Source organism: Chiloscyllium plagiosum, unplaced genomic scaffold, assembly GCF_037043375.1.
Source record: "Chiloscyllium plagiosum isolate Xiang-an unplaced genomic scaffold, Cpla_swu_hap1 HiC_scaffold_27, whole genome shotgun sequence".
Lineage (NCBI taxonomy): Eukaryota > Metazoa > Chordata > Chondrichthyes > Orectolobiformes > Hemiscylliidae > Chiloscyllium > Chiloscyllium plagiosum.
Genome location: NW_028270165.1, coordinates 59,253,304 through 59,397,482, shown reverse-complemented (window position 1 = coordinate 59,397,482; position 144,179 = coordinate 59,253,304). Strand labels below are relative to the sequence as shown.

Here is a 144,179-nt window from a genome sequence, read left to right as displayed (position 1 = left end):
GTAAATCTTCAGGAAATAAGAAAACTGATTATCACTTCCAATCTTCCATCCTGGCCTGACAGCGTTCATTTTAAATGGCTGTCCAGTTCGTGCCGATTCGTTTTGGCTGAAAAAATCTTCCTTATCTCATCCCAGTATTTCTTGCCACAGAGAACTGTGCGGCAGAGTTCATGTATATATTTCCTTGTATGGTATTTTGTAAATAACATTCGTTCGAGGGTTGTTTGTATTTAAGGTTCACTAGCTGTTGTTTAATGCTGAGAGGGTTGAGTTGTCTGGAAATCATTTCACAGATGTCTTTAATGTAAAGTAATGTGGCTAGGGTTTCTGCAGACCTTGTGTCTGCTAGTGTCAGTTTGTTGATGTGAAATCGTCACACTGGGTTTATTGGGTAGCAAAAGTGAGGACTGCAGATGCTGGAAACCAAAGTTTTGATCAGAGTGGTGCTGGAAAAGCACAGCAGGTCAGACAGCTTCCGAGGAGCAGGAAAACCGACGTTTCGGGCAAAAGCCCTTCATCAGGAATAGAGGCAGGACGCTTCCAGGGATGGCGAGATAAATTGGGGGGGGTGGTGCTGGGCCGAAGGTAGCAAAGAGTACAATAGGTGAATGGGGGTGGGGATGGAGGTGACAGGTCAGAGAGGAGGGTGGAGCGGACAGTTGAGAAGGGAGATTGGCAGGGAGGACAGGTCATGAGGACAGCGCTGAGCTGGAATGTTGGAACTGAGGTAAGGTGGGGGGAGGGGAAATGAGGAAACTGGTGAAGTCCACATTGATGTCCTGGGGTTGAATTTATCCGAGGTGAAAGATGGGGCGTTCTTCCTTCAGGCATCGGGTGGGGAGTGAGCGGCGATGGAGGAGGCCCAGGACCTGCATGTTCTCGGCAGAGTGGGAGGGGGGTTGAAATGTTGGGCCAGAGGGTGATGGGGTTGATTGCTGCGGGTGTCGTGGAGATGTTCCCTCAAGCGCTGTGACTTGACTCTGCGAGGAGTCTTCAGTCTCCCCAATGTAGAGGAGACCGCATCGGGAGCAATGGATACAAGCAATGACATTGGTGGAAGCCTTCTCACGATCGTGGCCCAGGTTTGATTTCCGGGCAGGGAAGCAATATATAATAGGGCTGTGAGGGAGCGTTGCTGTCTCCCTGGTGGTCTAGTGGTTACGATTCGGCGCTTTCACCGCTGCGGCCTGGGTTCGATTCCCGGTCAAGGAAGTATTTCTCAGTGGATCTTTTGCCTACCCATTCTCCTTAAATGCGCTGTACAGTTCCTTATTGGTCTTCGTCGTTACTGGCTACTGCAGTGTGTATTGCCTCGTTGAAATAGTGTCCTGATTCAGGCTTGTTTGTATGTGTAGGGATCATTGCTTCTGTAGCTAAGTACTTGGTTCGTGTGCGTTGTTTTCCTGTAGGCGTTGTTTTCCTGTAGACGCTGTTTTGAATTTACCATTGACTGTTCGCTCTACTGTGACATCTCGAAATGGCACTTTGTTGTTGTTCTCCTCTTTTGTGAATTTTATGCCAGGAAGGATATTGTTGATGGTGTTGTTGGTTTCCTCTAATTTACTTCATTTTTTGATGACAAAAGTGTCATCACTGTGGCGGACACAAAGTTTGGGTTGGATCGTTGGAAGGGCTGTTGGTTTGAGACTCTGCATTATTGCTTCTGCTAGGAATCCTGATACTGGTGGTTTCATGGGTGTTTCGTTGATTTGTTTGAGGCTTGTTACTGAATATGAAGTGGGTGGTTAAGGCACAGTTCCACGAGCTGGATAGTGCTATCTTTGCTGATGAAGTTGATGCTGTATTTGTGTCTTTGGTTCTTCGAGTAGTGTCTTCAGTTTTCTTTGGCCACGTTGATGTTAATGGATGTGAACAGGGCTGTTATGTCAAAGAACATCATTATTCCATCCTCATCTATCTTAGTGTCTTTGGTGTTCAGGCATTCTTGGATGGAGTAAATGGAGTGGCGTGAATCTTCGACTTGGTGTTTTAGTCTTCAGTGGAGGCCTTTGACTAGTCTGTATATTGGTGTTCCAAGTGGTGAGACTAAGGCCTGAGGGGGGGGGGGGGGCTCCTGGTTTGAAGAGGAGGAGAACAACAACAAAGTGCCATTCTTAGGTGTCACAGGAGAGCGAACAGTCAATGGTGAACTTCAAACTAGCGTCTACAGAAAAACAACACACGCAAACCAAGTGCTTAACCACAGAAGCAAACATCCCAACACCCACAAACGAAGCTGCATCAGGACATTATTTCAATGAGCCACTACACACTGCATATAGAGGATTATAAAATCATGAGGGATACGGATGAGGTGAACAGCAGGTGTCCTTTCCCTCAGCTGGGGGTTTCAGGATCAAGGAGCAAATATTTTGAGGTGAGTAGAGAAAGATTTTATAAAGACAGAACAAGGATCGTTTTTAAGAGAGTGGTCTGAGTGCAGAATGAATGTCCAGAAGAAGTCATAGAGTCACAGAGATGTACAGCACAGAAACAGACTGTTTGGTCCAACTTGTCCATGCCGACCAACTATCCCAACCTAATCTCGTCCCACCTGACAGCACACGGCCCCATATCCCTCCAAACCCTTCCTATTCATATAACTAACCAAATGCCTTTTAAATGTTGCAATCGTACTAGACTTCACCACTTCCTCTGGCAGTTCATTCAATAAACGTACAATCCTCTGCGTGAAAACGTTGCCCCTTAGATCTCTTTTGTATCTTTCCCCTCTAACGCTAAACCCATGCCCTCTCGTTCTGGACTCCCCCACCCCTGGGAAAAGACTTTGTCTATTTATCCTATCCATACCCCTCATGATTTTATACACGTACAGTTACAACGTTTAAAAGACATTTGGATAAGTACATGAATATGCAAGGTTCGAAGGTTATTGGGCCAAACACTGGTAGGTGGGACGAGTTTAGTTTGAGAACATACTCAGCATGGACGAGTTGGATGAAGGGTCTGTTCAGTGCTGTCAGACTCTGTGACTGACCTGTACTGGTCTTAAAACCATTTTCTTACCTCCACCCCATAACCATCCACTTCTTTGTTGTTCAAAACTCAGATGAATTTAGCCTTGAATATGTTCAATGACCCCACTTCTGAACTGAATTCCTCTTCGTAATATACCACTTGCCTCGCTCATTGCCTGCTGCATCTGCCCGACAACTGGCATTGACTGGTGTGGAGGGACTCTGAGACTCCTTTGTACATCCATACATCATTCCTGATGAAGGGCTTGTGTCCGAAACGTTCACTGTCCTGCTCCTCAGATGCTGCCTGACCTGTTCTGCTTTTCCAGTGCCACATTTTTCGACTTTCACCTCTAGTCCTCACTTTCTCCACATTCCAATATATCACCATTTAAACAATGCACTGCTTTTTTTAAACAGGCAAGGCAATAACTTCACATTGCGGCACTGCACTTGCCATGTGTTTGCCAATTGAGACACAGACCTGGACCAACTTCGGGAAGAGGCAAAACACTGAGTTCTGAACAAAAACCGTAGCACACTCAAAACGTCGGCTCTGTCTACCTTTCCACAGAACGTCCATTTCATCTTTCAGACTCGCCATGTGCAGATATTTAACCCTTTCGAAACCTGTGAAATGATTGGATTCAAACAAACTCTGCAATGATTCACTCTTTCTCAGCTCCACAGGCAGAGAGATCTGGGAAATGAAGCTGTCAGTGTGGTTCTGTATTGGTGGACCGAGAGGTGAATGCGATGGACATGAAATCCATTGCGGTTTCCCCACGCAGGTGTGAACCCTGCCGACTACAGTTGAGAACTGTCGTCAAAAAGAAAGGGAGATTGCTCCACGGCTTTTTTAAAGATGCAAACCAGTGGAGGGGTTGAAATATTTCAATCACATTGGGACTGGTCGGGAATCTGCAACCCACTGCCTGTCAGGGTGGAACAAGCAGATACCCGCAGAGCTGATTTTGAGGATATGAGCCAAGTGTTTGGAAATGAGACTAGAACAGTGAGGGGCGTGAAGTCGTGGTCAAAATGAAACAGGCACCTGAGGACAAAAGTTTTTAATTTGCCAGTGAAAGATACTGTTTCACAAAGTTGTGTCGATGGAAGGGAAGCAGTGACGGTGATTATCTTTGGCTGTTTACCTCTACCTCAAAAATTCGGCAGAATTTTAAAGTCACGAGGAAAAGAAGTAAAAGTGACATTAGGAAGAACGTTTTCGTACAGGGACTGGTTAGGGTCAGTAAGTCCCTGTCTGTCATTGACAAAGAGTAAGATTTAATGGGCACAAAAGGGAATTCAGTGGTCACGTTCAGATGTGCAGATTTATGCTGAGAAGGCGAGAGAATGAAACGAATAGACACACGTTTACTTAAGTGTAGAACCAGCAGAGCGAAGGTGGGCCGCATGGCCTCCGTCTGCGCTGTGACACATGTTGTGATTCAGTGTGAAATCACAGTTCGACCAGCAGAATGTGGGAATTTAGAAATAAGTTTATATTTACACAGCCTCCATACGTCTGCGAAACAGCATATTACACGACAGCAGTGGAGGTCTTTGACATCAGGCTCGAACGTGCCTGCCGCGTGCCAGACTAAAACCTGAAGTGTTCTGTGGAAGGGGCGCTGCGTGTGGCAGCAGAGTGGCGCAGCGGGAGCGTGCTGGGCCCATAACCCAGAGGTCGCTGGATCGAAACCATCCTCTGCTATTGTTCAACGTCACCTCGAGCTTCTTTCCTTTGGATCGGTGCTCTCTTCTGCAAACTACCTTTGCGTCGAGTGTCCAAATGTGGCATATCGATGCACTCACCAAATCCACTCAACTCAAGTGGCATGATTTTATAGGTCTCAGTGGTTTTCTGTCCTTCGTCTGTTTCCTCTGAACTGAATCGCAAACCCAGTTCTCTGCGATGCCAATCAGCTGGTAACGTTGAAACCCATGCCTTGCGGTTTCGTCCATTCCTTGCAGTAATTCGCCACCCTGGTTCAGACGAGAATGACAAGCATGTCAGAAACCGCATCACGACTCAAACATAGTCCCCGACTATGAGGACGGATACCACCGATTGTGAATAACCTCAGAGAGAGAGAGAGACAAGTGACAGACAGTCGCCGGGGACGCGATGGGCTGAACGGCCTCTGTCTGCGCGAGAATGATGCTACGTGTTTATGCCATCCCACTGCCTGTCTCTGGGACAGAGAGGCTGAGGGAGCAAAATTGGTTCATTTTTAACCGTCCCTTCCGTGTTGGACTGCCTGCAGTCCCTCAGCTCAGGGCCGTGGGGATGACTCTCAGTGAGTGAAGGTTTCACTCGGATTCTCTTCATCTGGGACACTTGGGGCTCAGATGTTAACTGCTGCGCGGTCGCAGCAAAGAAAACGTTGCCCACTTTGCAATAGACTTTCCGTAAGATTGCTGCGTGAAGACGATTTCTGAACACCAAGAAGGCTGCACAACAATGTGAATTTACCTGGGCGAAGAGTCCTCGGTGTCCATTTCTTTCTGTCCTGCCAGCACAGCATCTTTCTATCTCTCCGATAACAGACCTTTGGAGAAAGTTCACAATCAAAGTTGTTCATGTTCCCCGCATTAACGTAACTGAGACCTCTCACCCCAAGGGTTTCAGAGAGAGAGAGAGAGCAGAAGAGCGAATGGACTCTACCCGCCCCCCGCCCTACACCTCGTCCCACCCCCCAGAACAACGTGCAAGTAGAAATAAAGTGGTTTAATTATCCACCAGTGGAGATAGTCCAGTTCCTGGGGATGAGACAAAGTGGGCATTCTGCCCCGGGGACAGAATGACAGGCAGACGTTCTGGAAACGCTTTGCTGTTTGCAATTGTTGGAGCAATGTGGAATGTACTTCATACTGAGCAAGTTTCAGCTGTCTCAGAGTCTCCGATGTACATTGCTGTGTTTGCCGCCAGCTCAGAGAGAGAACAATAGGAAGGACGTAGGAGTGAATAACGATCCGCGTGAGAGGGCGAATAACTGTTAATGGGGACTGTTAGCGGCTAACAATACGTAGTGTGTCATAGCAGACGAGGTGGTAACAAGGAGTCGTTTGTGTGATAGGGGTCAAGGACATGGGGGAGTTCAGGCCCTAAAGTTATGGAACTCGATATTGAAGACCGGAGGGCTGTAAGGTCTCCAAGTGGAAAATGAGGTGTTGTTCTTTCATCTGGAGCTAGAACACTGCTGCAAGCCTGAGACAGAGATGTTGGCCAGGGAACAGGGTGATGTGTTAAAGTGGCAGGCAACCGCAAGGTCAGGGCCTTTTTAGTGAAACTGACCCCTCTCACCCAAGGGATTCAGTGATGGAGACAGCAGAAGAGCAAAAGTGCGAGATCACTTTTTCACAAAAGCATCTTCGTTAAACGAGATCAGACTGCCAGAAGTAGGGGATGGGGCTGAGCTACCATTGCCGCGAACACAGCGAAGGGAAACACTTGTTCAAAGTTAGAACAAGTATTGCAGATTGTTCGCCCACACAATCCGAGTCAGAATGAATCCTCCAACTGTGTTTTTGCTCCAATCTGAGAGTGACATTTCAGGAAGCGGGGAATTGATGTGATTGGAGACAGCGCTGAACAGGTTGTCTGAATTGTGCCGTGTATGAGGAATGTCAGTAATTAAGGCAGATTGGAAAGTTGGGACAGCTCTCCTTGAGGAACATACGTTTGAAATCTGGCCCAGTTGACGTTTTCCAAGACACGAGGCGTCTAGACAGAGAAAATAATATAGTGAAAATGGCACCACGCCTGAAGGATCGCTAACAATTAGGCAGAGTCTTGAGGAAAGGAAGTAAAAATAACATTATGAAGAACATTTTCGTGCAGAGAGTGGTTAGAGTCAGATTTACACAGTTGCGCTGGCACCCTTGTCAAGCTCTGAGTTGCCTCGTCCTCTTCTGTCGGTGTGTTCTGATCTCAAGTGTGAAACCTCTTCCCTCAGATGGTAATGAACTGGTGAAGTTGAAACACATGCCTTGCTGTTTTTTTTGTCCATTTCCTGCGGTAAAGAAACAGACGCCCGTGCAACAAAATACTTTCTGCAGGATTGCTGTTAAGGCAAATTCTGAACACCAAACAGGCTGCACAAGCAGGCACTCATATCAATTTACCTGAGGGAAGAGTCTCCGGTGTCCATTTCTGTCTGTCCCGATAGCACATCACCTTGCCATTTCTCCGATAACAGACCTTTAGAACAAGTTGAAAGTTGCCATTTGATGTATTCGTGTCAATGACGTCTCCTACCCCAAGTGATAGAGAGAGAAAAGAAGAGCGAATGGGCTCCGCCTTCCACCAGCACAGCTTGCAAGTAGAAACAAAATGGTTCAATTATCCGCTAGTGGAGAGAGCCCGGTCCCTGGGGACGGGACAAACAGCAGTGTTCTGGGAGCAGGAGACAGACTGAGAAGCAGATGTTCTTGAAACTCGTTGCGGCTTGAAATTCTGGAAGCAATGTACAATGTATTTCGTACTGAGCAAGTCTCAGCGGCTTCTGGAGCTGGCTGCGTCCATGGTATGTGGCTCGTTGGTCTCAGGGTAGGAACAGGTTGACGTGAATGGTGCCGTGCCTGAGGAGTGTCAGTTCTGAAGGTAGATTGGAAAGTTGGGACAGTTCTCCTTGGACCTGTAGTTGCTGGGGAGGAGGATCATAAGACACGGAATATATAATAAAAGATTATAGTGTCATGTAACATAAATGATATCTTGAAGAAACCTAGATTGCTGTTGAGTCTTTCATGTTTTAAAACGGGTTGTAGATTTCGGTTCATTAATCTGTAAATCCCAGAACTTTTTAAAAGTCACATTCTCCAGGTAACTTAAGGTTCTATAAAAGGAGGTGACACCTCAGATCAGACAATGCATGAAAGCTGTGAGGGTAGGGTCTATCTGTATCCTAATCTTGAGTGAGACTGGTTCTATTTCTAAATATATAATCCTGCAAACGCAGATTCACCCCAAAGACTTCTATATGTGAGTGCATGCATGAGAGAGAGAGAGTGTGTGTGCGTGTGCATGCTGGGTACTGTGTGTGAGTGTGTGTGTGTGTGCATGCTGGGTACTATGTGTGTGTGAGATGGAGTATCAGCATGTGAGATGGTGTGTGCGTAGGTTTGAGTGTGGGGATGTATTACTGTGTGTCTGAGAGAGCATGTCTATCAGAGAGGGTCTGCACGAGCGTGTGAGTATGTAAGAGAGTGTGCTTGTGTGTGTGAGAGTGTATTGTGTAGCTGGGTCTCCTGTAGTGTGACGTGAACCCAGGGTCTCGGCTGAGGCCATTATCATGTGTTCTAAACTTGGTTATCAGCCTCTGCTCGGCCACTAGATCAAAGAGGGCTGAGGCACGAGAAAGGACGGGCGGGGGCACTGGTGGTGGTGGAGAAGGGAGAGAAATTGAGAGGAGACAGAGGTTGTGGAGCAGAGAATGACTGAGGTTCAGAGGGTTGGGGAGAGAATCGGGGTGCAGTGTGAAGAGGGGAGAAAGGGCGGGGCAGTGGGTGGGGAGAAAATGGACAAGGGGCAGAATGGGAAGCGAGAGACAGCACAAATCCCACCTTCCCCAGGACTGGTGTCAGTGTCCCACGAACTGGAACCCACTCGTCACACAGCAGATTTGGGGCAACCATTTCTCAATATAAGCATGGCTAAGGCATATCATCCCTGCAGACCATTCACACCGACCTTCCCAACAGCATCCTACCCAGACTCACTCGATTACGCTGCAGCCCTGCAGTTCCCCATGGCTATTTCCTGATGAAGGGTTTTGCCCAAAACGTCGATTCTCCTGCTCCTCAGATGCTGCCTGACCTGCTGTGCTTTTCCAGCTCCACACTCTCGACCCTAATTTCCAGCATCTGCAGTCCTCACTTTCGCCCTGTAAGGGGTGAATGTTATATTCCGAGTCTTTTAAATCTTTTAAAATCTTTTCCCCTCACCCTAAACCTCTCCCCTGTAGTTTTGCAATACCTCTACCCTGGGGAAACGACAGAAACGTTGAGCAGCCAGACAAAATGCAAAAGGAATACCATGTCTGGGCACAGGGGAAAAACATTTCGACAAAATTTGCTTTGGTATTTTTCTCTCGTATTCGCATTTGGACACTTAAAATTTGTCATGATGTGGAGGTGCCCGTGTTGGACTGGGGTGTACGAAGTTAAAAATCACACAACACCAGGTTACAGTCCAATCGGCTTGTTTGGAAGCACATATTTCGGAGCGCCGCTCCTTCATCAGGCGGTTGTGGAGTATAAGATCATAAATTCTGTGTCTTACGATCTTATACTCCACAACCACCTGATGAAGGAGCAGCGCTGTGAAAGCTAGTGCTTCTAAATAAGTCTGTTGGACTATAACCAGGTGTTTTGTGATTTTTAACTTTAAAATTTGTAACAAATTCCTGCACACTGAGCATGCTCCGCGGTGTCAGCAAGCACTGCGCATGACCGCCAGTGTCAGCAAAGCACTGCGCATAATCCTTGGTGCCCGCAGAAACTGCGCGTCAGCTCCTTTCCATGGACCAATGGAGAACCTTGGAGGACCGGAAGGAGACTGGTCCTCCTGCCAACCAGAACCGGCCATTGTCGAAATGTGGAGGTTGGACCGTGAGCTCTGAAGGTGCTGCTGCTCCTTTCTCTGTGAACTTCACCCCAGACTGTAACTTCCTTCCTCTGTCTAACTTTTGTGAGTACAACAGTCTGTTTCTCACCACTTTTTCCATTTTTTGTTTCATTCTGGGGTTCAATTGTTAACTTGCAGCAACTGAAAGGAAAGAATGAATCGGGGGGCGGCGGGGGGACAGACTCTGGAAAAGTTGATCCAGGTCTGTCTCAAATTACAAACACATGGCAAATGCAGTGACACAATCTATAGCCTTTGATGTTAAAGAAAAGCGCAGAGAGGAGACGTATTGTTTAAATGGTGATATGTTGAGATGTGGTGAAAGTGAGATGATGGAGGTCAGAGTTGAAAAGTGTGGCGCTGGAAAAGCACAGCAGGTTAGGCAGCAACTGAGGAGGAGGAGAGTCAATGTTTTGGGCATGAGCCCTTCATCAGGAATGATGTGTGGATGGACAAAGGGGCCTCAGCGTCCTTCTACACCAGTTGTCAGACAGGCGCAGCAAGCAATCAGCAAGGCAAGTGGTATATTAGCAAGAGGAATTGAGTTCAGAAGTGGGGATGTCTTCCTGCAGTTAGGTCAGTCATTGAATGTATTCAAGGCTGAGTTCATTTGACTTTGAAGAACAAAGAATTGATGGGTATTGGGGGGAGGTAAGAAAATGGTTTTAAGACCAGGATAGAACAGTTACAGAGTCATACCACACAGAAACAAACCATTAAGTCCAACTAGTCCATGCTGACTGTGTTCTGAAACTAAACTAGTCCCATCTGCCAGTGTTTGGCCCAGACTCTTTGAACCTTTCCTATTACAATTGGAACATTTAAGAGGCATTTGGATGGGTATATGAATAGGAAGGATTTGGAGGGATATGGGCCGGGTGCTGGCAGGTGGGATTAGATTGGGTTGGGATATCTGGTCGGCATGGATGCGTTGGGCCGAAGGGTCTGTTTCCATGCTGTACATCTCTATGTACATATCCAAATGTCTTTTAAACACTGTAACTGTACCTGCATCCATCACCTCCTCTGGACAGTGATACCACATGAGAACCATTCTCTGTCTTAAAATAAAAAGGTGCCCCCTCATGTCTTTTTAAAATATTTCTCCTCTCATCTTCAAAGTTTGCTCCCTAACCTTGAAACACCCATCCCAGGGAAAGAATACCTGCTGTTCACCTCATCGATACCCCTGAAGATCTTATAATCCTCTCTAAGGTCATCTCTCAACCTCCAAAGCTGCAGTGAAAAAATCCCACCCTGTCCATCTAGATGCCGGGATATTTATATCCAGTTATGAACTGTTCAATGCTGGTGCCGACTGGAAAGACCAAATGACCTATTCCTGCTCCCAATTCTCACACTCTGTGTCCAGGACAGCAAGAGACTATATGACATAGGTGCAGAAATGAGGCCATTCAGCCCATCAGATCTACTCCACCATTCAATCACAACTGATACGTTTCTCAAACCCATTTTGAAATTTTGATTTTGGAAAGGCAGATCAGGACAGGATCTGCGAAGTTAATGCGGAGTGTTGTTGAATAAAGATAGCTTTGAATGCTGGTTCATAGTTTCTTGAAAGTGGAGTCGCAGGTAGATAGGATAGTGAAGGAGGTGTTTGGTATGCTTGCCTTTATAGGTCAGTGCATTTCAGTACAGATGTTGGGAGGTCATGTTGCCCCTGTACTGGACATTGATTAGGCCACTTTTGGAATACTGTGTTCAGTTCTGGTTACCCTGCTACAGGAAAAGTGTTGTGAACTTTTGAAAGGGTTTGGCAAAGATTTACAAGGCTATTGCCAGAGTTGGAGGGTTTGAGCTATAGGGAGAGGCTGAATAGGCCGGGGCTGTTTTCCCTGGAGCATTGAAGGCTGAGGGGTGACTTTATAGAAGTTCATATGGAGCATGGATAGGGTGAATATCCAAAAACATTTCCACATAGTAGGGGAGTCCAAAACTAGAGGGCATAGATTTGAGGTGAGAGGGGAAAGATTTAAAAGGAACCTTATGGACAACTTTCTCACACAGAGAGTGATGCAAGCATGGAATGAGCTGCCAGAGGACGTGGTGGAGGCTGGTATAATTACAACATTTTAAATGGCATCTGGTAACAGGGTGAATTGAGAGGGATATAGGCTAAGTGCTGACAAATGAGACTATGTTAATTTGGGATATCTGGTCAGCACAGACAATTTGGACTGAAGGAAAGCAGAAGTATTGTTGTGAAGACTGGAATTTCAGAGCAGCTTTCAAAGATATTTTGTCCTTACTGGGAGCAGAAGCTACAATGAAATCTTTCATTTCAGAGACAGCAACTGAGTAAGTGAGGACATCCAGGATTTTCATGGAATGTGGAACTTGTTGCAATGTGGGGTTGAAGTGTTTTAAGCTGGAAATGTGTTTCTGGAAAAGCGCAGCAGGTCAGGCAGCATCCAGGGAACAGGAGAATCGACGTTTCGGGCATAAGCCCTTCTTCAGGAAAGATTTCCTGAAGAAGGGCTTATGCCCGAAACGTCAATTCTCCTGTTCCCTGGATGCTGCCTGACCTGCTGCGCTTTTCCAGCAACACATTTCCAGCTCTGATCTCCAGCATCTGCAGACCTCACTTTCTCCTCCTTGAAGTGTTTTAAGTAAAGTGTCCTGAGCAGGAAGCCCAGTGAAGGGTTAGGTGGGTTTTTGTTTTAAACTGCTCATTTCTTTCAGCCCCCAACAATGTACTTCCAATGCTGTGCATCAGAAGGAGCGGTGAATCAGTAACTGGTATCATCAGAAGCCTTACGGGTTTCAGTACTGCAGGTATTGTATTGTTGCATCAGCATTGTAAAGGTTACTGGCAGCAGTGGGAGGTGTGGGCTGTATTCACTGGAAGCGATGAAGCAGTTTGATAACACACATATGAGAGGGCAGGATGGGACTTGTCTTTCAATTTGCAGAAGTTGGGAGGTTCTGGGAGTTGTGGTTCTGGGCAAACACAACTGCAGTAAATCAGAGAAGCCCTGCAGTGTGGAAGGAGGCCATTCAACCCATCAAGTCCACATTGACCCATCGAACAGCATGCCACCCAGATCCATCCTATCTCGTCGTTTCTGCTGGTGGGTTAGACTAGGTAACAAGATTAGGGGTAGGTTTAAGGCAGAGGCGGAGGGACTACGTTTCCTGGAGAGTGGTGAATCTATGGAATTCTTTGCCCAAGGAAGCAACAGAAGCAGGCATATTCAAGACACAGTTCCATGGGATTTTGGATGGTAGGTGAATTTAGGGTAGTCAGGATAATGCAGCTAAGAGGAGCTGAGATGATGGATAGATCAGCCATGATCTTAAAGAATGGCGGAGCAGGCTCGATGGGCCAAATGGCCTCTTTCTGCACTGCAGGGATTTTATGATTGCTTCATATGGTGTATATCTGATATTCGCTGTTGTACAAGCTGCATGGCTATGATTTTTCACCTTCTAATATAGTAATGGAATTACATCCTGTATTTCTTGTATTCATTTTTATTTTAACAGGTCAGCAGGACGTCTTTCAGCAACTTTACTGGCTTTCTTTCCTAAAGCAGCCTTGACATTTCATTTTCATATCCTTGATTCAGCTCCATTTCCAGCACCTTTGTAGGAAGGTTGTTCCAGGTCATTGTCACCTAAATGAAGTTTTCCTCTTTATATACTTAATGCTATCTGGCTGAATGAGGGTTTTCAGGTTTCTGTGTCATGGATAATATATGATCAGCAGGTATCTGGCAATCTAAGGAATTGTCACCGATGTTATGTTCATTTGACTGTACTGACCGTGACTTATTTCGTGATTTTATTTGCAGGAAGACATGGGGAAAGAAATCTGAAACCAAAAGATACATCAGCTTCTGACAGAGTCACTTGTTTCATTGGGACTTGAATATCAGCAGCCATTCCAGTCGAGAAGAAATGTTTGCTTCTGTCTGCTTGGATACTGGTGTGGCAGGAAGAATACTGATACACCCGAATGAGGGAGATTCAGTGCGGTGACCGTGAAAAGTACAGGACTTCACACCATTTACTCAGCTTGGAGGATCAAAGAGACTGTTCACTTGCTCACTGTGCGGGAAGGGCTTCACCCGCTCCTCCCACCTGCAGAGACATTAGTGAGTTCACCACCCATCGCAGGGGGATTGAAGGAGCTTCGGCCGAGTGCCATTATCGACTGCATTAATAACCCAGTTCTGGGGACTCCCGGGTTTGAATCTCACCATAGCAGATGGCGGATTTGGAGTTCAGTCAGAAATCTGGAGTCCAGAATCTCATTATGAAACCATTTTCGGGGAACAAACACCCCAATCTGATTCACTCATGCTTTAGGGGAGGAAACTGCCGTTGTGGGAAAGGATTCACTCAGTCGTCCCAGCTACATCCTTTCCCTGGTCTGGCCTATATGTGACTCCAGACCCACAGCAGTGTGGTTGACTCTTGACAGCCCATCTGCAAATGCGCGGGGAGAATCTTACTTGCAGACAGGCTATGGGTTGCAATTGCTGAGTGAAGCAATACTTCCTCCAGGCTAAGGCTGCACCAAGGATCGAATTACAAAGGGACAACTCAGCTGACCAATAGTGAAGAAAATGGGATGCAGGGGAGTGTGTGTGTGTGTGTATATGTATGTGTGTGTGTGTTTAAAAAAAAGCTACCTTTTGTGCCCCTTTTTGCTGGGACGATCTGAAGCTGCAACAAAGTTGGGTCCCAATAAAAGCTACCTGAACTTACCGTCGGATTCAGACATTGAAGGCTATGAGATCCAACAGGTTTTTCTTTTGAAGCTGCTAATTTCTTTCAATCTCCGGCGCGAGGTTTCCAATGTCTTCTATCAGAAGGAGCAGTCAATGTGTAGCTCGTATTATTCGAATTGTACATTTTTCAGGACTGATGGTTCATTGTTTCCTCAGCATTGTAAAGTTTACTGGCAGCAATGGGAGGGGTGGGCTGTTTTCACTGGAAACAAAGTTAAAATCCAGTTATAGTCCAACAGGTTTATTTGGAAGTACTAGCTTTCGGAGTGTTGCTCCTTCGTCAGGTAGCTGTACAGCAGGATCATAAGACACAGAATTTGTAGCAAAATGATATATTGAACAAACCTCGACTGCTTTTAAGTGTTTCATCTTTAGAATGGGATGCAGGTTTCAGTTCATTGGTATGTAAATCCCAAAACTTCTTTTAAGTCACAGTCTCGAGATAACTTAAGGTTTTACAAAGAGGTGCCCTCTCAGCTCAGACAATGCATGAAAGATGTGAGGTTCGAGTCTGTCTTGAGTCAGACTGATTCTGTTTCCAAAGTAGGAATTTAGAAAATATTACATGGATTGACTGTCTGCAGATTGTGCACTTTTTGAGCAAAATAGAATGAATCTACAAACATAATTCTGCAAATGCAAATTCAGCCCGTGGTCTTATCTATGTGTGAATGCATGAAAGTGAGTGAGTGTGTGCATACACGTGAGTCTGGTGAGAGAGTGTGTGTTTGCGTGTGTGCATGCTTGGTAAAGTGAGAGTGTGCAGGAGTATAAGTCTGTGAGAGGATGTGTGTGTGGGTGAGAGTGTGGGTGGGTACATGTGTGCGCATCTGAGAGAGCGCGTATATCTGAGAGAGTGCCTGCGTGAGTATGTGAGAATGTATGGCTGTGTGTGAGAGACAGAGAGACAGAATGTGTACAGTGTAGTGGGGTCACCTGTAATGTAACATGAACCCAAGGTCCTGGTGGAGGCCATCCTCATGGGTTCCAAACTTGCCTATCAGTCTCTGCTCGGCCACTAGAAATGATTGAACAGTTACACAATAGACACGAGAGAGGGCAGGGTGAGACTTGTCTTTCAATTTGCAAAAGGTGGAATGCTCTGGATGATGTGATCTAGGGCAAACACAACTTGGAGGACCTTCGGCTCAGAGAGGTGGAGCTGGAAGCCAGGCTGCTGACACGCTGGGAAGGCAAGGCGTAAAGTTGATCAGATGTTTTTTTATTCCGGGAGATGGTCTTTCCCTCCATACAGAGCCTTCCGATGGGGTCAGTGGACAGGGTCAGGAGGGTGTGAGCTCAGGTCAGGCAGGTAAAGGGGATCTGAGAGAGGGCTGCAGGGGGGAGGAGCTAACTGTGGGGTGGTGGGAGTAAGAACAACGTTGGTGAGGGGGAGGTAAGGGACAGAATAGTGACGGGGATTGCCTCCGTTCTCTGCAGTTGGCAGCAGAAGCACAGATGGTATCGGAATCTGGTGCCAGGATTCAGGAACCGATGCGTTCAGGGCTGGAGAAGTGGGAAGGGGAGGTGCAATGGGTGTGGTCCAACGATGTCAGCAGGAGACAGCCTCTGCTGAGGGTGCAAGAGAAGTTAAAAGCTGCAAAGACAAAGCAGAACCTCAAAGCACTGGGTGGGATGGTGGCTCAGTGGTTAGCAATGCTGCTTAATAACGCCAGGAGCCTGGGTTTGATTCCACCCTTGGGTGACTGGCTGTGTGAAGTTTGGCATGTTCTCCCCCTTGTGTCTGTGTTGGTTACCTCTGGGTGTTCTGGCTTCCTCCCACAGTCCAAAGATCTGCACTTTAGGGTGGATCAGCTGTGCTAAAGTGTGCAGGAGAGCTTGTATCTTTTAGGATGACCATGTTAGTTTCGGGTCCTTCATTTGTAAATCCCAGAACTTTTTTAAACTTACATTCTCAAGATAGCTTTTAACAATAGGTGTCATCTCAGCTCAGATAATGCATTGAAGGTGAGACATTAAAGTCTGCCTGTGTCCCAATGTTAGGTCAGACTGATTCTATTTCTAAAGTGGGAGCTACAGAATCTTACATGGATTTATGCAGTTTTTGAGTAATTCGGAATAGAATGGGCTTCTGCAAGGAAGAGTACAAACAACTGACCAGGAACACGACAGGCAACTACCAGCTGATCTGACCAAAGAGCACAACCGTGAATTGACAGCATTCATCAAGACTTCTGATCCAATCCTTCCAGAAGTTCAGCATCCACGGACGAGTTGAATCCGTGGATGTGTCAGTACTCTCCACCAGCATCCCTCACGATGATGGCATCACGGTAACAGCCTCAGTACTCAATACCAACAACTGCCAATATCTGAGCACTGTCCTACAACTCATCCACTTCATCCTTGACCACAATATTTTCACCTTTGGCAACCAGTTCTTCATCCAGACACATGGAACAGCCATGGGGACCAAATGTGCACCCCAGTATGCCAACATTTTCACGCAGAGGTTCAAACAAGGCTTCTTTTCTGCACAGGACCTCCAGCCAACACTATACATCAGATATATTGATGACATTTCTTCCTGTGGACCCATGGTGAGGAGTCACTGAAACAACGATACTGTGATATGAACAAGTTTCATCCCACTATCACATTCACCACACTCTTTAGTATCTGTCTCATTTTTGAACACATGCAGCTCTATCAAGGATGGGGATCTCAGCACTTCTCTGTACCGCAAACCCATGGATAACCTGACAGTGCTATACTTCTCTAGTGAAACATATTAAAACATCCACCCCCTCTGGACAAGCCCTTCACATACATAGGATCTGTTCAGGTGAGGAGGAACATGACAGACACTTGGAAGTACACAAGCATGCTCTCATAAGAACGGGGTAAAATGTTCAACTCATCAACTGCCAGTTCCAATGTGTCACAGCAAGAAACTGTAATGACTTCCTTTGGGAGACAGACATGAGATGCAACCAAAACTGTATCCTTTGTTGTCCAATACTTCTCAGGAGCCAAAACACTACGCAATCTTCTTCACAGCCTGCAGCACATTATTGATGAGGATGAGCACCTCACCAAGACCTTCCACACGCCTCCACTTCCCGCCTTCAAACAACCGCCAAACTTTAAACAGATAATTGTTCGCAGCAAACTGCCTGGCCTTCAGGACAACACGATACAACTCTGTCACGGCAGATGATGAAAGACAAATCAGAATGTTGACACGATTACCACCATTACACGTGGGGACACCACCCACCATGAGTGCAGCAGGTACTCATGTGACTCAGCCAACATTGTTTATCTCATACGCTGCAGGCATTGATGCCCTGAGTCTTGGTATATTGGTGAGACCAAGCAGAGGCTACAGCAACAGATGAATGGACACTGCACAACAATCACCAGCCGGGAGTGTTCCCTCGGGGAACACTACAGCGGTCTGGGACATTCAGCCTTGGACCTTCGGGTAACTATTCTTCAAGGTAAACAACGGAAAGTGGCTGGGCAGAGGCTGATAGCCAAGTTCAATACCCATTGAGACGGCCTCAACCGGGACCTTGGGTTCATGTCACACCACACTATACATTCTCTCTCTCTCTCTCACACTCACACATACATTCACACACACCCTCTCACAGACTTATACTCCATTACACACACTCTCTCACACACACAGACACACATACACATACACACCCTCTCAGGCGTAATCCCCATTACACTCTCTCACACACACATGATCACTTGGTTTCTCCTGCACACACACACATAAAAGTTTGTGGGTTGAATTTGTACTTGCAGAATCGCATTTTATTTTGCTCATCAACTCATAGACGTAAGATTCTGTAATACAACGATAGAAACAGAATCCGTCTGACCTAACATTGGGACACAGACAAACTTTAACTTAACACTTTCAATGCATTATCTGATTGAGATGACACCTATTGTTAAAAGCTAGCTTGACAACGTAACTTTTGAAAAGTTCTGGGATTTACATGTGAAGGAATCAAAACTAACATGGTCATTCTAAAAAATGGTAGAGGTAAGCTAAAGTTGTTTAATATTCCATTCCATGACACTGCAATCCTGTTGCTATGAAGACTGTGTGTTATGATTCTGGTCCACAACCAACCGATGAAGGAGCAGCGCTTCGAAAACTAGTGATTCCAAATAAACCTGTCGGGCTATAACCTGGCATTGTGTGATTTTTAACTTTGAAAATCTGTCAGTAACGCCAACATCTCCATAGTGCGCATGCTACTCGGTGTCAGCAACGCAGTGTGCATGTTCCACGGTGTCAGCAAAATATTACGCATGCTCACTCAAGAAGCGGAAACACTCCGTGACCTTGTTTTGATGGACCAATGAGAAGCTCTGGAGGACTGGATGTAGACTGGTCCTCCTGCCAATCACAGCAAACCCATCGTCTGGATGCGGAAGTAGGACCATGTGCTTCTGAGGTGGTTGTTGCTGCTCCTCTCTCTCTGAATGAAGATTGAGCTTCACCCCAGACTGCAACTTCCTTCCTCTCTCCAACATCTGTGAGTTTAACACACTCTTTTCTCACCCCCTTTTCTATTCCGGGGTTGAACTGTTGACTTGCAGGAACTGAAGGGAAACGGAGTGAATCCAGGGAGGGGACAGACTCGGGAAAGTTAGTCCAGGTCTTTTTTTCAATGGCAAATACAGGAGAATTGACATTTCAGGCTCGAGCCTTTCATCAGCAATGATGTGTGGATGAACAAAGGGGCCTCTGCGTCCTTCTAATCCAGTCAATGCAAGTTGTCACACAGGTGCAGCAAGTAGTGAGCAAGGCAAGTGGTATATTAGCAAGAGGAATTGAGTTCAGAAGTGGGGACTCCTTCCTGCAGTTTGGGCGTAATTGAATATATCCAAGGCTGAGTTCATCTGATTTTTGAACAACAAAGAAGTGATGATTATGGGGGAGGCAAGACCAGTACAGATCACTTACTATGCTGACTATGTTCTCAAACTAAACTGGACCCACCTACCTGTGTTTAACCTCTATCCCTCTGAACCTTTTATATTGGAGTCATAGAGATGTACAGCACAGAAACAGACCCTTTGGTCCAATTTGTCCATGCCTATCAGTTATCCTAATCTAGTCTATTTGCCAGCCCTGGGCCCATATCCCTCGAACCCCTTCTATTATAGACCAATCCAAATGCCTCTTAAATTCTGTAATTATACCAGTCTCCACCACTTCCTCTGGCTGGTCATTTCATATATGCACTACTGTGTGAAAAGGCTCCCCTTAAAGCTCTTTTATGTCTTTCGCCGTTCGCCCAAAACCTTTAGTTCTGCACTACCCCACCCCAGGGAGAAGACTTTGTCTATTTACCCTATCCTTGCCTCTCATGACTTTATAAACCTCTAAGGTCATCCCTCAGCCTCCGACGCTCCAGGGAAACAGCCGCAGCCTATTCAGCCTCTCCCGAAAGCTATTTTTTTCAAATCTGGTAACATGCAGGTAAATCTTTTCTGAACCCTTTCAAGTTTCACACCGTCCTTCTGATGGGCAGGAGACCAGAGTTGCATGCAATATTCCAAGCACGCAATATTCCAAATGTGGTCTCACCAATATCCTGTAGAGCTGCAACATCACCTACCTCCCAACTCCTTTACTCAGTGCTGTAACCGATAAAGGAAAGCATGCCAAATGCTGCCTTCACTATCCTATCTACCTGGGACTCGACCTTCAAGGAACTATGAACCTGCACTCCAAGGTCTCTTTATTCAGCAACACTCCCCAGGACCTTATACACTTTATGCTAAGTCTTACTTTGATTTGCTTTTCCAAAATCCAGCACTTCACATTTATTTAAATTAAACTTCATCATTCAAAAACTAATCCAAATGTCTTTTAAAAGTTCTAACTGTATCTGCATCCACCCCTTTGTCTGGAATTCATTCCACACACAAACCACTCTCTGGGGGGAAGAAAATGGCGACCCTCATATCCTTTTAAAATCTTTCTCCTCTCTCTCTTTCAAAATTTGCTCCGTAATCTTGACCCCCAGCCTATAGAGAGGATTTTGGCCGTTCACCTCATCTATACCCCTCACGATGTTATAATCCACCTCTGCTCCAGTGGAAAAATTTCCAGCTTATTAACCTGAATGTAGGTATATTCATGGCAGGTCAGGCAGCATCCAAGGAGCTACCTGATCTGCTGTGCTTTTCCAGCACCACTCTAATCTAGACTTTGGTTTCCAGCATCTGCAGTCCTTGTTTTTACCTTTTACGTCGGTATACTCAGATCTACTTATGATCTGTTCAATGCTGGTGCAAGCTTGACAGGCTAAATGGCCTATTCCTGCTCCCAATTTGCACACTCCTAGTCCAGAACAACAAGAGACCATAAAACACAGGAGCAGAAATTAGGCCTCTCAGCCCATCAGGGGTGCTGCACTATTAAGTTCTGGCTGATACGTTTCTCAATCCCATTCTCCCACTTTCTCCCTGTAACCCTCGATCCCCTTGATACTCAAGAACCTATCTATCTCCATCTTAAATCTACTCAGTGACGGCCTCCACAGCCTTCTGTAGCAATGAATTCCACATATTCACCACTTACCGGCTGAAAATGTTTCGCCTTATCTTTGTTCTAAAAGATATTCCTTTTACTCTGATGCTGTGCCCTCGGGTCCTAGACTCTCCTACCAATAGGAACATCTTCCCCATGTGCACTTTGTCCAGGCCATTCAGAATTCTGTCTGTTTCAATTAGATCTCCACCTCCCCCGAGTGTGTGCCTGTTAATCAGCATGAACCACGCCCTTCAGGATGAGTTACAGCAGGAATTAGGTTCAGCAAAGTCAGAATGGAGGAAGTGTGTGTGGGATGGAGATTCTCAACTTTTAGGGGATGAGAGAGGAAATAAAATTCAATACAAATTAGAATTGATCGGATGGGCTGATGGGCCGAGGAATGGCAACATGAGTTTAATTTGGATAAATGTGAGGTGTTACATTTTGAAAGGCAAATCAGGGCACGACTTACATAGTTAATGGTGGGTGTTGCTAAACAACGTGTCCTTGCAGGTTCATAATTCCTTGAAAGTGGAATTGCAGGGAGACAGGATTGTGAAGAAGGCATTTGGTACGCTTTTCTTTATTGGTCAGAGCATTGAGTACAGGGGTTGGGAGGTCATGTTAGGCCACTTTTGGAAAACTGTGTGCAATTCCAGTTGCCCTCCTCTGGAAGAACGTTGTGAAACTTAAAAGGGTTCAGAAAAGATTTACAAAGATGTAGACAGAGTTGGAGAGTTTGAGCGATAGGAAGATGCTGAATACGCCAGGGATAATTTCCCTGTAGCATTAGAGGCTGATAGGTGACCTTACAGAAGTTTATAAGGGGTATGGATAGGTTGGATAGACAAAATCCTTTCCCCATGGTAGGCAACTTCAAACCTAGAGGGCATAGGATTCACGTGAAAAGGGAAAGATTTAAAACGGACCTGAGGGGCAACTTTTTCACACAGAGAGTAGTGCATGTTTGGAATGAGCTGCCAGAGGAAATGGTGGAGGTTGCTACAATTACAACATTTAAAAGGCATCTGGATGGGTATGTAAATAAGAAGGATTTAAAGGGATACAGGCCAAATGCTGACAAATGGGATTAGATGGGTTTAGGATATCTGGTCGGCATGGATGAGTTAGACCGAAGGCTGTGTTTCTGTACTGTATGACTTTAATCATCTTGTGTGAAAGCAGAAGTGTTGTTGTGAAGATTGGACTTTTAGAGCAGCTTTCAAAGATGTTTTGCCTTTACTGGAAGCAGAAGAAGTGACAATGAAATATTTCATTGGTGAGACAGCAACTGAGTACGTGAGTACGTCTAGGATTTTGGTGGAAAGTGGGAATTCATTGCACTGTAGGGGTGAAGTGCTTTAAGGTTTACCAGCAGTAAGGACAGTGTGCTGATTAGGGTGCCCAGTGAAGGGTTAGGTGGAATTTTGAGTTAAACTGCTCATTTCTGCCAGCCTCCAACATTGTATTTCCAACACTGTCCTTCAGAAGGAGCGGTGAATCAGTAACTGGTATTGTTAGAAGCCTTACGATTTTCAGTACTGCAGGAATGGCATTGTTTCATCAGCATTGTAAACGTTACTGGCAGCAGAGGGAGGTCTGGGCTGTATTTACTAGAAACAATTAAGCATTTAGATAACGTACATACGAGAGGGCAGGGTGGGATTTGTCTTTCAATTTGCAGAAGGTGGGAGATTCTGGGAGCTGTGATCTGAGGCAATCACAACTGCGGTAAATCATAGAAGCCCTACAGTGTGGAAGCTGGCTATTCAGCCCATCAAGTCCATTCTGACCCCTCCGAAGAGCATCCTGCTCATACACCCCTTGCGCCCCCACCCCTTAGGGAATCAAGAGTTTGAGATAACACAAGTAAGAAGAGCTGAGATGATGGATAGATCAGCCACGATCTTAATAAATGGTGAAGCAGGCTCAACAGGCCAAACGGCCTACTCCTACTTCTATTACTATGAAACAATAACCCTGCATTTCCCATTGGCTAACCCACCTAACCTGTACATCCCTGGGCACTATGGGCAATTTAGCATGGCCAATCCAAATCAAGGTTGGTAAGCAATGTAGTGATGTGGAAAATGGACGTCAGAGAAAAATAGAAAGGAACAAGGAGAATAAACGTACCAGCAATTAATACTGGATTCAAAAGATTACAAACAATAAAACTAAAAGCTCAGTATCTGAATGTGTGCTTGTTATGAAGGGGGAGAGGTACTGTACCTTGAAGGGGTAGAGATACTGTACCTTGAAGGGGTAGAGGTACTGTACCTTGAAGGGAGTTAAAAAGCTGAGCAGAACAAAGTGTTCTAAACAAGATGAGAATGTAATATTTGGTCAACACAAATAGAGCAACTGGGTTGCCATGAGGCACAAACAAATTCAAATTTGGCCAATCAGTTTAAATTTTGCCCCCAAAATACCAAAGTCCAATCAAGTTTGAATTAAGTATTTTGATAATATTGATACCAATAAAATGATCCGATGTTTTGGACTATAAAACCAGGCATTTTTGTGAGTTTTAATACTCTGTGTTGGACATAAAGAGTAAAGTTGTTAATTCTTACTTTAAATATTTACCTCTGGGATAGTACTTTGTCTCTCAAACTTTTACATATTACTGCGTGGGGTGAATCATTTCTGTGTTTCAGGTTTAATTTAGCAGAGGGGGTTACTCTGTGTCGTAATAGCGCTGCAACATAACAAAAGTGAATAAATTGACTGCACACATTGAAGAGAATAATTATGATCTGGGACTCCTTACAGAGACATAGCTTCAGGATGATAAGGATTGGATCCTAAATATTGAGGGGAGATGTGGCATTCAAGTCGAATGGGAAGCTAGGTAAAGGTAGCGGGTTGACGCTGCTCATCAAAGCACTGATCACAGGGTAGTCTGGTGTCAGCTCGGATTTCAGGTCCTGGTTTCTTTGTCCTCTATTGATCTCCCTGTTCCCACACAGTTGTTGTCCGCTCTCAGCTCTGCTTCATTTCTGCTGAAGCTTTAACCTCCTTTGACACCTTCCGGAACAATCAAAGTCCAACCCACAATCTCCCAGCCTGTCAACCATCCAGACACAGAGTATCATACCAGAAAATATAACAAAAAAGGCGAAAAGTTAGAATTAAATAGGTGCTTGTGTCTGTTCATTGGCAAGTAACCTAGAAATAGGGGTCTGCCAGGATTCTTATAGTGCCCTAATTGAAAAATTGTCTCTCCTTTACATCTAAGTATTAGTACCCAGCTACGATTTATAACAATATTTACATCAACAGAAATAAAGCATCTGTTATGCAATAGACATAGAGATATACAGTATGGAACTAGACTTTTACTCTCTCTCGTGTGTGTGCACGCGTGCACACACACACCGATGTCTATGGGGTGAATTTGTATTTGCAGATACCATCTATTTTGCTCAAAAAATGCACAATCTGCAGGCAGATAATACATAGAATATTTTATAAATTCCACTTTGGAAATAGAACCAGTCTGACTCAAAAACTGGGATACAGACAGACTCTGGCCTCACACCTTTAATGCATTGTCTAAGCTGAGTTGTCATCTTTTCTTATAAAACCTTAAGTTATCTCGAGTAGGTGTCTTATAAGAAGTTCTGGGGTTTACATATTAATGACACCAGCAACTCATTCTAAAGATGAAAGACTTTACAATCCAGGTTTCTTCAATGTATCATTTCAGTGGCATGACTCTGTAATGTTTTGCTGTAAACTCAGTGTCTTATGATCTTAGACTCCACAACCACCTGATGAAGGAGCAGTGCTCCGAAAGCTAGTGCTTCCAAATAAACCTGTTGGACTGGCGTCATGTGATTTTTAGCTTTGCCCAGGTTAGGGTGGATTGGCCCTGCTAAATTACCCATGGTGCTCAGGGTTTTGCAGGTGTGGGAGAATATTTAGAAGCGATTTGATTCCACCTTCTCGTGACTGTCTGTGTAAACTTTGGTATGTTCTCCCCCTTCTGTCTGCGCAGGTTACCTATGGGTGCTCCGGTTTTGGATGGATCGGCTGTGCTCAAGTGTCCAGGGATGTGCAGATTAGAGTGGATTAGCCATGGGGAACTGCAGGGCTGTAGAGTAAGTTGATGAGTCTGGGTGGGATGCTGTGTGGAAGGTCGGTGTGAATTTGATAGGTGAAATGGCCTGCAGGGATTATATAATTCTTCTCCTTTAGCCATATGTGGATTGAGAAATGACCTGCTGTGGGAGGAGTAGGCTCCAGTTCATGGGACACTGCCCCAGTCCTGGGGAAGGTGGGAATTGTGCTGTCTCTCTCCCCAACCACCGCCCCCATCCATTCTCTCTCACCCCGCAACTCTCTGCCCCCCATTTTCTCTCTCTCCCCCTCATTCTCTTCCTCCACCCTTTGACCCCCGAGTCTTTCCTTTCTGCCTCCACCACCCTCTGTTCCCCCCATTCTCTCAATGGCCCCCACACTCTGTCACCCTGTCCATTCTGTATCTCTTCCAACTCCCACTGAACTTTCTCATGCCTCGAGCTCTCTTTGATCGCTGTATCAAGCTCTTAGAAGAGAGAGAGAGAGAGAATGGTTGGTGATGAAACTGCCTGGGAGATGGGGGTGCACGAGAAATGGCTGATCTTTCAAATTGAGAATAGCTAAAATAATATATTCAGAAATAGCATTAAAGTTTGAACGCACGTTCAATTTTATATTAAGACAAAGCTGCAGCCATCTTTCTCAAACTTGCTTTGAACTATGTGCAGTTGAGGACAGGCTGTTCGGGGTGAATGAGGCTTTTGCTCGAAATGTCAATTTTCCCGAAATGTCAATTTTCCTGCTCCTCGGATGTTGCCTGACCTGCTGTGCTTTTCCAGCACCACACTCTTGACTCTAATATCCAGCATCTGCAGTACTCACTTTCTCCTGTTAGGGGTGAATGGCCGATTCCAAGTCTTGAAAAATTGGTTCTGTTAGAAGGTGTAGAGGTGTATTCTACCTTCAAGAGAGTTGAAAAGCGAGCAGAACCACCTGACATAGCACCGGCGGCACAGTGGTGAGTACTGCTGCCTCACAGCGCCAGAGATCCGGGTTCAATTCCCACCTCAGGTGACTGTGTGGAGTTTGCACTTTCTCCCCGTGTCTGCGTGGGTTTCCTCCGGGTGCTCCGGTTTCCTCCCACAGTCACAAAGATGTGCAGGTTAGGTGAATTGGCCATGCTAAATTGCCTGTAGTGTTAGGTTAGGGGTATGAGTGGGTTGCGCTTCAGTGGGGCGGTGTGGACTTGTTGGGCCAACGGGCCTGTTTCCACGCTGTAAGTAATCTAATCTAATCAAACGTTCTGAACAAGGTAACAATTTAACATTTGGTCGAACAGCTCAGTACCTGGGTTGCCTGGAGACAAAAACATACTCAATTTTGGCCAATCGATTTAAATCTTGCCCCAAAATACTGAATTCCAATCAAGTTTGAATTTAGTATTTTGAGAGTATTGGTTAGCACTGCTGCCTCACACCACCAGGGTCGATTCCAGCCTTAGGTGACTGGAGTTTGCACATTCTCCCCGTGTCTGCTTGGGTTTGCTCTGGGTGCTCCAGTTTCCTCCCACAGTCCAAAGATGTGCAGGTCAGGTGAAGTGGCTATGCTATATTGCCCGTAGTGTTAGGTGCATTCGTCAGAGGGAAATGGGTCTGGGTGGGTTACTCTTTGGAGTGTCAGTGTGGACTGGTTGGGCCGAAGGGCCTGGTTCCGCACTGTAGGGAATTTAATCTAATCTAACATTAACACCAATGAAATGATTTGATGCATTGGAGTACAAAATCAAAAAAAAATTTGAACAGTTACAGGAGAACTGTCAAAAGACCAACAAATGTAGGCTGCTAGTGAGAACTCCTGAGAGGTACCTGTCCAGAGAAGGAGTCTGCACAGAGAAAAAACATCGACACCGACCTGGAGAGCAAATCTACAGAGGAAGATACAAAGAGAACATTTAACAGCTGGCTGGTTTGAAGTTTGAATCTTTCGGTAAATCTTAATCAGGGTTTTTTTTATTGGACTGGTATCGTACAGGGGAAGGTAGAAGATAGGTTAGAGACAGGAGTTGTAAATAGTTGTTAATTAATTATTCTCCGTTAGACTTTAATAAATAAAGTTGTTAATTTTAACTTTAAACACTGACCTTTGGGAATAGTTTCTTGGTTCTTGAATTTTCACAGAGTACTGCATGGGTTAAACCTTCTCTATGTTGCTTGTTTAAATTAGGTGGGGGAGGTTGCACCCAATGTTTTAAAATTTGAGGGCTTTTGTCCGAGATTTGAAGTGGTTCAGACAGATTTGAATAGATTTGGCGGTACAAACAATCCCAGCAGATTTAAACACTTGCAAGTTAGTGTCCTAGATCATTAAATAAAACTTTAAATAGTGACTTTCAGAAACAGTTCCTTACCTCTTGAATTTTCACATTACCACATTGGGTAAATCTTTTTTGGGTTTAAATTAGTGGGGGGGTTGGGGGAGTGGGTGCAGTCCGTGTCATAACAGTTCTGACTATGTAGAAATAGAGTAGTGGAGCGTGGAAACAAACTGTTTGTTCCGTGCCAATCATATATCCTAAATTAATCTAGGCCCATTTGCCAGCTCTTGGCCCATATCCCTCCAAACCTTCCTGTTCATAAACCCATCCAGATGCCTTTTGAATATTGTAATTGTACCAGCCTCCACCACTTCCTCTGGGAGCTCATTCAATCCACGCACCACCTGCTGCGTAAAATAGTTGCCCTTTAGGTCCCTTTTAGTCCTTTCCCCTCTCACCCTAATATAAATCAATTGCTGCTTTTTCTGAACAGGCTCAGTGGTTAGCACTGCTGCCTTATAGTGATAGGCACCCGGGTTTGCTCCCAGTCTCGGGCAACTGTCTGAGCGGAGCTTGCACATTCTACCTGTGTCTGCGTGGGATTCCTTTGGTGCTCCACAATCCAAAGATGTGCAGGTTTGGAGAGGGCACTTGAGGGGAATTAACTTTCACACTTTTTTTCTACTCCTTAGGTCCCTTTTAAATCTTTCCCCTCTCACCTTCAACCTATGCCCTCCAGTTTGGGAGTCCCCTACCCTGAGGATAAGATGGGTAGTCAAATAAAATGCAAAAGGAATAAAATGTCGAGCCGCAAGATAAATATAAAATGTCGCTCCAGCCTTTCTTGTCTCCGAGTGTCATTGGGCACAAAATCTGTCAGTTACACCAGCAACTTCACAGAGCATCTTGCGCATGCTCCTCGGTGACAACACACACTGCGCATGTTCGCCAGTATCAGCAAAACCTGCGCGTGCTCCAAGGTGACAACACACACTGCGCATGTTCGTCGGTGTCAGCAAAACCTGCGCGTGCTCCTAGGTGACAAAACACTGCGCATGTTCGCCAGTGTCAGCGAAACTTGCGCGTGCTCCTGGTTGTCCGCGGAAACTGTGCGTGATCTTCTTTTGTTTGGCCAATAGGAAGCCCTGGAGGACCGGAAGGAGCGTAGTCCTCCTGCTATTCAGAGATACCCATATTGTGTGTGTCACTCTCTCTCAATCACAATTAATGGAGGGGAGAGATTCTGGAAAAGTTGGGCCAGGTCTGTGTTTCAGTTGGCAAACTCATGGAAAATGCAGTACCACGATGTGAAGTGATAGCATTCCCAGTGGGGGGTGGGGAGGGAAAGCAGAAAGGAGATGCATTGTTTAAATGGTGATATATTGGGATATGGAGAAAGTGAGGACTGCAAATGTTGGAGATCAGAGTCAAAAAGTGTGGTGATCGAAAAGCACAGCAGGTGAGGCAGCATCCGAGGAGCAGGAGAGTCAGCGTTACAGGCATGAGCCCTTCATCAGGAATGTGTATAAAGAGGCTTCAGCGTCCTTCCATACCAGTCAATGCCAGTTGTCAGATAGGTGCAGCAAGCAATGAGCAAGGCAGGTGTTATCTTAGCAAGAGGAATTGAGTTCAGAAGTGGGGATGTCTTCCTGCAGTTATGGGATCATTGAATATATTCAAGGCTGAGTTCATCTGATTTTGGAACAATAAAGAAGTGAAATGTTTATGGGGGAAGGCAAGGAAATGGTTTTCAGACCATTGCAGAACAGTTACCGAGTCAAACAGCACAGAAACAGTACCTTCAGTCCAACTACTCCATGCTATGTTCTCAAACTAATCTAATCCCATCTGCCAGTGTTTGGCCTATATCCCTCAGTCACAAAGCTGGTCCTTTTTACTAAAAGCTGGTCCTTTTACTAAAAGCTGGTCCTTCTTCTCAAGGATGCTGTGTCCTTGTTCTTTTTTCAGATGGGTGGTAAAAAAAACCTGGGCTCCAAAGTGACTGGTTTAGTACAGAGATGAAAAACAGTATTGGGAGGCATTTTTGGTTATATGAGAACAGATGAGACTTGAGGCCAAAGCTTTTGTTTTAGAAGTGACCTGTACAATGAAAGGGGAGTGGTCAGTCCTGAAAGCTGAAGTCTCGTTTGGGTGAGTTAAGCAGTGGACTATGTGGAGAAAGGCTGCTAACACTGTCTCCTTCTGCCCTTCTAACTTCAACTGTAAGCCTCTCTTTCAGTTTTACTTTATTTAAGGGATTTGTTTTTTTTGGTACTGTTGTGTACTAGCATTGCGAAGAGTGTTAAGAGTTTCTCCACAGCTTGTACTGTACTTAATAAAGTTTGGTTGTTCACAGAAGTTGGCGTATTGTATTGTAAGAAGCTCAAGCAAAAGAACTTAACAAAGGAACCTAAGGGATAAGTCTTTCATGCAGAAAGTGGCATGTTTAAGGAAAGAGCTGTCAGAGGAAGTGGTGGGTGCTGGTACAATTATGACATTAAAAGGCATCTGGATGGGTATACGATTAGGAAGGGTTTAGATGATATGGGCCAAATGCTGGCAAATTGGCCGAGATTAGGTTAGGTTATCTCGTTGGCATGCATGAATTAGACCGAAGGGTCTGTTTCTGTCCTACAAATGTCTATCACTCTGGCTTGCCACTAACATTTGTCACATCTATATGTACAGTTTCTCTCTGGTGTCAGTGTCAATGCCTTGATATCTCATTCTTAACTGGACTGGCAGTGCTTGGAATATAATGCGGCAAAATGAGGGCAATTCACATAAAACATTCCCCTATGCACCGACAGTGGGAGCATGGGGATTCCAACCGGGGTTTACAGATACCACTTTTAAACTCTGGAGATCCAGGGGTATCTCATGTTTAGGGGATCTATTTAAAGATGGGGTCCTGATGTCTTTTGAACAGCTGCGTCAGAAATTCGGATTACCTAATGGAGACCTCTTTCGATACTTCCAAATTCGAGATTATATACAGAAGAAGACCACGTTATTAGATAGTCTTTATAAATCAGATAGAGAATGTAGTGTCCTACGACCAGTGGGGGTATCTTCCGTCAGTACTATTTATCATTTACTACATGATGAAGTATCGGGAGATATGGATAATCTGCTTAAAACATGGGATCAGGATTTGGGACTAGAAATCTCTATAGAAACGTGGAATGATATTTGGGAAAATGCTAGAAGAATTACTATCTGTAACAGAACCCAGGCTATCCAGCTGAAGATACTTCATAGGGCCCATATAGCACCGGTTCGATTGGAGATGCTCCTGTCTTAAATTTTGCCAATGTGTCCTATATGCAAAATAGAAGTGGGCACTCTTGTACATTGCCTATGGACATGTCATAAGATCCGGAGATATTGGACTAAAGTAGCAAGTACCCTGACAGACATTTTAGGAACGGAAATTAAAATGGACCTTGTATCTCTCCTCCTGGGCTTTTCGAACCTTCCCTCCCTGAACACGTACGGGAAGAGACTATTTTCTATTCTTTCTTTCGTGCAAGGAGAAATGTTTTGGTGAACTGGGCGGCTGAGGGCCACCCTGGACTTTCAAATTGGCACAGATTAATTATGGAATGTATTCCCCTTGAATTCCTTACAAATATGGTGCACCGAAAGACCGAATTATTTTATAAAATATGGCAGCCATTCTTGAATTACATAAATACAGATATTTTGGCTATCCTAACAAGGGCTTTTATTTAATTGAGATTACAAACCTGGCTGGTCCAGGGCCCCTCGGGGGAGGAATCCCGCACGAATACGGGTTTTATTACATCTGATGTTAACACATTCCGAGCGTGTAAGAGACTTAAATATACACTCTGGTTAGTTGTAGGTTAGATTAGTAGATATAAACATTGTTTGTTTTTTTTTCTTTTTCGTTTTTTTTTCTGTTTTTTTGTTAAATTTTGACTATTGTATATTTGAGTTAATTTTATATCAATGTTTATATCTGAGAGTTTTGTTTATTTTTGTAAACTTGTTAAAATGTTAAATTTCTAATAAAAATATCTATAAAAAAAAACTGGACTGGCAGTGATGACTTTTGTAATCTTTTCTTACAGACTATCTGAAGACAGAAGTTTCAAGTTAACAGATAAAGGGCTTATGTCCAAAATGTTGATTCTCCTGCTTCTCTGATGCTGCTTGCTGTGCTGCGCTTTTCCAGCGATGCAGTTTTTGACTCTGACTCTCTGGCGTCTCCAGTCCTCACTTTCACATCAATGTCTGACAGTTACTCAATCCATCAGGACTGCAACAATTTTCAACTATGATTCTGTGAGAAGGAGCAAAGCTTTCTTTTTGGTCCCTGTTGGAGTACGGGGGCACTGGTTGACAGGCGCACTGAGTGTGGAGCCTGAAACAACTCTACTGCCTGGAAAGAAGAATTCATGGCAGGGTTGTACACGTGTGTGTGCAGCTGAATCTTCGGCCATGGAGAAACCTGAGGAAACAAGCCCTGTTGAGAAACCATGGAATTGTGGCGACTGCGGGAAGGGCTTCCATGTCCCACCTGTCCTGGCAGCTCATCAGTGCAATCACACTGGGAAGAGGCCGTTCTCCTGCCCCGAACGGGCAAAGGGCTTTACTTGCTCCTGTGTCCTGCTGGCCCACCAGCATATAAACACTAGTGAGAGGAAGTTTTACTGCTCCATGTGCGGGAAAGGATTCACTTGGGTGGACAACCTCCAGACCCACCAGCGATTCCATGCAGGGGAGAGGCTCTTTAGTTGCCATGAGTGCGGGAAAGCCTTCAGCAATTCCTCCAACCTGCTGACGCACCGGCGAGTCCACACGGGGGAGAGGCCATTCAGCTGACCCAAATGCGGGAAGGCCTTCAACGATTCCTCCAACCTGCTGAGGCACCGGCGGGTCCACACGGGGGTGAGGCCCTTCAGCTGCACAGAGTGTGGAAAGGCCTTCAGCAATTCCTCCTCCCTGCTGGCCCATCAGTGGGTCCACACGGGGGAGCGGCCCTTTAGCTGCCCAGAGTGCGGGAAGGCCTTCAGAAATTCCTCCTCTCTGCTGACCCACCGGCGAATCCACACGGGGGAGAGGCCCTTCAGCTGCCCAGAGTGTGGGAAGACCTTCAGCAAAACCTCCCACCTGCGGAGCCACCAGCGGGTCCACACGGGGGAGAGGCCCTTCAGCTGCCTAGAGTGTGGGAAGGCCTTCAGCAATTCCTCCAACCTGCTGGCCCATCAGCGGGTCCACACGGGGGAGAGAGAAGGCCTTCAGCAATTCCTCGGACCTGCTGAGACACCGGCGAATCCACATGAGGGAGAGGCCTTTCGCTTGCTCTGAGTGTGGTAAGGCCTTCAGCAATTCCTCTGACCTGTTGTCCCACCAGCGGGTCCACACTAGGGAAAAGCCATTCAGCTGCCCCGAGTGCGGGAAGGGGTTCACCCACTCCTCCAACCTGCTGGCCCATCAATGGGTCCACACCGGGGAGAGGCCGTTTGCCTGCCCTGACTGCGGGCGGAGGTTCTCATTGTCCTGCAACTTGCGGAGGCACCAGTCCATCCAACAATCAGATTCCACCAGTGACACTGCAGTGGGTCACCCCCAGGGCTGAACCTCCTGCACATTCTGACAGTGGGTGCAGTGAGCTTTTGTGTTTTGTGCTGGACTCACCCCCACCAAGCCCACCTACGTGGCTCAGGGGTGGTATGGTGACTCAGTGGTTAGTACCACTGCCTCACGATGCTGACCTGGGTTCAATTCCACCCTCGGAGTGACAGTCTGTGTGTAGCTTTCACGTTGCACCCCCCCACGTCTGTATGGGTTACCTCTGAGTGCTCTGGTTTCCTTCCCCTGGTCTAAAGGTGTGCAGGTTAGGATGAATTGGCCCATCTAAATTGTCCCATAGTGTTCAAGGATGTGTCGGTGTGGTGCATTAGTTGGGGTAAATGTAGAGGAATAGGGATAGGGGAGTGGCTGGGTTACTCTGCGGAGGGCCAGTGTGGACTTGTTGGGCCAAAGGACCTGTTTCCATACTGTAGGGAATCTAATCTTTTAAAAAAAAGAATTCCTCCAAGCAATCTTGATAAAATATGCCGAGTTGGACAAAGTATCCCATCAAGTTTGAGACAAACCCAGAGTTGAAGAAGTCAGAAGTCACCCGACACCATGTTACAGTGCAACAAGTTTATTTGAAATCACAAGCTTTAGGAGCATTGCTCTTTCATGAGTGCTGCTCCTTCATCACTTCATCTGGTGCCGTGTGACTTCTGACCTTGTCCACCCCAATTCAACACCAGCACCTCCGCATCAGAGTTGACGAATGAGATTGGATTTTATTCGGCCTGATTGTGAGATGTTCCATTTGGAAACTCAAAACTGTCTGACCAACAAAGAGATGCAAATCATAGAGTCCTACAGCAGGAGACAGGCCCTTCGGCCCAACATGGTCCACACCGACCAAACTGTCCATCAACACTAAGCCCATTTCCCTGCACTTGGCCCATTTCCTTCCATATCTTTCCTATCCACGTATTTGCCCCAATGCCTTTTAAATGTTGTTAATGTACCCACCTCAACCACTTCCGCTGGCATCTCATTCTATATGTGTACCACCGTCTGCGTGAAAAGAAACGTTGCCCCTCACATTCCCTTTAATTCTTTTTCCTCTAACCTTAAACTGATGCCCTCTAGCCCTCACTTCCCCAACCCCGGGGTAAAAGTCTGAGTGCATTCACCCTCTCACGATCTCTTCACTTCTCGAAGGGCCTCTCTCAGACTCTTAATGCTCTAAATAAAAATATCTTAGCTTGTCCAACCTCTCCCTTTTACACAGACCCTTGAATCCTGGTAACATCCTTGTATATGTCTTCAGCACGCTTCCAAGTTGAATAACATATTTGTTATAGACACTGCCCTGTCAACCTATTTTGTTGGAAATATAGGACCTAATCCAAACTGGATAATCTGGCTGATGGGGCAGGAAACCACTTCCTTTCTTGAGAGACAAGTCTCCTGGAGAGAACTGGCTGGCTGACTGATCTACTGACCCTCACAGTGTCCCACTGCCCTCAGTTATCTGGAGGGGTGTGCACACATTTGCCTAAGGTGGTGCTTGAAACCTTTATCATCTTTGGGATGGATCCTCATTCATTCCGTGCTATGGAGTCATGCAGCCTGGAAACAGACCCTTCAGACCAACCAGTCCATGATCCCCAACTAAACTAGTGCCACCCATCTGCTCCTGGCCTGTATCCAGTATGTTAATACTTTTGTTCATTTGTTCACTGTGAGAGTTGGATAAATAAATTGCTGATTGTTGATTTTAAAGTGTTGGGGATTTATTCTTATCACTAGAGCAGGTTACACCACTTTTCATGCTAATTTTACAGATTATCGGGCGACACGCTCCTCTGGGTCTTTCTGTTTGAGATAGGTGTGGCTGTCAGCCTTTGCTTTATAAAAGTATTGACGTAATGTACTGCTGAATGCAATGGAGTCAACATGAATCCCAGCCTCTCACTGTGGTTGTGGGTGAATCGTCTTAATTTGGCTCTTAACTCAGAAACTGCACACAATTAACTGCTGAAACAATGATTAACACTTTATTGTATGGAGCAACCAAAAATAAAACTCCTCAAGTTTTCATTGGAGAAAAGAAGGTTTAGGGGTGACTTGATAGAGGTGTACAAGATGATTAGAGGTTTAGATAGGGTTGACCATGAGAACCTTTTTCCACGTATGGAGTCAGCTATTACAAGGGGGCATAGCTTTAAATTAAGGGGTGGTCGGTGTAGGACAGATGTTAGGGGTAGATTCTTTACTCAGCGAGTAGTGAGTTCATGGAATGCCCTGCCAGTAGCAGTGGTGGACGCTCCCTCTTTGTGGGCATTTAAGCGGGCATTGGATAGGCATATGGAGGATAATGGGCGAGTGTAGGTTAGGTGGGCTTGGATCGGCACAACATCGAGGGCCAAAGGGCCTGTACTGCGCTGTATTCTTCTATGTAACCAAGTTCAACCTCACTCACAACTTGGCTATCACCCAATTGATGGCAGAATTTAACTGAGTTTCCCCCAACAGTATCTGTCTCTGGAAGTGTCCAGGGATTCAGTGCAACATTCTTCTTCCAAGTACTGCTGCTACATCATTCTGAGGTTGAATTCTGGTGGAGATTCCTCGCTTTGAAATCTGTGATGTGATGTTTCTTTAGATTCTAACACCACCTCCCCACACTTCTGGAGATCTCCGGTCTGTAGCTTACCTTCTTATCCTCGAGGTTTTGTGGTTTGTTTGATACAGCCTTTCCTGCAAAAAACCCCTTTACGTCAGGGCCTTCCTTCCACAGACAAACTTAATTGTCCTTTTATCATGAGCTTATTAAACACTTCGCTCATCTGTCCCAGGAAACATCTTGTTGTTTTGCGTCCTTCTTCCCAGGGATGGTTAACTACCAGAAATTAGGCCATTCAGCCTATTGAGTCTGCTCCACTATTCAATCGTGGCTGATACGTTTCTCAACCCAATTCTCCCTGTAACCCTTGAAATTTAAGAATGATTGAGTCTGCTCCACCATTCAATGGGCTGAATGGCCTAATTTCTGCCTTCTGATGTAGCAGTTTCTCAGTGGCCCTTTTGTTTCTTGGTCCAGAAAGAGTTCCTGCTGATTCAGGGAGTTGGTAAGTTCTGCAGTTTACAGGACCACACCACATTCCCCTCTGCCTCCTCCTGAGATACTGGCAATTCCCAAGATCCCTTGGTATCCCTGAAAACAATCGAGGTGTCTGGAAATCTCTGCTGCTACTCTGGAACAGAAGGATTATGGGGAGAAAATTCAGAAATCTGATGTGCAAAGGGACTATGGAGTTCTACTCCAGGATTCTCTCAAGGTAAACTGACAGGTTGAGTCAGTAGTTGGGGAGGCAAATGCAATGATGGCATTTATTTTGGTCAGACTTGAATATAAATGTAGGGATGTACTTCTGAGGCTCTGTAAGGCTCCGGTCAGCCCACAATTAGAGTACTGTATGTAGATTTGGGCCCCATATCTCAGGAAGGATGTACTGGCCCTAGAACATGTTCAGAGGAGGTTCTCAAGAATGGTCCAGGAAGGAAAAATTTAACATATGAAGAACGTTAGAGGACTCTAGGTTTATACTTCATGGAGTTCAGAAGGATGAGAGGGGATCTAATTGAAACCTACAAAATAATGAATGGTGTGGATGTTGGGAAGGTGTTTCCATTGGTAGGTGAGACTAGAACCTGAGGGCTCAGCCTTCGCGTCAAGGGAAGACCCTTTAGAACAGAGGGAAGAGAGGCTCCTTCAGCCAGAGTGAGGTGAATCTATGGAATTCGCCGCCACAAGGCTGTGGAGGCCAGGTTACTGAATATATTTAAGACGGAGATAGATAGGTTCGTGAGAATCAAGGGGATCAAGGGTTAAGGGAGAGAATGGGGTTGAGAAACTTATCAGCCATAATTGAATGGCGAAGCAGACTCAATGGGCTGAATGGCCTAATTTCTGCTGCTATGGTCTTATGATATGCTGATGTGTGGAGGGATGAGAAGGGGGGTAAACGAGATAAAGAGAGAAAGACAGTTAAGGTGAAGCTCGATAGAGATGAAGGAAATATAAGAATTGTATGATAAATGGCAGAACACAGAGGAGCACTGGCATACAGAGAGATCTGGGCATATAGATCCATGGAAGTGGTAATGCAGGTGGGCACGGTGGTCAAAAAAGCACACAGCACACTTCCTTGAGTGTAAGAGTTACGTTACAGCTGTTTATTATGGCCACATTCAGAATATAGTGTGTAGTTCTGATCACGGTGCTACTGGAAGGATGTGGGTGCTCTGGCAGAGGGTACAGACAAGGTTCACCAGGACATTGCCTAGTCTGGAGGGCTCTCGTTATGAGCAGAGGAGGCATAAACCTAGATTGTTTTCTTTGGAAAAACAGGCTGAGAGGAGACCTCGACAAAATGCTGAAATACACAGATTGGCTGGACAGGGGTGGCAGGGTAGCTCAGTGGTTCGCACTGACGCCTCACAGTGCCAGGGACCTGCGTTCGATTTTAGTCTCAGGCAACTATCTGTGTGGAGTTGGCACATTGTCCCTGCACTCCACCTCCCATATCTGTGTGGGTTTCCTCCAGGTGCTCCGGCTTCCTCCTACAATCCAAACTTGTATAGGTTAGGGTGGATTACTGAAGCTAAATTACCCATAGTGTCCAAGGAGAGGCAGGTTAAGTTGGATTGTCTGTATGTAAATTACCCCAATGTTCAGGGATGTGTAAGTTCGGTGCAGTAGTCAAGAGTAAATGTAGATCACAGAGGTAAGGGAACGGGTCTCTGTGTTAATCTTTAGAGGGCCGGTATTGACTTGTTGGGTTGAATGGTCTGTTTCCACGCTGGAGGGATCCTATGATAGTCAGAGGCGTTTTTTCCCTCCAAAGTGGAAAGGTCAACTAAGAGGGCACAGGTTCAAGGTGAGAGGGGGACTGTTTGGGGGACAAGTGGTGAGGGTGGGGAATTTATTCAGAGGGGTGGTGGGTTTCTGGAACGCACTGCCAGTGGAGGTAGTGGAAGCAGGCACCTTAACAATGTTTAAGATGTATCTTGATAGACGCATGAAGGGGAGGTGAACAGAGGAACAGAAACCAAACATGGACAATAAATTGCACGTCTAAGTAAGGATTAAGAATTAGCACAGGCTTGAGGGGGTGTGTGTGCCGAAACCAAGTGAGAAGGTCCTGTGACTGTGCTGTATTGTATTGATACAGCTTTCCCCCACTATTTGAAAGTAGAGTGTTCCTTTCATAAGCTGAAATGGCCTAAAGCGAAGAAGCAATTACCATGAATTAATTTATATTATGCCTTTCTTTGTAAAAGCGACAATCCTCTTTGGATTTCTTTCGGTTTGTGAGAACAGGTATTAATGTAGGTCTTTTGTAAAAGTGAAGTAGTGTAAAGTGAACTTTCGAAATGTGGGGGATACCTTTATATTGATGGAGGGGGAATGAGGGGTGGATGGAGGCTCAGATGGAGAATAAACACTGAGACACCAATTGAGCAGCCCAGCCTGGCCCTGTGCTGGAGACTCAATGGGACAGAGACATTTGTATCTATTTCAGGTATACCTGCAGTATGCTCCATCCAGGATTAAAAAAAAATGTCCTTCATCTGCTTCAGCACACAGGGCAGATGAGCAGTTTCTCCCCAATGTGGACCAGGAGGTGATGCGACTGAATGAAGCCTTTCCTGTGCTGAATGCAGGTGAATGGCCGCTGCCCTGTGTATAAATGCTGATGAATATCGGGCAGGTGGGGAAAGGAAACCGTTCCTACACTCCCTGCATTTTCATGATTTCTCCATGGTGCAGGTGTCCTCGTATTTCTCCAGGTTCAACAATCAGATGAAACTCGCTCACACTTACAGCATAGGTGTGGTATTACTGATGAATCCTCTGATAATTGGAGGACTCTCATTCAGTCTGTAAAGCATGTTCCAGTCACTACTCTCGTGTGTGGGTATGTCAGACTCTGACTTTCCAGTCACACTGAACTTTAAAACCTAACTAAGGAGACAGACCTTCTCCCCTTTGTTTTCAAGGCCATCAATATCCAAGTCCTGGTGAATCAAGCGACTGTCAGACTTCGATGTGATGTTTGGTCTGAGATTTCTGCGTCCACATTCTTCTCTTGTAATATTCCTGTGGAAAGAGATTGCAAAGGTCAACGCTGTCAGTCCATAATAGAAAATCAAAACACACAATTCTAGTTTCTGTGGAACATTCTTTCCTCTCTTAATACTCAAGATCTTTATGTTGATCTATATGTAAATGTATACAGCAGGGTAATGTGGTGGATTGCATACTCCATGAAGAGTGCACTCAAGTTGCTGAATGGACATCTATCATGCGGTATTGACGTTCTTACTGAAGATATACAATATGCTGCAGTGCAATATTATGAGCCCAGAAACACTGCAAATCAGGCTTTTAGAGCCATAAACATTCCATCAAATATGTACCATATACCCCAGACTTATCTATCTTATATTAACGCACGGTTGTCTTAGATTCCCAGAAGACTCGGATTTCCGTGTGAGTTTCTGTAAAAGAAGCCGTCGTTTTGGACTCCTTCCATGCCATACTGACTATTACTGGAAATACAGCCATACTACACCATGATTCATGGATCAATGACGTGATGCTTATCTTTACCCTCTTATAATTTTCTGTTGCATAAATGTTTCGACGAATGCCAACGCTTTTCACCAGTCATACAGTCAGAGACATAAAGCACAGAAACAGATCCTTCAATCTAACTTGTCCATGCCGACCGGATATCCAAAATTAGTCTAGTTCCATTTGCCATCACTTGGTCCATATCCATCTAAACCCTATCTTTTCATATATCCATCCAGATGCCTCCACCACTTCCTCTGGCACCTCATTCCATACACGCATCAACCTCTGCAAAGAAAGTTGACTGCAAGGTCCTTTCTATTTTTCCCCTCTCGCCCTAAACCTATGCCCTCCAGTTCTGCACTCCCCCTATCCCAGGGAAAAGACCTTGTCTATTCACCCCATCCAAACTCAAGTTTTCATAAGCCTCTTTCAAAAACACACACTCAGCCTGTGATGCTCTAGGGAAAACAGCCCCAGCCTATTCAGCCTCTCCTTGTGGTTCAAACCCTCCGACCCTGGCAACAGCCTTGTGACTCTTCCCTGAATCCTTTCAAGTTTCACAACATCCTGCCTATAGGAGGGAGACCAGAATTGCACACGATATTCCAGAAGAAGCCGACTGAAACTGACTTTTGCAGAGTCTGATCCCTGCTTGGATTCATACTCTCTGCCTCCCGTTGCTGCAAGTGAACAGTGCTTTCCCCCTTCTCTTTCCCTCCCAGGATAAGGAATGGAAAGGGGGAGACATTGCTTCATTCCCAGAAGAGCCCCCCTATTGTCTGAATGCGCAAGTTGGACCATGAGCTTCTGAAGCTACTGCTGCTCCTCTCTTTCTCTGAATGAAGATTGAGCTTCACCCCAGACTGCAACTCTCTTTCTCTGTCCAAACATCTGTGAGCACAGCACATTTTTGTTGAAATAAGGCATCTTTCCTGAATGTTACAATTGAAGGGGTGTCTTCCCCCTGATATTCAAAGGGATGGTAAGTCAGAGAAGGACCACGCCTTGTGTTGTGTGGCATGTGTGACAGTTGCAACAGGATGTCCCAACTTCAATGCTCAATTCAAAGTTTGAGAGAAGATTTGTAGCTCGAGTGCTCGTTGTTGTGGTTCTGTTCGCCAAGCTGGGAATTTTTGTTGCAGACGTTTCATTCCCTGTCTAGGTGACATCCTCAGTGCTGGGGATCCTCTTGTGAAGCGCTTCTGTGATGTTTCTTCCAGCATTTATAGTGGTTTGTCTCTGCCACTTCTGGTTGTCAGTTCCAACTGTCTGCTGCAGTGGCCGGCATATTGGGTCCAGGTCAATGTGTTTGTTGATAGAATCTGTGGATGAGTGCCATGCCAGAGAACAGCCAGGGAATTCCTAGAGGCATGGCCTCTAGGCATTTTTCCAGCGCCACATTTTTCAACTCTGGATCTGGAACAAGGTGTGTGGTATGGGGGGGGTGAATAAAGAAACTGGTGAAATTTACATTGATCCCATGTAGTTAGTGGGTCTCAAGGCAGAAGACGAGGTGTTCTTCCTACAAGTGTCAGGTAGCTAGAGCTTGGAGGGGGAGGCAGCAGAGTACTTGCGTGTCCTTGACAGATTGGGAGGGGAAGTTAAAGCGTTCAGCCACAAGGCTGTGGGGTCGTTTAGTTTAGGTGTCCCAGAGCTGTTCCCTGAAATGTTCTGCAAGTTGGTGTCAAGTCTCCCAATATGGCAGAGACCACATCGAGAGCAAGGGACGTATAAATAAACCTTATAAACAAATTGTACAAATGTTAGCCTGCCAGGGTTATTTTCTTCAATTAAGTCAAAGAAAATTTTAATTAAATTGGGTGACTACATGAAATGGTTTGTTGGTCAGACTCAAATGAGACAACGCCATGAATAGCAGTGAACTGCTTTTTTTGTCAGAACCACAAGTTCTTGATTTATTTTCACAACTTACTGATATTCACATCTGCACATTCAATGTCAAACTCTGACATCAGAAATGACATGACACCATTAATTTTTTCTTACAATAATCCAACAAACAAATTAATAACACACAGTGAATACCAAGTCTCATTAATATGAAATTAAATTTGACCAAATAAAATGTAAAATCAAATGGGAGATAACAAATGGTGGAAGGGCAGAAGGCAAGAAATGCAGCATCATAGAAGGTGCTCCTCCAGGGAGTGTATTTTACCAACTACAACTGCTCAATAAAAAAAAAACACTCTGACATGACCCTCCGGTTTTAATGTAAACCATAGCCCCAGACAGTAGGTACAATTTAAATAAGTTAATAGATACAAGCCTTGAGCAAATCCAGCCTCCAGCCGGACTCCCCGCTTCTTGGAGCTCGGACCTTCCTCCAGCTCCGGGGGGTTGTTGAGCTCCTGGGCTCCGGCCGCCACCGAAGAAGCCGCGAGCGCCGGCTCTCTCTCCTCCACCGCCGACATTTTTAATTTGTTTTCTCGTTCACCCGGAAACCGACACCTCCCCCTTCCCAGGCCCCGGGAATGATACACAAATAAACAATAAACCCCACCGGGGACTGTCTCCTTTTCTTCACAAATTTTGTTTGAAAAGGTCCGACTTTAATTTGAAATGTATTTTAAAGGTATTTTCTGAGGTAAACGATGCCTGTCTGCCCCCCTCCCTCCGTCAGAAACCGCCCGCTGAGTCGATGAGAAAACCGCCGCCTCGCGCCGCCATCTTTGTTTTTCTTCTTCTTTCCGTCTCCTCCTTCAGTGACGCGCGTCATCCGCGTCCCCTCCAATCAGAGCGCACCTTACTCCACCTGACCAATGGCAGCTGGCATTCCGTGTCGTGTTGGTCCAACCTTCTGTAATCTCTCTCTCCGATTAGTCGGTACCGACCACAAGCTTTGGGATTGGTTGGGAATTTCACAATCACGTCAGTGTATCCGCCCTTTTCATTCCTGTTCATTCATTCAACAGCAGATGACCCAACGGGCTGCAACGGGCTCTGGGGCTATTGCGGTAGTGTCACATATTCAGGGGGAAGATGTGATTTTTAACGTTATCAACCAATTCAACTCTGGCATCTCCGCATCCATTCATTCAATCGAAGAGGGCTCAATTTAATGTAATGGGCTCTGAGGGTATAATATTTGTATCCCATGTTGGGAAGAAACATCACCCCATTCATTCAGTAGAAGAGGACCTATTTGCTGCAGAGGTTTTTTTATGGCGCAGTGGTAGTGTCCCTACCTTCGAGCCCTGAAATCCCACAGCTATGAGGATGCGTAATAACAAATTTTTTAGTCATAAGTCACATGACACCAGGTTATAGTCCAGCAGGTTTGTTTGGAGGGGATCTTACAGAAATATATTAAATTATGAAAGAAATAAAAGTAGGATGTTGCATTGGTAGGTGAGACTAGGATAAAAGCGCATGGCCTCAAGATTAGAGGAAGCAGGTTTAAAACTGAACTGAGAAGAAACTTCTTCTCCCAGAGGGTTGTTAATCTATGGAATTCCTTGCCCAGGGAAGTATTTGACATTACTTCAGCAATCACTAGAATCAGTAGATACGTTTTTGAAAAATAAAAGAATTAAGGATATGGTGAAAACGCAGGTAAGTGCAGCATAGTCCACGAAAAGATTAGTCATGATCTTATTGAGTGGTGCAGCAGACTCAAAGGGCCGGAAGGCCGACTCTTGCTCCTAGTTCTTACGTTGAAATCACAAGCTTTTGGAGTGTAGTCACTTCAGCAGATGAAGTCATGAAAATACAAGTGCAGGAAAGAGAATTTAGAGAAATGAAAGACAGAGTATCTCAACGGTCAATTACTTACCCCCATTCCTATTTCTGATTATCTTACTGCACAGCAAGTTGTGTTTTCCAAACATTAATTTTATTTCCATTGTTTAAAATCAAATATTTAAGATGAACAGTTTGTTTTTCGTCACTTGGACACACTGTGAATATCATAAACCCTCTCATGAGATTTCATAGGAACAATTCATAAACGAGATTTGTCACTGAGTCACTCAAGTAGATACGAGAAAGGAGAAAAAATCCCAACATGTGCAGGATGCTAACGAAAAGTTAGCAACCTGAAATGGTAACAGGAGCAAGTGAACAGCCCCAATCAGGAAACTCATATTAGATTAGATTAGATTACTTACAGTGTGGAAACAGGCCCTTCGGCCCAACAAGTCCACACCGCCCCGCCGAAGCGCAACCCACCCATACCCCTACATTTACCACTTACCTAACACTACGGGCAATTTAGTATGGCCAATTCACCTGACCTGCACATCTTTGGACTGTGGGAGGAAACTGGAGCACCCGGAGGAAACCCATGCAGACACGGGAAGAACGTGCAAACTCCACACAGTCAGTTGCCTGAGGCGGGAATTGAACCCGGATCTCTGGCGCTGTGATGCAGCAGTGCTAACCACTGTGCCACCGTGGGGTTGCAGTCCAATGGAAAACAAATACAGTTCAAAACAAATACAACTCTCCCACTGCACCCACTGTCAGGAGAATCAGTCCTGGGGGGGACTCATGGCAATGTCAGCGTTGGAATCTGATTGTTGTGAGCGCTGGTGCTTCCGCAAGTTGCGGGAAAATGTAAACCTCTTCCCGCACTCAGGGCAGCTGAAGGGCCTCTCCCCGGTGTGGACTCACTGGTGCTTCAGCAGGGCAGAGGAATCACTGAAGACCTTCCTGCACCCGGGACAGCTGAATGGCCTCTCCCCCGTGTGGACCCGCTGGTGGGTCAGCAGTGTGGAGGAGCGGGTAAAGCCCTTCCCGCATTCGGGGCAGGAGAATGGCTTCTCTCCGGTGTGGATGCGCTGGTGCCTAAGCAGGGCAGAGGAATTGCTGAAGGCCTTCCCGCACTCGGGACAACTGAATGGCCTCTCCCCTGTGTGGACCCGCCAGTGGGCCACGAGGTTAGAGGAAACAGCAAAACCCTTCCCGCACTCGGGGCAGGAGAACGGTCTCTCGGAGGTGTGGATCCGCTGGTGGGTCAGCAGGTTGGAGGGCTGGGTAAAGCACTTTCCGCACTGGAGGCAGGAGAAGGGCCTCTCCCCAGTGTGGACCCGCTGAATTGATTTATTGTCACGTGTGCCGCGATACAGTGAAAAGCTTTGTCTTGTGAGCATTCCAGGCAGATCACAGAGTTAAGTAGCAAAGATGTGTAAATAATAAATAAACAGCTGCAAAAACAAAAACACAGGTCCAGGTGAATGTTAAGAGTTTGAGAGTCCATTCGGTATTCTAACGACAGTGTGGTAGGAACTGTTTCAAAACCGGCTGGTTCAGGTTTCTGTACTATCAATCCCGATGGTAGAGGTTGTAGAAAAACATTGCCCGGCTGTGATGGGTCTTTGAGAATGCTGGCAGCCTTTCCTTGACATTGGGCCTGATAGATGGATTATATAGATGGGAGGTTGACCTTTGTGATTGTCTGGGCTAAGTTCACCACTCTGTGTAATTGTCTCTGATTTTGAATGGTACAGTTGAAAGCTTTGAACTCCAAGAGGTTTTTGTGTTAAAGCTGCTCATTTCTTTCAGCCTCCTGCACTAAGTTTCCAATGTCATGTATCAGATGGAGCAATGAATGACTAGCTAATATCATTTGAAATTGTAAATTTTTCAGGAGTGCGGTTACTGCATCATTTCATCAGCATCGTAATGTTTACAGACAGCACCGGGAGGTATGGGCTGTCTCCACTAGAAATGATGTGGAGGAGCCAGTGTTAGACTGGGGTAAACAAAGTTAAAAACACAATACCAGTTATAGTCCACTAGGTTTATTTGGAAGCACGAGCTTTCAGAGCGATGCTCCTTCATCGGGTAGCTGTAGAGCAGGATCATAAGACACAATTTATAGTAAAAGATCACAGTGTCATGCAACTGATGGGATATACTGAACAAACCTAGAATGATAGTAAGTCTTTCATCTTTTAGAATGGGTTGCAGGTTTCAGTTCATTCATATGTAAACCCCAGAACGACTTTTAAGTACCCATTCTCAAATGTTTTATAAAGGTTTTATAAAAATAGGTGACATCTCAGCTCAGAAAATGCATGAAAGGTGTGAGGTTCAAGTCTGTCTGTATCCCATTCTTGCTTGAATCAGACTGGTTCTATTTCCAAAGTAGGAATTTATAAAATATTACATGGATTAACTGCCTGCAGATTCTGCACTTTTTGAGAAAAATTGAAAGTATCTGCAAATGCAAATTCACCCCATAGACTATTATCTGTGTGTGAGTGTGTATGTGTTTGCGTGTGTGCATGCTTGGTAAAATGTGAGTGTGATGGAGTAGAAGTCTGTAAGAGGGTGAGTATTTTGGTTGGGGTGAGTGGTGCATATGTGTGTGTGTCTGAGAGACAGCATGTTTATGACAGAGTTGTGGATAAAAGCGAGGGGTTGCATTTTGCTAAAGCAAGGGCAGGACTTGTACAGGTAATGGTAGGGCACTGGGTCGTGTTGTAGAACAGAGAGACATGGTGGCTTTCAGGTACATTGTTCTTGAAAGGTGCATTGCTGGGACACAGGATGGTTAAGGCGGCATTTAGCAGCATTGCCTTCATTGTTCACACCGTTAAGATGGGAGTTGGGACATCATGTTGAGGATGTCCAGGATGTTGGTGAAGCCACTTTGAGTACTGAGTACAGTTCTGGTCACTCTGTAATAGGAAGAATACTATTGGAGGGGGTTTGGAAAACATTTTCCAGGATGTTGCCAGGACTGGAGGGATTGAGTTATAAGGAGAGACTGGGACTTTTTTCAGTGGAGCGCAGGAGGTTGAGGGGTGACCTTATTGAGACTTAGAAAATCATGAGTGGTGTCGGTAAGACAAATAGCAAAAATAGCGACAAGCATGTACGGTTCTGTCAAGCTACAGGAGAACAAAATTGTGGCTCTACTCTTTTTTTTCCCCTATTAGCATTTGACCACTTAAAATCTGTCAGTAACAGCAGCATCTCCAGAGCATACTGCACATGCTCCTCGGTGTCAGCAAGGTCTGTGCGGGTTAGCCGGTGTCAGCAAAAACTGCATGCTCATCGCTGTCCACGGAAACGGCTCGCGACCTTCATTGACCAATGGAGAGCATTGGCGGACTGGAAGGAAACTTATCCTTCTGCCAATCAGAGCCCCCCTACTGTCTGAATGTGGAAGGTGGACCATGTCCTTCTGAAGCTGCTGCTGTTCCTCTCTCTCTAAATGAAGATTGAGCTTCACCCCAGACTAACTTCCTTCCTTTGTCCAACATCTGAGAGTATGGCACTCTTTTCTCACCCTCTTTTTCCATTTATTTTTCATTCGGCGCTTCAGTTGTTGACTTGCACCAACTGAAATGGAAGAGAGTGAATCGGGGGGGGGGGGGGGTGGGGGCAGACTCTGGAAATGTTGGAGAAATGACTACTGCAGAAGCTGAAGATCAGAGTCGAAAGTGTGGTGTTGGAAAAGCCCAACAGGTCAGGCAGTATCAAGGGAGGGTATGAAGGAATGGAGACTTTCATCTTCTGCAGAATGAGAGAAAAAGAGTTCACTATAAATTAGAATTGATCAGATAGGCCAATGGGAGATGGAGTTTAATTTAGAGAAATACATTTTGGTCAAGCAATCCAGGCAGGACTGACTGGGGAGTGTTGCAGAATAAAGAGACCTTGGAGTGCAGGTTCATACTTCATTGAAAATGGAGTCTCGGGTTGACAGAATAGTGAAGGCAGTGTTTGGTATGCTTTCCGTTATTGGTCACAGCATTGAGTATGGGAGGTCACGTTGTGGCTGTGCTGGACATTGGTTAAGCCACATTTGGAATGCTACATCCATTTCTTGTCTCCTTTCTATCGGAAAGATGTTGTGAAACTTTGAAAAGGATCAGAAAAGATTTACAAGGCTGTTGCCAGAGTTGGAGGGTTTCAGCTACAAGGAGAGGCTGAGTAAGCCAGGGATATTTTCTCTGGAGGGTCAGAGGCTGAGGATAAATAGACAAGGTTGTTTCCCTGGAGTCAGTGGCGGGGGGGGGTTGGGGGGGGGGGGGGGGGGTTGGGGGGGGGGGACTAGAGACATAGGTTTTCAGTGAGAGGGGAAAGATATGAGTTCTGAGGGGCATTTTTTCCACGCAGAGTGTGGTGCATTTAAGGAGTAAGCTGCCAGAGGAAGTGGTGGACACTCGTACAATTGCAACATTTAAAAGGCATCTGGATGGGTTTATGAATAGGAAGGGTTTGGAGGGATATGGGTCAGGTGCTGGCAAGTGGGACTAGATTGGGTTAGGATATCTGCTCCGCATGGACAGGTTCGAGTGAAGGGTCTGTTTCTATGCTGTACATCTATGACTCTGTCTATTTGATTACAGATGCTGCTCCTCTCTCTGAATGAAGATTGAGCTTCACCCCAGACTGCAACTTTCTTCCTCTGTCCAACATCTGTGAGTACAATACTCTCTTTTCTCACCCACTTTTTCAATTTATTTTTTCATTCTGGGGTTCAATTGTTGACTTGCAGCAACTGAATGGAAAGGGAGTGAATCCAGGGAGGGAACAGACTCTGGAACAGTTGGTCCAGGTCTGTGTCTTGATTGACAATATAGACATTCAGGAGGCTGGAAGAACACAGCAAGCCAGGCAGCATCAGGAGGTGGAGAAGTCGACGTTTCAGGTGTAATCCTTCTTCCGGATGGGGGATGGGTGTAGAACAAGATGCAGATAAAGGGGTGCTGGGGTCAAGGTGTTGAAGTGGGGATTGGTGAAGACAGAGGGTACAACCTGATGGTCGATGGGAGAAAGGAATCTGGTTGGTGGCAGGGAAGAATGAATGGGAGGGGCAGAGGCCGTGAAGGGAGTTGGGGATGGGAGGGGAGAAATTAGACAACTCCAGGTGGAAGATGAGGTGTTGTTCCTCCAATTTGTGGATTGGATTGTTGTGGCAATGAAGGAGGCCAAAGCTGGTCATGTCAGAAAGGGAGAGGGAACAGGAATTAAAATAGGTGGTGACTGGGACATCTGGTCAGCCTCTGCAGACCCTCTTGCCCTTCCTTGTTTTAGCAAAATTCTGGATTAGTGGTGCTGGAAGAGCACAGCAATTCAGGCAGCATCCGAGGACAGGCAAAATCGACGTTTCGGGCAAAAGCCCTTCATCAGGAATAAAGGCAGAGAGCCTGAAGCATGGAGAGATAAGCTAGAGGAGGATGGGGGTGGGGAGAGAGTAGCATAGAGTATAATAGGTAGGTGGGGAAGGAGATGAAGGTGATAGGTCAGGGAAGAGAGGGTGGAGTGGATAGGTGGAAAAGGAGCTGGGCAGGTCGGACAAGTCCGGACAGGTCGAGTTACTGGAGGTTAGAAACTAGGATGAGGTGGGGGAAGGGGAAATGAGGAAACTGTTGAAATCCACATTGATGCCCTGGGGTTGAAGTGTTCCAAGGCGGAAGATGAGGCGTTCTTCCTCCAGGCGTCTGGTGGTGAGGGAGCGGCGGTGGAGGAGGCCCAGCACCTCCATATCCTTGGCAGAGTGGGAGGGGGAGTTGAAATGTTGAGCCATTGGGCGATTTGGTTGATTGATGCGGGTGTCTCTGAGATGTTCCCTAAAGCGCTCTGCTAGGAGGCGTCCAGTCTCCCCAATGTAGAGGAGACCGCATCGGGAGCAACGGATACAATAGATGATATTAGTGGATGTGCAGGTAAAACTTTGATGGATGTGGAAGGCTCCTTTAGGGCCTTGGATGGAGGTGAGGGAGGAGGTGTGGGCACAGGTTTTACAGTTCCTGCGGTGGCAGGGGAAAGTGCCAGGATGGGAGGGTGAGTCGTAGGGGGGCGTGGACCTGACCAGGTAGTCACGGAGGGAACGGTCTTTGCGGAAGGCGGAGAGGGGTGGGGGGGGGAATATATCCCTGGTGGTGGGGTCTGTTTGGAGGTGGCGGAAATGTCGGCGGATGATTTGGTTTATGCGAAGATTGGTAGGGTGGAAGGTGAGCACCAGGGGCGTTCTGTCCTTGTTGCGGTTGGAGGGGTTGGGTCTGAGGGCGGAGGTGCGGGATGTGGATGAGATGCGTTTGAGGGCATCTTTAACCACGTGGGAAGGGAAATTGCGGTCTCTAAAGAAGGAGGCCATCTGGTGTGTTCTATGGTGGAACCGCTCCTCCTGGGAGCAGATACGGCGGAGGCGGAGGAATTGGGAATACGGGATGGCATTTTTGCAAGAGGTAGGGTGGGAAGAGGTGTAATCCAGGTAGCTGTGGGAATCGGTGGGTTTGTAGAAAATGTCAGTGTCAAGTTGGTCGTCACTGATGGAGATGGAGAGGTCCAGGAAGGGGAGGGAGGTGTCAGAGATGGTCCAGGTAAATTTAAGGTCAGGGTGGAATGTGTTGGTGAAGTTGATGAATTGCTCAACCTCCTCGCGGGAGCACGAGGTGGCGCCAATGCAGTCATCAATGCAGCGGAGGAAGAGGTGGGGAGTGGTGCCGGTGTAATTACGGAAGATCAACTGCTCTACGTAGCCAACAAAGAGACAGGCATAGCTGGGGCCCATACGTGTGCCCATGGCTACCCCTTTGGTCTGGAGGAAGTGGGAGGATTCAAAGGAGAAATTGTTAAGGGTGAGGACCAGTTCGGCCAAACGAATGAGAGTGTCGGTGGAGGGGTACTGTTGGGAACGTCTGGAGAGGAAAAAACGGAGGGCTTGGAGGCCCTGGTCATGGCGGATGGAGGTGTAGAGGGATTGGATATCCATGGTGAAGATGAGGCATTGGGGGCCGCGGAAACGGAAGTCTTGGAGGAGGTGGAGGGCGTAGGTGGTGTCTCGAACGTATGTGAGGAGTTCCTGGACTAGGGGGGATAGGACAGTGTCGAGGTAGGTAGAGATGAGTTCAGTGGGGCAGGAGCATGCTGAGACAATGGGTCGGCCAGGGTGGTCAGGCTTGTGGATCTTGGGAAGGAGGTAGAACCGGGCAATGCGGGGTTCCCGGACTATGAGGTTGGAAGCTGTGGGTGGGAGATCTCCTGAGGTGATGAGGTTGTGTATGGTCTGGGAGATGATGGTTTGGTGATGGGGGGTGGGGTCATGGTCAAGGGAGCGGTAGGAACAGGTGTCCTCGAGTTGGCGTTGGGCTTCAGCGATGTAGAGGTCAGTGCACCAGACTACCACTGTGCCCCCTTTGTCCGCTGGCTTGATGGTGAGGTCAGGATTGGAGCAGAGGGATTGGAGGGCTGCGCGTTGTGAGGGTGAGAGGTTGGAGTGGGGGAGGGGGGTCGACAGGTTGAGGCGGTTAATGTCCCGGCGGCAGTTGGAAATGAAGAGGTCGAGGGCAGGTAATAGGCCAGCGCGGGGTGTCCAGGTGGATGTAGTGTGTTGGAGGTGGGCGAAGGGGTCCTCGGAAGGTGGGCGGGAGTCCTGATTGTGAAAGTAAGCTCGGAGGCGGAGGCGACGGAAGAATTGTTCGATGTCACGGCGTGTATTAAATTCATTGATGTGTGGACGGAGGGGGACAAAGGTGAGTCCTTTGCTTAGGACTGATCGTTCGTCCTCAGTGAGGGGGAGGTCTGGGGGGATGGTGAAAACTCGGCAGGGCTGGGAGCCGGGAGCTGGTGTAGGTGTAGAGCTGGGAGTGGGGTCGGAGCCAGTACCTGGAGTGGGTGTGATGGTGGGGGGAATGGGGGTAGAGTCATGAGTAGGGGTAGTGTTCCCCTCGGGGTTCTGGGGGGTGGGGATAGTGACAGTGGGGTCTGTGGGGGGCGTGTCAGCAGAATGCAGGTGAGTGGCGCTGGTGGGGGCGGAGGTGGTGGCAGACATGGCAGTAAGGGTGGCGGAAGTCACTGAGCGTGTGGCATCAGCGATGATGTGCAAAATGCAACCCCTGGCTTTTATCCACACCTCTCTTATGCACATACTCTCTGACACATGCACATACTCTCTGACACACGCACACATCCCCAATACTCACCCTCGCACAGGCTGATACTCCATAACACTCACTTCACCAAGCAAGCACGCATGCAAAAACACACTCACGCACAAACTCACATGGAGACACCTGTGCTGCCCTGCATAGTTTGCAGAAATCTCTTCTCTCCAGAGAATCCCCACAGTGTGGAAGCAGGTTACTCGACCCAACAAGTCCACCTGACCCTCCAGAAAGTAACCCCCCTACCTCCATTTCTCTACATTCACCCCTGACTAATGCACATAACCTGGACATCCCTGGGCACTATGGGTAATTTGAGTATGGTCAATCCATCTTAACCTGGACAAAGTTAAAAATCACATAATATATTGGGTGTGGGCGTTTGCACTCCCTTTTTGATTTTCTTAAAAACCTCCTCTGCTTTTGGTTGCACTTCAGTCCCACGCTCCTGATCTTCGGGCACCCGGTACGGAGGAGGGAGGGCAGGTCTGAAGACCTCCTCGTGGGTCTGCTCCTGGGCCTGGCCAAACTGGCCATCAACAGGTCCAGGCAGCGGGCCGTGTTGGGGGTCGTTAGGACCGACTGCCTGCCCCTCTTCCGCGGTTACGTTAGAGCCCGGTTGTTCTTGGAAAAGGAGCACGCGGTGTCCACCAACACCCTGGAGTTGTTCAGGGAGAGGTGGGCGCATTATTTCCCCCTCTAACTCTATTTTGATTTAGTCCCTACCCTCCCCTTCACTGTTTTGATCACACAGCGCTGCCCTTTGATGTGAAGGGCAGTGCTTGTCACTGGCCACTCGGGTGTTTTCCTATCTTCCTGGTGGTGGAAATTGAATAAAGATTCATTCACTTTGTGTCTCTCACTGTGTCTCACACCTGCACACACACACCATGGGTGCTAAGGAAAAAAAAAGCACAACCGCGGTTAGGCGGTAGTGTGGGGGTTTAAAAAAAACGGAGTAAGAAAAAATAAACAGGAGTAAAAAAAAAAAAAATCACATAATACCAAGCTATTTGGAAGCACTGGCTTTCGGCACGAAACTCTTTCATCAGGTGGTTGTGGAGAATAAGATCATAAGGGACAGAATTTATGGAAAAACATTGCAGTGTCCTGCCACTGAAATTATATATTGAATAAACCTGGATTGTTAAGTCTTCCATCTTTTCAAATGGGTTGCAGGCATCATTAATATGTAAATCTCCAACTTCCTGTAAGGCACTTCTCAACATAACTTAAGGTTTTGTAACAAAGATGACATCTCAGCTCAGACAAAGCATTAAATGTGTGAGGTCAGAGTCCAAACCTTGTTCTGTTTCCAAAGTCAAATTTACAAAATATTATATGTATTGACTGTCTGCAGATTGTGCATCTTTAAGCAAAATAGAATGTATCTGCAAGTAAAAATTTACCCCCCATGGACTTGTGTGTACGCACGCGTGAGAGAGAGAAAGTCTACTTCCGTGCTGTACGTGTCTATCTCTATTTGATAAGATGCTTCATTTCTGGTGTAAATATTGTAAATCATAACTGGGTACTAACAGTTCGATGTAAGGGAGAGAGCATCCTCAAGTTGGGCACAATCAGAATCCTGGGAGAGCCCTATTTCTGGTTTGCTTCCTAATGAACAGACATTAAGCACTAGCACCTATTTGTTTCTCATGTTGTTTCATTTTTCTTGTTTGATTCCCCGCTATGAGTACACTTTTGTGTCTGGTTGGTTGGGAGACTGGGAGATTGTGCATTGGGCTTTGATTGACTGACTGAATATTTTATTGTTCCAGAAGGTGTAAAAAAGGTGGGGGTCAAAGCTTCAGCAGAAATCCAGTAGAGCTGAGAACAGACTGACATCTTATTCTGTGGGAACAGGGAGATCAGAGGACAGAGAAATGAGGACCTGAAATCAGAGCGGACACCAGACTACCCTGTGGTCAGTGCTTTGATTAGCAGTGGCAACCCTCTACCTTTACCTAGCTTCCCATTTGACTACCCCCTCGATATTCAGGATCCAATCCTTGTCACCCTGAAGCCATGTTTCTGTAGGGAGTCTCCGATCATAATTATTCTCTTCAATGTGTGCAGACAATTCATTTACTTTTGTTACAGTGCAGCACACATGCAGAAACACCACTTTTTGTTTCCATTTTTGTGATCTTCAGAATCCAGTTTTGATTGCTGGTATATTTACTCTCCTTGTCCCTTTCTATCATTCTCTGATGTTCATTTCCCACATCACTACATTGCTCACCAGCCTTGATTTGGATTGACCAGGCAAAATTGCTCATCATGTCCAGGGATGTGCAGGTTAGGTGGGTTAGCCATGGGAAATGCAGGGTTATTGTTTCATAGTAATAGAAGCAGGAATAGGCCATTTGGTCCATCCAGCCTGCTCCACCATTCAATAAAATAATGGTAAAACTGTATATCGTCTCAGCTCCTCCTCCCTGCATTATCCCAACTATCCTTAATTAACCTACCATGCAAAAACCTAACCAACTGTGTCTTCAATATACTTAATGAGGCTGTCTCTCCTGCTTCCTCAGGCAGAAAATTCCATAGATTGACTACTATCCATGAAAAATAGTTCCTCCTCATCTCTGTCCGAAATTCAGTCCTCCAAATTATGTGGCCTAGTCTCATCCACCAGCAGAAATGTCTGGATAGGGTAGGGTTTCATCCCTACAGTGCAGTGAATTCCCACTTACCACCAAAGTCCCGTACATAACTGGATATTAATCTACCTACATCTAGGTGGATAGGCTGGGACTTTTCTCACTGGAGCACAGGAGGTTGAGAGGTAACCTTAGAGATTTATAAAATCATGAGGGAGGGAGATGAGGTGAATGGTGGGTGTCATTCCCCACGGCGGGGATTTTAAGATTAGAGAGCAAACTTTTATAGGTGAGAGGAGAAATTTTAAAAAGACTTGAGGGGCAGCATTATTTTTTAAAGAGTGGTTTGTATGTGGAATGAACATCCCGACACAGTGTGGATGCAAGTACAGTAACAACATTTAAAAGACATTTGGATAAGTACATGAATAGGAAAAGTTCAGAGGGATATGGGCCAAACACAGGCAGGTATGACTAGTTCAGTTTGAGAACATAGTCAGCATAGATTAGTTGGACTGAAGGGTCTGTTTCTATGCGGTATGACTCTGTAACTGTTCTGTACTGGTCTTAATAGCCATTTTCTCACCTTCCCCATAAACATCGTCCTCTTTGTTGTTCAAAAATCAGATGAACTCAGCCTTGAATATATTCAATGATCCCCTAACTGCAGGCAGGCATCCCCACTTCTGAACTCATTTCCACTTGCTAATATACCACTTGCATTGCTCGCTGCACCTGACAACTGGCATTGACTGTTGTAGAAGGACGCTGAGGCCCCTTTGTACATCCACACGTCATTCCTGATGAAGGGCCCGTGCCTGAAGCTTCAACGCTCCTGCTCATCGAATGTTGACTGAGCTTTTCCAGCACCACACCTTTCGACTCTCATCTCCACCATCTGCTGTCCTCACTTTCTCCATATCCCAATATGTCACCAATTAAACAATGCATCTCTTTTCTGCTTTTTTTTAAACACAGCAAAGGTTCTAACTTCACATTGGGGTACTGTATTTGCCATGTGTTTGCCAATTGTGGTCTTCGGGAGACAGAGGGTAAACGTGGGGAACGGTTCGCCGAGCGTCACAGCTGGGTCTGCAGAGGCCGACCAGACCTCCCAATCACCACCCATTTTAATTCCCATTCCCACTCCATTTCTGACATGACCATTTTTTTTAGATTAGATTACTTTACAGTGTGGAAACAGGCCCTTCGGCCCAACAAGTCCACACCGACCCGCCGAAGCGTAACCCACCCATACCCCTACATTTACCCCTTACCTAACACTACGGGCAATTTAGCATGGCCAATTCACCTGACCTGCACATCTTTGGACTGTGGGAGGAAACCGGAGCACCCGGAGGAAACCCACGCAGACACGGGGAGAACGTGCAAACTCCACACAGTCAGTCGCCTGAGGCGGGAATTGAACCCGGGTCTCTGGCGCTGCGAGGCAGCAGTGCTAACCACTGTGCCACCGTGCCGCCCACAACAGATTCCCGGGAGCAGGCCCCAGCGAGATCTTAGGCTGCCTCCATTGCCACAACAAACCAAACCACAAATTGGAGGAACACCACAACATCTTCCACCTGGGCAGCCTACAGCCTGGAGGACTCAACACTGAGTTCTCCAATTTCAAATAACCTCCTTCCCCACTCCTCAAATCCCTTCCCAGGCTCTTCCCCACCCCCACCCCTCCCTGCCCCCAACCAGATTCCTTCCTCCCAGTGACCAACCAGTTTGTACCCTCTACCTGTCTCCACCTATCCCCAATTCACCACCCTGCTCCCAGCACACCCTTGTTCTGCAGCTCTTCCAACACCCATCCCCAGTCCTGAACAAGGGTGACACCCAAAGCAAGGAACATGCGCAATGCTTCTTGACACAGAGGAGCATATGCAATATGCTCAGTGGTGATGCTGGCATTATTGACAGATTTTGAAGTGTCCAAATGCCAATGGAAAAAAAAAGGTAGGAGCACAACTTTTTTCCCCATCTGGCTCGATATTTTGTAGCTTCTGCATCTTGTCTGGCTGCTCAACTTTCTTATGTCCTTTCCCTAGTGTAGGGGGTGAAGGTCTGCACTTAGAGGGCCTAGGTTCAGGGTGAGAGCAGAAAGATATAAAAGTTTCCTAAAGGGCAACGTTTCCATGCAGAGGGTGGTGCGTGAATGGAATGAGCTGCCAGAGGAAGTGGTGGAGGCTGCTACAATTAAAGCACTTAAAAGGTCTCTGGATGGGTATACGTATGGGAAGGGCTTAGAGGCATGAGCCAAGTGCTGGCAAGTGGGACTGGATTAATTTAGGATATCTGGTTGGCATGGACTGGTTGGACCGAACGGTCTGTTTCCGTGCTGTACATCTCTACCATTCTAAATAATAAAATGTATACTTTGACAAATTATAAACTATATCCATGTTAATAAGGCTCAGTACACCACACACTTCACTAACCATTCTCAAAAGGTCCTACCCCTTCAATGACTGAGGAACATCTGCCTCCAGAATGCTCACCGGCTCCTGCCTGCTGTACAGCCGGCCGGTGTGGCCGTGACACAGCAGCTGCGCCAGGAAGGCGGCGGTGCCCAGTGACGGGTGTCTGCCCCGGGCCGCGCGGCGCCATTTTCCTAACGGCCGCCCTCCCGCTGCTTCCCCGCTCGAGCGCCTTCTCCTCCCAACCGCCTTCACCCCCGCGTGACGTCAGCTCAGGGAGATGGGCGGGGCCGGGGAGCCTCACCGTCACCAAGCAACAGCCACCTCGCGCTACAACTGCTGCTCCCTGAAGCGGGAAATCTGCATTTTAAAAGGGACATGGACATTTAATGGGCTATTTCTGCAAATAGATTGAAATGGACAAAATTACATTTCAAAGGGATATCTTAATATGCAAAATGACGCAGTCATATCTAAATAAATCTACATTTCGAAGAGACGTTGCCCTATTTATCAGTAGAAATGACCCTCTAAGAGACAGTCATATCTGAAGGGGTAAGTATACATTATCGAGGGGCAAGATTGCGCTTAGAGGAACACAACACATTTAAAGGGCATAACTACATTTGAAGGGGCATTTTTATATTTAAAAAGACACACTGAAATCTCATAATTAAAAGTACATGGTAATATTTAGAAAGCATGACCATGTTCGAAATAGTGCAGCCACTTTATAAGAAAAGGGATTTGGGCTGGGGCGCGGGGAAGGGGTGGGGGTTAAGATTTAATTTTTAAGAAAATAAGCAAGTTATTACGATTTGGAATGATCTTGAAGGGGTGATGGCACCAGTAAGTGGCAAAAGTTAATACAAAATTCTTGAAAAGAAAATGATTCCAGATATATGTGGAAATAATTCAACAAAAGATCCATTACAAATTTATGGAGCAAACAATATCTTTTTGAGAGATATAAATGGGAGCATCAATATTTAAGTAGGAATTCCAATTTTTGTTCTCCTCCCAAAATCTGTCTTATCAGGGTACAATGCAAGCCAGTACAATTTGTTATGCCACAATAGGCCTTGCAACTCAACCTCATTGTGTCCTCACCCAATATTCACATCTGTGTGCTTAGAAGTCAAGGGCAAGAGGGGATGATGAAAAATACTGGCTCTGCGAGTGTTGCTCACATTCCATGAACAACTAAAATAGATCATGGTGCTGCCATCACTGCATGCGTCAGAATTAAATGATCAGAAAAATTCTGAACTCCCTACAAACAGTTTGTGCACAATGCTGTTATTTCTACTTATAATTTTGATTGCGATTTAGTCTGTACCAAATTAAGAGCAGCCTTGGTTTACATTTCATTGGCAATTCTACATGTTGACTTTCTATTATCACAATCTCTTTGACATTCTTATATGTATTTAAATTAATCTTCAGATTGTTCACAACTGAATGACATTACCAGGCTGAAAATTCACAGCCTAAAAAATGTTTTGGCATTTGATGAAGTTATTTGGGCAATAGCAAATGAAATATCAAAGAAATACAAAGTTATGAGAAAGGATACATATCTTGTTTAACCAAATGCAATGGCAGTGCAGAGAATTTCAGAAATGCGCAATAAATATTCACAGTGTACCCCTTAATCAACTCATTCAAGAATTTCAAATTGTGTTTGAGGCAATTCAATGGTAAATGGCAACATTTGTTTGTTAATACACTCACCATAATTTGTGCATATGATTCTGATAAAAAATAATCTGTTTAATCCCAAATGGAGCAATTAAGTGCAAAGTTACTTTCAACCATTTAATAAAACACTGCAAATTTTATTTCATATGAAAATACAATTTTATAAAATCTTTACAAAGGAAATATATTAAACAAAATAGCTTTCCTGGGTGTCAATATTTACAACAGTTATGCAGCTATTATTTGGCAATCGACCAACTAATTGAAATAATTTCAGAATAAATTAGCTGTTTCATTATTATACATTGAGGTAAAATGTCACAAAGGAAATCTTTAACAAAAAGCAAAGTTAGATAAAATACAAAAGTATCTTGCAGAATTCACTTCAAATCATATCTGTTGAATCACAAAAAGATGATGCTCAATGTACCAAATGATGGACAATCACTGGTAATGATGGAAAAACATTGTAAAGAATGTAGAGATCTCAACTATATCTTAAATGAATATTTACTCTGCCTTGGACAACAACAACTGAAAAGTTGTTTTGACAAATTGAAAACTACAATAGCAAAGCTTTAGAAAATCCACCATTGAGCCAAACCTTGAATAAAAGTTTTTTTCAGGAAATCCTTTAACGATTTCAGGCTTCTCCAGCTTCAATTAGCTGAAGAAGAAAAAAAATGCATCTGGTTGGAGACATGAATAGAAAAGAATCAGAGGGCTATGCACCAAATGCTGGCAAATGGGTCACTAGATTAATTTAGGATATTTGGTTGTCTGGACTGAAGGGTTTGCTTCTGTGCTCTACAACTCTGTGACTATTTCTACATAGTCAGAATCAATTTCACAAAACTAGGATTATTTACATCCTTTACAGCCTGTCTTGGGCTGTGGCCTAACTATGCATGTTTCAATGCAAGTTTCAGAAAGATTTCAGCAGCTCTTTTCAAAAAGTGAACATGCTTTCAGACTTTAACAATGTTTCTGAATATATCAATTTAACTATTCTCAATGTTGAAGATCAGCCATTTCAGAATGTCATTTAAACGTAGAGCTTTTCTAACAATAGGTGTGAATTCTGTGTGTCCCAATATCGAGTCAGACTGACATTGTTGTTCGAAAAGCTCTGCATTTAAATGACATTCTTGAAGGTAATTTGAAACAAGTTCTGGGATTAACATACCAAAGAACAGAAGCCCATTCTAAAATATGAAAGATTTAATCTAAAATTGTTTAGTAAAGGACATCTCCATGACCGTGGACTCCTTTGGCTATAAATTCTGTGATCATGATCTTACTGTCCACGACCAGCTGATGAAAGAGCAGCACTCTGAAATGGAGTGATCAGTAACAATGTCTTATTTGGATCACCCAAGGTTAGAAATGGAAGCATATCTCTTCAAGGTTACAGTTTGATTTGCCCTTTCAACGTTCTTGAAATTTAAGGTGTTCCATTGTTGGGTTCAATTCTGATCCATTAAAATCAGTATCCAGTCTCATCGGAGTGCAGAACCAACTCAACTGACGGAACAAACAAAACAACTTTTCGGTTTGCTTTTTAGATGTGACATCTTCTCTCCGTCCCTCTCTGGTGACCCAACAGGACTACCAGAGCTGGAAGTACCATTCTCGAAATACGATTGCTGACCTACAATTTTCTTTTGCTGCTAAACATAAGGATTTAAAAGCTGCCAGCCTGATCTCGCACAAAGCACAAAAACAGACTGTTCACCCGTGCCTGCGCAGAGGAGAAATTTCAGGAGGAACAGATCACAAAATAACAACTGTTACCAGTCCCACAACATGTGTTTCCTTGGACAAAGTTAAAAATCTCACAACACCAGGTTATAAACCAACAGATTTATTTGGAAATACTAACGTTTGGAGCACTGCTGTTTTATCAGGTTCGGCGTGGAGAATGAGATCATGATCATGGCATTTATAGCCAAAGGAGTCCAGTGTCATGGAGATGTGATATATTAAACAATTTTAGATTAAATCTTTCATCTTTTAGAATGGGTTTCTGCTCTTTGGCATGTTAATTCCAGAACTTGTTTTTAATTACCTTCTCAAGAAAGTCATTCAAATGCACAGCTTTTCTAACAATAGGTGTGAATTCTGTCTGGGTCCCAGGGTTGAGTCAGATGGGCATTTTTCTTAGAAATGTTGTGCATTTCTGGATTGGCCATGCTAAATTACCCTTATTGTTCAGGATATGCAAGGTAGGGTGGATTAGCTATGAGAAATATGAAGTAAGGGGGTGGGTCTGGGTGGCAATGGTGCTAAATGCCTTCTTAACCATCCAGTCTACCAGTTCTTTGCAGGTTGCATAACTATGTATCTGAACCCTCCCGGGATTCTGTTCTAACTATACAAGTCCTGTCCTTCCTCATTTTAGTAAAATGCAAACCCTTGCTTTTAATCATACCTCTCTCATATCCGCACACCCTTACATGCTCACACACACTCAGACTTTTACTCCATCACACTCTCACTTTACCAAGCATGCACACACTCTTACATGCACTCTCACACACAAACTCACATGCACACACACACAACTCTATGGAGTGAATTTGTATTGGCAGAATTATATTTGCAGATACTTTCAATTTTGCTCACAAAGCGCACAATCTATAGGCAGTCAATCCATGTAATATTTTATATATTCCTACTTTAAAAACAGAACTAGTCTGATTCAAGATTGGGATACTGACAGATTCGAACCTCACAATTTTAATGTATTGTGTGAGCTGAGATGTCACTTTTTAAGAAAACATATAACTTAGATGTTGTTCTTGGATTTACATATTAATGAACCGAAACCTGCAACCCATTCTAAAATGCATCAGTTGCATAACACTATGAATTTTGCTATAAGATTTGTGTCTTATGATCCTGCTCCACAGCTACCTGTGGAAGGACCGGCGCTCCGAAAGCTCGTGCTTCCGAATAAATCTGTTGGACTATAACCTGGTCTTGTGTGATTTTTAACTTTATCCACCCCAGTCCAATACTGGCACCGCCACATCGTTTCTAGTGAACACAGCCCATACCTCCCAGTGCTGCCAGTAAACTTTACAATGCCAATGAAACAACACAGTACCTGCACTCCTGAAAAATTTAAAATTTCTAACGATACTAGCTACCCATTCAATGCTCCATCTGATACACAACATTGAAAACTTAGTGCAGGAGGCTGAAAGAAATGAACAGCTTTAAAACAAAAAACCTCTTGGAGCTCAAAGCTTTCAATGAGAGTCTGAGCCCGCGGTAAGTTCAGGTAATCTTTATTGTGACCCAACTTTGTTAAAGCTTCAGATCCCCCCAGCAAAAAGGTGTAGAAAAAGTACCTGCTTTTTAAACAGCTCAAGGTCGAAGCGCACATACTTCTCACCCACCCTCCCATCCAACCTCACTTTCTTTACTGTTGGTCATCACCAAGTTGTTCTTTGTAATTGGATCTTTGGTACAGCCGTAACCTGGAGGAAGTATTGCCTCACTCAGCAATTTCACCCCACCCTAAAAACGATTTCATCATCAGATTCTGAACTCCAGATTTCTGACCGAATTCCAATTCCGTCATCTGCCGCGGCTGGATTCAAACTCAGGAGTCCCAGGAACTGGGTTGATAGTCCAGTCCCTAATGGCACTCGGTTGTTGCTCCTTCAATCATCCTGCGATGGCACATGAACTCGTTGGTGCCTCTGCAGGTGGGAGGAGCGGATGAAGGCCTTCCCACACTCTGTGCAGCCGAAGGGCTTCTCCCCAGTGTGGATCCGCTGGTGGGTCTGGAGATTGGAGGAATCGCTGAACCCCTTCCTGCACTCAGGGTAGCTGAAGGGCCACTCCCCTGTGTGAACCCTCTGGTGTCTCAGCAGGATGGAGGAATTGCTGAAGGCCTTCCCGTACTCTGTGCAGGGGAATGGCCTCTCCCCCATATGGATCTGCCGGTGGGTCAGCAGAGTGGTGGAACTGCTGAAGGCCTTCCTGCACTCGGGGCAGCTGAAGGGCTTCTCCCCAGCGTGGAGACGCTGGTGCTTCCACAAGTTGCTCACCTGACTAAATCTCTTCCCGCACTTGGGGCAGGTAAATGGCCTCTCCCCCGTGTGGACCCGCTGGTGAGTCAGCAGGTGGGAGGAATTGCTGAAGGCCTTCCCACACTCGGGGCAGCTGTAGGGCCTCTCCCCCGTGTGGACCCACCAGTGGGTCAGTAGGTCAGAGGAATGTCTGAATGCCTTCTTGCACTCGGAGCAAGAAAATGGCCTCTCACCAGTGTGGAGTCGCCTGTGTGTCTGGAGGTTGAAGGAATTGCTGAAGGCTTTCCCGCACTCGGGACACTGGAACGGCCTCTCACCTGTGTGGACCCGCTGGTGAGTCCGCAGGGCAGAGGCCTGGGTAAAGCCCTTCCCACACTCAGGGCAGCTGAAGGGCCTCTCTCTGGTGTGACTGCGCCGATGAGTTTCCAGGGCAGATGGGACATAGAAGCCTTTCCCGCAGTCACCACACTTCCATGGTTTCTCCACAGGGCAGGATTCCTCAGGTTTTTCCATGGCCAAAGCTTCAGCCGCACACAAACTCGTGTACAGCCCCTTCGCACCGTGATTTCCTCTTAACAGGCGGTATAGCTGTTACACGCTCCACACTCAGTGCACTGCAACAGTAGGTCTCTCATCCAGTCCCACTGATACTGGAAATGTCCTCGAACAGGAACCAAAAAGCTTTGCTCCTTCTCACAGAATCGCAGTCAAAAATCGTTGTGGTCCTGATGGATTGAGTGACCGTCAGACATTGACACCAAAGTGAGGACTGCTGACTCTGGAGAGTCACTGTCAAAAGCACGGCACTTGAAAATTCACAGCACATCAAGTAGCATCCGAGGAGCAGGAGAGTTGATGTTACAGTTGATTTTGAAACTTCTGTCTTCAGATCTTCAAACGCTGTAAAAAGAGAATATAAAAGTCATCACTGTCAGTTCAGGGTAAAAATTCAGAACAAGTGATTCTGCTTTCTGGAGAACATTCTTTTCCTTTATTATTCCACAAAATTGAAAGCACCATCCCATTCTCTCTCTCCCCTTCTGTTCTCACTCCACTTTAACTAATTCTCCTGAAGGTGCTGATTCAGGATCTTACAGGAGCATAAAAGCAAAAACGTCAAGACTTATCTCTCTGAAACTCCACCTGAAAGTTAATATCTTTCACGTCATTGGCATAATGCTGAGAGTGAGCAGGTCTGATTTGGAAAGCAAAATAAAGTGTGCCAATTCAGGATGAACCTGCAATGCAGTTTCTTGAGGAACAACCTCAAGAAATGGTTAATGTCCCCGGGAAGGGGAGCATAATGAGACATCAAGGTATTAACACCGACACCAGAGAGAGAAACTGAACACACAGATGTGGCAAACGTTAGTGGAAAGCCGAGTCATATACACACAGAAACAGGCACAGGCACTTCAGTCAAACTCTTCTGTGCTGACCAGATAGCCTAAATTAATCTAGTCACATTTGCCAGCACGTGCTCCCTGGCCCTCTGAACCGTTCGTATTGATACACCCGTCCAAATGCCTTTTAAATGCTGTGATTGTACCATCCTCCACTACTTTCGTACACACATTCACACCCGCCCAAACCTCGTGAAATAGTTGCCTCCTTAGGTCTCTTTTAAATCTCCACGCCCCCTCCCCCGCTGTCCTCACCCTAAACCAATCACCCTCTAGTTCTGGACTCCCCCACCCCAAGGAAAAGACCATGTCTATTTACCCTATCCATGCTCCTTATGATTTTATAAACGTCTGTAAGGTTACCCCTAAGATTCTGGCGCGGGCTGGGGAAACAGCCCCACCCTATCCTTCTGTCCCTCCTCACCCGGGCAATTAAGACACATACCTGAGTTTGCAGAGTCTGCGCCCTCCCTGGATTCACTCCAGTTGCTACCAGTGAACAGATTTTCTCCCTCTGAGATTGAAGAGTTGCCCAGAGAAAGGGTTTTACTCTGAACCGAGCAGAGCCACTTCCGCGTTGTGACGTCATCGATGGGGCGAGGCGGCGGAGGGAGAGACAGGAAGGGGAGGGGCGAGCAGCGGGGACAAGAGGAGAGTGAGAGGGCGGAGCGCGGCCGGGACAGTGGGAGGAGCAAGTGTCGAGCGATGGCCTACGAGACGGGGCTGGACGAACGGCGGCTCCGCACTGCGCCTGCTCCGGATTGACGGCCCGCACTGCCCTGCACAGTTTGCAAAAATCCTTTCCCTTCAGAGAATCCGCGCAATGTAGAAGCAGGTCACCCGGCCCAATGAGACCCCACCGACCCTCCGAAGGGTAACCCACCCACATCCATTCCCCTTCCCCTCCTGCCCGATATTTACCCCCGAATAGACCTCACCTGCACATACCTGGGTAATTTAACATGGCGAATCCACCCTGATCTGCACATCCCTGGACCATGTGGGGCAATTTAGCATGGCCAATCCACCCTCACCCTTCACAGATTAACTACTCTCCGGGAAAAACAGCTCCTCCTCATCTCTACCTTAAATCTACTCCCCCTAATTTTATGGCCGAGTCTCATCCCCCAGCAGGAACTACTAGACAGGGCAGGGAGCTGGTGGGCGTGGGTCGGGATGGCATGCTCTTCAGAGGGGTTGAATGGCCTACTTCCACACTGTAGAGATTGAATGATTTACTGTAGTCGTGTTTGCCCCGGATCACAGCGCGCAGAACCTCCCACCTTCCATCAAATCAAAAGACAAGTCCCACCCTGCCCTCTCGTATGTGTGTTATCTGTCTGCTTAATCGTTTCCAGTGAATACGGCCCAAACCCCGCTGCTGTCAGTAAACTTTAAAATGCTCAGGAAAACAATGCAGGACCTGCGGTACTGAAAAACGTAAGGTTTCTAATGACAATAGCGACTGATTCACTCCTTCTGATGTACAGCAGTGGAAATACAATGTTGGAGGCTGAAAGAAATGAGCAGTTTAAAACAAGAACCCACCTAACCCTTCACTCAGCACACTGTACTTACTGCCGGTAAACCTTAAAGCACTTCATCCCCACAGTGCAATGAATTCCCACTTTCCACTAACATTCTGGATGTATTCATTCACTCAGTTGCTGTCCCACAAATTAAAGATTTCACTGTTACTTGTTCTGTGCAATGAACCAGAATTGATCAGGGACCTCGAAGTGAAGGAGCCACTGGGAAGTAGTGATCATAATACAATAATCTTCAATCTGCAATTTGAGAGGGAGAGGGTACAATCGGAAGTGACAATATTTCAGTTGAATAAAGGGAACTATGGAGCTATGAGGGAGGAGCTGGCCAAAGTTCAATGGATTAGTTAATTCCAAAAAGGAAGAAAGATCCGAGTGGGAGGCATGGGTGGCTGTGGCTGACGAGGGAAGTAAAGAAACATATAAAGTTAAAAGATAAAAAGTATAACATAGCAAAGATAAGTGGGAAAACGGAGGACTGGGAAGCTTTTAAAGAACAACAGAGGATTACTAAGAAGGAAGTACGCAGAGAAAAAATGAGGTACGAAGGTAAACTGGCCAAAAATATAAAGGAGGATAGTAAAAGGTTTTTTAGGTTTGTGAAAGGCAAAAAAATAGTTAAGACTAAAACTGGACCCTTGAAGACAGAAACAGGGGAATATATTACGGGGAACAAAGAAATGGCAGAAGAATTGAATTGGTACTTCAGATCTGTGTCCACTGGGGAAGACACAAGCAATCTCCATGAGGTAACAGTGGCTGAAGGACCTGAACTTAAGGGAATTTATATTTGCCAGGATTTGGTGTTGGAGAGACTGTTAGGTCTGAAGGTTGATAAGTCTCCGGGGCCTGATGGTCTACATCCCAGGGTACTGAAGGAGGTGGCTCGAGAAATTGTGGATGCGTTGGTGATTATTTTCCAGAGTTTGATAGATTCGGGATCAGTTTCTGCTGATTGGAGGGTGGCTAATGTTGTACCACTTTTTAAGAAAGGTGGGAGAGAGAAAACAGGAAATTATACACCAGTTAGTCTGACCTCAGTGGCGGGAAAAATGCTGGAGTCTATTATCAAGGATGAAATTATGACACATCTGGATAGTAGTAACAGGATAGGTCAGAGTCAGCATGGATTTATGAAGGGGAAGTCATGCTTGACTAATCTTCTGGAATTGTTTGAGGATGTAACTCTGAAGATGGACGAGGGAGATCCAGTAGATGTAGTGTACCTGGACTTTCAGAAAGCTTTTGATAAAGTCCCACAGAGGAGGTTAGTGAGCAAAATTAGGGCGCATGGTATTGGGCGCAAAGTACTAACTTGGATTGAAAGTTGGTTGGCTGACAGGAGACAAAGAGTAGTGATAAACGGCTCCATTTCGGAATGGCAGACAGTGACCAGTGGGGTACCGCAGGCATCAGTGCTGGGACCGCAGCTTTTTACAATATATATTAATGATATAGAAGATGGTATTAGTAATAACATTAGCAAATTTGCCGATGATACAAAGCTGGGTGGCAGGGTGAAATGTGAGGAGGATGTTAGGAAATTACCTGGACAGGTTAGGTGAGTGGTCAGATGCATGGCAGATGCAGTTTAATGTGGATAAATGTATGGTTATCCACTTTGGAGGCAAGAACAGGAAGGCAGATTACTACCTAAATGGAATCAATTTAGGTAAAGGGGCAGAACAAAGAGATCTGGGTGTTCTTGTACACCAGTCAATGAAGGTAAGCATTCAGGTACAGCAGGTAGTGAAGAAGGCTAATAGCATGTTGGCCTTCATAACAAGAGGCATTGAGTATAGAAGCAAAGAGGTTCTTCTGCAGCTGTACAGGGTCCTGGTGAGACCACACCTGGAGTATTGTGTGCAGTTCTGGTCTCCAAATTTGAGGAAAGACATTCTGGCTATTGAGGGAGTGCAGCGTAGGCCCATGAGGTCAGTTCCTGGAATGGCAGGACTACCTTACGCTGAAAGACTGGAGCGACTGGGCTTGTATACCCTTGAGTTTTGAAGACTGAGAGGGGATCTGATTGAGACATATAAGATTATTAAAGGATTGGACACTCTGGAGGCAGGAAACATGTTTCCACTGATGGGTGAGTGCCGAACCAGAGGACACAGCTTACAAATACGGGGTAGACCATTTAGGACAGAGATGAGGAGAAACTTCTTCACCCAGAGAGTGGTGGCTGTGTGGAATGCTCTGCCCCAGAGGGCAATGGAGGCCCAGTCTCTGGATTCATTTAAGAAAGAGTTGGATAGAGCTCTCAAGGATAGTGGAATCAAGGGTTATGGAGATAAGGCAGGAACAGGATACTGATCAAGGATGATCAGCCATGATCATATTGAATGGTGGTGCAGGCTCAAAGGGCAGAATGGCCGACTCCTGCACCTATTGTCTATTGCTCCCAGTAAGGGCAAAACATCTTTGAAAGCTGCTCTGAAAGTGCTTTGACTCTTCTGCTTTCAATAAAGCTGATTAGAGTTATAAAGCATGGAAACAGACCCTTCGGCCCAGCTTGTTATGCCAACCAAATATCCTAAATTAACCGAGTCACATTTGGCCCATATCCCTCTAAATCCTTCCTATTCATGTACCTATCCAGATGCCTTTTAAATGTTGTCATTATCTGGTAGTTTGTTACACACATGCACCATCCTCTGCATGAAAACCTTGCCGGTCAGATACCTTTTAAATCATTCCCCTCTCACCTCAAACATATGCCCTCTAGATTTGGACTCCCCTACCCTGGGGAAAAGTGCTTGGGTATTTACTCTATCCATGTCCCTCATAAACATCTATAAGATCACCCCATAGCCACCAATTCTCCAGGGAAAATATCCCTGGCCTCTTCAGCCTCTCACTGTAGGTCTCAAGCATGGCAACAGCCTTGTAAATCTTCTGCAACCACTTCCAAAGTTTTACAACCTCTTTGCTATAGCAGGGAGACCAGAACTGAACACAGTATTCCAAAAGTGGCCTAAACAATGTTTGATACAGCTTCAAAATGCAGCACCTCTCATTTCTCTAAATTAAACTCCTCGACCCATTGGCCCACCTGAACAATGCTAATTTATAATGAACTCTCTTTCCTATCTTATTCCCTAGAAGCTGAAAATCTCCATCCCACATACTCTTTCCATTTGCTGAACCTAATCCCTGCTGTACCTCATCCTGAAGGGTCTGCTTCATGCTGACCAACAGGCCCACACTCAGGAGAGATCTAATTGAAACACACAGAATACTGAATGGCCTGGACACAGTGGACATTGGGAAGATGTTACCGTTGGTAGGAGAGACTCGGACATGAGGGCACAGCCTCAGAGTAAAGAGAAGGCCTTTTAGAACATAGATAAACATAAACCTCTTCAGCCAGATAGTGGTGAATCTATGTAATTCATTACCACAGAAGGTTGCAGAGGCTAGGTCACTGAGTACATTTAAGACGGAGACATATGTTCTTAGAGTACCAAGGGGATCGAGGGTTATGGAGAGAAAGCAAGAGAATGGGATTGAGAAACCTATGAGCCACAACCGAATGGTATGAGCAGACTTGATGGGCTGAATGGCCTACTCTCTGCTTCTATGTCTTATAGTCTCTTGCTGTCCTGGACACAGTAAGAGAACTGGGAACAGAAGTCGGCCATTTGGTCTTTCGAGCCTGCACCAGCATTGAACAGATCATAACCGGATATGAATCTAACTACATCTAAATGGATAGGCTGGGACTTTTTCACTGGAGCACAGCAGGCTGTGAGGTGATCTTATAGAGGTTTATAAAATCACGAAGGATATAGATGAGTGAACGGCGGGTCTCCTTTCTCCAGGGTGGTTTCAAGATTAGGGAGCAAAGTTTGGCGGTGAGTGGAGAAAGATTTTAAAAAGACATGAGGGGCACCAGTTTTTTTTTTTAAAAAACACAGTGCGTGGTTTGTGTGTGGAATAAATGTCCAGAGGAAGGATGCAGGTACCGTAACAACGTTTCAAAGAAATTTGGACAAGTACATGAATAGGAAATGTTTGGAGGGATATGGGCCAAACACAGGCAGTTGGGACTAATTTAGTTTGAAAACATAGTCAGCATGGACTAGTTGGACTGAAACTGTTCTAAAATCATTTCCTTGCCTTCCCCTGGAAACATCCACTTCTTTGTTGTTCAAATATCAGACGAACTCAGCCTTGAATACATTCAATGACCTCCTAACTGCACGAAGACATCCCCACTTCTGAACTCAATTCCTCTTGTTAACAAAGCACTTGCCTTGCTGATTGCTTGCTGCACCTGTCTGACAACTGGTACTGACTGGTGTGGAATGACGCTGAGCCCCCTTTGTACATTCACACATCATTCCTGATGAAGGGCTCATGCCCAAAACGTCAACTCTCCTACTCCTTGAATGCTGCCTGACCTGCTGTGCTTTTCCAGTGCCACACTTTTCCACTCTGATCTCCAGCATCTGCAGTCCTCACTTGCTCCACATCCCAATACATTACCATTTAAACAATACACCTCCTTTCTGCTTTTTTTTTCGCAGCAGAGGCTATAATTTTACATTGTGGTACTGCATTTGCCATGTGTTTGCCAATTGTGGACTTCTCTACATCGGGGAGACTTGGGGAACAGTTCACTGAACATCGTACCTGGGCCCGCAGAGGCTGACCGGACCTCCCAGTCACCAGCCATTTTAATTCCCCTTCCCACTCCCTTTCTGACATAACCATCTTTGGCCTCCTCCCTTACCATAATGAATCAAACTGCAAATTGGAGGAACAACATCTCATCTTCTGCCCGGGGCTGCGTAGAGTTGGGAGGACTCAACATTGGGGAACTCAATTTCAAATAAGCTCCCTATCTTTCTAGCTTCTCCTGCTCCCTGCCACCAACCAGATTCCTTCCTCTCATTGATGGGGGCTAGAGGGTGGGGCTGGGGAGAACTGAAAGAGAATGGACGGGGGCTGGGGAGACGAGAGAGAGAATGGACGGGGGCTGGGTGGAGCTGTGGAGAACAGAGAGAGAATGGACGGGGGAGCAGAGGGTGAGGGAGAAGAGAAGAACTTGGGGGGGGAGAGAAAGGCCTGTGGGGCTAAGCGTGGGGGACCCAGAGAATGGGGGGAAGGGTCTGAGAGGGAGAATGTGGGGGTAGAGTGTTGGGGGGGGGGGTGCGCAGAAGATAGAATGGTGTGGGGTGCAGAATGTGAGGAGAGACAGAGAATGGACAGGGGCAGAGGGTGGGTGGAGAGAGAGAATGAGTGGCAAGGAGAGTGTGGGGGCGGTGGAAGAATGGACAGCAGAAAGTTGGTGGAGAGAGAGAATAGACAGGGAACAGCGAGATGGAGAGCGAACGGTGAGGGGAGAGAGAGAGGATGGATGGGGGGGCAGAGGGTGGGGAAAGGGAAATGGACATGGGGCACTGTGGGTGGCAGGGTGGAAATGGACAGGAGGTGCTGTGGATGGATAGGGGGTGCTGAGGGTGGTGGGGAACAGAGAAGGGGTGCTGTGGGTAGCATGAAGGGAGTGTGTGTGTGCGTGCGTGCGTGTGTGCGTGTGTGTGTGAGATAAGCTGCCGGGGAAGTGGTGGAGATGGGTACAATTACAATATTGAAAAGGCATCTGGGAGGGATATGGGCCAAAGGCTGGAACCTGGGACTGGGTCAGCTTGGGACATCTGGTCAGCATGGATGGGTTGAACCAAAGGATCTGCTTCCGTGCAGTGTGTCTCTAGATGTCTATAACTCTATGATTGAAACCAGACCATTTTACTGATAATCTTCCTGCTGGACTTTTGTAGCGCACCCAGTTTCAGGAGATTTGTGGTGGGTACAAGTGGCACATGTCTCCTATCATGGGAATTCTGGAAAATATAATGGGGCTGTTAAAAGTACTTCAACTTTGGGAACACTGGGTCTTGTGGAAGCAGGGCATTTGACAAACCTTTTCAGAGAAATTCTCTCCAACTGGTGGACTGTAGACAGTTTTCCCATGGAATATTACACAGATATTAAGAATGTTACCTTCTGTAAAACATTTTCCTGAAAAATGCAGAAGAATTCAACTTGCTAATGTGAAATAAATGTTGGAGAGAAAGGAAACTGCCAAGATCAAAAGGCTGAGGAATGTCAACATTTATCAGATTGTTTCGAGAACAGAAAAACCTGCACTGGAGACACCTTGAAGAGGGTTGTCTCATACCTATTCCTTCAATTAGTTTTATATGTCTTAATTGTTAAGTCATACCTATCACATGGAAAGATGGCTATGATTTGTGGAGGTCAGTCATCTCAACTTCAGGACAACTCTGCAGGAGTTCATAGGCCGAACCATCTTCATCAATGACCTACCTCCATCATCAGTTCAGAAGTGGACATGACGCAATAATTGCAGATGTTCAGCACTATATACAACTCCCCACAAACTGAAGCAGTTCAGTTTGAAATGCTACAAGATCTTAACCATATCCAATGGGCTGATGAGTGGCAAGTAACATGAATGCCATGCAAATGTCACAGAATGACTCATCCCCAAAAGAGATAATCTGACCACTGACCTGTGATATCAACAATGTTACTGTCACTAAATACCCCACGATCAACATCCTTGGGGTTAACCATTGAACAGAAACTCAACAAGATGAACCATATATACACAGTGGCTACAAGAGCAGGCCAGAGGCCAGAAATACTGTAGTGAGTAACTCACCTCCTGACTCTCCAAAACCTGTTCCAACTTCTACAAGCCACAAGTCAGCAGTGTAATGGAATACTCCCCACTAGCTTGGATAGGGTTGCAGCTTCAACTGTATTTGAAACGCTTCATACCATCCAGGTCAATGTTGCCTGCTTGATTGGTACCATATCCACAGTTCAGAAGCAGTTGTGTGGAGTATCTACAAGATGCACTGCAAAAATTTACCAAAGCACCTTACAAATTGCCTTTCAAACTAACAACCACTTCCATCTAGAAGGACCAGGAAAACAGATACATGGGAACACAACCTCTTGCAAGTACCCCTCCAAGCCACTCACCATGTTCACTTGGAAATGTTCCTTCAGTGTCACTGGTCCAAATCCTGGAATTCCTTCCCTCAACACGTTGTGGGTCACCGTACAGGATGTGGACTGCAACAGTTCAAGGCAGCTCACCACCACATTCTCAAGGAGAACCAAATGCTGGCCAGCCAGTGACACCCATGTACCAGAAGTAGATTTCAATAAATTATTGAAACAGAGTGTTAGAATCTGCAAACTAAAGAAAATCAACGTTAAGAAGGGTCAGATGGAGTGCATTGATTCGGTGCTTATTTTAGAGCAGATAAAAAGCGATTATACTGACACTGAATTGGAACTAGAGTTTAGAGTTAAACACCTGTAGTGTTCCACTCAATGTATAAATATAAAATCGATGAATGATTTACCACTGACATGTACTTCATTAAGGAGGAGAAAGTGAGGACTGCAGATGCTGGAGATCAGAGCTGAAAATGTTTTGCTGGAAAAGCGCAGCAGGTCAGGCAGCATCGAAGGAGCAGGAGAATCGACGTTTCGGGCATGAGCCCTTCTTCATTCACTTCATTAACACGTGAATAGGACAGTTAAGAAAGCATATGGGATACTGGATTTCACGACATTAATGGCGCCTTCAATTCCCACGATCCCATGCGATCGAGAAACCTCTCTATGGGCCCCGGTAGTGCGCATGCGTGCGGTGAGGCACAATTACTGAGTGTGGGAGAGGAATGGCGCCGGCGGCTGAAGGAACAAGAACAGGAGCCGCTGGGAAAGCTGAGCAGGTCCGGCAGCTCGTGTCGGGAGGAATGTGAGGAGGTGTTTCGGGTCCGGGGATCCTCCTTCAGAACAGGACCAGGTTTCAGGAACATCCCGGGGAGGTCGCCAGGCCCCGAGCGCCAAGACCTGGCTCCTGCCCCCGGGGAGAGGAGACAGTGAGACAGGGTAGGATTGGGAACCGCGGGAGGAGGGAGACTGGGGAGTTTATAAACTCCGAGGGCGAGGCCTGAGGCCGTGAATAAAACCTCCCCAGGCCCACTTCACCACCGAAGGAGCTCTCGTATTGCCCGGGCAACAGGGCGCCATCATTGTAAGGATAAGGCGCATGTTGACTTGGGGCGGGGAGCACGGGCGGCCATCTTGGTGAGGGCACCATCAGCTGTCATTTCCGGGAGAGAAGTGACAGTTGTTGTCATTCAACTAGAATTTCCTCATTTCACTCTGAGAGACCTGGCCCTGAGCTTGGTCTGTGTGGCCTTAAAACAGGAAAAGGGATTGGGAGGGAGAGAGACATCTAGAATGACACGAAGGCAGGCTGTGAATTTGAGGTGAATGAATCTGATCGTTTGTGGAGCTGGAACCGAAACTGGGTACTTCCAAGACCGCAGTGACCAGGAGAGCATTGATGTGTTGATGTTATTTTCAGTTTGTAGACAGGAGAAAAGAGAACGCCAGGAGTGGAGGAAAGACATGATGAAGATGGATTTGAAATTCAATGCAGAAGGAGGGATAACTTCAGCCAGCATCCAGCCCATATCCCTCCGAACCCTTCCTATTCATATACCCATCCAGATGCCTTTTAAATGTTGCAATTGCACTAGCCTCCTCCACTTCCTCCAGCAGCTCATTCCATACACTTACCACTCTCTGCATGAAAAAGTCGCCGCTTACATCTCCTTTAAATCTTTCCCCTCTCACCCTAAACCTATGTTCTAGAGTTATCAACTACCCCACCCCAGGGAGAAGACTTTGTCTATTTATTATATCCGTGTACCTCATCATTTTATAAACCTTTATAAGGTCACCCCTCAGCGTCCGACTCTCCACGGAAAACCGCCAGCCTGATTAACTTCTCCCTATAGCTCAAATCCCTCAACCCTGGCATCATTCTTGTAAATCTTCTCTGAACCCTTTCAAGGTTCATACTTCCTTCTGATAGGAAGGAGACCAGAATTGCATGCAATATTCCAAAAGTGACCTAACCAATGTCCTGTACAGCTGCAACATGACCTCCCAAGTCCTGTACTCAATACTCTGACCAATGAAGGAAAGCATACCAAACACCTTCTTCACTATCCTATCTATCTGTGACTCTACTTTCAAGGAGCTATGAACCTGCACTCCAAGGTCACTTTGTTCAGCAACACTCCATAGGACCTTACCATTAAACAGTTCTGCTAAGATCAGCCCAAGATTTGCCAATTGCATGACCTCGGACCATAGTTTGGGGTGTGGGTTACCAGCACCAGGATTTGTAAACTTTTAATCCCATCAGTTTCCCCAACACCACTTCCCCACAACTGCTCATTTCCTTCAGTTCTGCTCTCATTGGACCATGTGTTCCCCAACATGGGATGCTACCTGTGTTTTGATAGAAGCAACATGTGTGGTTAATTGGTCTGCCATCTCTTTGTTCCACATGAGAACTTTGCCTGTTCTCATTGTTATTGTTTTCTCTAAATTTTTTTTCCTCTTCACATACCCCATTTTCCCCTTTTGACCAATCCTTTTGTTGAAACCTGAACTGCTCCCAGTCTTCAGATCTGCTACTTTATGTTTAGCCAATTTGTACGCCACTCCTTTGGATCTAGTCCTATCCATCATGTCCCTTGTTAGCCGTGGCTGTGTCACCTTCTGTGTTTTATTTTTTCAGACAGGAATGGACAACGGTTGCAGTTCCTCCAGGTGCTCTTTAAATGTTTGTCATTTCTTTCAAAAATGTTCCTTCATTTGTTGTGGCCTGTTTGTGCCTCTGCTGTTGTAATTTCCTTGCTTTAGACTTAAGTCCCCAGTCTCAGAATCACCTCGGTTCCTCTCCATTTTAATGGAAAGTTCTCTCACTCAGTTCTTCACTCTTCCGCAAGAGGCCTCTTACAGCTACATTGCCAATTATTCCCTTCTCATGAAGAAATTAATATTTTGGAATTAAATTGCCATTGTTCAGCAGAACCATAGCCACGTTTGGAAGGTTGTGTGCAGTTCTGGTCTCACTCGTATCAGAAGGATGTTGTGAAACTTGAAAGGGTTCAGAAAAGATTTACAAGGATGTTGCCAGGGATGGGGGGTTTGAGTGATAGGGAGAGGCCAAGCAGACTGAGACTGTTTCCCCTTCCACGCTGGAGGCTGAAATTGGTAAAATCATGAGAGGCATGGATGGGGTAAATAGTCAAGGTCTTTTCCTTGAGATGGGATACTCCAGAATGTAAGGGTAATAGGTTCAGGGTGGGCAGCTGGGGTGGGGAAGGGAAGGTTTAAAAGGGAAGTAAGGGGCAACTTTTTCATTCAGAGGGCGGTGTGTGTAAGGAATGAGCTGCCAGAGGCTGGTGCAATCACAACATTTAAAAGGTATCTGGATGGGTATATGAACAGGAAGGGGTTAAAGGAAATGGGCCAAGTGCTGGCAAACGGGCCTAGATTGTTTCTGGATACCTGATCGGCATGTTAACTTTCTCTCTGGTGTCGGTGTCAATACCTTGATGTCTCCTTTTCTCCCCCTTCCTGGAGATGTTAACCATTTCGTGTCTCATTGTTCGTGAAGAAGCTGCATTGCAGGTTCACCCTGAATTGACACAGTATTTGTTTCCCAAAATCAGACCTGTTCAGTCTCAGCAGTATTCCAATATTGGGAAAGATATTAACTTTCAGGTGGAGTTATTCAAAATTCAGAGAGATGTCAGTCTTGACATTTTTGCTTTTCTGCCGCTGTAAGATCCTGAATCAGCACCTTCAGGAGAATTAGTGCGGAGTGAGAACAGAGGGGGAGAGAAGAGAGAGAGTGGGATGATGCTTTCAATTTTGTGGAGTAAAAAAAGAAAAGAACATTCTGCAGAAAGTAGAGTTGCTTGTTCTGAATTTCTACCCTGCCCTGACAGTGATGATTTTTGTAATCTCTTTTTACAGATTATTTGAAGATCTGAATTTGGAAGTTTCAAAATCAACAAATGAAGGGCTTATGCTTGAAACATCGACTTTCCTGCTCCGCGGATGCTGCCTGACCTGCAGCGCTTTTCCAGCGCCGTACTTTTCGACACTGAGTGTCCAGTGTCTGCAGTCCTCACTTTGATGTCAATGTCTGACAGTCACTCAATCCATTGGGAACGCAACAACTTTCGACTGTGATTCTGTGAGAAGGAGCAAAGCTTTTTGGTTCCTGTTTCTGTATCTTTTCAGAATCAGTGGGACTGGATGAGAGACCCGACTGTTGCAGTGCACTGAGTGTGGAGCCAGAAATAGTTATACAGGCTGGAAAGAGGGATTCACAGCAGGGAAGGACTCTACACATTTTTGTGGATAGTTTTGGCCATGGAAAAACCTGAGCGATCCCGCCCCGTAGAGAAACCATGTAAGTGTGGTGACTGTGGGAAAAGTTTCCATTTCCCGTCTGCCCTGGAGACTCATCGGCGCACTCACACCGGGGAGAGGCCGTTCCCCTGCACAGGGCCCTTCAGCTGCCCTGAGTGCGGGAAGGCCTTCAGCAATTCCTCCGACAGACTGAAGCACCAGCGGGTCCACACTGGAGAGAAGCCCTTCAGCTGCCCCAAATGCGGGAAGGGCTTTACCCATGCCTCCACCTTGCTGACCCACCGGCGGGTCCACACCGGGGAGAGGCCCTTCACCTGCCCCGAGTGCAGGAAAGCCTTCAGCAATTTATCCGACAGGCTAAAGCACCAGCGGGTCCACACTGGGGAGAGACCTTTCAGCTGTCCAGAGTGTGGGAAGGGCTTTCCACAGGCCTCCACCCTGCTGGCCCACCAGCGGGTCCACACTGGGGAGTGGCCATTCACCTGCTCTCAGTGTGGGAAGGGATTCACCCGCTCTTCCCACCTGCAGAGGCACTAGCGAGTTCACATGCCATGGCAGGGGGATTGAAGGAGCAATGGCAGAGTCCCATTATCGACTGGACCCCTGGATTTGAATCCCGTCGTGGCAGATGGCGGAATTGGAATTCGGTCAGAAGTTTGGAGTTCGGAATCTAATGCTGAAACCATTTTTGGGGGCGGGGGTGTGAGATCCCCCATCTGAATCACTCATGTCCTTTTTAGGAAAGGAAACTGCCGTGTGGGAAAGGGTTCATTCAGTCGTCCCATCCTTTACCCGGGTGGCCGACATGTGACTCCAGACCCAGAGCAGTGTGGTTGACTCCCCCACCTGCGGAAATGAATAGAGAGAAACTTACTTGGATACAGGGTCTGGGTTGAAATTGCTGAGTGAGGCAATACTTCCTACGGGTTAAGGCTGTACCAAGGATCCAATTACAAAGGGACAACTTGGTGCTGACTAATAGTAAAGAAAGTGGGGGGTGGAGAGACTGTGTACTCTTTGACCTTGATCTGTTTTTAAAAAAATAAGCTACTTTTTCTACACCTTTTTGCTGGGGGAATCTGAAGCTGTAATAAAGTTGGGTCTTGATCAAGGTTACCTGAACTTACTGCCAGGCTCAGACTTTCATTGAAAGCTTTGAGCTCAAAGAGGTTTTTGTTTTAAAGCTGTTCATTTCTTTCAGCCTCCTGCACGAAGTTTCCAATGTCATGTATCAGATGGAGCAGTGAATGAGTAGCTAGTATCATTAGAAATTGTAAATTTTTCATGAGTGCAAGCACTGCGTCATTTCATCAGCATTGTAAAGTTTACTGGCAGCACCGGGAGAGGTGGGCTGCCTTCACGAGAAATGATGTGGAGGAGCCAGAGATGGACTGGGTTGGATCAAGTTTAAAAAATCACACATCAGGTTATAGTGGTTTATTTGGAACCACTAGCTTTCGGAGCGCTGCTCCTTCATCAGGAAGCTGTGAAGCAGGATCATAAGACAGAATTTATAGCAAAAGATCACAGTATAGTGCAACTGATCGGATATATTGAACAAACCTAGATTGTTGTGAAGTCTTTTGTCTTTTAGAATAGGTTGCAAGTTTTAGTTCATTAATGTGTAAATCCCAGAAAGTCTTTGAAGTCAGATTCTCGAGATGACTTAAGGTTTTATATAAATAGGTTTCATCTCAGTTCAGACAATAATGAAATGTGTGAGGTTTGAGTCTGTCTGTATCCCAATCTTGAATCAGACTGGTTCTATTTCCAAAGTAGGAATTTACAAATATTTCATGTATCAACTGCCTGCAGATTGTGTGCTTTTTGATCAAAATTGAATATATCTGCAAATGCAAATTCACCCCATAGACCTGTGTGTGTATGAGAGAGTGTGTGTGCATGAGAGCGCGTGTGTCTGTTTGCATGTGTGCATGCTTGAAGCGTGAGTGTGATGGACGAGAAGCCTGTGAGCGGGTGTGAGTGTCTCAGAGAGAGCATGTGTATGAGAGAGGTGTGGATAAAAGCGAGGGGTTGCATTTTGCTAAAACAAGGAAGTGCAGGATTTGTATAGTTAATGATAGGGCCCTGGGTTGCGTTGTAGAACAGAGACATGGTGGGTTTTAGGTTCTTTGAAAGTTGCATCATTGGTAGACAGGGTGGTTAAGAGGCGTTCAGTACACTTGCCTTCATTGTTCACAGCGTTGTGTATAGGAGTTGGGACATCATGTTGGTAAGACCACTTTCAGAGTACTGAGTACAGTTCTGGTTGCCCTGTTATAGCATGTCGGAGAAATTTGCCCAATACGTTAGAGATCACAAAGCGTGGTTCAAAGTGAAATTGACAAACACTTTATTACAAGCAATGTCACTGGAAGAGAAACTGACTAGTCTGACACAGAACTGACAGTCTGTACAGATAGATCAGAATTTCTCTTCTAGGAGCTGAGGATGAGACCAGTTTTTATAATAATGCTGTACAATAAGGCTGATTAAGAAATGGGGAATATACAATGTATCTGGAAATGGAGTAATCTAGTTACAAGGATGCTAATTGGAAAACAGTTATCAGATGAATGTCCTGTTCCTTCACACAGTGTAACATCCTGACTATCGATGGTTCCATTCCTCTTCACTGGTAGGTGTTAACTTCTCCTCTGAAGTGGTGAGGTGCTTCCATTTCTTGTTTTGGAAGCAAGTCCTTGCTGGTGCCTCTCTGTCTGACCTGCTCTTTGTGTGGCTTTGGTATTGTTGGGTTGTGAAACTGTCCTTGGGGCTTTGAGATACCTGTGGTGCTCTGTCATTGTAGTGAGGTTGAAGTGTACTCCTTTGTCCGTGTGTGCTTTCTGGTTTGGCTTGCGAGCCTGTATGGGCATTCTGGGTGTTTAAGGTACATTTTGGCCAATTTTGCTTTTGTGGGCCTATTGTGGGTTGGCAGAGTGGCAGATCTTTTTCCACAACTTCTCCCCCCCCACCCCCCCCCCCCCCCCCGCCTTTTCTTTTTGTTTTGCTTAGGGGAGGGATGAGAAGGAGCAATGTCGCCGGAGCCAGGGGGATTGTCGGGTGGGGGGTCTCGGTATCAGACAGATAGCTCTCAGTGTCCGAGTCTGGTCCAGGAGAGGCTATTTTAGGGACAGGGATGTTCTCCCAGTGGATCTGTGCTAGCTGAGTGGTAAGGGGGACAGAGGGTAACAGAATTGTACGTAGGCCTGAACAGCAGAGTCGGATAGCCATGGCTAGCACTCTAAGCCCAGCAATGATAGCGATGAGGGCTATCAGTCCCTGCAGTCAGGCTCTGCGCGTGCCCTCTTTCACAGCGAGTAGGTAGTCCAGGGCCATCCTGTTTTGCAGAGTCACAGTACAGACGGCAACAGCCTCCACATTCAGCTGAGCGAATGCGTCTGCTGTGGAGTTTGCCACCTCCTGTACTGTGACAGTGAGTTTGTGGGCTTCTACCTGTAACTGTAAGGTTGCACAGTGGGATGACATCAGGTAGAGAGCTGCTTCAGTGGCAGCAAGGGCTCGTCTGATGCGTGGCATGGGCTTTGGAAAGGGAGGGGACTGGAAGTGATAAATGAATGGTACCGCATACCCAACATTGTAGCTTCCAGTCCAGGACGACAGCAGCCAGGGGTAGGCTTTGTGGCCACAGATAAAATAGGTGCCGTTGTCGGTCTGGAGATGGAGTGTCTGGGTCCCTGTCCAGCTGGTGAGGAAGGTGGTATTCTGGGTGATCCTGTTGAGGACCTGTCGGTTTAAAATGCTGCCTTCTGCAGCGGATCGGCGTGCTGCGGGAGTTAGGAGCAGGGAGTCAGTGCACCGGCTCCAGTCAGCCTCCCAGCCAGATGGCTGTGTGTGTTTCAAACAGATGGATCCTGCAGGTGGCCCGTGTGTGTTAGTGTCAGCAATGGTCAGGGCTGGGGGCTCATGGGAGAGGTTGTAGGCCGGGTAAAACCACCCTTTATATTTTTCCAGGTGGTAACCCGCAGACCTCCAGCGGGCTGGGCTGTTGTCCCCATATTTGGTCATTGCTGGTGGTATTTTGAGTGTGGTAACTTCAGGGGACCTGTCTGGCTCCAGGCACCATTCCGCCATGTCAGAGATATTTAAGGAGATTGAGGCTAAGGAAATGCCCCCCCGTGAGAGTGGACAGGGACCTAGTGCAGACCCAGCAGCGGGTCTGATTAAATCGCTGGGCATACCCATGGGCCATTTTGAGGAAGGTGTTGGCCTGCAAATCACAGTGGGTTATGAAATGTGCTGCCCCTTGGCCCTGTTTACCAGCAAGCCACAGTGTGATGGTCAGACAGATCAGATGGTGATGGCTGCCGCGAGCAGGTGGATTCATCCTCTGTGTTTGGAGTGGTGCCTTCCTCTGTGTGGTCCCTGTTCAGAGGTTGTGGAGCCCTCTTGCAGCGGGTGGTATGTGTCCATTCGGGCCATCCTTCCGGTTTCACAGCAGTCTGGGTTGTCATCAGGATCCGGTACAGACCTTTCCACCGAGGGGAGAGAGAATCTTTTTCTAGTGACTTTATCATGACATAGTCCCCAGGTCAGAACAGATGAATGGGCACTGGTTGGGGTGTGGGCAACGCAGCCCTGACCTGGTTGTATGAGCACTAATGCTCCTGCTAAGGGCCTGGACATACCCTAGTTGGGCCTCTTGTGTCAGAAACAGGGCTGTGTGAGTGTCAGGGGTCTGGTGGCAGTGGGCATAGGCTGCCCCATAAGTACTTGAAAAGGGGTGAGCACAGCTGTTCAGTTTGGCTGTGCATGTGTAGCATAGAGGGCAAGTGGCAAGGCGTCTGACCAGGTCAGTCCTGTTTTCTGGGTGGTTTTAGTCAGTGTGGTCTTCAGGATGCCATTCATCCGCTCAACCATGTCTGACAACGGATTGGTTGGGGATGGGGTGTCGCTGTGGTATCCCTCGTGCCTTGCTAATGCTGGTCACGAGCTAAGCCGTGAGGGAGTCCCTTTCTCCGTGGTTATGCTACTGGGAACTCCAAATCTGGGGATGACATCCTTTAGGAGGCATTTTACTACCATACATGCATCATCCTTTCTTGTGGGAAATGCTTCCACCCATTCGGAGAACATGTCTCTGATGACCTGGATGTACTTGTAACCCTGTTTTTGGGGCATGTGTGTGAAGTCAATCTGTAAGAGGCTGAAAGGCTCCTCAGGAACTGGCAGGTACTTGGCAACTGGCTTGCCTGCATTGTTCTGCAGGCAGATGAGGCACTGTGACAGCAGGACTTGGGCAGCGGCAATGAATCCTGGTGCATACCAGGACTGCGTTACAGTGTGTATCATGCCCCTCTTGCCTGTATGGCCAATGCAGTGGGCTGCTAGGGCCAGTGTGTGTAGGTGGGCATTTGGGCAAATGATGCGGCCATCAGGGCGTATTAGCAGGTTGAGGGAAGGAGATTGTGTGGCCCCAATGCAGGCCCAACTGTCCTTTTCCTGCTGTGGAGCAGTTTCTTGGGTAGCTTGCACAGCCTCCATGGGGTCAGGGAATACTGGGGCCTGCGCTATTCTGGGAGCCTGCAGGATGTAGATGGTGGGGTGCAGTGCGACTTCCGGGCTGCTGTGTCAGCTGGGGCATTCTTGAGGGTGACCGGGTCAGTGGCAGAGGTATGGGCATGGCATTTGATAATTGCTAGGGCTGAGGGTAACAGGGCTGCTTTCAGGAGATTAGAAATCAGCGTAGCGTGTTGTAGTGGCCTCCCTGCTGACGTGATGAAGCCTCTCTGTTTCCAGAATGTGCCAAAATCGTGGATGACTCCGAAGGCATATCTGGAGTCAGGATAAATGTTTGCTGTGTGTCCTTTAGCAATGACACCAGCCCTAGTGAGTGCAAACAGCTCTGCAGCTTGTGCAGATGTGCCATTTGGCAGTGCAGCTGACTCTAGAACTGTGAAAGGAGTGCCGAGGGCATATCCTGCCAGTGTGCAGTGGTCTGAGGGCCTGAAGGATGAGCCATATGTATAGAATATGAGGTCAGAGTTGTCTTGAGGTGTTTCAGAGAGGTCAGGGCATGGGGCAACGAACTGCTGGACAAGGTCTAAACAGTTGTGTTCATCCATAATAGTGGTCAGAGTGAGTGGAAGCAGGGTGGTGGGGTTCAGGGCAGGGGCACATTGTAGGGACATGATGGCTTTGGATAGTAAAGCAACCTCATAGCCAATTCTCTGGGTGGCAGTGAAATGTTGCTGCTGGAAATGGAGTAATCTAGTTACAATGATGCTAATCGGAAAACAGTTATCAGAGGAATGTCCTAATTCTCTACACAAAGCAACATTCTGACAGTATTGATGGATCAGGAGCTTCCATTCCTCTTCGCAGGTAGGTGCTAATGTCTCCTCTGAAGTGGTGAGGTGCTTCCATTGTTCTGTCCTGGGAGCAATGCTCTTGCTGGTGCCTCTCTGTCTGACTTGTTCTTTGTGTGGCTTTGGTATTGCTGGGTTGTGAAACTGCCCTCAGGGCTTTGGGATAGCTGTGGTACTCTGTCATTGTTAGTGGGTACTTGAGGTGTACAGATATTCCCTTGTCTGCAAGTGCTGTCTAGTTTCACTTGTCAGCCTGCTTGGTCCCTGCTAAGACATTCTGGGTGTTTTGGTACAGTTTGGCCAATTTTGCTTTTGTGGGCCTATTGTGGGTTGCCAGGGTGGCAGATCTTTTCCCACATACAATTACCAGGAATACTTGGAATCCTGAGAAGAATTCAAGTGAATCCTAGAGAGATGTTGCATCCCTTGGACTATTCCCAGAAAGTGAATAAACTATCAAGACTCCAATTAATTGGTAATTTTTATTTGTTTAAAAATGTGAAAACTTAATGAAGAGTTCTTCCAGTTAATCATTGGGTATTCAAATTCTCTTCAGAATTAAAGATCATAACAAAACTGGGTGTCATTGTGGGATGTTGAATCTGTAGTATGTGCTTGGTAAAATTTGGATGAACAATATTTCAAAGTGAATTTTATCATGTTAAGTACTAAGACTTTCTGGAGAGGAAAGATTTGCCCTTGTGTGTTTTGCAACACTTAATCAAGGTAAGTTCAATAAAATATGCAGACAAGTTGATGCTAGAGTTGGGAGCTGTGGAAAAATATCAGAAATAATGCAGGCAGTAGCACGGCAATTAGGGTTAGAAAGTTAGCTAAAAGAATTATAAAAACAGGTTGGAAAGTTTTGTCAGCTTTTCTTTAAAAAAAAAAGTTAACAAAATGAGTCTGGGGATTCAGTAACGGAGGATATAGAGATGGCACATGAATTGAAAAGAGTTTGAATCTGACTTCACTAGAGAGGATACAAGTAACACCCTGGAACTAGCTGTAAATCAGGAATTGAAAGGGAGGGAGGACCTGAAGAAAATTACAATCACCAAGGAATTAGTACTGAGTAAACTGTTGGAACTACGAGCTGATAAGTCCCGGGTATTTGAAGGAATTCATCCTAGACTCTTAAAGAGAAATTAGCGAGTGAAATAAGACCATAAAACATAGGGGTGGAAGTAAGGCCATTCGGCCCATCGAGTCCACTCCGCCATTCAATTATGGCTGATGGGCATTTCAACTCTACTTACCCGCATTCTCCCTGTAATAGTTCATGAATTGGTTTTAATTTTCCAAACCTCATTAGTTTCAGGGATGGTTTCTTTAGATTGGAAAAATCCTTTCTTCAAAAAGGGAGACCGAGAACAGGAAACTGCAGACCATTTAACTTAACATATGTAATGGGGAAAATGTTCAAAGCTATTATCAAAGATATTATGACAGGGCACTTGTATAAGTTCAAGGTAATCAGGCAGCGTGAATGTGTTTTTGTCAATGGGAAATAATGTAATAATTTTTTGAAGAACGGCCTCTCCGCACTGCGACTGAGCTGATGAATTTCCAGTGCCCACAGGGAATGGAATCCCTTCCCTCAGTCCCCACATTTCCACAACTTCTCCGCAGTTCTGGTGACTTTTTGGCTCTGTGTTTCCGATAAACAATTGAAAGTGTGATCACACTCAGGAAACGTGTACAGTCACTCCCTCCTGCGAATAGTGTAATGTTTCTTCAGTCTGTGTAACTGGTTAAAGCGCTGCCCACAGTCAGCTCACGGGGAGACTCTCTCAACAAGGATAAAAGACACACAAAGGTTGAGCAGCGAGACAAAATGCAAAAGCAATAAAATGTCGAACCACGGGGAAAACATATTGTGGCTCGACCCCTTTTTTCCCCATTGGCATTTGGACACTTAAAATCTGCCAGTAACACCAGCATCCCGATAGAGCATACAGCGCATGTTTGCCGGTGTCAGCAACGCCATGCGTATGCTCGCCGGGTGTCAGCAAAACACTGGGCATGCTCATCGCAGTCTGCACAAAAAGGCGCGCGATCTTTTGATTGACCAATAGGAAGTACAGGAGGACCGGAAGGAGTCTAGTCCTCCTGCCAATCAGAGCCACCCCATTGTCTGAATGCGGAAGTTGGACCCTGAGTTTCTGAAGCTGCTGCTACTGCTCCTGTTTCTCTGAATGAAGATTGAGCTTCACCCCAGACTGCAATCTCCTTCCTCTGTCCAACATCTGTAAGTACAGCACTCTCTTTTCTCACCACCTTTTCCAATTCTTTATTTTCATTCAGGGCTTCAGTTGTTGACTTGCAGCAACTGAAAGGAAAGGGAGTGAATCGGGGTGGACAGACTCTGGCAACGTTGCTCCACGTCTGTGTCGCAATTGGCAAAATAGACAGGCAGGAGGCTGGAAGAACAAGCCAGGTAGCATCAGGAGGTGGAGAAGTCGACTTTTCAGGGGTAACCCTTCTTCAGGATTGTGGATGGGTGCAGATAAAGAGTGTCCTTGGGGCAGGGTGGTGAATTGGGGATAGGTGAAAGGTCTGACCTGGTTGGTGAATGGGAGGAATAAATCTGGTTCGTGACAGTGATGAGTGGAAATGAGGGGGAGAAGCTGAGAAGGGAGTCGTGGGGGGTGGGTGGGGGGAATAGGAAGTGAGGTTATTTGAGACTGGAGAACTCAATGTTGAGTCCTCTAGGCTATAGACTGCCCAGGCGGAAGATGAGGTGTTGTTCCTCCAATTTACTATTTGGTTCATTATGGCAATGGAGAAAGCCTAAGATAGTCTTTTCAGAAAGGGAGTGGGAAGGGGAATTAAAGTGGGCAGTGACTGTGGACCCACCTGCGACGTTCAGCAAACCGTTCCCAAGTTTATGCTCAATCTCCACAATGTAGAGAAAACCACAATTAGAAAACATGAGAAAAAGAGTACAACAATATGAAGTTGTGAAAAAGAGCAGAAAGGAAGTGTATTATTTAAATGGTGATATACTGAGATGTGGAGAAAGTGAGATCTGCAGACACTGGTGATTAGAGTCAGTAAGTGTGGCGCTGGAAAAGCACAGCAGGTCAGACAGCATCTGAGGGGCAGGACAGTCGATGTTTCAGGCACAAGGGAATAGGGAATGATATGTGGATATCGAAAGGGGGTTCAGTGTCTTTCTACACCAGTCACTGCCGGTTGTTAGACAGGTGCAGCAAGCAATCAGCAAAGCAAGTGGTATATTAACAAGAGGAATTGTGTTCAGAATTGTGGATGCCTTCCTGCAGTTAGGGGTCATTGAATATATTCAAGGCTGAGTTCATCTGAGTTTTGAGCAACAATAAAATGGATGTTTATGGGAGAAAGCAAGAAAATGTTTTTAAGACAAATACAGAACAGTTACAGTCATACAGCACAGAAACAGACCATTCAGTCCAACTAGTCCACGTTGAATATATTCACAAACTAATCTAGTCCCACCTGCCAGTGTTTGGCCCATATCCCTCCAAACCTTTCCTATTCATGTAATTAACCAAATGTCTTTTGAAAGTAACATCACTTCCTCTGGACATTCATTCCACACATGAACTACTGTATTTTAAAAAAAAAGCTGCCTCAAGTCTTTTCAAAACCTTTCTCCTCTCTCCTTTCAAAATTTGGTGCCTAATCCTGAAACCCCCACCTGAGGGAAATTACACCTGCCATTCACCTCATGTATACTTCTCATGATTTTATAAAGGTCACTTCTCAACCTCCTGTGCTCCAGTGAAGAAAGTCCCAGCCTATCCACCGAGATGTAGGAAGATTCATATCCAGTTATGGTCTGTTCAATGCTGGTTCAGGCTTCAAAGACCAAATGACCAACTCCTGCTCCCAATTCTCACGCTCTGTGTCCAAAGTTAAAAATCAAAAACACAGGATTATGGTCCAACAGGTTTATTTGGAAGCACTAGCTTTCAGACTGCTGCTCCTTCATTGGGTGGTTGTGAAGAATAAGATTGTAAGACACTGAATTTATATCAAAAGTTTACAGTGGGATGTAACTGAAATTATATATTGAAAAAGACCTGGGTTATTGTTAAGTTTCTCCTCTTTTAGAATAACCATGTTGGTTTCAGTTCTTTCATATGTAAATAGCAAAACCTTTTTAAAAGTTACATTCCCAATTGATATCATGTTGTCTCAGACAACGTATTGAAGGTGTGAGTTTCCCTGTGTGAGGCTGTCTGTACCACAACGGTTAGACTGATTCTAATCTTAAAAAATGGATTAACAGAATCTTACTTGGATTCATGCAGTTTGTGTCCAGGACAGCAAGAGACCATCAGATATAGGAACAGCAATTAGGCCATTCAGCCCATTGGGTTTGCTCATACCATTCAATCGTGGCTGTTAAGTTTCTTATCCACATTCTCCTGCTTTTTCCCCGTAACCCTCGATCCCCTTGATACTCAAGAACCTATCTATCTCAGTCTTAGATATCCTCAGTGACCTGGCCTCCACAGCCTTCTGTGGCAGTTAATTCCTTAGAGTCATTACTCTCTGGCTGAAGATGTTTCTCCTTATCACCAATGTAAAGGGTCTTCCCTTGACTCTAAGACTGTGCCTCGAGCCCTAGTCTCTCCTCCCAATGGAAAGATCTTCCCAACATCCACTCTGTCCAGGCCATTCAGTATTCTGAATGTTTCAATTAGATCTCCCCTGAGTGTGGGCCTGTTAAACAGCATGAACCAGACCCTTCAGGATGAGATACAGCAGGGATTAGGTTCTACAAAGTGAGAAGGGAGGGAGAGTGTGTGGGATGGAGATTTTCAGCTTTGAGAGAATAAGAGAGGAAGCAGAATTCACTATAAATTAGAATTGATCGGATGGTCCAATGGGCCAAGGAGTGGCAGATGGAGTTTAATTTAGAGAAATTAGGTTTTGCATTTTGGTCAAGCAATCCAGGCAGGACTGGCACAGTGAAGGGGAGTGTTGCAGAACAAAGAGACCTTGGAGTGCAGGTTCATAGCTCCTTGAAAGTGGAGTCGCAGGTAGACAGGATAGTGGCGGTGGTGTTTGGTATGCTTTCCTTTATTGGTCAGCGTATTGAGAATAGGCGTTGGTAGGTCATGTTGTGGCTGTACATTGGTAAGGCGACTTTTGGAATAGTGCGTCCAGTTCTGGTCTCCCTGCTTTCGGAAAGAACTTGTGAAACTTTGAGAGGGGTCGGAAAAGATTTGCGAGGATGTTGCTAGACTTGGAGGGTTTGAAGTACCCTGGAGAATCGGAGGCTGAGGGGCAGCCATATAGAGGTTTATAACGAGCATGAATAGGGTGAATATCCAAGGTCTTTTCCCCAAGGTAGGAGAGTCCAAAACTAGAGGGCATATGTTTGAGGTGAGCGGGGAATGATTTAAAAGGGCCCTGAGGGGCAACGTTTTCACGCAGAGGGTTGTGCACATATGGAACGAACTGCCAGAGGAAGTGGTGAGGCTGGTACAATTATCTTTAAAATGCATCTGGCTGGGTACATGAATAGGAATGGTTTAGAACCATAAGAGCCACATGCTGGCAAATGGGACTAGATTAATTTCGGATATCTGTTTGGCACAGACTAATTTGACCAAAGGGTCTGTTTCCGTGCTGTATGACTAATTGTCTTCGGTGAAAGCAGAAGTGTAGTTGTGAAGACTGGACTTTCAGAGCAACTTTCAAAGATTTTTTTGCCCTTACTGGGAGCAGAAGAAGTCACAATGAAATATTTGATTTGTGAGAGAGCAACTGAGTGAGCGTGGACATTTGGGATTTTGGTGGAAAGTGGGAATTCATTGCACTGTGGGGATCAAGCCCTTCCTATCCAGTCATTTCATCTGGTGGATGAGACTCGGCAGTTCATGCAGGCAGTCAATCCAGATAATATTTTATAAATTCCTGCTTTGGAAATAGAAACAGTCAGACTCAAGACTGAGATACAGGCAAACTCTGACCTCATACCTTTAATGCATTGTCTGAGCTGAGATGCCACCTTTTGTTGTAAAGCCTTATGTTGTCTTGAGAGGGTGCCTTACAGGAAGTTCTGGGATTTACATATTAATGATCCCTGCAATCCATTCTAAAAGATGAAAGACTTAACAATCCAGATTTGACCGATATATCATTTCAGTGGTAGGCCACAAATGTCTTTCCATAAATTCTGTGCCTTATGGTCTTATTCTCCACAACCACCTGATGAAGGAGCAGTGCTCCGAACGATTGTTCTTCCAAATAAACCTGTTGGACTATAACGCGCGTTTGTGTAATTTTTAACTTTGCCCAGGTTAGGGTGGATTGACCGTGCTAAATTATGCATAGTGCCCGGGGATGTGCAGGTGAGGGTGGATTGGCCGTGTTAAAGTACCAATCATGCCCAAGGAGGTGCAGGTTTGTGTGGGTTAGCCATGCTAACTTACACATAGTGTCCAGGGATGTGCAAGGTAGGGTGGATTGGCCAAGGGATATGGGCCAAGTGCTGACAAATGGGACTAAATTGATTTACAATATCTGGTCAGCATAGACGAATTGGACCAAAAGGTCTGTTACTGTGCAGTATATCTTAATGACTCTGGCTTTCTACTAAAGTTTGCCACGTCTCTTCTGTTCAGTTTCTCTCTGGTGTCTGTGTTAATACCTTGATGTGTCTGGTTATTCCTCAAGCTGCATTCCCGATTCATCCTGAATTGACACATTTTGTTTTGCTTCCCAAAATCAGACCTCCTCACTCTCAGTAGTATCCCAATGTTGTGAAAGATGTTAACTTTCAGGTGGAGTTATCCAATATGTAAGTCTTGACGTTTTTGCTGTTCTGATCCTGAATCAGCACCTTCAGGAGAATTACTTGGAGCGGAGTGAGAACAGAGGGGGAAGAGAGAGAGAGAGAGAGAAGGATGTTGCTTTCAATTTTGTGGAATAACAAAAGAAAAGAATGCTCCATAGCTTGTTCTGAATTTCTACCCTGCATTGACAGTGATGACTTTTGTAATCTGTTTTTCCAGAGTATTTGAAGATCCGAAGACAGAAGTTTTAAAATGAACAGATGAAGGCCTTATGCCCGAAATGTTGACTCTCCTGCTCCTCGGATGCTGCCTGACCTGCTGTGCTTTTCCAGCGCCGCACTGTTCAACACTGACTCTCCCCCATCTGCGGTCCTCACTTTCACGTCAATATCTGACAGTCACTCAATCGACTGGGACAGCCACGATTTTTTATTACAATTCTGTGAGAAGGAGCAAAGCTTGTTGGTTCCTATTTCAGTACATTTTCATTATCAGTGGGACTGGATGAGAGACCCTACTGTTGCTGCGCACGGAGTGTGGAGCCTGAAACTGTTATCCGGCCTGGAAAGAGGAACTCACAGCAGTGAGGGGCAGTACATGCGTTTGCTTGTGGCTGAAGCTTCAGACATGGAGAAACCGTGGAAGTGTGGTAACTGTGGGAAAGGCTTCCGTACTCCGTCTGACCTGGAGATTCATCGGCGCATCCACACCGGGGAGAGGCCGTTTTCCTGTCCCAAGTGCGGGAAGGGCTTTACCCAGGTCTCTGCCCTGCTTAGGCACCAGCGGATCCACACGGGGAGAGGCCCTTCAGCTGTCCCGAGTGTGGGAAGGCCTTCAGCGATTCATCCTCCCTACTGACCCACCGGCGAGTCCATACGGGAGAGAGGCCCTTCAGCTGCCCCGAATGCGGGAAGGCCTTCAGCGATTCCTCCACCCTGCTGAGGCACCAGCGGGTCCACACGGGGGAGACCCCCTTCAGCTGCCCCGAGTGCGGGAAGGCCTTCAGCCGTTCCTCGAATTTGCTGGCCCACCAGCAGGTCCACACGGGGGAGAGGCCTTTCGGCTGTCCTGATTGCGGGAAGGCCTTCAGCTATTCCTACTCCCTGCTGAGACACCAGCGGGTCCACACGGGGGAAAAGCCCTTCAAATGTTCCGAGTGCGGGAAGGCCTTCAGCGATTCCTCCTCCCTGCTGACCCATCGGCGAGTCCATACGGGGGAGAGGCCCTTCAGCTGCCCTGAGTGTGGGAAGGCTTTCACCCGCTCCTCACACCTCCGGAGCCACCAGTGACTTCACGTGCCATCGCAGGGGGACTCACAAAGCGACTGCCGAGTGCCGTTATCGACTGGACTATTAACCCAGTTCTGGGATCTGTTGGGTTTGAATACCACCGCGGCAGATGGCGGAATTGGAATATGGTCACAATCGAACGATGAAATCATTTTCTGTGGGGGGGGGGGAGAAAACCCCAATCTGATTCACGCCCTTTTTAGGGAAGGAAACTGCCATTGTGGGAAAGGATTCACTCAGTCGTCCCAGCTGCATCCTTTACCCGGTCTGGCCTACACGTGACTCCAGACCCACAGCAGTTTGTTTCACTCCACACTGCCCCCGTTCCCGGCCCCACGGGTTAAGGCTGTACCAAGGATCCAATTACAAAGGGACAACTCTGTGCTGACCAATAGTAAAGAAAGTGAGGTGGGGTGGGGGGAGGGGAGGGCGGGGGAGTGTATGCGCTTTGACCTTGAGCTGTTTAAAAAGCTGCTACTTTTTCTACATCATTTTGCTGGGGGGGGGGGGGGATCTGAAGCTGTAACAAAGTTGGGTCACAATAAAGATTACCTGAACTTACTGCTGGGCTCAGACTCTCATTGAAAGCTTTGAGCTCCAGATGGTTTTTTGTTTTAAAGCTGCTCATTTCTTCCAGCCTCCTGCACTAAGTTTCTAATGTTGTGTATCAGATGGAGCAGTGAATGAGTAGCTAGTATCATTAGAAATTGTAAATTTTTAAGGAGTACAGGTACTGCATCGTTTCATCAACATTGTAAAGGTTACTGGCAGCACTGGGAGGTGTGGGCTGTGTTCACTCGAAACTCTTATCTTTAAAATTGAGAATAGCTAAAATGATATATTCAGAAACATCATTAAAGTCAAAACGCATTTCAATTTTTTTTAAAAGAGCTGCTGAAATCTTTCTGAAACTTGCACTGGAATATGTGCAGTTAGGCCACAGCTCAGGACAGGCTGTAAGGGGTGAATGACCTATTCCTCATTTTGTGAAATTGGTTTCAACTATGTAGACATAGTTATAGAGTTGTAGAGCCTGAAACAAACCCTTCAGTCCATACCTTAAATGAATCTAGTGACCCATTTGCCAGCATTTGGCCTATGTTCATCTGTACCCTTCCTATGCATATCCCCATCCAGATGCCTTTTAAATGTTGTAATTGTACCAGCTTCCACCACTTCTGCTGGCAGTTCATTCCATACACGCACCACCCTCTGCGTGAAAATGTTGCCCCTCAGGTCCCTTTCCCCACTCACCTTCAAACTATGCCCCTTTAGTACTGGACCTTGGGTATTCACCCTATCCATGCCCCTTACAAATGTCTATAATTTTGAGGAGAAAATGAGGACTGCAAATGGCAGACATCATTTTCCACCGCGCCCCCCCCCCTTTATCCCAGTCCCGTGCCTTCAACTCAGCACGCCCTCTTGACCTGTCCATCAACTTTTCAATCTATCAGCTCCACCCACTTCTCCAACCTATCCATCGCCAAACCGTTACTACCCGATGCCTGGAGGAGGAACACCTCATATTCTGCCTTGCAACCCTGCAACCACACAGGACAAATGTGGATTTCAACAGTTTCCTCACCTCCCCCACTTTATCCCAGTCTCAAGCCTCCAACATGGCGCTGCCCCTTCTGACCTGTCCATCATTATTTCCTATCTATCTGCACCATAACCCCCTTTGAACTATCATCTTGCCACCCCAACCCCACCTCACACACACATATATACACACACACACATACCTACCTTCATCTACCTATGGCATTCTCAGCGACCTTGTCCCCCTACCCCACCCTCTTCCCATTTATCTCTCAGCACCCCCGGCCCACAAGCCTCGTTCCTGATGAAAGGCTTATGCCCAAAACGTCAATTCTCCTGCTCCTTAGCTGCTGCCTGACCTGCTATGGTTTTCCAGCACCACACTCCCGGCATAATTTCAAGGTAATTGGAGGAAGGTTTCGGGGAGATGTCAGAGTAGGTTCTCTACTCAGATAGTGGTGGCTGTGTGAAATGCACTGTCAACAGTGGTAGTAGAGTCAGATACATTAGGGACATTTAATCGACTCTTGGATAGGTACATGAAAGTTAGTACAATAAATGGTATGTAGGTCAGTCTGATCTTAGAGTAGGATAAAGGGCCGGTACTGCATCGATTGCTGAAGGACCTGTACTGTGCTATGTACCTAAGTAGAGTTAAAAGTTTTGTTTTATCAGCAGTACAGTCAGATCCGAGCAAACCAAGGACATGCGGGTCATACTGCGCTTAGACAGAGTGAGGCATACAGGGTTACAGCTGCACAAGAGATGGGCAGAAGCAACATTAGATTTCAAATTGGAGAGCTCCATTCAGCAGTCTCATAATGGCAGGGAAGAAGCTATTCTTGAACCTGTTGGTACATGTGTTCAAGCTTCTGTATCTTCTGCCTGACAGAAGATGGTGCAGGAGATCATTCCCGGGGTGGGAGGGGTCTTTGAGGTTGGTAGCCTTTCCACGACAACGAGAAGTGTAGATGGATTTCATGGGTGGGAGGTTGGCTTCCGTGATGGACTGTGCTGTGCACACCACCTTCTGTAGTTTCTTCCGGTCCTGGGCAGAGCAGTTGCCGTAGCAGGACGTGATGCACCCAGATTCAATGCTTTCTGTGGTGCATCTGTAAATGTTGGTGAGTGTCATTATGGACATGCCGAATTTCTTGAGCATCCTGAGGAAGAAAAGGCGTAGTTGTGCCTCCTTGATCGTTGCATGGGTAGGTTTAGATATTTAGCCACTCCTTTCTCATTCTTACTAACTCCTTTACTTGATGCAGTCACAATCAGTTTCATACCTTGCGCTAATCTCTTTTGAAGGTCTTCTTCAGAAGGATAAAATATTATGAGGGGCAAAGGTAGTGTACATACATAATACGAAATCTTTAAACTTGAATTCATTTTAAAGAGCACAACAACGTATTTATGGTAAAAATGGGTAAACTTAACAGGTTTTATGAAGGGTGAAAATGGGAAGTATGTGGAGGTGCATGTTAAAACAGGACCGAGTCTGCATTGGCTTTGACAACAGGAGGTCATGTCTGACAAATCTATTAGGATTCTTTGAGCAGGTAATGAATAAGTTAGACAAAGGGAGAGCCAGTGGACGTGAGTGATTTGGATTTCCAGAAGGCCTTTGACAAGGTGCTGTGCAGGAGGCTGCTAAGTAAGATAAGTGTCCCTGGTGTAGGAGCAAGCTAAGTAAGATAAGTGTCCCTGGTGTAGGAGCAAGGTACTGGCACGGATAGAGGATTGGCTGACTGGCAGAAGGCAGAGAGTTGGCATAAAGGGGTCTTTGGAGTTCCAAAGGGGTCCATGCTGAGAATGCTTGGACAGGCCAGGAGAATGGTCAGAGAAGGGGCAGATGGAATACAATGTGGTAAAGTCTGAGGTTATGCACTTTGGTGGGAAGACCAGAAACAGAGACTGTTCTCAAAATGGGAAAGGCTTTGGAAATGTGAAACAGAAAGGGATTGGGGAATCCCAGCTCAGGGGGAGGATTGTACCATTCATTCCGGGTGGTGTGGAAAGGATCGTACCATTGAGACTTTGGAGAATTGTACCCTTAATGGCTGTGGGGGAGTAAAGGATTATACCATTCAGAGGGGGACGATTGCATCATTCGAAGGTGGAGGGGTGTGGAGGAGGAAAAGGGGCGGGGAGGATTGTACCATTCACATCACGGGGTGTGGATTATACCATTCACAGGGAGAATTATTTATTTTTATTTTTCAGAATTTCCAGGATACAGGACATATGCCAATTTTACCCACCAGAAATCGACTGAAACTGGGTGCACTAAAAAATTCCAGCAGGAAGATTATCAGTAAAAAGGTCTCGTTTCGGTCATAGCAGTTATAGACTCAAGAGTCACACCTCACAGAAACAGACACTTCAGTTCAACTCATCCATGCCGACCAGATGTTCCAATCTGGCCCAGTCCCAAGTTCCAGCATTTGCTCCATATTCCTCTAAATCCGAACTATTCAACCTTTTAAATGTTGTAATTGTACCCACCTCCACCACTACCTCTGGCTGCTCATTCCATACACGCTCTACCTTCTGCGTGAAAACGTTGCCCCATGGTTCCTTTTTAAATCTTTCCCCCTCTCATCTTAAATTTATACCTTCTAGATTTGGACTCCTCCATTTCGGGGGGTAAAAGACCTTGGCTATTCGCCCGATCCGTGATTTTCATGATTTTATAAACCTCTCAGGTCACCCCTCAGCCGCCTCCACTCCAGGGGGAACAGCCTCAGCCTAGTCAGCTTCTCCCTATCGCTCAAATCCTCCAACCCTGGCAACATTCTTGTAAATCTTTTCTGAACCCTTTCAAGTTTCACAACATCCTTCCAAGAGGAAGGATGCCGGAATTGTACACTTATTCCAAAAGGGTCCAAAACATTCTCCTGTACAGCCACACCATAACCTCTCAAATCCTATACTCAATACTCTGACCAATAAAGGAAAGTATACCAAACACCACCTTCACTATCCTATCTACCTGCAACTCCACTTTCAAGAAACTGTGAACCTGCACTCCAAGGTCTCTTTGTTCAACTACACTCCCTAGAACCTTCCCATTAAGTGTAGATGTGCTGCTCTGATTTGTTTTTCCAAAATGCAGCACCTCGCATTCATCTAAATTAAACTCCATCTGCCACTCTTCAGCCCATTGGCACATCTGATCAAGATCCCATTGTAATCTGAGGTAATCTTCCTCGTTGTTCACGACACCTCCAATTTTGGTGTCATCAGCAAACCTACGAACTATACATCTATGTTCACATCCAAGTCATTTGCATAAAAAAAATACAGAAAGGAGTGGACCGAGCACCGATCCTTGTGGTACTCCAGTGGTCATAAGCCTCCAGTCTGAAAAACAACTCTCCACCACCACCTTCTACCTTTGAGCCAGTCCTGTATCCAAAGGGCTAGTTCTCTCTGTATTCCATAAGATCTAACCTTGCTAACCAGTCTCCCTTGGGGAACCTTGTCAAACACCTTGCTGAAGTCCATATAGATCATGTCCATTGCTCTGCCCTCATCAATCTTCTTTGTTACTTCTTCAAAGCACTCAATCAAGTTTGTGAGACATGATTTCCCATGCACAAAGCCATGCCGACGATCCCTAATCAGTCCTTGCCTTTCCAAATATGTATAAACCCTGTCTCTCAGGTTTCACTCCGACAACCTGCCCACCACCGATGTCAGGTTCTCTGGCTTTTCCTTATCACCTTTCTTAAATAGTGGTACCACGTTAACCAACCTCCCGTTTTCTGGCACCTCTCCTGTGACTATCAATGATACAAATATTTCAGCAAGGGGCCCAACAATCACTTCCCGTAGCCTCCCACAGAGTTCTCTGGTACACCTGATCAGGTCCTGGAGATTTATCCACCTTCGTGTTTCAAGACATCCAGCACCACCACCTCTGTAATAATATGGACATTTTTAAAGATGTTATAATCTATTTCCCTACACTCAATATTTTTCATGTCCTTCTCCAGAGTAAACATTGATGCAAAATATTGGTTTAGTATCTCCCCCCATCTCCTGTAGTTCCACACATTGGCTGCCTTGCTCATCTTTGATGTGCCCTATTCTCTTCCTCGTGACCCTTTTGTCCTTAATGTATTTGTAAAAACACTTTGGATTCTCCTTAACCCTATTTGCCAAAGTTATCTCAAGTCCAGTTTTTGCCCTCCTGGTTTCCCTTTTAAGTATACTCCCACTACCTTTATACTCTAAGGATTCACTCAATCTATCCTGTCTATACCTGACATATGCTTCCTTCTTTTTCTGAACCAAACACTCAATTTCTCCAGTTATCCAACATTCCCTACACCTACCAGACATTCCTTTCGCCCTAACAGGATTATACTGTCTCTGGATTCACGTTATCTAATTTCTGAAGGCTTCCCATTTTCCAGCCGTCTCTTTACCTGCAAACATCTGCCCCCAAACAGCTTTTGAAAGTTCTTGCCTATTACTGTCAAAATGAGACATTCTCCAATTTAGAATTTCAACTTTTAGATCTGGTCTATCCTTTTCCATCACTATTTTAAAATTTAAGAGAATTATGGTTGTTGGCCCCAAAGTGCACCCCCACTAACACCTCAGTCAGCTGTCCTGCCTTATTTCCCAAGAGTAGGTCAAGTTTTGCACCTTCTCCATAGATATATCCACATACTAAATCAGAAATCTTTCTTGAACATGCTCAACAAATTCCTCTCCATCTAAATCCTTAAACCTATGGCAGTCCTGGTCTATGGTTGGAAAGTTAAATCTCCTACCATAACCATATAAGGGGAAGTGAGTTTAAAACTGGGCACAATCCTCCAGGTGCAGTTTCAGCAATGCTATGTTTGGTTGCAGCAACACTTCCTTCCCTTTATGTTCTATTCCTTTAGCGATAAAAGCGAATGCTGCATTCACTTTCTTTATTATCTACTGTACCTCCATGCTAGTTTTCTGTGACTCATTAATGAGGATACCAAGATCCCTCTGCACCAGGTCACCCCAAACCCTCTATTAGATAATAGGTTGCTTTGCTGTTTTTTTTTACCAAAATGCATGACCTCACGCTTATCCACCTTAAACTCCATCTGCCACATTTTGGCCCACTCTCCTAACCTATCCAGATCCATTTGTAAGGTTCATATATCCTCATTGCAATTTACCATCACACCTATTTATGTGTCATCCACAAATTTGGCAAATGATCCTTTTATACGTATATCCAAGTCACTAATGTAGATTATAAATAGCTGGGGTCCAAGGACCCAACCCTGTGGCACCTGACTAGTTACATCTTACCATCCAGAAAAAAAGCCATCAATTCAGACTGTCTGTCTTCTGCCCATCAGCCAGTCACCTATCCAAGCTGATAAATCAGCCCATATCGCATATGATCTAACCTTGTGAATTAACGCTTTGAGTGGCACTTCAGCAAATGCCTTCTGAAAAGCCAGATACATTACGTCTACATGATCCCTATTATCCACTTGTTACATCGATGAAGAACTTAGTCAAATTTGATTTGCCCATCATAAAACCATGCTGACTCTGATGGATAGAGTTTTGACTTTTCAAACGTCCTGATATTGCTTCCTTGATAATTGACTCTAACACCTTCCCAACACATATTGCCTGCCTCCCTTTCTGAATACAGGCATTACATTAGCATTTTTCCAATCCACTGGAACCATAAGATCCTAAGATATAGGAGCAGAAACTGAGCCATTCAATCATGACTGAAACGTTTCTCAACTCCATTCTCCCGCTTTCTCCCCATAACCTTTGATCGCCTTGACAATCAAGAACCTACTTATCTCTGTATTAAATAAACTCAATGAATCTTTCTCATGTCCAGGGAATTTTGGAATATTGTAACTAATGAATCCACAATCTCCACTGCCACTTCCTTTAGTACCCGAGGATGTAGGCCATCAGGCCCAGGGGATTTGTTTGCCCTCAATCCTAACAGTGTACCTATCGACGTTGATTGTTTAAGTTCTACCTTTTCTATAGCCTTTGACTTGCTCTTTCCAATACGAATGGTACTGCTGTCCTCCAACGTTAAAACTGAGGCAAAGTATTTAGATTAGATTAGATTACAGTGTGGAAACAGGCCCTTCGGCCCAACAAGTCCACACCGACCCGCCGAAGCGAAACCCACCCATACCCCTACATTTACCCCTTACCTAACACTACAGGCAATTTAGCATGGCCAATTCACCTGGCCTGCACATCTTTGGACTATGGACCTGCACATCTTTGGACTGTGGGAGGAAACCGGAGCACCCGGAAGAAACCCACACAGACACGGGGAGAACATGCAAACTCCACGCAGTCAGTCGCCTGAGGCGGGAATTGAACCAGGGTCTCTGGCGCTGTGAGGCAGCAGTGCTAACCACTGTGCCACCCAGATATTGATGTAGCAGCTCTGTTATTTCAGTGTTCCCCTTATTAACTCACCTGCTTCATCTTCTAAGGAACCAACATTTACTTTAGCGACTCTGTTCCCTTTGGCAGACCAACAGAAGCTTTTGATATTTTATGCTAGGCTTCTTTCGTAATTTAGGTTGAAACTTTATTGCTGGAACAGCACAGCAGGTCAGGCAGCATCCAGGGAACAGGAGATTCGACGTTTCGGGCACAGGCCCTTCTTCAGGAATGAGCAGAGAGTGTTCAGCAGGAGAAGATAAAAGGTAGGGAGGAGGGACTTGGAGGAGGGGAGTTGGAAATGTGATAGGTGGAAAGAGGTCAAGGTGAGGGTGATAGGTCGGAGTAGGGTGGAGGCGGAGAGGTCAAGAAGAAGACTGCAGGTCAGGAAGGCGGTGCCGGGCTGGAAGGATCCGGCTGAGACAAGGTGCGGGGAGGGGGGATGAAGAAACTGGTGAAGTCCAAGTTCATCCCCTGCGGTTGGAGGGTTCCCAGTCGGAAGATAAGACGCTCCTCCTCCGACCGTCGGGTTGTTGTGGTTTGGCGGTGGATGAGTCCAATGACCTGCATATCCTCGGTGGAGTGGGAGGGGGAGTTGAAATGCTGTGCCACAGGTTGGTTGGGTTGGTTCGTCCGGGTGGCCCAGAGGTGCTCCCTGGGCCACCCGGACGAACCAACCCAACCAACCTGTGGCACAGCATTTCAACTCCCCCTCCCACTCCACCGAGGATATGCAGGTCATTGGACTCATCCACCGCCAAACCACAACAACCCGACGGTCGGAGGAGGAGCGTCTTATCTTCCGACTGGGAACCCTCCAACCGCAGGGGATGAACTTGGACTTCACCAGTTTCTTCATCCCCCCTCCCCCCACCTTGTCTCAGCCGGATCCTTCCAGCCCGGCACCGCCTTCCTGACCTGCAGTCTTCTTCTTGACCTCTCCGCCTCCACCCTACTCCGACCTATCACCCTCACCTTGACCTCTTTCCACCTATCACATTTCCAACTCCCCTCCTCCAAGTCCCTCCTCCCTACCTTTTATCTTCTCCTGCTGAACACTCTCTGCTCATTCCTGAAGAAGGGCCTGTGCCCGAAACGTCGAATCTCCTGTTCCCTGGATGCTGCCTGACCTGCTGTGCTGTTCCAGCAATAAAGTTTCAACTTTGATCTCCAGCATCTGCAGACCTCACTTTCTCCTTCTTTCGTAATTTAATTGTTTTTACCTCATTGTTTTTACCTTCTTTCGTAATTTACTTTACCTATTTCTATTCATTTTTGAAAATCTCTTTGTTTGTGTCTGGAAGTTTCCCGATGTTTCAGCTTTCCAAAGGTCTGGAGTAACATTCCTGAACAGGCTGGGGGCGGGGAAAACCAACCCCCATTGTCCCCTATTGGTTGGAGTGTTCCCTATTGGTTGGAGTGCTCCCCAACCACGCCCCCTCAGTTGGTGACGACGTTGCCGGGTCCACGCCCCCTGTGTGTTGGCGCATGTGCAGTGTTGGTCCCGCGGCCGGACAGAGGCAGTGTTACTGAGTGTGGGAGAGGAATGGCGCCGGTGGCTGAAGGAACAAGAACAGGAGCCGCTGGAAAAGCTGAGCAGGTCCGGCAGCTCGTGTCGGGAGGAATGTGAGGAGGTGTTTCGGGTCCGGGGATCCTCCTTCAGAACAGGACCAGGTTTCAGGAACATCCCGGGTAGGTCGCCAGGCCCCGAGCGCCAAGACCTGGCTCCTGCCCCCGGGGAGAGGAGACAGTGAGACAGGGTAGGATTGGGACCCGCGGGAGGAGGGAGACTGGGGAGTTTATAAACTCCTAGGGGGAGGCCTCAGGCCTCCAATAGAAGCCCCACAGGCCCAGTGTTTACTTCACCGGCGAAGGAGCTCTCGGGTTGCCCGGGCAACCGGCCACCAGCTTTGTGAGGGTCAGGCGCCTGTTCTCTTGGGACGGGGTTGTTGGATTGTTGTATAATATTGATCTCCTCTGTACTTTTAATCTGAAATATTATAAAAAATGTACGCTGGCTTCAATTTCTGAATTCTAAGTACAGAAGCAAAATATAAACATCTCCTTACATGTATCCCAACATGTGCATAGGAGCCAAGACTGCCTCAAGATTTACTGAGGTGCTGAATCAATAGCTCTTTCCCTTTTGATTAATGAAGGTGGTGCCCAGCAGACTCCTGTACACAGCCTGTTCTGTCAGCCTTTATGGGAAAGATAGGATAGCAAAACCGAGACACCAATGTAGCCAAGTAATCTGAAGTCACACTTCGGTGCTTTAATCGCCTCAAACGCATGCCATTCAGAATAATGTCAAGGCTATAGGGGTACCAGGCTCCTCAAGATAGCCAGGATGGATAACATACAGGAGAGCTGAAGTGTTATCCTTATCAAGCCTGTAACGTCTTCACAAATCTCTAACAAGTTAGTTAAATGCAGTGTCCCTGTCAGAAATCCCATGCAGACTCTTCCTACTCAATCCACCTTTCTCCATGTGACTACTAATTTTGACCAGAATAAGTATTACTGGAAGCTTCTCCACCAAATTTAAACTGGCAGGTGGGACTAGATTGGGTTGGGTTATCTGGTCGGCATGGACGGGTTGGATCGAAGGGTCTGTTTCCATGCTGTACATCTCTATGACTCTATAATTGCTGAGATTAACTTTACAACCTTTCTTAAACCAGGCTGCAATGTTTGCAATTCTCCAGTCTTCTGGCACCTCCTCCAAGTCCCTTCCTTCAAGATTGTTGGATGCATTTCATCAGTGCCTTGTCAAACTTTAAGTACCAAATGTTTATCGAAGACTACTTTCATGTTAATTTTGAACTCTTGGGAGGTCATGTTGCGGCTGTACAGAACATTGGTTAGGACACTGTTGGAATATTGCGTGCAATTCTGGTCTCCTTCCAACGAAAACATGTTGTGAAACTTGAAAGGGTTCAGAAACGATTTACAAGGATGTCGCTGGGGTTGGAGGATTTGAGCTATAGGGAGAGGCTGAACAGACTGGAGCTGTTTTCTCTGGAGTGTTGGAGCCTGAGGGATAACCTTATAGAGGTTTACAAATTTATGAGGGGCACGTATAGGATAAATAGACAGTCTTTTCCCTGGGTTCAGGTCTGTTTCCATGCTGTACATCTCTATGACTCTATGTTGGTTGCATCTGTAAGATGCTGAATCAGCACCTTGAGGAGAATTAGAGCGGAGTGAGAACAGAGGGGGAGAGAGAGTGGGATGGTGCGTTCAATTTTGTGGAATAACAAAAGAAAAGTATAATCTGCAGAAAGTAGAATTGCTTGTTCAGAATTGTTACACTGCACTAAGTGCAATGACTTTTGTAATCTCTTTTTACAGAGTATTTGAAGATCTGAAGACGGAAATTTCAAAATCGCCTTATGCCCGAAGCATTGACTCTTCTGCTCCTCGGATGCTGCCTGACCTACAGTGCTTTTCCAACGTCATACTTTTGAACTCTTGACTCTCCAGCATCTGCAGTCCTCACTTTCACATCAATGTCTGACAGTGACACTGGGACATCGGGACTGCAACGATTTTTGACTGTGATTCTGTGAGAAGGAGCAAAGCATTTGCTTCCGGCATGAATATATTTTCAGAATCAGTGGGACTGGATGAGAGACCCTACGTTGCAGCACAGTGAGTATGGAGCCTAAAACAGTTATACGGCCTGGAAAGAGGAATTCACGGCAGGGTGGGGCTGTACCCACGTTTGTGTGCGGCTGAAGCTTCGGCCATGGAGAATCCCGAGGAATCCCGCCCCGTGAAGAAACCGTGGAAGTGTGGCGACTGTGGGAAAGGCTTCTGTGCCCCGTCTGCTCTGGAGACTCATCGGCGCAGTCACACTGGGGAGAGGCCCTTCAGCTGCCCCGAGTGCAGGAAGGGCTTTACCCAGGCATCTGCCCTGGTGACCCACAGGCGGGTCCACACGGGCGGGAGGCCTTTCAGCTGCCACGAGTGTGGGAAGGTCTTCAGCAATTCCTTCGACCTGCTGAGGCACCAGCGAATCCACAAGGGGGAGAGGCCACTCTCCTGCTCCGAGTGCGGGAAGGCCTTCAGTGATTCCTCCCACCTGCTGACCCACCGGCGGGTCCACACAGGGGAGAGGCCCTTCAGCTGCTCCGAGTGCAGGAAGGCCTTTACCCAGGCCTCTGCCCTGCTGATCCACCAGCGGCTCCACACAGGGGAGCGGCCCTTCAGCTGCCCAGAGTGCGGTAAAGGCTTCAGCGATTCCTCCACCCTTCAGACCCACCAGCGAGTTCACACAGGGAGAGGCCCTTCAGCTGCTGTGAATGCGGGAAGTGCTTTACCCAGGCCTCTGCCCGGCTGAGACACCAGCAGTCCCACACTGGGGAGAGGCCCTTCGGTGCCCCGAGTGTGGGAAGGGCTTTGCCCGGGCCTCCAAACTCCAGACCCACCAGCGGACCCACACGGGGGAGAGGCCCTTTAGTTGTCCCGAGTGCGGGAAGTGCTTTACCCAGGCCATCACACTTCAGAAACACCAGCAGGTCCACATAGGGGAGAGGCCCTTCAGTTGCCCCAGGTGCAGTAAGGTGTTCACCTGCTCCTCCCAGCTGCAGAGGCACCAGCAAGTTCACGTGCCATAGCAGGGGCATTGAAGGAGTGATGGCTGAGTGCCATTATCGACTGGAGTATTAACCCAGTTCCAGGGCCTCCCGGGTTCGAATCCTGCTGTGGCAGATGGTGAAATTGGAATTCAGTCAGTAATCTGGAGTTCCAAGTCTAATGATGAAGCCATTTTTGGGGGGGAGGGGGAAGAAAACCCCCATCTGATTCACTGAAATCATTTTTCGGGAAGGAAACTGCCATTGTGGGAAAGGATTCACTCAGTCGTCCCAGCTGCATCCTTTACCCTGTCTGGCCTTTGGTTGACTCTACACTCCCCTCCTCCCCACCCCTCCCTCCCTCCCTCACTCCGTTCTCTTCCCCACTGGGCCCCTCCGTCTCCCCAGCAAATGAACAGGGAGAAACCTACTTGGGTATAGAGTATACGTTGAAATTGCTGAATGAGGCAATACTTCCTACAGGTTAAGAAAGGGAGTGTGTGCCCTTTGACCTTGAGCTGTTTTTAAATAAAAAGCTACTTTTTCCACGCCTTTTTGCTGGGGGGAATCTGAAGCTGTAACAAAGTTGTCTCACAATAAAGGGTTACCTGAACTTACCGCCAGGCTCAGACTCTCATTGAAGGCTTTGAGCTTCAAATGGTTTTTGTTTTAAACCTGTTGATTTCTTTCAGCCTCCTGCACTAAGTTTCCAATGTCGTGTATCAGATGGAGCAGTGAATGAGTAGCTAGTATCGTTGGAAATTGCAAATATTTCAGGAGTGCAGGTACTGTGTCGTTTTATCGGCATTGTAAAGTTTACTGGCAGCACCAGGAGGTGTGGGCTGTGTTAATTAGAAATGATGTGGAGTTGCTGGTGTTTGACTGAGGTGGATAAAGTTAAAATCTGCACAACTCCAGGTTATAGTCCCAACAGATTTATTTGGAAGCTCTAGCTTTCGGAGCGCTGCTCCTTCATCGGGTAGCTGTTGAGCAGGATCATAAGACGTAGAATTTATCGCAAAACATTACAGTGTCATGCAGTTGATAAGATTTCCTGTACCAGTCCAGTTGCAGTTCAGTCTTTCATCTTTTAGAATGGGTTGTAGGTTTCGGTTCATTAACATGTATATCCCAGAACTACTTTTAAGTCACATTCTCCCGATGACTTAAGATTTTATAAAATTAGGTGACATCTCAGTTCAGACAATGCAAGAAAGGTGTGAGGTTCAAGTCTGTCTGTATCCCAGTCCTGAGTCACACATGTTCTATTTCCAAAGTAGGAATTTATAAAATATTACATAGATTGACTGCCTGCAGATTGTGTTTTGCTCAAATAGCACAATGTATCTGCAAATGCAAATTCACTGCATAGGTTTGTGTGTGCGCGCATGAGAGAGACAGTGTGTGTGTTTGCATGTGCATGCTTGATAAAGTGTGTCGATGCAATGGAGTATAAGCCTGTGAGAAGGTGTGTGCATGGATTTGAGTGTGGGAGGTGTATGTGTGTGAGAGAGGGTCTGCGTGACTGGGTGTGTATGTGTGCGTGTGGGAGTGAGAGGCAGTGTTAAGTGTCGTGAAGGTCCCGGTTGAGACCGTCCTCATGGGTTCCAAACTTGCCTATCGGCCTCTGCTTGGCCAGTAGAAACAATTAATCAGTTACTGGGTGGCATGGTGGCTCAGTGGTTAGCAGTGCTGCCTCGCAGCACCAGGGATCCGGGTTCGATTCCCACCTTGGGCAACTGTCTATGTGGAGTTGGCACATTCTCCCCAATGCTTGCATGGGTTGCCTCCGGGTGCTCCAGTTTCCTCCCACAATCCAAAAGATGTGCAGGTCAGGTGAATTGGCCATGCTAAATTCCACATAGTGTTGGGTGCATTAGTCAGGGGTAAATATAGGGAGGGGAATGGGTCTGGGTGGATTACTCTTTGGAGGGTCAGTGTGGACATTTTGGGCCAAAGGGCCAGTTTCCATACTGTAGGGAATCAAATCTAATCTACACATACACACATTGGAGCGGGCAGGGTGAGACTTGTCTTTCACTTTGCAGAAGGTGGGAGGTTCTGGATGCTGTGATTCAGGGTAAACACACGCTGGAAGACCTTTGGCTCAGAGAGATGGAGTTGGAAGCCAGGCTGCAGACATGTCACGGGGAAAGTTAACCGGACACTTTATTCCAGAAGATGGTCATTCCCCTCTGGACAGAGCCTTCTGATTTGGTCATTGGACAGGGTCAGAAGGGTGAGAGTGTGAATCACACAGGTAAAGGGGATCTGAGATTGGGCTGCGGGGAGGAGCTAACTGGCTGAGTGGTGGGGGGGGGGGGCCTGGGGGTAAGGGGCAGAATATTGACAGGTGATTGTCGTCTTTCTCGGCAGTTAGCAGCAGGAGGCCAGATGGCATCAGTGTCTGTCTGGCACCTGGTTCAGGAACCGACGTGCTCAGGACAGGAGAAGTGGGAATGGGAGGCTGCAGTGGGTGTGGTCCACAAATCTCAGGAGGGCAGAGCTTCTGCTGAGGGCGTATGAGAAGTCAGAAGCTATGAAAACAAAGCAGAACATCAAAGCTCTGGGTGGCATGATGGCTCAGTGGTTAGTACTGCTGCCTCACAGTGCTGGGTTTGATTCCAGCCTCAGGCGACTTCAGCACATTGTCCCCCTTGTGTCTGCGTGGGTTTCTTCCAGGTGCTCCAGTTTCCTCCCACAGTCCAAAGATCTGCAGTTTAGGGTGGATCATCTGTGCTGAAGTGTCCAGGGATATGCATTTTCGGGTGTGTAAGCCATGGGGAACTGCAGGGTTGTATGGTAAGTGGGTTGGTCTGGTGGGATGCTGTTTGGAAGGTCAGTGTGAGGTGAATGGGCTGAATGGCCTGCAGGGATTATGTGATTCTACTGCTTTAGCCATTTGTATATTGAAAAATGATTACTGTGGTCCTGGGAAAGGTGGGATTTGTAGTGTCACTGTCCTCTGTCCATTCTCTTTCTGTCCCCCTGTCCATTTTCTCTCTCTTGACACCCACCCTCAGCTCCTCCCCCACCCCAACTATTCTCTTTCCCACCACCTATTATTTCTCATGCCTCCATCCCTCTTTGTTCGCTGTATCAAGCCCTTCTAAGGAGAGAGAGACAGATGGTGATAACTCTACCTGGGAGATGGGGGTGCACAAGAAATGGCTGATCTTTAACATTGAGAATAGCTCCTCAGAAACAACATTACGGCATGTTCAATTCTATTTTCAAAAAAGCTGCAGGCATCTTTCTGAAACTTGCGTTGAAAAATGTGTAGTCTGGCCACAGTTGAGGACAGGCTGTAAGGGGTGAGTTGCCCATTCTAATATTGTCAAATTGGTTCAGACTATGAAGAAATAGAGTCATGGAGCATGGAATGAAACAGTTTGGTCTGTGCCGACCAGATATCCTAAATTAATCTACTCCTATTTGCCAACACTTGGCTCAAACCCCTTTAAACTTTCCTAATCGTACACCCATCCAGATGCCTTTTAAAAGTTGTAATTGTACCAGCCTCCACTCTGGCAGCTCATTCAATACATTTACCATCCTCTGTGTGAAACAAGTTACCCCTTAGGTCCCTTTTAAACCTTTCCCCGATCACCCAAAACTAATGTCCTCTAGTTCTGGCATTTCTTGAGGCAAATTAAATGTCTCACGTTTTTTCTCATCCTTTGGTCCCTAAACCTATGCCCTCCAGTTTGTGACTCCCCTGACCGAGGGAAAAGATATACAAAATATATACAAAAGATATACAAATGTCGAGCCACAGGGGGGAAAAAATTGTGGTTCAACTTTTTTTTCCTCTGATTGGCATTTGGACACTTCAAATCTGTGAAGAGCATAATGCGCATGCCCCTCGGTGTCAGCAAGCACTGCGCATGTCCGCTGGAGTCAGCAAAAGACTGTGCATGCTTCTGGTTGTACACACAAACGACTCATGACCTACTTTTGATGTACCAATAGAGAACTCGGGAGGACCGGAAGTTGTCTTGTCCTCCTGCCAATCAGAACACCGCTATTGCCTGAATGCGGAAGTTGGATAATGAGCTTCTGAAGCCCCTGCTGCTGCTCCTGTCTCTCTGAATGAAGATTGAGCTTTACCCCAAACTGCAACTTTCTTCCTCTGTCCAACAACTGTGAGTACAGCACTCTCTTTTCTCGACATCTGTTCCACTTTTTTTTCATTCTGGCGTTCAATTGTTGACTTGCAACAACTGAAAGGAAAGGGAGTGAATTCAGGGAGGGGACAGAGTGTAGAAATATTGATCGACAGTGTGGTGCTGGAAAAGCATAGCAGGTCAGGCAGCATCCGAGGAGCAGGAAAATCGATGTTTCGGGCAAAAGTCCTTCATCAGGAATTTTCCTGCTCCTCAGATGCTGCCTGACCTGCGTGCTTTTCCAGCACCACACTCTCGACTCTAATCTCCGGCATCTGCAGTACTCACTTTTTTGTCTAGAAATGTTGGTCCAGATCTGTGTCTCAATTGGCAAATATATGGCAAATGCATTACCACAATGTGATAATATAGCCTTTGCTGTGGAAAGCAGAAAGGAGGTGCATTGTTTTAATGGTGACATGTTGGGATATGGAGAAAGTGAGGAGTGCAGATGCTGGAGATCAGAGTTGACAAGTGTTGCCCTGGAAAAGAACAGCGGGTCAGACAGCATCCGAGGACCAGGAGAACCGTTCATCAGGAATGTTATGTGGATGTACAAAGAGGTTTCAGTGTCTTTCTACACCACTCAATACCCGTTGTCAGACAGGTGCACTAAGCAGTCAGCAGGGCAAGTGGTGTATTAGCAAGAGGAGCGAAAATGTGTTGCTGGAAAAGCGCAGCAGGTCAGGCAGCATCCAAGGAACAGGAGAATCGAAGTTTCGGGCATAAGACCTTCTTCAGGAATTGAGTTCAGAAGTGGGGTGGGGCCTTCCTGCAGTTAGGGGGACATTGAATATATTCAAGGCTGAGTTCAGCTGATTTTTGAACAACAATGAAGTGGATGGTTATGAGGGAACAGAAAAAATGGTTTTAAGAACAGTTACAGAATCGTACAGCACAGAAACAGATACTTGCTTTCATGCTGACTATATTCACAAACTAAACTAGTCCTACCTTGTTTGGCCTATATATCTCTGAACCTTTCCTATTCATAAGAGCAGAAATTAAGCCATTCAGCCCACTGGGTCTGTGGCTGATAAGTGTCTCAGCCCCATTCTCCTGTTTTCTCCCTGTAACCCTCGATCCCCTTGATACTCAAGAACTGTTTCTGTCTCAGTGTTAAATATCCTCAGTTACCTGGCCTCCACAGCCTTCGGTGGCAATGTATTCCATCAGTTCACCACTCTCTGGCTAAAGAAATTTCTCCTAATCCCAGTTCTGAAAGGTCTTCCCCTACTCTAAGGCTGTGCCCTCGGCTGCTAGTCTCTCCTTCCAATGGAAACATCTTCCCAACATCAACTCGTCCAGGCCATTGAGTATTCTGTTTGTTTCAATTAGATTCCCCTGAGTGTGGCCCTGTTAATCAGCATGAACCAGACCCTTCAGGAGGAGGTACAGCAGGGATTAGGTTCAATAAAGTGAGAATGGAGGGAGTGTGTGGGATAGTGATTTTGTACTTCCAGGGAATAAGAATTACAGAAAGTTTGCTATAAATTAGAATTGATTGGATGGGGCAATGGGCCAGGGAGTGGCAGATGGAGATTAATTTAGGGAAATGTGATGTTTGCATTTTGGTAAGGCAATCCAGGCAGCACAGTTAAGGGAGTGTTTCAGAACAAAGAGACCTTGGTGTGCAAGTTCATTGTTCCTTGAAAGTGCAGTCTCGGGTAGCCAGAACAGTGAAGAAGGCATTTTGTATGCTTTCCTTTATTAGTCAGAGCACTGAGTATCGGAGTTGGGAGGTCATGTTGTGGCTGTACAGGACATTGGTTAGGCCAGTTTTAAAATACTGCATTTAGTTCTGGTCTCCCTGCTACAGGAAGGATGGTGTGAAACTTGGAAAGGGGTCAGAAAAGACTTGAAAAGCTGTTGCCAGAGTTGAGGGTTTGATCTACAGAGAGAGGCTGAATCGGTCAGGGATATTTTCCTGGAGCATTGGACATTCAGGGGTGACCTTATAAATATTTATAAGGGGCATGGATAGGGTGAATGCAAAACTAGAGAGCATATGTTTGAGGGGAGAGGGGAATGATTTAAAAGGGACATGAAGGGCAACTTGTTTCACGCAGAAGGTGGTGCATGTATTGAATGAGCTGTCGTAGGAAGGGGTGGAGCCTGATACAATTACAGCATTTAAAAGGCATCTGGATGGGTACAAGAATAGGAAGCATTTAGAGGGATATGGGCCAAATGCTGGTAAATGGGACGAGATTAAGTTAGGATATCTGGGCGGCACATATGAGTTGGACTGAAGGGTCTGTTTCTGTGCTGTATGACTCTCTGGGTCTTTGGTGAAACTAGAAATGTCATTGTGAAGACTGGACTTTCAGAGCAGCCTTCAAAGCTGTTTTGTCCTTACTGGGAGTAGAAGAAGTTACAATAAAATCTTTCATTTATGAGACTGCACCTGAGTGAGTGAGTACATCTGAGATTTTGGTGGAAAGTGGGATTTCATTGCACTGTGGGGATGAAACCCTACCCTATCCAGTCATTTCTGCTGGTAGTTGAGACCAGACCTCAAGATTAGTTGGAGTAGATTTAGGACAGAGATGAGGAACTGCTTTTCCCAGAGAATCGTGAATCTATGTAATTCTCTGCCCAGGGAAGCAGTAGCGGCAGCTTAATTAAGTATATTCAGGACACAGTTAGATGGGTTTTTGCATGGTAAAGGTATTAAAGGTAGTTGGGACAATGCAGGGAGGAGAAGCTGAGACAATGGAGAGATCAATCATGACCTAAATGAATGGTGAAGCAGGCTCGATGGGCCAAATGACCTACTCCTGCTTCTATTACTATGAAACTCTAACCCTGCATTTCCCATGGCTAACCCACCTAACCTGCACATCTCTGGGCACTATGGACAATTTAGCATGGCCAATCCAAATCCAGGCCAGTGAGCAATACAGTGATGTGAAAAATGAACATCCGAGAACGACAGAAAGACATGGAGAGTAAATGTCCCAGCAATCAAAACTGGATTCTAAAGATCACAAAAACTGAAACTAAAAATGGTATGTCTGAATGTGTGCTGCATTGCAGCAAAAGCGAATGAATTGACTGCACACGTTGAAGGGAACTCCTTCAATTAAAATATGGGACTCCTTACAGAGATATGGCTCCAGGATGACAAGGATTGGATCCTCAATATTGAGGAGGTGATCAAATGGAAAGCAAGATAAAGGTAGAGGGTGCACAGGTAATCAAAGCACTGATCACAGGGTAACCTGGTGTCAGCTCAGATTTCAGGTCCTGATTTCTCACCTCTCCTGGATTTCTGCTGATGATTTCACCCCCCTTTTTTTAACACCTTCTGGAACAATAAGTCAATCCAGACCCACAATCTCCCAGCCTGTTAACCATCCAGACATCTAGTGTAATCATTAGCAGGGAATAAAACAAGAATTGTGAACCAAAATTAGAAATAAGTCGGTGCTTGTGCTTTATATTGTTCAATAGGAAGTAAACCAGAAATTCTATTCTCCCAGGATTCCTACAGTGCCTTATTTGAGGAATTCTCTCACCCTTACATCGAGCTATTAGTACCCACTATGATTTACAACAATATTTATACCAACAGAAAAAAAAGTATCTGTTGTCAAATTGATATAGAGATATACAGCATGGAAACAGACTTTTTCTCTCTCACATGCACAAGTCCATGGGGGTGAATTTGTGTTTGCAGAATGATATTTGCATATGCATTCTATTTTCCTCAAAAAATGCACAATCTGCAGGCAGTTAATATATGTAATATTTTGTAAATTTCACATTGGAAATAGAACCAGTCTGACACTAGACTGGGATACAGACAAATTCTGACCTCACATCTTTAATGCATTGTTTGAGCTGAAGTGTCTCCTTTTGTTACAAAGCCTTAAAGTTATCCTGGGAAGGTGCCTTACAGGAAGTTCTGGGATTTACATATTAATGATATCTGCAATCCATTGTAAAAGATGAAAGACTTAACGATCCAGATTTGTTCAATATATCATTTCAATGCCAGGACACTGTAATGCTTTTCCAGAAATTCTGTGTCTTATGATCTTACACTCCACAACCACCTGATGAAGGAGCAGCGCTCAAAAAGCTAGTGCTTCCAAATAAACCCATTGGACGATAGCCTGGTGTTGTGCGATTTTTAACTTTGTCCAGGTAAGGTTTGATTGGCCAGGCCAAATTACCCATAGTGCCCAGGGATGTGCAGGTTAGATGTATTAGTCAAGGGGTAAATGTAGAGCAATAGTAGTAGGGGAATGAGTGTGGTGAGGTTGCCATTTGGAGGTTGGTGTGGACTTGTTGGAACAGTGAGGGTTCTGTGAAGAGAAGGGATTTTTGTTAACTGTTCGGGGCGGGGGGGAGTTGGGAAGCGGTGGGTGGAGTGCGGGGTAGGAAATTTGTTCACTTGTAGCAACTGGAGTGAACCCAGGGAGGGAGCAGACTCTGCAAACTCAGATATGTGTCTTAATTACCCGGGTAAGGAGGGTTGGAAGGATAGGGTGTTGCTGTTTTCTCTAGTGCGTCAGAGTGTGAGGGGTAACCTGATAAGACTTTTTTAAAATCATGAGGGGCATGGGTAAATAGACAAGGTCTTTTCCTTGGGATGGGGAGTCCAGAACTTGAGGGTAATAGATTTAAGGTGAGGGCAGGGGGAGGGAGACTGCAAAGAGACCTAAGGGGCAACATTTTCACGCAGAGGATGGTGCATGTATGGAATGAGCTGCCAAAGGAAGTGGTGAAGGCTGGTACAATGACAATATTTAAAAGTCATCAGCATGAGTGTATGAAAAGGAAGGGTTCAAAGAGATATGGACAAAGCGCAGGCAAATGAGACGAGATTAATTTTGGATATCTGGTTGGGCACAGAAGAATTTGACCGAAGTGTCTGTTTCTGTGTTGTACATCTCGATGACTGTGGCTTTCCACAAATGTTTGTCATGTCTGTATGTTCAGTTTCTCTCTGGTGGCGGTGTCAATGCCTTGATGTCTCATTTTGCTTTCCTCCCCAATTCCTGGGAATGTTAACCATTTTGTCTGGTTGTTCTTCAAGAACCTGCATTGCAGGTTCACCCTGAATTGACATTTTTTTGCTTCCCAAAATCCGACCTGCACACTCTCAGCAATATCCCAGTGTTGTGAAAGATATTAAATTTCAGGTGGAGTTATCCAAAACTCAGAGATGTCAGTCTTGACGTTTTTGCTTTTCTGCCCCTATAAGATCCTGAATCAACACCTTCAGGAGAATGAGTTAGAGCGGAGGGTGGGGGGGGGGGGGGGGGGGGGGGGGGGGGGGAGGTGAGAGAGTGGGATAATGCTTTCAATTTTGTGGAATAACAACACAAACAAAATGCTTGTTCTGAATTTTTATTCTGGACTGACAGTAATGAATTTTGTAATCTCTTTTGACAGAGTATTTGAAGATCTGAAGACGGAAGTTTCAAATTCAACAGATGAAGAACTTATGCTCAAAATGTCGACTCTCCTGCTCCTCGGGTGCTGCCTGACTTGCTGTGCTTTTCCAGTGCCGCACTTTTCGATACTGACTCTCCAGTGTCTGCAGTCCTCACTTTGACGTCAATGTCTGACAGTCACTCAATCCATCGGGACCACAACCATTTTTGACTGATTCTGTGAGAAGGAGCAAAACGTTTTGGTTCCTGTTTCAGTCCGTTCTCGGCATCAGTGGGACTGGATGAGAGACCCTACTGTTGGAGTGCACTGAGTGTGGAGCCTGAAACAGTTATAAGGCCTGGGAAGAGGAATTCACGGAGGGGAGGAGCTCTACATGTGTTGTGTGCAGCTGAAACTTTGGCCATGGAGAAACCTGAGGAATCCTGCCCCATGGAGAAACCGTGGAAGTGTGGCGACTGTGGGAAAGGCTTCCATTTCCCATCTACTCTGGCGATTCATCGTCTCAGTCACGGGAAGGCCTTCAGCAATTCCTCCGACCTGGTGAGGCACCGGCGGGTCCACACCAGGGAGAGGCTCTTCAGCTGCCCCGAGTGTGGGAAGGCCTTCAGCAATTGCTCTGACCTGTTGAGGCACCGGCGGGTCCACACGGGGGAGAGGACCTTCAGGTGCTCCACATGCGGGAAGGGCTTTACCCAGGCCTCCACCCTGTTGGCCCACCGTCAGGTCCACACTGGGGAGAGGCTGTTCCTCTGCACCGAGTGCGGGAAGGGCTTCAGCAATTCCTTCGCCCTGCTGACCCACCAGCGGGTCCACACAGGGGAGAGGCCATTCCCCTGCACAGAGTGTAGGAAGGCCTTCAACAGTTCCTCCGACAGGCTGAAGCACCAGCGGGTCCACACGGGGGAGAGGCCCTTCAGCTGCCCAGAGTGCAGGAAGGGCTTTACCCAGGCCTCTGACCTGCTGAGGCACCAGCGGGTCCACACAGGGGAGAGACTATTCACCTGCTATCAGTGCGGGAAGAGCTTTAGCCGCTCCTCCCACCTGCAGAGACACCAGAGAGTTCACATGCCATCGCAGGGGGTTTAAAACAGCGACGGCTGAGTGCCTTTATTGACTGGACTATCAACCCAGTTCCGGGAGCTGCCAAGGCACATGGCGGAATTGGAATTTGGTTAGAAATAGAGTTCAGAATCTAACAACAAAACAATTGTCAGGGAGGGGAGGGGGAACCCCCATCTGATTCACTCACAACCTTTTAAGGGAAGGAAACTGCTGATGTGGGAACGGATTCACTCACTCGTCCCAGTGCATCCTTTACCTGGACTGGCTTACACGTGACTTCAGACCCACAGCAGTCTGGTTGACTATTCTGCACTCCTTCCCCCCCCCCCCCCCCAACTCCAGCCGATGAGGGGGGAGAAATCTACTTGGAGACAAGGTATGGGTTTAAATTGGTGTATGAGGTAATACTTCTTCTAGTTTATGGCTATACCAAGGATCCAATTACAAAAGGAGAAAGTGAGGTCCGCAGACGCTGGAGATCAAAGCTGAAACTTTATTGCTGGAACAGCACAGCAGGTCAGGCAGCATCTAGGGAACAGAAGATTCAACGTTTCGGGCACATGCCCTTCTTCAATTACAAAAGGGCAACTCTGTGCTGACAAATAGTAAAGAAAGTGGGGGTGAGGGGGCAGGGGGAGAAGTGTGTGCGCTTTGACCTTGAGCTGTTTTTAAAAAAAAGATACTTTTTCTACACCTTTTTGCTGGGGGGATCCGAAGCTGTAACAAGGTTGGGTCGCAATAAAGGTTACCTGAACTTACTGCTGGGCTCAGACTCTCATTGAAAGCTTTGAGCTCCAGATGGTTTTTGTTTAAAAGCTGCTCATTTCTTTCAGCTTCCTGCGCTAAATTTCCAATGTCATGTATCAGATGGAGCAGTGAATGAGTAGCTAGTATCATTAGAAATTGTAAATTTTTTAGGAATGCAGGCACTGCAATGTTTTATCAGCAGTGTAAAGTTTCCTGGCGGAAGTGTGGGCTGTGTTCACCAGAAACGTTGTGGAGGTGTCAGTGTTGGACTGGAGTGCACAAAGTTAAAATCTCACAACACCTGGTTATAGTCCAACAGGTTTATTTGGAAGCACTAGCTTTCAGAGCACTGCTCCTTCATCAGGTAGCTGTGGAGCAGGATCAGAAGACACAGATTTTATAGCAAAAGATCACAGTGTCATGCAACTGATAGGATATATTGAACAAACCTTGATTGCTGTTAAGTCTTCCATCTTTTAGAATGGTTTGCAGGTTTCTGTTCATTAATATGTAAATCCCAGAACCACTTTTAATTCATGTTCTCAAGATGACTTAAGGTTTTATAAAAATAGGTAACATCTCAGCTCAGACAATGCATGAAAGGTGAGAGGTTCGGTCTGTCTGTATCCCCCCAAACTTGAATCAGACTGGTTCTATTTCCAAAGTATGAGTTGTTAAAATATTACATGGATTGATTGCTTTCATTAGCTGCCTGCCGATTTTTCCACAAAAAGCACACGTTGAATCTATCTGCAAATATAATACTGCAAACGCAAATTCATCCCATGGACATGTATGTATGTGCGTGCATGAGAGAGTAGTGTGAGTGTGTGTGTGTTTTTGTATGATGGAGTATGAGCCTGTGAGAGGGTGTGTGCATTGGTGGATTTGTGTGTGTCTGAGATAGACCATGTGTATGAGAGAGGGTCTGTGTGAGGGTGAGAGAGTGTAGGGTGGAGTGGGGTCACCCAAGGTTATCCTCATGGGTTATGAACTTGGCCATCAACCTCTGCTGAGCCACTGGAAACAGTTAAGCAGTGACATAACACACATTGGAGAGGATAGAGTGGCACTTGTCTCACAGAAGGTGGGAGGCTCTGGATGCTATCATCCAGGGTAAACACACGCTGGAGGACCTTCGGCTCAGATAGATTCAGCTGGAAGCCAGGCTGCAGACACGGTGGTGGTGGTGGGTGGGGGGATCTTAACCGGACACTTTATTCTGGGAGACAGTCATTCCCCTCAGGACAGCCTTCTGATTGGGTCAGGGATTGTCTCTGTTCTCTGCAGTTGCCAGCTGGAGGCCAGATTACATTGGTGTCTGCCTGGTGCCAGGATTCAGGAACCGATAAGAAGAGGGAGAGAGAATGGATGGTGGTGTCTCTACCTGGGAAATGGCTTATTTTTAAAATTAAGAATAGCTAAAATGATATATTCAGAAACATTATTAAACCATGTTCAATTTCTTAAAAAAAGCTGCAGACATCTTTTGAAACTCACATTGAAATATGTGCAGTTAGGCCACAGGTGAGGACAGGCTGTAATGGGTGAATGGCCTATTCCTCGTCTTGTGAAATTGGCTCAGACTATGTCAAAAAAGAATCATAGAATTGTAGAGCACAGAAACAAAGCCTTCGGTTCCGACCGATATCCTAAATTAACCTAGTCTCTTTTGCCAGCACTTTGCCCATATCCCTGTAAACCTTCCTATTCATGTCCCTATCCAGATACCTTATAAATGTTGTAATTGTATCACTTCCTCTGGAAGCTCATTCAATTTACGCACCAGTCTCTGCATGAAACAAGTTGCCCCATAGGACACTTTTAAGTTTTACCCCCCTCACCTTAAACAACTACTACTTCTGTACCTCCCCACCCCAGGGGAAATACCTTGTGTATTTACATTATCTATGCCCCTCATGATTTTATAAACCTCGATAAGGTTACCCCCCTCAGCTTCCAATACTCCAGGGAAAACAGTCCCAGCCTTTTCAGCCTCTCCCTGTAACTCCAAACCTAATGTGGGATATAAATGAATTAATGTTATTTCTGCAAGTATAAATTCTGATACAGAATAGGAATGAGAAAATACATATTCAGCAAAAAGAAAGCATGAGACGGGATTACAGAACAATGGTGGGTATATGGGCAATCAGGAAAGCATCTGTTTCCCCCTTACACGGGGACACAGGAACAAACCCTAATCAAAGAGGTCAAAGTGGCCTCTGGATGGAAATAGATGCTGATAGAAGAAAAGATATGCCTAATCAATAATCTATAATAGACTGACGTCAAACACCCTTATGGGAGTCAGAGATAAGAGTTTGTCACGGACAAAACAGGATAAACAGAAGTTGTGGGATCAGTCTGAAGGAAATGAGTGACGTAAGCGAAGCAGGGAACAGACAATGGAATAAGGAAAAATATGGGGATTCAAACTGTATAAATTTCGAGAGTTTGTTGGATTTAGTGTGCATTTTGTCATTACCTTACCTGGTAATGAGACAGGGCACCCACCTATAGGTGTATAAATAAATGGCGGATTCAGATATTTGTCTCGGACTGAAATTATTAAAGTGAGTGAGCTTTTGTTTCTCACAATTGGGGGCTCGTCCGGGATTTTCTTCCATCACCGGGGGGAGTGGCTGGCCTTGGACACTGGGAAGACGCGTCCCGTTCCCCATTGAGGAACGGTCTCGTGTCCCGGTTTGGTCTGCTCCCTTGGGTGACTGATGTGAATCCTATAAGAGAGACATCTGAATCAGACAGTGATAGGAGCTCGATAGAAAATACGGTGACAAAAGGGGCCAGGCAACTCTGTGCACAGACCAAGGTAAGAAAATTGACTTTTAAGTATTGCCTTGGTGGCCGGGATTGAGTTTTAGTAGTTAATAAGGGACTAACGAAGGAACTCAATATGGCTTGCGCTTTGGGTAAGAAAAAAAGCCTCCGGAGAAACAAAGTAAGGAAAAGACAATGGAAATGGAGGCGGGGTCCCTTACAACATTCCTCCGGAAAGTCCTTTGGGCAGGATGTTGTGGAAATTGGCAAAATAATACTTGTACAAGGAAGAAAGATGATTAAATATTGTTGCTTTGTATGGACTAAGGACTCCATTCTTCGTCCCGCTGTCTTCTGGCCAAAGTACAGATCGGACGAAGACTGGGTTTGTGAATATCTGAGTTTATATGTCAATGTGTGAGAGAGTGAGAGAATGAAAAGAGCTGTACAGCTGGTAGGAAGTTTAACCCTTTGTGATTTGGTTTGAGTGAACATTTGTTTGTTGGTGATTGAATGCTTGTGTTTTATTCCCTGGAGCTTGAGTTCCAGGACTGTTTTGAATCTGATTTTTGTTATGGAAATTTAACATGATTTCTTTTAAGGTTAAGGATTCTATTGTGATTATGAAGAAAAAAAAAAGGAATGATAACTTCTGTTCTTTTTACAGATCATGACTGCCTTACTATCAGTTTCTAACTAATCTCTTTTATCTTTACATAAAAGCGATTTATGGGGGACAGTTGAAGTTTCAGTTCAACATTAGATTGTAGTAAAAGCAAAATTCTATAGTTAATATCTGTGACCTTGGATTCAGCCATTGTTCATGCATTAGAAGTTTTTTTTTAAAAAAACTTGAGTAGACAAATTCTTTTAAGGCAAGTTCTGATTATTTTACGACTTATAGTATTGTAATTGAGCAATGATTGGTCAGGACTATTTAAGGAAACTAATTCTGGATCTAAATTAAAGGACTAAAACTGGGTAATTACAGTGAATTGCAAAATTGGGAACTGTATGCATTTTGCATTTTAACTATTAAATACTGAAGAAATGAACGTAAATATATGTAAATATATATAAATATATTTATAAGTTAGGAACAGGCTTTGAAGGTTAGTCAAGCATGAATTGATGAATTGGTGTTTGAAGTTATGGGGAGCTAGAAATATTGCAATATTTCTTTAAAAAAAAAGAAAAGGGGAAAAACGTAACGACTTATCCCCTTTGGGAGGTACCCATAGGGGACAAAGAGATTGGGTTTGTAAGTGCCCCCTCACCAGTGGGGAGGTCAGAACATTTAAAAAGGAAATGGAGGTCCTGGTTGAGGATCCGGTGGGGTTGTCTGAACAAATTGATCAATTTTTGGGGCCCAGTCTGTATACCTGGGCTGAATTAATGTCTATTTTGAATATATTATTTACTGGGGAGGAAAGGGGACTTGTACGAGGAACTGCCATTAAAATATGGGACAGGGAACACCCGATTGGAGATGGGGATGCTGGACAGGGAGAGGTGAAGTTTCCCCTCAGAGACCCCCAGTGGGAAAACCAAAACCCGGAGCATAGAGAAGAAATGAGGGAATTGAAAGACCTGATTCTAAAAGGAATAAGGGAGGCAGTTCCGAAGTCACAGATTTTGATTAAAGCCTTTGAAATTAGACAGGAGAAAGATGAGACTCCCTCAGCTTTCTTGCAAAGATTAAGGGACTCAATGCGGAAATACTCTGGAATGAACCCTGAGGACCCAGTGGCACAGGGTCTTTTGAAAGTACATTTTGTGACAAAAGCATGGCCAGGCATACAGAGAAAGATACAGAAGATAGAAGGATGGAGCGAAAAACCATTAGATGAATTGTTGAGAGAGGCACAGAAAGTGTTTGTAAAGAGGGAGAGGACAAGGGGGAACATTTGATAGAGGGTTTGAGCGACAGGGGCAGAGATGGAAGTCGCTACAGGCAGGATGCTATTATTGTGGAAAGATAGGGCATTTTAAGCGGGAGTATCCTGATCTACAAAGGGAAGAAAAGGCAATTCCGCTTATGAATTTTGATGAAAAATAGGGGTGTCAGGGGTTCCTGCCCTCAGGGGCCCACCAGGAACCCTTGATAAACTTGAAGGTGGGACCGTGTAGGGAGGAGGTAATCTCCCTAGTAGATACGGGGCAGCACGGACATCGCCGAATTTAAACCAAAGAAAGTAGAAATGTTTACACGGTCAATTACTGTTTCGGGGGTGAAAGGGGAAGGATTTACTGTTCCAGTATTTGAACCTATGATGATAGAAGGTCCTAAGGATAGGATCACAGGGGAACTGCTGTATATCCCTGATATAGGAAGTAACTTACTGGGGAGAGATTTAATTATCCTTTTAGGACTGGAGATTGGAATTCAGGAAGAAGAATTAGTTGTACAACTGGCAATATTGACAGAGGATGCAGAGAGAGAGATAGACCCTATTGTATGGGCTAGAGAAGGGAATCGTGGAAAACTACAGATCCCTCCCCTTTTAATAAATTTAAAACGGAAAGGGGACGTTGTCTGTGAGCGACAATATCCCATTTCCATAGAAGGTAAACGGGGACTGCAGCCAGTAATTGAGGGACTGATTAGAGATAGTTTGTTGGAGCCATGTATGTCTCCTTATAATACCCCAATTCTACCAGTGCGGAAATCTGATGGAACTTATCGATTGGTGCAGGATTTGAGAACATTAAATCGAATAGTACAGATCAGGCACCCAGTGGTGCCAAACCCCTACACGTTATTAAGTAAGATCCCTCATGATCACAAATGGTTTAGTGTGATAGATTTAAAGGATGCCTTTTGGGCTTGTCCCTTGGCGGAGGAAAGATTTGGGACTATCCCCCTATGAAATCTTATTTGAATTACCTTATCTGGGAACACAGGGAGAATTGCCAATTCCCGAAACTAAAGATTTGTTTTTAAAGAAGTATATACTGGGCTTGTCCTCCTCTTTATCTTTCCTCAGAAAACAGGGTCTATTGGCACAGACTCCGCCCCTTGAATTTGCTGTTCATCCCATCCGGCCAGGAGATTGGGTCTTAATAAAATCATGGACAGAGACTAAGCTGCAGCCAGACTGGGAAGGGCCGTACCAGGCTCTTTTGACTACCGAAACGGCAATAAGGACGGCGGAGAAAGGCTGGACTCACTACATTCGGATCAAAGGGCCAGTGGACCCTCCAGTTGAGGAAGAAGTCTGGACAGCCGAATCAACGCAAGACCCGCTGAAACTCTGACTAAAGAGACTTTGAGTAATTGACTATACAGTGGCGATGCGGGCGCGGGATTATTTCTGTAAGATTGTATATTAAGCCTTTTTGTATTTTAGCATAATGATCAGAATACTGGGAATGCTTAGAGTTATGATGCTAGCCCTCTTGGTATTAGGATTTTGTCACATATCATTTTCATATGTATTATTAATGGTTCCTGAGTCTGATAATCCACAAGTAATAGACACTGATATATGTAGCTTAGTAAATTGTGGGAATGTAGCTAATCAGAGACAATACCGCAACTCAGAGATACATCTTAAGTCCTATGGGGATGGCCTCGGGGATGGTACCTGGTATAATGGTCTTGTCACAATACACCGGGCCCCCTTCTGACCAGCACCGATTGTCCCGATAAAAAGTGTAACCCCATATATTTAACGATAAGAAAAACCACATGGCACGAAGCAGTTTTGGGAGGTGGCACTTATGAGATACAATTAAATGAAACATTTGGGATTGAAATGAAAGCAAATAGGAAGGAGTTTGTGGGCTGTTGTTTTCGAATTAGCATAGGACAGGGAAAAATAGGTAGAATTACTGGGTAATGAGATACAACCCTTCACCCCTCCCGATAATCCTAAAGTAGTAAAAATTATAGAGGTAAAGGATTTGAAACAGACCATCGAGATAGAGACTGGGTACGGGGATACAAATGCCTGGGTTGAATGGGTAAAGTATACTGTAAAAAGTCTGAACAAAAGCAATTGTTATGCATGTGCCTCCGGTAGGCCAGTGGCCCAGGTGGTTCCCTTTCCGCTCGGGTGGAAGCAAGACAGGAAGTGCATGAAATGTATGATAGCCCTGTACCAGGATGAGACTGCATGGAATGATGGGAATATGTACCTCCTTATCTCTGATGTTCCCTCCCTTGGAGGAGAAAGATGCAAAAGTTCCCCCCACATTTTCCGCCGCAGTTGGAAATCACACGTCATGTGTGCACAGGCGAGGTACAAATCGGTCGAGAGATTTGGGGGAGCTGAAATTATGTACAGAGATTAAGAATGTTACCGAAACGGAGAAGGGAGGGAACTACTCAGCATTAAAGGTTCCCCGAGCGGATCTGTGGTGGTACTGTGGAGGAAAAATATTGAGACCCACTCTACCTCCGGATTGGAGAGGGATATGTGCAATTGTACAATTGGCAATTCCATTTACCCTGGCATTTGAGAAGGAAAAGATAGTAGGGAAAAAGAGAAGGGGTAAGAGATTACTGTTAGATAATTCTTTTGATGACAGGATTTATCTTGATTCGGTAGGAGTCCCGAGGGGAGTACCTGAATTCAAAGCTCGTAACCAGATTGCAGCAGGCTTTGAGTCAGCTCTCTTTTGGTGGGCAACAATTAATAAAAATGTAGATTGGATAAATTACATTTTTTATAATCAACAGCGATTTATAAATTATACAAGAGAGGCGGTTAAAGGAATATCAGAACAGCTTGATGCGACAAGTAGGATGGCATGGGAAAACAGAATAGCCCTTGATATGATTTTAGCAGAGAAAGGGGGTGGTGGTTTCCATCCTTACTTCCCTGATAGTAGTAGTCGGGGTATTGGTGGCCATTGGCTGTTGTGTCATACCCTGTATACGAGGGCTCACCCAGAGGCTGATTGAAACAGCCTTGGTGAAACGAATGCCCCTGAGGGGACATTTGACAGAGGAACTTTATCAACTAAATAATAAGGAGATGAGTGAGACTAAGATGGATGAAATCTCTGAAATGATGCTTGCGAATTTTGAGAACAATGTTTAAAAAAGAAAGAGACAAAAATGCAGAAGATAACAGATTGTAATGAAAAGAAAAAGGGGAAATTGTGGGATATAAATGAATTAAAGTTATTTCTGCAAGTATAAATTCTGATACAGAATAGGAATGAGAAAATACATATTCAGCAAAAAGAAAGCATGAGACGGGATTACAGAACAATGGTGGATATATGGGCAAACAGGAAAGCATCTGTTTCCCCCTTACACGGGGACATAGGAACAAACCCTAATCAAAGAGGTCAAAGTGGCCTCTGGATGGAAATAGATGCTGATAGAAGAAAAGATATGCCTAATCAATAATCTATAATAGACTGACGTCAAACACCCTTATGGGAGTCAGAGATAAGAGTTTGTCACGGACAAAACAGGATAAACAGAAGTTGTGGGATCAGTCTGAAGGAAATGAGTGACGTAAGCGAAGCAGGGAACAGACAATGGAATAAGGAAAAATATGGGGATTCAAACTGTATAAATTTCGAGAGTTTGTTGGATTTAGTGTGCATTTTGTCATTACCTTACCTGGTAATGAGACAGGGCACCCACCTATAGGTGTATAAATAAATGGCGGATTCAGATATTTGTCTCGGACTGAAATTATTAAAGTGAGTGAGCTTTTGTTTCTCACACTAACAACATCCTTACAAGTCGTTTCTCAACCCTTTCAAGTTTCACAACATTCTTCCCACTGAGTGATCCAATAGGCTGTGAACAATCTATTTTTGTTGGGGTGTAAGAGAGGGCAATTCTTAAGGCCAGTTAACTTTCACACTGTTTTTCTCTCAAATCTTTCCCCACTTACCCTAAACCTATGCCCTCTCGTTTAGGACCCCGACCCTGGGGAAAAGATATACAAAAGTTGAGCAGCCAAACAAATGCAAAAAGGACTAAGAAGTCGAGCCACAGATGGGGAAAAGAAAGTGGCTCCAGCCTTTTTTTCTCCTATTGACAATTGGACACTTCAAATCTGTCAGTAATACCACCCCCTAGGATCTCCAGCGTCTCTGTGGCAGCAAGCACTGCGCATGCTCCTCGGAGCCAGCAAGAAAACTGCGCCAGCTGCTCGCTGTCCGCGCATGCGGCTCGCGCCCTTCTTTTGATGGGCCAATAGGAAGCACTGGAGGACCGGAAAGAGACTGGTCATCCTGCCAATCAGAGCGCCCCTATTGTCTGAATGCGGAAGTTGGAGCATGAGTTTCGGAAGTTGCTGTTGTTGCTCCTCTCTCTCTGAATCAAGATTGAACTTCACCCTCGATTGCAACTTCCTTCCTCTGTCCAACATCTGTGAGTACCGCACTCTCTTTTCTAAATTCTGAGATTCAGTTGTTGACTTGCAGCAACTGAAAGGAAATGGGGTGAATCGGGGGTTGGGGGAACAGACTCTGCAAGCGTTGGTTCAGGTCTGTGTCCTCATTGGCAAACGCATTACCACAATGTGATGATTTTGCCTTTGCTGTGGAAGAAAATGCAGAAAAAAGGCCCATTGTTTAAATGGTGATATAGTGGGATGTGGACAAAGTGAGGACTGCACATGCTGGAGATTAGAGTCGAAAAGTGTGGTGCTGGAAAAGCACAGCAGGTCAAACAGTATCCGAGGACCAGGATTGTTTGTGATTTGGACACGAGCCCTTCGTCAGGAATGATGTGTGGATGTACAAAGGGGCGTCAACATCCTTCCACACCAGTCACTGCCAGTTGTCAGACTGGCAATCAGCAAGGCAAGTGGTATATTAGCAAGAGTTCAGAAGTTGGGATTGCTTTCTGTGATCAGGCAGCCATTGAATATATTCAAGCCTGCGTTCATCTGATTTCTGAACAACAAAAAAGTGGATGGTGATGGGGGAAGGCAAAAATAATGGTTTTAAGACCAGTACAGAACAGTTACAGAGTCATACAGCACAGAAACAGACACTTCAGCCCAACTAGTCCATGCTGAATATATTCACAAACTAAACTAGTCCCATGTAGTTTGGCCCATATCCCTCTGAACCTTTCCTACTCATGTACTTATCCAAATGTCTTTTAAATGTTGTTACTGTTCCTATATCCACCACTTCCTTAGGACATTGATTTCACACACAAACTACCCTCTTTCAAAAAAAGGTGTTCCTCATGTCTTTTTAAAATCTTTCTCCTCTCTCCTTAAAAGTTTGCTCCCTAATCTTGAAACCCCCATCTGAAGGAAACAGCACCAGCCACTCACCTCATTGACAACCCTCTTGGTTTTATAAGCTTCTCAACTTCCTGTGCTCCTGTGAAACAAGTCCCAGCCTATCCACTTAGATGTCGGTATATTCATATCCAGTTATGATCTGTTCAGTGCTGGTGCATGCTCAAAAGACCAAATGGCTACTCCTGCTCCCAATTCTCTCACACTGTGTCCAAGACAGCAAGAGACCATAAAACATAGGAGCAGAAATTAGGCCATTCAACCCATCAAGTCTGCTCATACCACACACCGTGGTTGATAAGTTTCTCAACCTCATTCTCCCACTTCCTCCCCGTAACCCTTGATCCCCTTGATACTCAAGAACCTATCTATCTCAGTTTTAAATACCCTCAGTGACCTAGCCTCCACAGCCTCATGTTGCAATAAATTCCACAGATTCACCACTCTCTGGCTGAAAAGTTTCTCCTTTATCTCCCTTCTAAAAGGGCTTCCCTTTTCTAGTCTCTGGTCTCTCCCACCAATGGAAACATCTTCCCAATGCCCACTTTGTTTAGGCCTTTCAATGTTCTGTATGTTTCAATTATATCTCCCCTGAGTGAGAGTGTGGGCCTGTGTTATGGACTAAGCCAGACCACTCAAAACATTCTTAAGCAGGCAGCCCCAGACCTTAACTTTGCAATTTGATTTGGTAAGTGCACAGTGAAAATTACCTGGAGTAAGTGAGCTCGGTTGACTACTAGATTTTAAAACAGACAAAAATTTATTCACAAAATTACACAATGAAACATAAAGATCAGAATAAATAACCCCTACAGAACTCAGCCTATCCAACTAGACTCAGTTATGCTGTTCTGAATATGCACAACAGTCCCAATAAGCCAACTCCCTTTGAAAACCAGTATAAATGGAACACATGCTTATAGGTTGAAGTTGAGAGGCGGAAAAGAGAGAGAGTTTCCGCATAGCTCCCTGTTGAACTGCCAACCAGTTCAATACTGAACTAAAACTGCTCAGCTCACTCCCCTTTCTTCATACAGGTCACTTCTAAAACATGACCAATTTGGCCTGAAGTCACACCTGTTTCCATAAAAACAAAAGGCCTTTCAAAATCCGTTTCATCCACGTTCAAACCAGACTGATCAGAACTCGGCCGGTTTATTACCTCTGAAAAAGTCATGGACAGAGTCTCCTTGAGCCAGGGAAAAGCTTTTAGTCAAAAAAGGAACTAGCTTTGTGCCACCTGTTAATCAGCATGAACCAGACCCTTCAGGATGAGGTACAGCAGGGATTAGGTTCAGCAAAGTGAGAATGGAGGGAGAGTGTGTGGGATGGAGATTTTCAGCTTCCAGGGAATAAGAGAGGAAAAAGAGTTTGCTGTAAATTAGAATTGATCGGATGGGCCAATGGACCGAGGAGTGGCAGATGGAGTTTAATTTAGAGAAATATGAGGTGTTGCATTTTGGTCAAGCAATCCAGGCAGGACTGGCACAGTGAAGGGGAGTGTCACAAAACAGAGATCTTGGAGTGCAGGTTCATGGTTCCTTGAAAGTGAGTTTTAGGAGGTCATGGAGCGGCTGTACAGGACATTGGTTAGGCCACTTTTAGAATACTGTATTCAGTTCTGGTCTCCCTGCTACAGGAAAGATGTTGTGAAACCTTGAAAGGGTTCAGAAAGGTTTTTCAAGGCTGTTGCCAGAGTTGGAGTGTTTAAGACACAGAAAGAGGTTAAATAGGCCGGTGAAAATTTTCCGTGGAGCACTGGAGGTTGAGGGGTGACTTTATAGATGTTTATAAGGGGCAGGATAGGATGAGTACCCAGGGTAGGGGAGTCCAAAACTAGACGGCATATGTTTGCGGTGAGAGGAAATGATTTAAAAGGGACCAGAGGAGCAACGTTTTCACAGAGGGTGATGGAGTCTGATACAATTACTACAAAATTTCAAAGGCATCTGGATGGGAATATGAAGTGGAAGAGTTTAGGGGGATATGGGCCAAATGCTGGCAAATGATTTAGATTAATTTAGGATTTCTTGTTGGCACAGATGAGTTGGGTTGAAGGGTCTGTTTCTGTGCTTATGACTCTAATCATCTTCGGTGAAAGCAGATGTGTGGTTGTGAAGACTGGACTTTCAGAGCAGCTTTCAAAGATGTTTTGCCTTGACTGGGAACAGAAGAAGTTGCAATTAAATCTTTTATTTGTGAGACAGCAACTGAATGAGTGAATACATCTTGGAAAGTGAGAATTCATTGAACTGTGGGGATGAAGCCCTACCCTATCCAGTCATTTCTGCTGGTAGATGAGACTCTTACTCAATAGGGGGAATAGATTTAGGACAGAGATGAGGAGGAACTGCTTTACCTGGAGAGTAGTGAATCTATGGAATTTTCTGCCAAGGAATCAGGAGAGGCAGCTTCATTAAGTATATTCAAGACACAGTTGGATGGGGTTTTGCAATGGTAGGGGAATTAAGGGGAGTTGGGACAATGGAGGTAGGAGTAGCTGAGACGATGGATAGGTCAGCCATGAGCTTAATGAATGGCAGAGCAGGCTCGATGAGCCAATGGCCTACTCCTGCTTCTATTACTATGGAACTATAACCCTGCATTTCCCATGGCTAACCCACCGAACCTGCACATCCCTGGACACTCTGGGCAATTTAGCCTGGCCAATCCAAATCAAGGCTGGTGAGCAATGTCGTGATGTGGAAATGAACATCAGAGAATGCTAGAAAGGGACAAGGAGAGTAAATATACCAGCAATCAAAACTGGATTCTAAAGATCACAAAAATGGAAACTAAAAACGGTGTGTCTGAATGTGTGCTGCATTGTAACAAAAGCGAATGAATTGACTGCACACATTGAAGAGAATAATTATGATCTGTGACTCCTAATGGAGACATGGCTTCAGAATGACAAGGATTGGATCCTGAAAATTGAGGGGGGTAGTCAAATGGAAAGTAAGAGAATGGGAGAGGTGCTAATGAAAGCTCTGATCACAGGGTAATCTGGTGTCAGCTCGGATTTCAGGTCCTGGTTTCTCTGTCCTCTGTTGATTTTCCTGTTCCAACAGAGTAAAATCTGGGTCTGCTCTCAGCTCTGCTGGATTTCTGCTGAAGCTTTGACCCCACCCCCACCCCTTTACACCTTCTGGAACAATAAAACATTGTGAATTGAGACCCAACCCACAATCTCCCAGACTCTCAAACCAATCAGACACAAGAGTGTAGTCATAGCATGGAATCAAACAAGAAAAATGAAACAAAGTTAAATATATAGGTGCTCGTGCTTAATTAGATTAGATTCCTATAGTATGGAAACAAGCCCTTCCACCCAAAAAGTCCACACTGACCCTCCAAAGAGTAACCCACCCAGACCCATTCCCCTACATTTACCCCTATCTAATGCACCTAACATTATGGGCAATTTAGCATGACGAATTCACCTGACCTGCGCAACTTTGGACTGTGGGAGGAAACAGGAGCACTCGGTGGAAACCCACTCAGATCCGGGGAGAATGTGCAAACTCCACACTGAATCAAACCCAGGTCCCTAGTGCTGTGAGGTAGCAGTACTAACCACTGAGCCACCATGCTACCCCCAAATGTTTGTTCATTAGGAACTAAACCAGAAATAGAGATTTCCCAGGATTCTTATACTGCCCTACTTGAGGAATACTCTCTCCCTTACATCTAACTATTAGCACCCAGCTATGATTTACAACAATATTTACACCAACGTAAATAAAGCATTTGTTATCGTACAGACACAGAGATATACAGCACGGAAAGAGACTTTTTCTCTCCCTCATGCATGCATGCACACACGTAACTGACAGGAAGTTCTAGGATTTACATATTATTGATACCTGCAACCCATTCTAAACGATGAAAGACTTAATCCAGGTCTGTTCAATATATCATTTCAGTGGCAGGACACTGTAATGTTTTTCCATGAATTCTGTGCCTTATGATCTTATTCTCCACAATCACCTGATGAAGGAGCAGCGCTGTTAACACCAGTCCTTCCAAATCAACCTGTTGGGTGTTTGATTTTTAACTTTGTCCAGGTTAGGTTGGATTGGCCAAGCTAAATTACTCATAGTGCTCAGGGATGTGCATTAGTCAGAGCACTAGGGGAATGGGTGTAGGTGGGTTATCCTTCGGAGGGTCGGTATGGACTCCTTGGGCCGAGTGGCCTGTTTCCACACTCTGGGAATTCTCTGAAAGGAAGGGATTACCCAATTGCAAACTGCAGGGCTGCGCAGGCGCAGTGCGCGGGGCTGTTGTCGGCCTTTCCCCGCCCCCTCGCTTCATCTATGACGTCATAACGCGGAAGTGGCCCTGTCCGTTTCAGAGTGAAACTCCCTCCCTCTGGGCAACTCTTCTTCCTGGGAGGGAGTGGGGGTAAAATCTGTTCAGTTCGAGCAACTGGAGTGATTCCAGGGAGGGGGCAGACTCTGCAAACTCAGGAATGTGTCTTAATTACCCGGGTGAGGAGGGATGGGATGGGGCTGTTTTCCCTCCCGCGCCAGAGACTTAGGGGTGACCTTATAGACTTTTTATAAACGTATGAGGGGCATGGATAGTGTAAATATACAAGGTCTTTACCTTGGGATGGGGGAGTCCAGAACCAGAAGATAATAGGTTTAAGGTGGGGGGAAGATTTAAAAGGGACCTAAGGGGCAACGTTTTCATGCAGAATGTCATGTGTGTAAGGAATGAGCTGCCAGAGGAAATGGTGGATGCTGGCATCTGGATGGGTGTTTGAATAGGAAGGGTTCAGAGGGATATGGGCCAAGTACTGACAAATGGGACTAGATTGATTTTGGGTATCAGGTTGGCACGGAAGAGATTGACCGAAGGGTCTGTTTCTGTGCTGTGTATCTCTATGACTCTGGCTTTCTACTAATATATGTACAGTTTCTCTCTGGTGTCGGTGTTAATGCTTTGATGTCTCCTTTCCCCCCACTTCCCAGAGACGTTAATGTGAGAACCGAGAGAGAGAGAGTGAGATGGTGCTTTCAATTTTGTGGAATAACTAAAGAAAAGAAAGTAGAAATGCTTGTTCTGAATTTCTACCCTGGACTGACACTGATGACTTTTGTAATCTCTTTTTACAGAGTATTTGGCGATCTGAGGACGGAAGTTTCAAAATTAACAGATGAAGGGCATATGCCTGAAACGTCGACGCTCCTGCTTCTCAGATGCTGTCTGACCAGCTGTGCTTTTCCAGCACTGACTGTCCAGTAACTACAGTCCTCACTTTGTTGTCAATGTCTGACTGCAACAATGTTTGACTGTTATTCTGTGAGAAGGAGCAAAGCTTTTTGGTTCCTGTTTGAGTACATTTTCAGCATCGGTGGGTCTGGGTGAGTGACCCTACTGTTGGCAGCGCACTGAGTGTGGAGCCAGAAACAGTTGTACAGCCTGGAAAGAGGAATTCACGGTGAGGAGGGGCTCTACACGCATTTGTGTACAGCTGAAGCTTCGGCCATGGAGAAACCTGAGGAATCCCACCCCGTGGAGGAATCGTGGAAGTGTGTCGACTGCGGGAAAGGCTTCCGTGCTCCATCTGCCCTGGAGATACATCGGCGCAGTCACACCGGAGAGAGGCCATTCATCTGCCCCAGGTGTGGGAAGGCCTTCAGCAATTCCTCCGCCCTACTGAGGCACCGATGGGTCCACACCGGGGAGAGGCCCTTCAGCTGCTCCAATTGCGGGAAGGACTTCAGCTATTCTTCTAACCTAAAGACCCACCGACAGGTCCACACGGGGGAGAGGCCGTTCTCCTGCACTGTGTGTGGGAAGGCCTTCAGCACCTCCTCCACCCTACTGACCCATTGGCGGGTCCACACTGGGGAGAGGCCATTCCCTTGTTCCGAGTGCAGGAAGGGATTCACTCAGGAGGGCAAGTTGCGGACGCACCAGCGGGTCCACACTGGGGAGAAGCCTTTCAGCTTCCCTGAGTGTGGGAAGGCCTTCAACGATTCCTCTGCCCTTCAGACCCACAAGTGGGTCCACACACAGGAGAGGCCTTTCCCCTGCACAGAGTGCGGCAAGATCTTCAGCAATTCCTCCTCCCTGCTGAAGCACCAGTGGGTCCACACAGGAGAGAGGCCCTTCAGCTGCCCCGAGTGTGGGAAGGGCTTTACCCAGGCGTCGGTCCTGCTGATCCACCAGCGGATCCACATAGGTGAGAAGCCTTTCTGCTGCCCTGAGTGTGGGAAGGGATTCACTCAGATGGGCAACTTGCGCACGCACCAGCGGGTCCACACGGGGGAGAAGCCCTTCATCTGTCCCAAGTGTGGGAAGGCCTTCAGCGATTCCTCCACCCGACTGAAACACCAGCGGGTCCACACGGGGGAGAGGCCCTTCAGCTGTCCCGAATGTGGGAAGGCCTTTAGCAATTCCTCTGACCTGCTGAAGCACCAGCGTGTCCACACGGGGGAGAGGCCATTCCCCTGTCCCGAATGTGGGAAGGCCTTCAGCGATTCCTCCGCCCTGGTGAAGCATCGGCGGGTCCACACGGGGGAGAGGCCCTTCAGCTGTCCCGAATGTGGGAAGGGCTTTACCCGGGCAGCCACCCTGCGGAGGCACCAAGGAGATCACGTGCCATTGCAGGGGGATTGAAGGAGCGACTATCGAGTACCAATATGGACTGGGCTACCAACCCAGTTCTGGAACTCCCAGGTTTGAATCCCACCGCAGCAGACAGCGGATTTGGAATTCGGTCAGAAATCTGGAGGTCAGAATCTAACAATGAAACCATCGGGTGGGGTTGGGGGGAAGCCCCATTCTGATTCAGTCACGTCCTTTTTAGGGAAGGAAACTGCTGTTGTGGCAAAGGATTCACTCAGTCATCGCAGCTGCATCCTTTATCTGGTCTGGCCTACATGTGGCTGCAGACCGACAGCAGTGTGGTTGAGTCCACCTGCTTCGCCCCACTTCTTTCCCTCCCGGCACATGGGCGGGGAGAAACTTACTTGGAGACAAGGTCTGGGTTGAAATCGCTGAGTGAAGCAATACTTCCTCCGGGTTAAGGCTGTACCAAGGATCCAATTACAAAGGGACAAGTCAGTGGTGACCAATAGTAAAGAAAATGGGGTGGGGGGCTGTGCTTTGACCTTGAGCTGTTAAAAAGCAGCTACTTTTTCAACACCTTTTTGCTGAGGTGATCTGGAGCTGTCACAAAGTTGGGTCACAATAAAGGTAACCTGAACTTACTGCTGGGCTCAGACTTTGAAAGCTTTGAGCTCCAACAGGTTTTTGTTTTAAAGCTGCTCATTTCTTTCAGCCTCCTGCACTAAGTTTCCAATGTCGTGTGTCAGATGGAGCAGTGAATAAGTAGCTGGTATCGTTAGAAATTGTAAATTTTTCAGGAGTGTAGAGTGCGTCGTTTCGTCGTTTTTACTGGCAGCACCAAGGTGTGCGCTGTGTTCGCGAGATATGATGTGGAGATGCCAGCATTGGACTGGGGTGGATAAAGTTAAAAATCACACAACACCAGGTTATAGTCCAACTGGTTTCTTTGGAAGCACTAACTTTCGGAGCGCTGCTCCTTCATCAGGTAGCTGTGGAGCAGGATCATAAGACACATATTTTATTGCAAAAATCACAGTGTCATGCAACTAATAGGATATATTGAACAAACCTAGAGTGCTGTTAAGCCATTCATCTTTTAGAATGGGTTGCAGGTTTTAGTTCGTTAAGACGTAAATCCCAGAACTACTTTTAAGTCATAGTCTTGAGATGACTTATGGTTTTTTTTTAAAAAGTGATATCTTAGCTCAGACAATGCATTACAGGTGTGAGCTTCGAGTCTATCAGTATCCCAATCTTGAATCAGACTGGTTCTATTTCCAAAATAGGAATTTATAAGATTCTGTGCTTTTTGAACAAAATTGAATGTATCTGCAAATATAATTCTGCCAAATTCACCCCATAGCGTTGTGCATATGTGTGCATGAGAGTGTGATTGTGTGCATGTCAGTTTGTGCATGCGAGTGTGCGTAAGACTGTGTGAACATTTGGTAGAGTGTGAGTGTGATGGAGTATAAGCCTGAGAGAGTGTTCGAGGGGGTGGGGTGTGTGTACATGTATGTGACTGAGAGAGGGAGCGTGTGTATGAGAGAGGTATGAATAAAAGCGAGCAGTTGCGTTTTGCGAAAACAAGGAAGGGCAGGACTTGTACAGTTAATGGTAGGGCCCTGGGTCATGTTGTAAAACAGAGACATTGGGGGAGTTAGGGTACATAGTTCTTTGAAAGTTGCATCATTGCTAGACAGGGAGGTTAAGAAGGCATTCAGCAGCATTGCCTCCACTGTTCACACCATTGAGTTGGGACATCTTGTTGAGGAACAGAATGTTGGTGAGGCCACTTTCCCGGTACTGAGTACAGCTCTGGGTGACCCTGTAAGAGGAAGAATACTATTAGAGAGGGTTTGGTAAAGATTTACCAGGACTGGAGGGTTTCCGTTGCAAGGAGAGGCTGGGACTTTTTTCACGAGAACACAGGAGGTTGAGGGGTGCACTCACTGAGATTTATAAAATCATGGAGTGGAGGTAAGGTGAATAGAAAGGTTCTTCTTAGTGTAGGGGAGCTCAAAGGTAGGAGGCATTTTTTTTAAGGTGAAAAGAGAGGTGTAAAAGGAACTGGGGAGCAACGTTTTGACAGAGGGTGGTTTACATGAGGAATGAACTTGCTGAGGAAGTGGGAGATGCAGGGACAGTTACAGCGTTTAAATTACATTTCGATGGGTACATGAAAAGAAAGGTTTAGAGGATTATGGGCCAAATACAGGCAAGTGGGACGAGTTCAGTTTGAGAATCCATGGATGATTTGGACCAAAGGGTCTGTTTCTGTGCTGTATATCTCTCTGAATCAGAAGTGAAACCAGTAGAATTCTGAAAGGGGCTTGACAGGATAGATGCAGATAAAATGTGCCTTTGTTGGGGAGGGTCACAGAATCCTGACAATGTGAAAGCAGGCCATTCGGCCCATCTATTCCACATTGGCCCTCCATACTGCATCCCATCCATACACACTCCCTTACTCCCTATTTTCCATGGCTAATCCATCCGAACCTGCACATCTCTGGACACTGTGGGTAATTTAGCATTGCCAATCCACCCTAATCTATAATTTACCTTCTCAAGAATGTAATCTAAGTACAGAGCTTTTCTAAGAAAAATGTCAGTCTGACTGGACATTGGGACACAAACAGAATTCACACCTCTCTTCGAAAAGCTCTGCATTTCAATGGCATTCTTGAGAAGGTAATTAAAACCAAACTCTGGGATTAACATACCAAAGAGCAGAAACCCATTCTAAAAGATGAAAGATTTAATCTAAAATTGTTTAATGTATCACATTTCCATAATACTTGACTCCTTTGACTATAAATTCCGTGACCATGATCTCATTCTCCACAACCACCTGATGAAGGAGCAGTGCTCCAAAAGATAGTGCTTCCAAACAAATCTGTTGGATTATAACCTGGTGTTGTGTGATTTTTAACTTTGTCCATGGAAACTCATGAGTTGTGGGACTGGTAACAGTTGTCATTTTGTGATCTGTTCCAAGTGAAATTTATCCTCTGCGCAGGCACAGGTGAACGGTCTGTTCTTTGACTTTGGGGATGACCAGGCTGGCAGTTATTAAATGCTTATGTTAACCAGCAGAAGCAAACTGTAGATCAGCAATCGTTACTCGATAGCCCTGGTAATCCTGTTGGGTCAACAGAGAGAGAGAGGGAGAGGATGTCACATCTAAAGTGCAAACAGAAAAGTTGTTTTGCTTGTTCAGTCAGTTGAGTTGGTTCTGCACTCAGATGAGAGTAGATACTGCTTTTAATGGATCATAATTAAACATATGATGGAACACCTTAATTTCAAGGAACGCTGAAAGGGCAAATTGAACTGTAACCTTGAAGAGAGATGTTTTTCCATTTCTAACCTTGGATACCCCAACTGAGACATTTTTACTGATAGCTCCATAATCATTTTACTGCTGGATTTTTTTCAGGGCAATTAATTTCTGGGAGAAAATTTCTACCCTGGGAAGGCGGGGAAATTTAAAGAAAAGGCTGTTAAAAGCATTTTAACTGTGGCCCCACGAGCTCTCGTGGGAGCAGTGCATTTGCTATAAACATTTCAGAGAAATTCTGTCGAACTGTTGGACTGAAAATAGTTTCCCCATTGAATGTTATTGAGAACATTGCACATTATAAAGTGCGTTCCTGAGGAACGGAGGAGGATTGAACTTGCCAACGTGAACCACATTTTGCAGAGAGAGGAAATTTCTCAGGATTGAAGAGGTTGATAGAAGTCAACAATTGTCAAATTATTTCATGAAAAGTACAGCTGGTATGGGGAGATGACTGGGGATCACAGAAGAGGAGTATCTGTAATGAGCACATAGAAACAAACCCTTCAGTCCAGGCCAACCAGATATCCTAAAGTAATCTAGTGACCTATTTGCCAGCATTTGGCCCATATCCCTCTGATTCCTTCCTTATTCATGTTCCCATCCAGATGCATTTTTTTTTCTTCAGAGAATACTTGAGTGATATATATATATATTATATATGTGTGTATATTTATATATGTGTGTATATATATATATGTGTGTGTATATATATATATGTGTGTGTATATATATATATGTGTGTGTGTATATATATATATGTGTGTGTATATATATATATGTGTGTGTATATATATATATGTGTGTGTATATGTATATGTGTGTATATATATATGTATATATGTATATATAATGTTCTTTACAATGTTTTTACTTCATTACCAGTGATTGTCTGTCATTGGTACATTGAGCATCATCTTTTTGTGATTCAACAGATGTGATTTGAATTGAATTCTGTAAGATGGTTTTGTATTTTATTTACCTTTGTGTGAAAGATTTACTTTTCATGACTTTATTAAAATATCTTAATGTATTATAATGAAGCAGCTAATTTATTCTGAAATTATTTCAATTAGTTGGTCAATTGCCGAATAATAGCTGCATAACTGTTGTAAATATTAACACCCAGGAAAGCTATTTTGTTTAATATATTTGTAAAGATCTTATCAAAACTATAAGATTGTTTTTCATAGGAAATAAAATTTGCAATGTTTTATTAAATGGTTGAAAGTAACTTTGCACTTAATTGCTCTGTTTGGGATTAAACATTGTGATTTTGATAAAAATAGTCTTTCAGAGTTCATGGTGAGTGTATTAACAAATGAATGTTGCCATTTGCTCTTGAATTACCTCCAGCTCAATTTGAAATTCTTGAATGAGTTGAATAAGGGGTACAACGTGAATATGTATTGCACTTTGCTGAAATTCTCTGCACTGCCAATGTATTTGGTTAAACAAGATATGTATCTCTCTTGATAACTTTGTATTTCTTTGATATTTTATTTGTCAGTGCTAGTGCCCAAACATCCTAAATAAAAACGTTTTGGCATTTGGTGAAGTTGTGAATTTTCAGTCTGTTTCACAATTAAAGACACAACCAATCTAAAGATTAAATACATATAACAACGTCAAAGAGATTGGGATAATAGAAAGTCAACATGTAGAATTGCCAATGAAACATAAACCGTGGCTGCTCTGAATTTGGTACAGACTGAATATCAATTGAAATGATCAGAATTAGTAGACATGATGGCATTGTGCGCAAACTGTGTGTAGTGTGAGTTCAGAATTTTTCTGATCACTTAATTCTGACACATGCAGTGATGGTAGCACCCTAATCTGTTTTATTTGTTCATGGACTGTGAGCATCACTGGCAAAGCCAGTATTTTTCATCATCCCTTATTTTCCTTAAATATTGGGTGAGGACAAGATGAGGTTGAGTTGCAAGGTCTACTGGCTTACCCTGTCCCCGACCAAACAGAGACTTTGGGAGGAGAACAAAAATTGGAAGTTTACTTAAATATTGATGCTCCCATTTATCTCTCTCAAAAGGCAATTGTTTGGTCCATCAAATTTGTAATGGATCTTTTATAGAGTCATAGAGATGTACAGCACAGTATTCTTCCAGTAACAGAGTGACCAGAACTGTACTCAGTGCTCTAGAAGTGGCCTCACCAACATCCTGTACAACCTCAACATGATGTCCCAACTCCTATACGCAGTGGGGGGAACAATAAATGCAATGGTGCTAAATACCTTCTTAACCACCCTGTCCACCAATGATGCAACTTTCAAAGAACTATGTATCTGAATGCCCCTCCACCTCAATGTTTCTCTGTTTCACAACATGATCCAGGGCCCTACCATTAACTGTACAAGTCCTGCCCTTCCTTGTTTTAGGAAAATGCAAGCCGTCACTTTTATTCATACCTCTCTCACAGCTAACCGATGAAGGAGCAGTGTTCCGAAAGCAAGTGCTTCCAAATAAACCTGTTGGATTATAACCTGGTGTTGTGTGAATTTTAACTTTGTACACCCCAGTCCATTACCAGCTACTCCACATTGTTTCTAGTGAATACAGCCCACATCGCACAGTGCTACCTGTAAACTTTACAATGCTGATGTAACAACACATTACCTGCAGTCTGAAAAGTTTACAATTTCTAACAATACTAGCTCCTCATTCACTGCTCCATCTGATACACGACATTGGAAACTTCGTGCAGGAGGCTGAAAGAAATGAGCAGCTTTAAAACAAAAACCTCTTGGAGCTCAAAGCTTTTAATGAGAGCTTGAGACCGGCGATAAGTTCAGGTAACCTTTATTGTGACAACTTTGTTACAGCTTCAGATTCCCCCCAGTAAAAAGGCATGGAAAACGTAGCTGCTTTTTAAACAACTCTAGGTCAAAGCGCGCAAACACCATCCCACCTCACTTCCTTTACTATTGGTAACCACCAAGTTGTCCCTTTGTAATTGGATCCTTGGTACAACCTTAATCCAGAGGAAGTGTTGCCTCAGTCAGCAATTTCAACCCATACCTTGTCTCCATGTAAGATTCTCCCAGCCCATCTGCTGGGGGAGGGTGGTTGGAGAGTTGGGGCAGTAGAGAGTCAACAAGACTGCTGTGGGTTTGGAGTCACCTGTTGGTGAGACCAGGTAAAGGATACAGCTAGGGTGGAACAAGCAGATATCCACAGAGCTGCTTTTGAGGCGATGAGCCAAGAGTTTGGAAATGAGACTAGAACAGTGAGGGGCTTTAAATCGTGATCGAAATGAAGCAGGCACCTGAGGATTAATGTGTTTTATTTCCCAATGCAAGATACTGCTTCACAAAGTTGGGACAATGGAAGAAGCAGTGATGGTGATTATCTTTGGCTGTTCACCTTGTGAATGTTCCCATTGCTGCGCATGTCCGTGTTAACGTCAGAACTCTGCAGTATGGGGGCGCAATGGATGACGCATCTGACTCCACCTCCCTGTTTGAAATACAGCTCACAGCTTCTTCACACACCCCAATTAATCTTTCTCATTGTCCTGAAGCCGGCATACGGTTTGAATTCCCGATCTGCGGGAGTGGGAATCTTTTCACTGTCTCGCGTCAGTCAGTGTCCCTGAGAACATCAGAGTCACGTCACAGCGCTGTCAGAGGAGGGGAAGCTGAAAGAGCCCCACACGCTGCTCACGGGCACATTTCACTTTCCCCAACTCACCGCCCCAACCACTGCGGCTTCTGGGAGTGGAAAGGGAACAAACACCAAAACCCAGTCTCAGCTTTGTAAATCTTCAGGAAATAAGAAAGCTGTTCATCCCTTTGGATCTTCCATCCTGGCCTGACAGCGTTGATTTTAAATGGCTGTCCAGTTAGTGCCGATTCGTTTTGGCTGAAAAAAATATTCCTTATCTCATCCCAGCATTTCTTGCCACAGAGAACTGTGCGGCAGAGTTCATGTATATATTTCCTTGTATGGTATTTTGTAAATAACATTCGTTTGCGGGTTGTTTGTATCGGGTATTTCAGGTTCATTAGCCGCTGTTTAAGTGTATTGATAGGTTTGTGGGCTACCATGATGCTGAGAGGGTTGAGTTGTCTGGACATCATTTCACAGATGTCTTTAATGTAAAGTAATGTGGCTAGGGTTTCTGCACACGTTGTGTCTGCTTGTGTCAATTTGTTGATGTGAAATCGGCACACTGGGTTTATTGGTTCGGCAAAAGTGAGGACTGCAGATGCTGGAAACCAGAGTTTAGATCAGAGTGGTGCTGGAAAAGCACAGCAGGTCAGACAGCTTCCGAGGAGCAGGAAAATCGCCGTTTCGGGCAAAAGCCCTTCATCAGGAATAGAGGCAGGACGCCTCCAGGGTGGAGAGATAAATTGGTAGGGGGGGGGGGTGGGGAGCTGAGCAGAAGGTAGCAAAGAGTACAATAGGTGAATGGGGTGGGGATGGAGGTGGCAGGTCAGAGAGGGGGGTGGAGCGGATAGGTGGTCAGGGAGATTGGCAGGTAGGACAGGTCAGCTGTAAGGTTGGAACTGAGGTAAGGTGGGGGGAGGGGAAATGAGGAAACTGGTGAAGTCCACATTGATGTCCTGGGGGTTGAATGTATCCGAGGCGGAAGATGCGGCGTTCTTCCTCCATGCATCGGATGGGGAGGGAGCGGCGATGGAGAAGGCCTCGGACCTGCATGTCCTCGGCAGAGTGGGGGGGGGGGGGGTGTTGAAATGTTGGGCCATAAGGCGATGGGGTTGATTGGTGCGGTTGTCCTGGAGATGTTCCCTCAGCGCTGTGACTTTACTCTGCGAGGAGTCTCCAGTCTCCCCAATGTAGAGGAGACCGCATCGGGAGCAATGGATACAAGAAATGATATTGGGAGATGCACAGGTGAAAGCCTTCGATATACCGCGGCTCGGGTTCGATTTTCGGGCAGGTAAGTCATTTCTAGCAGATCTGACACCATGCATTGACATCTCCCTGGTGGTCTAGTGGTTAGGATTCGGCGCTCTCACCGCCGCGGTCCGGGTTCGATTCCCGGTCAGGGAAGCAATTTTCTGTGGGGTCTGTTGGCGACCCGTTCTTCTTAAATGCGCTGTACAGTTATTGATTGGTCTTCGAAGTTCCTGGGTGCTCGAGTGTGTCGTGTCTCGTTGAAATAGTGTCCTGATTCAGATTTGTTTGTATGTGCAGGGATGATTGCTTCTGTAGCTAAGTTCTTGGTTCGCGTGCGTTGTTTTCCTGTAGACGCTGTTTTGAATTTACCATTCACTGTTCGCTCTACTGTGACATCGAGAAATGGCACTTTGTTGTTGTTCTCCTCTTTTGTGAATTTTATGCCAGTAAGGAGATTGTTGATGGTGTTGTAGGTTTCCTCTAATTTGTTTCATTTTTTGATGACAAAAGTGTCATCACTGTAGCGGACCCAAAGTTTGGGTTGGATCGTTGGAAGGGCTGTTTGTTCGAGTCTCTGCATTATTGCTTCTGCTAGGAATCCTGACACTGGTGGTTTCATGGGTGTTCCGTTGATTTGTTTGAGGCTTGTTACTGAATATGAAGTGGGTGATAAGGCGCAGTTCCACGAGCTGGATAGTGCTATCTTTGCTGATGAAGTTGGTGCTGTATTTGTGACTTTGGTTCTTCGAGTAGTGTCTCCAGTTTTCTTTGGTCACGTTGATGTTAATGGTTGTGAACAGGCTGTTATGCCAAAGGACAACATTATTCCATCATCTTCGATCTTGGTGTCTTTGGTGTTCAGGAATTCTTGGATGGAATAAATGGAGTGGTGTGAATCTTCGACTTGGTGATTTAGTCTTCAATGGAGGCCTTTGACTAGTCTGTATATTGGTGTTCCAAGTAGTGAGACTATGGCCTGAAGGGGGCTCCTGGTTTGAAGAGGAGGAGAACAACAACAAAGTGCCATTCTTAGATGTCACAGTAGAGCGAACAGTCAATGGGGAACTTCAAACTAACGTTGACAGAAAAACAACACACACAAACCAAGTGCGAAACCATAGAAACAATCATCCCAACACCCACAAACTAAGCTGCATCAGGACATTATTTCAACGAGCCACTACACACTGCAGCACAGAGAAACTACGAAGAGCAGAAGAGGAATACGTATATAGTGTATTTAAGGAGAACGGGTACCCAATAAACCCAGTCCGCCGGTTTCTCACTGATGCTTCCAAGCTGACTTTCAAAAATTCGGTTTGTCCCTCCATTCTTTCCTGCTTGTTTTTTGTAGGGTTTGTAAGTTTTCACAATCCTCTGACTGAGTATTGGAGTTGGGAAGTTATGTTGTGGCTGTACAGGACATTGGTTAGACCACCTTTGGAATATTGTGTGCAATTCTGGTCTCCCTCCTGTCAGAAGGATATTGTGAAATTTGAAAGGGTTCTGAAGCACCAATGGGTCCACAGAGGGGAAGAGGCCCTTCTGCTGCCCTGAGTGCGGGAAGGCCTTCAGTGATTCCTCTGCCCTGCTGACGCACCAGTTGGTCCACACCGGGGAAGGCCGTTCTCCGGCCCCAAGTGCGAGATGGCCTTCAGCAGTTCTTCCCACCTGCTGAGACACCAGTGGGTCCACACCGAGGAGAGGCCATTCTTCTGCCCAGATGTCACAGTGCAGGAAGGGCTTTGCTCTTTCCTCCGACCTGCTGGCCCATTGGTGGGTCCACATTGGGGAGAGGTCGTTCAATTGCCCTAAGTGCAGGAAGGCCTTCAGCAATTCCTCAGCCCTGCTGAGGCACCAGTCCGTCCACACCGTGGAGAGGCCCTTCAGCTGGCACGGCTGTGGGAAGAGGTTCATGTTTTCCTGCAACTTGCGGAAGCACCAGCGGGGGCACCAGCGCTCCCAGCAATCAGATCCCACTGGTGACGCTGCCTTCGGTCACACCCCAGGACTGAACCTCTGCCAGTTCTGACAGTGGGTGCAGTGGGAGAGTAGGTGGGCTGTTTTTGTTTTCTGCTGGACTGCAAGTGCCTCCCCTACACCCCACAACCACAACCCCATGGTGCCTCAGGGTTAGCACTGCTGCCTCATGGCACCGGAACCCAGGATCAATTCCACCCTAGGGGGTCTGTGTGCAATATACGGAGGGTAGAAAAATGGATCTGAGTAGGTTACTCTTCGGAAGATCAGTGCAGATGTGTTGGGCTGAAGGTCCTGGTTCCACATTGTAGGAGTTCTACGATACTATGAGCTTTGCTTTCAATGGACACTGCTGCTCATTGAGCCAGGGACTGCACATTGCCAATGAAATGTTCCAGAGAAACCTAAGACCGCAAGACCATCGGAGCAGAAGTTAGTCCATTCGGCCCGTCAAGTCTTCTCTGCCATTCTTTAGTGACAAAAGTAGTGCAGATGAGATTAGCTACAATGTGGAAGCAGACCATTTGTCCCAACAAGTCCACACCGACCCTCCGAAGACTAACCCATCCAGACCCGTTTCCCTTTGACTAATGTACCTAACTCCATGGGCAATTAAGCATTGCCAATCCACATGACCTGCACATCTTTGGTTTATGGAAGAAAGCAGGATCACCCAGAGAAAACCCACGCAGACACTGGGAGAATGTGCAAACTCCTCACAGACAGCCACCCAAGGCTGGAATCAAACCTGGGTCCAGGGCACTATGAGGCTGCAGTGGTAACACTGAGCCACTACATGTTGCAACCCGTAGCAGGCAAGCAGGAGGTTGGGAGAATACAGCAAGCCAGGCAGCACCAGGATGTGGAGTAGTCAGCGTTTTGGTATTAACCCTTCTTCAGGACTGAAACGCTAACTTCTCTATGAGAAACGATTTACGGGAATATTGCTGAGGGTTGGAGGGTTTGAGCTACAGGGAGAGGCTGAATAGGATGGGGCTGTTTTCACTGGAGCATCGGAGGCAGAGGAGTGACCCAATAGAAGTTACAAAATTATGAGGGATATTGACAGGGTAATAGACAAGGTCTTTTCCCTGGGATGGGGGAGTCCAGAACTAGAGGGCATAGGTTTAGAGTAAAAGGCGAAATATATTAAAGGGACAACGTCTTCATGCAGAGGGTGGTATATATATGAAATAAGCTGCCAGCGTATATGGGTCAGGTGCTGTCAAATGGGACTAGATTAATTTAGGATATCAGCTCAGCATGGACAAGTTGGACAGAAGGGTCTGTTTCCATGCTGTACGTGTCTCTGACTACTGGTCCTGAAGTAAATTTAAAAGAGAGTCCAAGTAAATTTGAATAGTTCAATCTTGTTGAGCTCACCTCCTGAAAAGTTTCAAATGAATCCCTCTGAGAGATACTGTTTAAACATGCTGAGTTGCACAAAGTATCCCATCAAGGTTCAAAACAAACCCAGAGTTGAAGACGTCAGAAGTCAGAACACCAAGGGGACAAAACTGATCACAATATTCCAAGTGCAGCCTCATCAACGTCCTGTATAACTACAACATAACTTGCCAACATCTATACTCAATTCCCTAATTGATGAAGGCCAGTGTGCTGAAAACTTTCTTCATTGCCTTGTGTATCGATGTTATCAGAGATATAGGACCTACTTTAAACTGATCCACAATCCAGTTTCTGGGAGCACAGAAGCAGAGTAGTGCTGCGTGAGTGTGCTGGGCAGATGAACCAGAGATCGATGGGTCAAAACCATGTGACCCTATTGCTCAATGTCTCCGTAAGCTGCTTTCATTTACAATGGTGCTCTGTTCTGTATCTTGCCTTTGCATGCTTCCCAAAGCTTCTTCAGTGGAGGAGTGACAGCTGGAGCCCAGGAGTTCAACGACCCCCCCCCCCCCCCCCCCCCCAAGGAAGGTCCAAGCTCCAAGAAGCGGGCGGTAAGGCTGCAGGCTGGGTTTGATCAAGGATTGTATTTTTAACTCATTTAAATGGTATCTACTGTATGGGGTTATGGTTCACATTAAAACCAGAGGATCATATCAGAGTGTTTATATTTAGCAGTGCTAGTTGGTAAAATACACTCTCTGGAGGAGCACCTTCTATGATGCTGCATTACTTGCCTTAATGCACTTCTCCCATTTCTTATCTCCCATCTTGATTTTATATTTTTTTGGTCAAATTTAATTTCATATTAATCAGACTTGGTATTCAGTGAGTGCTATTAATTTGTTTCTTCGAATATTGTAAGTCAAAGTTAATGCTGTAATTTCATTTCTGATGTCAGAGTTTGACATTGAATGTGCAGGTGTGAATACCAGTAAGTTGTGAAAATACATCAAGAACTTGTGGATTTTAACAAAAACAGCAGTTCACTGATATTCATGGCATTGTCTCATTTGGGAGTGATGATTCAAATCTGACCAACAAACCGTTTCATGCAGTGACCCAATTTAATTAAAATATTCTTTAATTTAATTAAAGAGAATAACTCTGGCAGGCTAAGATTTATGCAATCTATTTATAAGATTATTTCCACTGCGCGCAATATGGTCTCATCCAGATTGGGGAAACTGGACGCCAACTAGCGGAACGTTTCAGGGAACAACTCTGGGACAATAAAACCAAACGACCGACGGCCCTGTGTCTGAACAATTTAACTCCCCC

At 45.8% G+C, this 144,179-nt stretch overlaps 2 protein-coding genes, 1 non-coding gene and 4 pseudogenes across 7 annotated transcripts; 6 read left to right on the top strand and 1 right to left on the bottom strand.

Annotated features, from left to right (window-relative positions):
- The first annotated feature begins 31,930 nt into the window (after positions 1-31,930).
- Positions 31,931-77,636, top strand: LOC148144289 (uncharacterized; annotated as a pseudogene).
- Positions 61,470-72,251, bottom strand: LOC148144290 (uncharacterized). Of its 2 annotated transcripts, none has more exons than XM_087974666.1 (2): positions 71,728-72,251; positions 61,470-62,980 (listed from the first exon to the last, which is right to left on the bottom strand). In XM_087974666.1, exon 2 carries the CDS (start codon positions 62,591-62,593, stop codon positions 61,709-61,711), a length of 885 nt encoding a protein of 294 aa, XP_087830792.1. In that variant the 5' UTR covers positions 62,594-62,980; positions 71,728-72,251; the 3' UTR covers positions 61,470-61,708. The 2 variants fall into 2 exon arrangements, with proteins under 2 accessions (XP_087830792.1, XP_087830793.1); XM_087974667.1 differs by lacking the exon at positions 71,728-72,251 and adding an exon at positions 63,929-64,058.
- On the top strand, positions 72,773-91,103 carry LOC148144288 (uncharacterized; annotated as a pseudogene). Its single transcript, XR_015751442.1, has 3 exons — positions 72,773-72,977; positions 75,933-76,374; positions 89,677-91,103. The product of XR_015751442.1 is annotated as an uncharacterized LOC148144288 (transcript).
- An 11,374-nt stretch (positions 91,104-102,477) lies between these two features.
- LOC148144287 (uncharacterized) lies at positions 102,478-103,686 on the top strand (annotated as a pseudogene).
- A 3,599-nt stretch (positions 103,687-107,285) lies between these two features.
- On the top strand, positions 107,286-114,695 carry LOC148144286 (uncharacterized; annotated as a pseudogene). The gene is made up of 2 exons (XR_015751435.1): positions 107,286-107,451; positions 112,879-114,695. The product of XR_015751435.1 is annotated as an uncharacterized LOC148144286 (transcript).
- Positions 114,696-123,734: 9,039 nt separating this feature from the next.
- On the top strand, positions 123,735-131,772 carry LOC148144285 (uncharacterized). 2 transcript variants are annotated; one of them, XM_087974665.1, is made up of 2 exons: positions 123,735-123,814; positions 129,821-131,772. In XM_087974665.1, exon 2 carries the CDS (start codon positions 130,194-130,196, stop codon positions 131,328-131,330), a length of 1,137 nt encoding a protein of 378 aa, XP_087830791.1. In that variant the 5' UTR covers positions 123,735-123,814; positions 129,821-130,193; the 3' UTR covers positions 131,331-131,772. The 2 variants fall into 2 exon arrangements, with proteins under 2 accessions (XP_087830791.1, XP_087830790.1); XM_087974664.1 differs by lacking the exon at positions 123,735-123,814 and adding an exon at positions 129,058-129,190.
- Positions 131,773-139,592: 7,820 nt separating this feature from the next.
- Positions 139,593-139,664, top strand: trnae-cuc (transfer RNA glutamic acid (anticodon CUC)). Its single transcript has one exon. It is a non-coding gene; the product is annotated as a tRNA-Glu (tRNA).
- The last annotated feature ends 4,515 nt before the right edge of the window (positions 139,665-144,179 follow it).

What these genes read in the sequence shown, in the direction of transcription:
- LOC148144290 (XM_087974666.1), bottom strand. Translation starts at nt 62,593, where the DNA reads ATGGAAAAACCTGAGGAATCCTGCCCTGTGGAGAAACCATGGAAGTGT.
- LOC148144285 (XM_087974665.1), top strand. Translation starts at nt 130,194, where the DNA reads ATGGAGAAACCTGAGGAATCCCACCCCGTGGAGGAATCGTGGAAGTGT.